The sequence below is a fragment of the Anas acuta genome, chromosome 4, assembly GCF_963932015.1.
Source record: "Anas acuta chromosome 4, bAnaAcu1.1, whole genome shotgun sequence".
Lineage (NCBI taxonomy): Eukaryota > Metazoa > Chordata > Aves > Anseriformes > Anatidae > Anas > Anas acuta.
The window spans coordinates 34269086-34413264 of NC_088982.1; the positions used below are offsets into that span (position 1 = coordinate 34269086).

The 144179-nt window shown below is 38.9% G+C and overlaps 1 protein-coding gene and 1 long non-coding RNA gene across 4 annotated transcripts; both read right to left on the bottom strand.

Annotated features, from left to right (window-relative positions):
* Nucleotides 1-22118: 22118 nt before the first annotated feature.
* Nucleotides 22119-85067, bottom strand: ANKRD50 (ankyrin repeat domain containing 50). Of its 3 annotated transcripts, none has more exons than XM_068680682.1 (5): nt 84910-85067; nt 61815-63104; nt 39367-39596; nt 27524-31071; nt 22119-25158 (listed from the first exon to the last, which is right to left on the bottom strand). In XM_068680682.1, exons 2-4 carry the CDS (start codon nt 62291-62293, stop codon nt 27527-27529), a joined length of 4254 nt encoding a protein of 1417 aa, XP_068536783.1. In that variant the 5' UTR covers nt 62294-63104; nt 84910-85067; the 3' UTR covers nt 22119-25158; nt 27524-27526. The 3 variants fall into 3 exon arrangements, with proteins under 3 accessions (XP_068536783.1, XP_068536781.1, XP_068536782.1); XM_068680680.1 differs by lacking the exon at nt 84910-85067 and adding an exon at nt 63800-63959; XM_068680681.1 differs by lacking the exon at nt 84910-85067 and adding an exon at nt 63750-63814.
* Nucleotides 85068-123132: 38065 nt separating this feature from the next.
* On the bottom strand, nt 123133-140237 carry LOC137855953 (uncharacterized). Its single transcript, XR_011096081.1, has 3 exons — nt 140131-140237; nt 128353-128443; nt 123133-124842 (listed from the first exon to the last, which is right to left on the bottom strand). It is a non-coding gene; the product is annotated as an uncharacterized lncRNA (long non-coding RNA).
* Nucleotides 140238-144179: the final 3942 nt, after the last annotated feature.

Below are 144179 nucleotides of genomic sequence, written 5' to 3' on the forward strand. Positions count from 1 at the left end.
TGGTAGGGAAAAGTACAGCCCAATAGTTATATAAATATCCAATCTAAAAAACAATTTGTTTTAATAAATATTCCATTATAAATAAGAGTTGCAAATAAGGAAAAACTTAAAAACCGTCAACATACACTTTCCATTTTAGCAATTTGATCTGTGCGCTTTATTTCCATTTGGAACAACATTTCAATATCCCAAATAAGGCAAAGAAGATTTTCAGGCTGTTTCCTGGCCTTTAAGATTACTAAATGTCACCGAGTGCTCTTCTAGCTGCTATGTGCAGCATGATGCCAGCAAAAACAATAGCTGTATTTATTAAATACATTTACTGTAGTTTCCAGCTCACAATTCAGAGACTTCATGGCTGGAATCTAAATTATGTGCCAGCATGCATTCAGTTGTTATTAATCCACAGTTGGAAATGCAGGCCAGTTTTTGGTATGATATATTCTTCTGTGAACTGGTGAACTATTTTTTTTAGATACAAATTATCCTAATAATTTACCAATCCACCAATTTTATTTGGAAAACAAGCCATGATAAATAGCCTAATCTTAGACATTGTCTTAGAGTTTATAAAGGTCACTTCAGGTAAATTTTTAGCAGTACATGTACATGTTTCTGAATTTTTCCCCCCTCTGCCTGATAATTAATCTCTCAACGACATGCTGTCTTCCAAAATTTCCTGACACTTACTAGAGAACAATTCTCAGCTTGTCTTGCTGGCTACATTTCATTCACTCGCACACAGATTGCATCAGTTTTCTTTCTTTAAAGATTATAGATGTAATGATTCTGCTCAGTAAGTCATAGATTCTGTGGTGAATGACAGCTTTCTGGCGCGGGCTTGAACTATTCAGAAAGTGACACTTGCTCACTTCAAGTGATGCTGAATGAACACCACTCAAAACCAAATCCAACATAAAATTATTCACCAGATCAAATTCTTACAGAAATACCACAGAATAACTTAGCCTGGATGGGACCCCTGGAGGGCATTTGGCCTAGCCTTTCTTTCTCATATCCATGCAATCAAGAAACTAAAGCCCAGGAGCACTACTTGCTGCAGCTGCCAGAGGTGCTCTCCTTTGAAATACTCCTGAAATGTGCTTCTCAGGTGGCCTGTACAAGACACCTCCAAAGCAGCAGCTTGAGAATATGCCAACCGTAAAAGAAAAAAGCAAGAACCGATGACAAAAATAAACTTGCTTTCTCATCCCTCTACTGCCAATCAGCCAAGGCATCCTCTGGCAGTAAGGTCACTGAATCTTGGAAGGTTTCTGATCTGGTCAAAGACCCCAGACCCTTCCTTCATGGGAACCACTGATTTTAAGTTATTCCTGCAAATGCAAATAACATACACAGCTCAGTGAATGTGAGCATGCTGATTTCTCAGGTCACCATAGCCATTCCAGTAGTATTGCCAACGTACTTTGATGCCACAAAAAGACTATCATTACACTCTTCACTACTAGGAGAACTATCTAAGAAAAAGCCGCTCAGTACTGCTGCCTCTAAGATCTACCACACTAGCAGTTCACATCAAGAAAAACAAATTCCCTGAGCATTGCTAATGACTGCTTTCTTTTTCCATCTCCTTATCATTATGGTAGAAGTGTCTGTAGGAAAGCCTCAAGCCTGGTGAATGGCAAGTGTAATTGGATATGCACCACTCCAATATTTCTATTTTTGTTTTTCTAATTAGAATGGGAAAAAAGACAGACCATTTTTATATTCAGATTGCTTTACAGACTGCAGTGTTTTTCTTTTATTCTAAAAATCACGTGCCTATTTTAAGATCTTTTCCCTAAAATATTATGTCCTGGAAACTGACAGAAGCTTTCTGAAGAAAATACATGAATGATAATTTGAGAATTTAGGTCATTTATAATCAATGATTCAAAGCAAGACACTACAGACAGCTGAAACAATAGAAGGGCCAAGGAAAAGTGCATGAAAGAGTACTGCTGCTCAGATTTCATTGGAGCAACACAATGATACTTCCACATTCAGGATGTGTGTTTCCATAATGTTGGGACTTCCATCTAACCTGCATCTCCCAAACCTAAACTATACACACAATATTTGCTTTTGCCAGGACAACAACAGATTATTCCAACTAATCTGTACATGAAGATAACATCAAACAATTCTTGCTCCAGTCTTCCCTGATCTGGGGCAGAAAGAGGCTGCTTCAATAAGCTAACAAAAACTTCAACTCATTATATGTCAACTAACATCAGAAAACAAGTAGATGCTGTCTTACACTTTCTTGAGGTCTAGTCAGCCTATTCTAATCCAAAAATTGGCTATGCTATCTACTTCTTAAGTTTGTGAATATTTGCCATTTTTGTTGTGGGAAGGAAGAAATGAATAGTGAATATATTTTGCTTTTCTCTCTCAACTGATCTATAAGTTTGAAAGGAAGGGGTATGTTGTGGGAAAAAAAAAAAGGAATTTGAGCCTGAAATTAATTTGTAGTGGGATATCAAGAATAAATTTTAAAATGGTTTATTTCAAAGAAGGAAAGATAAACAGTCTCTGTGTGTATTTTTTAAGGAAACATATCTCTTACAGAGCAGCAAAGATACCAATAGGCCTGGGAATCTCTTTTCTTCTTTGATAACTAAATCGAAACCACAAATGTTTGCAAAAAAAAACATGCCTTCAATTGTTTAAAAAAAAAAAACACACATTTAAAACCACTTATAATTATGACCGAATCACTGCTGGCTGTTCTCAGGGCAACCTCAACACTCTCTATGGCATCGGTGCTGCTTTCCCACCCTTGCTTGGTGCCTGAGAAGATGCTGGAGGCAGCAGGATTTGTTCATCTCTGAGGGCGCATGGTCAGCACAATCCTGATGAGGAATACCAAATACATTTATTTTCCAGTGCTCCTTGTGCAGGCTGATTTGTCATTTTGTCATTGCCTTTTCTCACAAGCCATCAGTTGTATTTCCACAGGCAGCAATGCCTCCATATGGCTGGCACTCCCATGAGAGGACGGGCTTGCACGCACAGCTATTGGTGGCACATGAGGACATAGGACAGCTGTTGAGACCTCAACGTAGAGGAATATTATTGCCCTGCCAAGAAAGCACATTCCTGCTGGTGCTAGGACCCCAGCATAAAAAGTTGCATTTCCCCTGATAAGCATCTGGATGTCACAAATGCTGAGAGCTGGGGCTGGATCTTTCCCTTTTCACTTGGGAGCATGTTGTGCCTGCAGCTGCTGCAGTGAGAACAAAGAGCAAGGGAGGGCAAGGGACAAGGGGCCAGGATTTTGCCCCCTTTGCATTAAACTAATGAGTACTTTGATGCTATGGGTGCCTCATCAGATCTGTTAAATCAGTCACCTATCCAGTGAGAGAGCTGAATAGATACAGGAGAACATAGGTTCATTCACATTTGATTTTGTGAAGCCCCTGGTACCTGAATAGCATTTCTGTATTTGAATGCTGACTGTGAAGTAATGAAATATAAGAATGAAAATATTGGTCACAGGTAATAAAGCTAAAGTTACTTTATGATAGCAAAAGCACATACCCGAGACAGCAGCAAGCAAAATACTATCCGTGTCTGCCTCATAAAGTTCAGTTTTCCTTTAAAATGTTTTGGGTGAACTTCTGTATTATCACACCACAAGTAAGCCTGGAAAAGCACCAGGAATTTTTAAACGGCTGTAATAAAACACAACAGTATTCTTGGAAAAGAAATACATCAGACAGATGGAAGGAATCCTATTAATGGCCAACAATGCACCAAGCAATGTAATTACATCCTGTAGCCAGGATGCAGTTACTAATGCTTTGCGAGGTATAAAGGTATACAGAATCAACAGTTTTTACAGCTGTCATAAAACTGCATTCTTCATAATATTCCTGTACCTTTCCCAAGATGTTCTGTGCATTACAGTAAGTAAGAATTCTATGTATGAGCAAAGAAAAAAAATAAATTACAAGACTGAAAGTCTGATTTAAAACCGTAGCACAGCAGAAAGCAATGCACCGATGGGGTACAGCATGAAATCCCGACTGAGCTCAGTAAACTGTGTTTACCAACTGAGAAGCAAGTTCGTAGAAGTCTAGGGTTAACACAACCTCATCTTAAATGCTAGAGGCAGTCTTTTGCTAACAGAAGAACATAACACAGGCAGAAATTCAACAGCTATCACTGTGAACACACATCACTCTGCACTGCCAAGCTGGAGCATCCCTGGGTTGGCACATGCTCGTGCCCCCGGTCTTTCCCATAGCCTACCCAGGCACTAGCTTCCTCAGTGAATAAACTCAATCTGCATGCTGTATAGACAGATATCTCTGTATAACTCTCTATATCTACACTTGTGAGGGTACAACCAACATCTTCCAAAGGGGCCCTACAGCTGAAGCATTGTGCTTTCCATAGCCAAGGACTTCCAGCCTGCAGACAAGCTCTGCTCTCAAAGATCCTGAACATGGGTCTCGCTGAGATGTGGCCAAACTGAGACAGGCATTGAGAGAGAGAATTTTTGTTGGGAATAATACTCAACACATGCCACTGGCAAAATTGGAACCAGCTTCAGAGATCGTATGCTGGAAAAATAGCTGTGATTATGAAATAAATACATTTGTAGGCTATGTTGTTGACTCCAGATTGCAGATACAGATTTGCTGTGCACAAAACTCTGGTGCCACAATGGTTCAGTTATGAAAGGGAACTGCATAGATGGTATTTTAACTGGTTGTACCTCTACATGTAAATATAGGCTTCCTACATCTGCATCTGTTTGGAAAAGTGCATTGAATAATAATCATTCTCTTTTTTTTGTTGTTGTTCTTTTAAGATATTTTTAATATAAAAATAACATGAAAGGAATATTTTCTCTTGAAGTTCTCTTTTGCTTACCACTTTAATTTCATTAATTCAAAAGATCTGCTCTAGAGATGAAGAAGCCAAGGAAGAGATTAGAAGCTAGTGCTCAATACTCTGTATTGTACATGGTAGCACTATTTTTCTGTAAGATTTCACATTTTTCTTTTAATAGTTTTTCCATTAATCTCAATCTCACAACAACTAAGCTATACATTGCTATTTGCCAGAATCTGTTACTATGTATCTAAAATACATAGTTTCGTTATATGAATTTAACAAATCATTATATACCAAAAATATTACTAGCTATTTAGAATTATTATACCCTCCCCACATTTCAGTATGCTGTTCTAATTCAGTTCATATTGATATGAAACATCCTGCTGCTTAAGAGGTCATGAAAGTTGCTCAGATAGTTTTTCTTTGCCATAACAATGAAAAACTTGAGTTCAGGGGGGAACAAGAGTCATCCCTATACTTTGTTGTTATAAATGTATTCTGGTTGGCATTGTTTTCCAGTGTATTTACACAACAGTTTTCCTAATTCATGTTTTGCCTTCCTGTACAACTAGAGTTCTTGTTTTGAGAAAGCTAAAAGATAAAATTTACATGATTGTTTTATATTCTGGGAGACAGCAAAGAAATATATGAATTCCTCAGGTTTCTCCTTGCACTGAACTCTAGCAGCATCTTTATTAAATAACTTTCTAATTGAATCCATGCAGCATTTGTTCCCTTATAAGAGAAAGGAAGATGTCAGATAATTCTATGCTTCATACCAGGATGGAAGTGATTAGATAATTATGTATTTTCAAAAGAAGAATCTTCTAGAGGAATTGTTTCTGTGGGTACTTTATCTGTTGTCCCTCTCCTTTCAGAGTTTTTGCTTAGTAGAAATATGTCCTTAGGCTTTTCTTTAACAGGCTGACTGAATATTGCTATTGGAAAGCTGTGTTCTGCACATACCAAAGTGCAATTAAATATAAACAAAAACATTAGAAAAAATATAGAAAAAGATTGTATGTGATGATAAACCAGTAGCACTTTTGCATATATAGTACAAAGCACACCCTGTGTTAAAGCAAGTGCCAAACAGAGCAATTTTTATGATCCTTCAGGCATATACATCACAGATTTTGTTGGACCTAGAAATAGCTTGGATAGTAACAAAAATCAGGAGTTTTAAATCAATTTCTTTTGCAGAGATTAAAGCAAAAAGATTAAATGAATAGCAAACATTGCTGAAATTAAAGTTTGGATATCAACATTGTCATTCTTGCAAACTTTTCCAGTGCTATAAATCTTCCCAAATTACACTCAAAGATTTTTTTTTTCCTTTCCACAGAGGTTTGATGAAAGGTAACAGTACTTTCTAGATATTATATATTGTGTAAAATAATTGCTAGCCTTGGCAATTCTCCTCTCTTTGAATGACATTTTAAATCTATGAAATTTAATTAAAAATACATATATCATAATTTCTGTGCCTAATTTTCTTCAAGACTTTATTTTCACATCTAAACCATCTCATTTTCTATATTTCCTACACAATGTCTCTCAGCTGGATGGCTGGCACAAACTATTATGTTTATGTTAGAAATAGCCAGTACAATGTCAAAGCTTTTGTCCTCTGTTAAACCAAGTCACAAGCAATTTAGCACAATACAGCTGGGGATTCACAATCCCTAACACAGCACACTGAAAGCATTAAGCTACTGACCAGAGGTCCCTTCAGAGATATTCAGCTTGTCTAATCCTGAAGACAGCTGAAGCTTGAAGGCTTGCAACCTGCTTCCTTGCAGACCAGAAAACCCTCTTGAAGCACATTTATGATTTTTTTTTTTCTTATCTAGTAGCTATAATAATTTACTTCATGTTTCAGAACCCTATAAATAATTTTTCTTTTAAAGAAGTGTGGTTTTTGTACATGCACATATATCCATTTCAAGGATGAGCATGTTTTGGAGAAAGCGTTTGATATTAACTCTTTTCTCTCTGTCCAAGGAACAATAACTACACTGTAGCAAAAAAAAAAATAAAAAAATACAATGTTGAGCAACACAGAGAATAAATATGAAATAAATATGAAAGTCTTGCCTGGATTTTGGTTCCTGAACCACAAATATCAGATCTTTCCTTGTTGTAAACCTAGAAGCCTTCACAGCAACACATAATCCATTTTCTTTGATAATTATAAAATCTCTTGCCTATGTGTCAGAAACCCTGGTAAACATAGAATCATAGAATGGTTTGGGTTGGAAGGGACCTTAAAGAACCATCTACCATCTAATTCCTACCCCCCTGCCATGGGCAAGGACATTCACCACAAGACCAGGTTGCTCAAAGCCCCACTTCCAGGGATGGGGCATCCACAGCTTCTCTGAGCAACCTATTGGATGCAAAATGGATGGATATCACACTGATATCATCATTTCCTTTGCATCAGCTCATTGAGAAACTGGACATTCAACTCTTACCTTTCCTCTTACTCCCTCAGCTCATTGTTTCTGTGCTTGATGTTGTGGTACTGTTGCAGGTGAAAGGAGGGAGCTTAGGCTGGCACATGAAATGTCTGGCAGACCTCTGCTCCTGGGCTGCTGGTGCAATTTTTGGCAACTCACCCCCTCCTCCATGCCTTGAGCTTCCCCTCTGCAAAACAAGAATTAAAACACAGATCTCCTCTGAGGTTTGTGTTGAAATCCATCAATGCAGTTACTACTACTCTCAGAGCCTCTTTAAAGCTGAACCTGCATCCTAACTTAGCTCATTATTGCAAGATTTTTTGAAACAAAATAATTTTATTTTATTATTTTTTTTTAATAGAACATTTAGATTCTTAAGAGGTCCTCTAGCTAAAATTGTCAAAGGTATTGCCTTTCTTTCTTACCAAGTCTTGAAGTGGTTAAGATATTGGTTAAGCATTACAAAGCAACTAATTAGGTTCAATTACTATTGAAACTGCTTTTTAAACAGCTATCTACTGAGATGAGAATCGTTTGATCCTATAGTAGGGCATGAAGCACCTCACTGTTCAAAATACAGACAAGATCAGGTTACTCTTACAGTAAATGGCTCTATTTATATATAAACTATTCCAAACTAAACATTACAAAGGAGCTTGTATTATCACAAGCTTTTATTTAAGACATAATCAAAAGACTTTTTCCTTTCAAAATGAAATTTGAACCTAGCTATAATCAAAACGCTTCCCAACTTTGTTTTTGTTATATTAGTAAATACTTAAGAAGTTGCCTTCAAAAAGACTCCCTCTAGAATACCTTGTATGTATTTAAATGGAAGGTTGTTTCCTTGAGGAAAAAGGCTTCATGCTTAATTCTTGTTTGCTTAAGGCACCAGCTAGAGCATATTACCTCTCTGGGAGATGTCCTAATTAAAAATATCCTCTCAGAACAACTTAACAAGGGGAGATCTCTTTTTCTTTAAAATGCTACAGCTATTGGTTAACTATAATTATTAAAAAAAAAAAAAAAAAAAGGCTGCCTTAATTAGAATCTGCAGTAGCTTCTCCCCAAATTAAAGGTTATTGTCAAACACTCTCTGCAAGACAGTGCTAAAACAAGCTGAAAGTTATAAAAATACATCCTGGAGTTTATGCAGTTGAGACCCAGAGGCAACAGGCCTAGTGATGACTTCTTCACCATAACATTCTCATTAACACTCATTGTACCTGCCGCTTTCTGAATGGAGCCAGTAATAACCCCAGAGTCTATATGATTAGATTCAACATTTTCTGTAATGAAACAAGGAACCAGAAGGAGCTATCATGTTTTGTAGGTCTTACACATGCAACATGCCTCTAAATTATTAGTATGTGTCACTAGAACCAAGAACAAATTCATTATTGTGGTGGTTTTACTTGTGTGGGCAGCCGAGTTCCACCATGGCTGCTCTCTCACTCCCCCTCCTCAGAGAGGAAGAGGGAGAAAATACAATGCAAAAGGCTCAAGGGTTTAGATAAGGACGGGGAGATCACTCAACATTTATTGTGACGGGCAAAACAGCATAGGGAGATAGTAAGATTTATTGCCTATTACTAACAAGCTAGAGAAGTGAAAAACAAAAGAAATAAACTAAAAACACCTTCCCCCCATCTAACTTCTTACACCTCTTCCCCTCAAGCGGTGCAGCAAAACAGGAGAATGGGGGTGACGGTCAGTCTATAGCTCTTAGTTTCTGCCGCTCCTTCTCGGTCACTCTCTTCCCCTGCGCCATGCGGTCCCTCCCACGGGATGCTGTCCTTCCTGGACTGATCCTGCAACGGCTTCCCACAGGCAGCTGCTCTTCAAGAACGGCCCCAGATATGCGTCTGTACCATTGGGTCCATCCCTCAGGAGCAAACGGCTCCAACCTGGGTCCACAACGGGCAGCAGCTCCTGCCAGGTCACCTGCTCTTGCATGGTCTCCTCTTCATGGGCTGCAGGTCTGGCCCAGAATCTGCTCCAGCAGGGGTCCTCCACAGGCGGCAGCCTCCATTGGTGTAGGTCCACCTGCTCCACTGTGGTCTCCTCCATGGGCTGCAGCATGGAGATCTGCTCCACTGTGGTACAACATGGGCTGCAGGGGGACATCCTGCTTCACCATGGTCCTCACCACAGGCCGCAGGGGACTTCCGCTCCAGGACATGGAGCACCTCTTCCCCTCCTTCTTCACTGACCTTGGCACCTACAAGGCTTATTCTTACTCCTCTCACTCTCCCAGCTGCTGTGTGCTGCAGCGTGTTTATTTTTATTTTTATTTTTATTTTTTTTATTTTTATTTTTATTTTTATTTTCCCTGTTTCTTAAATATGCTTTCGCAGAGACACAAACCGCTTATTGACTTGGCTCTGGTCAGCAGTGAGGCCCTTATCTAACATGGGGCAGCTTCTAGATCCTTCTCACAGAAGCCACCCATATGGCCCTCTGCCACATAAACCCACTACAATTATTAACTTAAATGACCGTAATATAGTATCAAGACAACATTAGCTACCAGGCTTGCATTGGTAGTGAAATTTGTCTCTCTGGTGGCCCAGGGGCTGGTGGTGGGCCACCCAGAATCACTTGCAAGGAGGAAGGGTCATGGTTCATCATCCTGGGGGAGACAGCAGAACAAATCCCCACCCTCAGCTGGGGTAGTGGAATATTATGGATAGGTGTGGGGACCCTGGGCAGGACGGACAGATCACCCCCCTAACAGACACAGGAAGAGGCAACTACTTCTCTCTCAGCTGAAGTCTGTGCCAGGCTTGCTGGAGTAGTCTGTGCCCTGTAGTAACACAAATAACAGCACTGAAAGCTCTGTGCAACATAACTTTCAGTCAGATTAAAACTGCACTAGGTTCTGAATTTGTATGATCTTCTACCGGTTACATTAACTGTTTGGAAGGTGGTATTTATGGAGCCTATAGGACTTAAGATTTGTTCCTGAATCATGCATAACGAGTTCATATACTAATTACTTGATCTTAATTACTTGATCTTCTACAGTTAGTTCCAGATTAGTGTGATTATAAGAATGGATAATTATGTTTATTTTAGAGGAACAAAGTCATTATTTCCATTATTCTAAATCAAGTTCATGGAGTTCACCATAACATTTTCCTAGAAAGAGAGATTACCTTTCTTTCCGTCACCACTTATTTTAAACAGTGACTATTGCATTTTAGTATTCCAGTAGAAAACATGATAATAGATTCTCAACACACAGCTTGGTTTCATATTGATCAGTCAGGCAAAAAGGTGATATGCTTATGCATAGGACAAACATGTCCATGCTTTTTGTGTTAAACACATGAGGAAACCAGTTCTGCTTCATGTCACAGAGATGTTAAACACAAGTGGACTCTTGAGTTTCAGTTAACATGTTTGCAGAATGAAGAAGTAGAAATTGGCCCCAAATGCTTTTGTTTCTCTCAGATAAACAGAATTATTCACAATAACAAATGTTTTAAAACTTTTTGTGCAACAAAGTGAAATAAATATTTGTTTACTGGGGATAACTACTAGGATGTTCCCATTTCACTGCACTTACCGTACATCCAGGTTGATTAAACCTTTTGTATACAGACCTACATCATACAGAAGAAACTGTATATATATGTTATATTATACCCTGGCCAATTGCTGACAGTCCAAATGACTAAGATAGCACCTTTCTTACCTGCTGTCTTGCAGGGATAGTCACAGGAAAATTTGCATTCTGCTACCAAGATAGTTGCTAAGCAGCTTTAAGAGCTGAATTTTGAACTCCCCTAATCATCATCAGCAACAATCTGAAGTTAACTTCAATGGAAAGTTAATGGAAAAATTAACTTTCAAAGAAAAGTACTTTTGTCCTCTGACAATGCATCAATCATTGTACTTCTTGCCTGTTGGATGTGCCATTTTCCATTTTTTTTCATGGCCCTTAATCTGACTCCGCTCAATTTGATCAAGGAGGACAGGAAAAGCTCAAGAAAGTAAGATCTATTCTGGGAAAGCACACTTGCTTCAATCAGTTTATGCTGAGCAGAAGCTCTGAAACATTATGCATGAGCAGATAAGGGGCCCATGCTCAGATTTGATATCTAAAGGGTCTTTAGGATGATTAAATCAAGAGAAAAATATGTGAGAGGAGGAAATGAGTTTCCTCCCCCATGCCCCTTTTTCCCATTGGTCCTGTCCCAGTAGTTTCTGAAACCTCACCACTGCTTCCCATAGAGCTACATGGGATCTGTGGCTCCTGGCGTGATGGAAGGCAGCCAAAGGAAAGTCAGAGAGCAGAATGGTGAGAGACCGGAACATGCTTGCTCATACTTCTGAGTGATTAAGGCAAAAAAGCAAGCTGAAAGGAGGCAAAAGCTTATACTGTGAAAAAAAAAATGGTATTCCATAAATTCAGGAAGTCCATATTGTGATAAGACATAAAAATTTAAGTTGGTTGCAGATTAAATTTTTGGTCTTGCAAGACTTTGGGGTCAAAATCTGACAGCTACCCTGACCTAGAGATCTAAAGAGGAAGAAACAGCCTCAGATCAGCTAAAAATCCTGACTGCATCTTAAGCCTTTTATAAATTTTTATACTTTTTGCTTTTGTTTCTCTCTTTCTCTCTTTCTCTCTCTCTTTCTCTCTCTCTTTCTCTCTTTCTTTCTTTCTTTCTCTCTTTCTCTCTTTCTCTCTTTCTCTCTAAATTTAATTATTATTATTATTATTTTTATATTTTAGTTTTAAAAATTGAAGTAATAAAACTACCTAATAAAATTCTCTGGTGATTTCAAACTTTGCAGATAATTAAAGTAGCAGGTTTCTCTGAATCTGTGCTTTCTGCTTAACAGTTTCTATTTAGATGAATTGCTACTTCCAAGGGAATTGTTTAAACAAAACAGACCTTTCCTGGTTTTTCCAGCAACAAAGCCTGCCTGAGATATGTAGCTTTCCAAGACTTCCTGATTATGCTTGACACAAGATAGAGTTTGAGGAACTAGTCACTTCTACCCAGAGGCACCTTTTTCCTTCTCAGCGTTAAGAAATGTCACCTTGCTGGTGCCATTGCTATGATACAGACCAGGACAAACAACACTCATCTTTGTGGGTCCCAAACTCCTCCTCAGAGGAAAAAAAAAACAAAACAGTGTTTTCCAGTTTGGAGGTAAAGAAAGAGCAAAGACAGCGGTACCCAGCTTTTCAGTGGGATTGGCACTGTGCGGTGCTGTCAGTGCGACAGAAGTGAGAGCTGATCTGTTCTTCAGAGCGTGCCAGTGACTGCACGGGATGCTCATCGAGCTAATGGGGAACATGCTCAGAAGCGAGCTTGCACCACAACAAAGAAATTAATCACAATTTGTTGGCATGAGCCTGAAAACAATTTCTCTGGGTCTGTATTGACTGCAGTTATATTTGGCTTTGAGTCTCATCAGCACTTATAGTTCTCAAAATGCTGTAATATAAACATCATTTCATTGCGCCAAACTTTCATTAAATTTAAGGTCCATGGAAAGAGACCGCGTTTGTTGTTCAGGCAGGCTCCAAATGAAAGCAGAAGCCATTTACCAGAGCAGCCTCCCATGCCACGTGGTTAAGAAAGCCTGCAAAGCAAGTAGAGCAAAAACCAGTGTGAAAACGGGACGGGGCACCGACCGCGGGCTCAGCCTGTAATCACGCCCCAGGACTGGAACACACCGCAAATTGAGCACAGCACCACGGCCGAGAATAACTAATGGGTACAGTCTGAACACACTTAATCTCTTACACACAAGCATCTTTTCTTCTCTTTAAACCCAGCTTGAGTACAGGACGGGCCAGGCAGCATGAAAGGAGAGCAGCGCAAGAGCCTGCAATCAGTTTTTCATCTGTCCCTTAGGATGAAAGAGGAATATGTGAGTCATTTTCTTGTACAATGGAGAAGCATGAATCCCACTGCATCTGGTTAATACCAAGGACTGTCCAAGCAGTATTCTGGTGTAATTTGTCACAGACTAAAATGCGATTGTAAATGGTTCTCAAGATACTTTGCCCTGGGTTTTGAGCTCAGTGATAAAATATCATTCCTTCAGTGGAATTTCAGTTCTTGAACTCCTATCCTGGTGACAATAAAGCAATTTCATCAATAGGTGATAAACGGTTGTCATTATTTCTGTCTCTATACATAGAAAACCAGCACACTGAAGCACGGTGACAGAGCCATTCGCACGGGCTCTGAGTTTATCATTTTTGAGTCTTTCCAGACTCATGTTTTGAGTCTTTTTACACCCACATTTCATAAGGCACCACTGCAACCTGCATTCTTACAAACTACATTGCATTGTTCTTTCTGATAGGCGTGTGATCTGATGTGAGGAAAGGGCTTTGGGATTTGCATTTTTTTAAGCCCAACATGGAGTTTCTTGCTATGCAAAGTAGCTTTCCTTTTTAGTCAGCCTGTTCCATGTCTGTAACGATGTTTTGCCCCTTGCTGGCTGATGTACTAACAGTTGGCCATGCAGTTTTCAATCATGCTCCATTTGGACTGCTTTAAAGTAAACTAATTCTCACTTGCAGTAAACTTGAGCCTGAACAGATATTTTGGGATTAAAGCGGTGAATAAAATGAGCACATATATTGTTCTGGTTTCCTCTAAAAAAAAAATATAATGACAGAGAGAAAGCTCTGCCAAGAAGCTGATAGCTACCTACCTCAAAAAGCGAGCGGGGATGGGCACCGTGCTCATCACACAGTGCACACGCTGGCTGAAAACTTATTTTACTTGTGACCCACATTAAAAGGGGTGCAGCTGAGGCAAAAAGACCTGGTGCAAAGCTGCTGTGAGATGCGGGCAGCAGGTCCTCACTCTATACTAGGTCTAGCAGGGGCTCAGCAGTTACAGGGTCACTCGGGGTGCCCCATGCTGCTCTGTCACCCCAAATCAATGCAGCCAGGTCTTGCTCCCTAAAGTTGGCCACATGAAAGGGGATGTCAGGAATGGAGGTGGTGCAGATGTGACAGGCAGATCTGCCCAGGCAAGGAGCCACACAGACAGGTCTCAGCCGCTGCTTCAAAGGCCAGGTTGGGAGCATCACCCGGCGGCACCTCCATCCAATAGCAGCATCTCCGCCCTGTTTCCTTAGCAGAGGGAGTGCAAGGCAATGGTGCATTTAGAAGTGGCTGAGATCCCACAAGCTTACTAGCCCTGGCCGGGTGACAAGGCACCCAAATACCTTTGCATGGCAGAGATGTTGAGCTGGAGCAGAGAGGCCATGGGGGCAAAGAGAGAACTTGGTGCTGTGGGGACATTTTGTGTTCAGGGGCACCACAGGAGCCAGCACAGGTCAGGAAAAGCCAGCAGTGCCTCAGGGCTACCAAACTTGCCCAGGTGATGTGTGGATATTTGCACATTGCATTCCCATGCACATCCCACAGTGTTAATAGTTGAGGGAGTGTACTGGGAGAGCCTCAGTCTTCCCTTAATTTCAGCTAATAGAGAATTGACTGCATCATAAACAGTGTTTTGTACATGGAAACAGACCTGAGCTCTTTGAATAGCCCTGAACAAATGAAATTAATCCCAGACAGCTAACACTCCCTGCAGCCAGGAGTGCAGGAGGTGTGTCATGAGTTGCCTGCAGACAGACAGACTGACCGTACATCTGGACAGCGGACGCAGGCAGCACTGGATGCAGTGACCACACTGCAGAACAAGCTAGTGCTGGTCTCTGTTGCACAATGGATTTAGGCAGATGGCCCCAAAACAGAAGAAACTCACTTAAACAGCCTTGTGCAATCTCAGACTAATGAAAGCGGGGATTAAAGTCCCCATCCCAAGGGAGCGGTCACAATACCCTAGCCTATTTTCTACCTGGGTGCTACAGCTGCACCTGGGTACGCAAACAATCTCATCCCAGCAGTTCTCAAGCTGGGGACAGCCCAGACTTGCTAAGACAAAGTGTACGCTCCTCACTCTGTCTCTAACTGAGTCTTTAACTTCAAACTTTTTCATGTTCCTTCCTTTTGCAGAGACATTCAGCAATCTCTTGGATATGAGACCTTCCCTCCTCTTACAAAGCAGAACTCTTGTATGTCACATCTTGTGCTATATCCATCTGGAGTCATTGTCCAAGGACAATTTTTCTAGTATGGTTCTTGCTATGGCATCTCTTTGATGGCATCTTGCTATGGCATCTCCTTCTCTGCCACACTGAAAATGAGCCACTGGTGTTTGAAGGTTTTGACTATCTCTCTCATCTGTCACTAAAGGCTCTGCTCTCACTTCTGGCCAGCCTGCACTGCCAACAGCTGCCGCCCACTGTGATGCTGGATGTTCAAACAAGCTGTTCTGCACCTCCTCTTCATCAACTGCTTGGGACAGTAATAAATAGCCACATTATGACAGACTTTTTTTCCCACCTCCCTTCTTAATAATCTATTGTGTTGTGAAACAATCAAAGTTTCACAGAATCACAGAATCACAGAATTTCTAGGTTGGAAGAGACCTCAAGATCATCGAGTCCAACCTCTGAAAAAAAAAAAAAAGAAAGAAAAGAAACCCCAAACATTATTTCTGCTGCCTCACTGCTTTCTGGACTAGGAAACACCTACACGTTGCCTGAGGTCAGTACTCACTGCTGTGGCGAGAGACAGCCTGTTGTTCTGCTTGTCCTGCTCCAAGCACAGCAGCACTTTGCCCAATAATTAGGATGCCTAAATGAAGAACAGAGCAGGTTTAATTGAGAGGATGGTTTTGCTGTGTGAGGAACGGTGCTCACACACTAGTTCCTCGGAGCAGCTCGGGTGGAGCCTCTTTTCCTTTTGCCAACACCACCAAGTGCATGGCCAGCATCCCGAGTGCACCAGCAACGCTGGACTGCACCTTAAAAGTACAGGACCATTACTTAAAAACATTTTGGTCCCACGCTTCAGCTACAAACAGCTCTGCATTCCTACATTCCAGAATGGGACAGACACCATTTCTAGTGCTATGTTATGGGTATTTTTTTCTGCCGTTATACTCACGCTTTTAATTTTTAAAACATCTTTTTTTTTTTTTTTTTTTTTTTTTTTTTTTTGTGAGTGTGCATTCCTTATTACTGGCATATGAAGGGTTTGACTAATAGCTGAAGAGACAAAGAACCAATATTCAAACATGTTCATGTTGCTAGTGGGTAATAAAAATACAATAACTGATGGTTTCACTTTTGGGACTGTTGTGTCGCCATGCAAAAAGACCTACAAGCTTTCCTAAAAGGATCCAGGGTACTGTAACATTTTTCCTTGCTTGTTCCAAGACAGGTTTTTGGCATATGTGAGGAATTTCTTTTGTCTCAAGATACCCCTACTTGCTGTATTGTATGTTAACATGAATTGCTGCATATTTATTTCATACCATACATGATATTTTTTTAATATAGATCTCTGGTATAAATCTACTTATGGATTAAATCTTGTGCTAGGTGGCTGATTGCTCAGTGGTCTTACCCTTAAAGAATAAATATTAAATACTTCTTCAAAATAATATTCTTTTTCATTCTCTGCTAGTCTGATTTAGTTAATATTGACCAATATGTAAGATATAGACAAAGGCACTGCTTTGGGATTTGGAAACCCTCAAACCACAAATCACTGGAGAGCACTCAGGACAAAAATCATTACAAGTTTACCCTGTTCTCACACTCTTCTCTTCCCATCTGGTACTGGTAATTGCTAAAGACAGATTGCTGGCCTGGATGGATCTCTGATTTGTCCTGAAATGGCCCTTCTTCAATTCACCATCACATCTTGGCAAAGGGGAAGACTTACCCTTGATAAAACCAGGCTTCGTGTAAATGAGCTGGCAGCATGAGCCAAAAAGCGCCGTAACATCAATCCAGGCAAAGGTCTTGCCACCCTTCCTCCAAGTGAAGGGAGCTGCGTGAGCCCTTGAAGTCCTGCTGAGGAAATCAACGCAACCACTCAAGGAAGGAGTTTCTATTATTAAGAATGCCCCTGGATGATTTTGTTCATTAATTTCACACGTTAAAAAAGTAATTAGTGGAATCATTTAAAAAACAACTTCATCCAGTCCCCTTTTGGGAAATCTCAACAGAAGACTGAATTACCAGGTAGGTTGTTATCAGGACAAGCATCTCAACAGAGCCAGTGCAAAGGCGCTTCTGCATCGTCCCTTGTCTGCAACAAACACCTTCTGTGGACAGAGGAAGACTCTTGCTCTTAATTACTCACTCACTAATAACCTTGAGGTTTGTTCTAGTAAGAAAGTGTTTTGGAAGTGGCAATTAATGAACTGTGTTTTGATGTCTTCTGAGATGCCATGAACCTTTCTTTCCCCCTGTTTTTCTTCCCATGCAACCAAGGCTTGTACTTCAATACTTCTGCTTTCTGCTCCCCTCTTTTCAGACAAGCGCAACTGGAAAGACACATAGACAGCTTGGTCCTATCAAGCTTATGAAAAAAAATCTATTCATTGGGCATTGTGTGCATAAAAGACCTTGTTTCTCAATACCATGAATGCCTTTAAGTGACAGCCTTTAAACGACCCATTAGTTTGTCAAGAGACTGACAGCTAACCAAGGCCAAGGTTACCAGAGATAGAAACAATCATGTTGTTTTATTTTCAATCTGATTCAAAATATTACATCAGAAAAAAAAAAAAAAAAAAAAAAGGAAATAAAAATGGGTACCAGACACAAAGGCTGGGATGCATGCCCACTATTGCTTCCCACAACATCTGAGCAAACTCTGGGGTCTCCCCACAGCTGCCAGTCAGGTTCCTGGCTGAGTCTGATGTCTAAGAGTGACTTTTGGAAGATCTGATTGCAGTAGCACAATGACTATATGTGCTGCGCCCTGTCCAACCTCATAAAAGTCTGCTGTTTGAGAGGCCTCTGAATCCGAGCTGACTCAGCCCTGACCTCGCTCAAACGGCTGGCCAAAGAGCTTGCGCTGGCTGCACCCAGCTGCGCGGATAGCCTCCAGTGGGTGATACTGCAAATGCACAGAAAGCAACTAAAAAAAGCAGGAGATGAGTTAGTGCCAGACAGCAGGTTATTCAAGGCGACACAGTTCCTACTGCTGGGAGAGACCCAGGGGCTTTTCCTGACTCTGTCTGTGTCCTGTTTGGTGGCTGAGAGGGCAAAGATTTCTTTATCTCAATACTGCTCTTGCCTTTTCTGCAAAGCGTTTTGAGATTTACTGGTGAGAGGTAATACCTTACAGAAGAGCAATACAGAAAAGCACCAATGCAATTATGACATTACTCTTATTAAAGCAATCTCAAGCACTGTAGCGCAGCATTTTGTCCAGATATACTGCTGAATAAGACTGGACTGTTCTCTACTTGGGGAAAATAAAGCAGCAAATTGAATGGCCAGTGTAATGAAAGAAGACAGAATAAATCATAATAAAGGTCCACTCTGTCTTTATCATCTATGAATAAAGCTTTACATTTTAAATAGTCTTCCTATGAGGTTGCTTAATGTTTGCCAGGACATAGCAAGTACACAACAGCTGTGCTCATGGCCTTGACTCAATAACGGAAAGAAAAAACCTTTATTGCTTACCTGAAAAATATTTATTTTTCAATTCTCTTCCCCCCCCAGGAGATGCAGGCTAAAAACAACATACATCAAAACAGATAGGAAAACAAGCAAACAAAGCCAACAGCTTATTCTCTTTTGTCCCCTAACCTCTCCTCTCCGTAATCTTGCTATTTTCAGAGGGTCAGCTTCATCAAGAAACCTGTAATGTCATTAGGAACTGAGTTTTGTTTTTTTTTTTTTTTTAAATAAATGCACCAACCACCTTCCAAAGGACTTTCCAAAAACCTCCTGCCCACTTTGGCAGTTCCAAATAAAGTAGTCTGCCTTCTCTGTATCAGTCTGGCAGTACACATTACCATCAGCCTTCTGGCAATTAAAAAATTAAGAGCTTTTAACAATATGGCCCCTGTGTTACAACCCTCACCAGCTAATTTTACACCACTTCTCTGTGGCACAGACTTTCTTCTTGTTTGCTAGCTTTGCTTGCAGAAGAATACATTGGCTGATATACAGGTGCTATTCCCCAGCAGAAGGAGCCTACAATCTGCCGTAGGTCTACAAATAACAAAACTTACTTAGAAATACAACTTTATCTTTAAATCCAATCATAATCTTTAAATCTAATCATAATTCAACTGCCAGGCTTTGACTGGAGAAGCTATAATAAGTGCCCAGGAGGGCAAATGTCACGTTGTTCCCAAAGGAACTTGTGAATCAAAATTTTCCAAAACCCCAAAATTTCCTTAAATGCATTACCTTATTTAGCTGAAACTGCAGAGTTGTGGTTTTCTGACTTTTTGATTTGCAAATGCCAAAGGCGGGCCCTTTATAAGTTCAGGTCTTCCTCTCTCTTTTTTTTTTTTTTTTTCTTCTTTTGGTTACCATTTTATGGAGCAGTAAAATTCATTCATGAATCGTGAGGGTTTTGCAGACTCAGTTTGAAAACTGCTGTTGATGGGGGAGCAACTTGCCCACACTATGTGAGTCACCTTAACTTTGAACTATCATCATTTTAAAAAATGCAGGGATGATAAACAGACTGAAGCAAGGGATTCCTCGCCTAGTTAGCACAGACCTCCAGCAAGGAAAGCTGAAGAAGCTCTGTAGCAGACTGTCATGTTGTAATACCAGTTCTGAACACGGCTGTAGACCTGGAAGCTGAAGATTTTAATCCCCACGAACAGGGTCAACCAAGTTGTATGCTGCTTCTTGATATAACTGTTTTCTTTAAAAAATTTTCTTTGACAAAGCCATTTCCACTCCCTTCCTGAAAGAGCAGAAGGTTTTCTGAGTGATCCTTTAGCAATGCTGTAGTGACTCTTACTGGAGATGCACATCTACCCGATACATCAACTTCTCCTTTTCCTTGCCTCTGGCTACAGATCCAGTACCCGTCTGCCAGTGGGATTTTAGGGATTTGGACATAAAACCCACAACTGCATTGCAACTGCAAGAAACTGTTAAACCAGAGATAACTTGATGAAAACTTCCAGATTTTAAAAAGTAGTAATTACTTTTCCTTCAGAAAAAAAAAAAAAATCTGATTATTTCTATCTGGCATAGCTATTTACTGCAGCATCCCCATCCTTGCTACCTCCCAGTTTTTCAAGGGTACACATGTGAAATGGCTGAAAGCTCTTTAGCTTTGGCAGTCCCCTACTCAAGTGCTGGACAAGCCCCCAAAGGCAGATACAGATCAGATTGGGGAGCTAAAAATGACCTGGTGAAGCATGGAGAAGAAAAAAAGGTTCCAAACCAAAACACAAAATCCTTTACTGTGTTTTTAATCAGTCAGAAAGGGTTACAGACCACAAACTAAAATCCCGGAGAGACAAGATTATATCCAGAAGCCTGTTAGAAGCTGTTTTTCTCTAGCTTAAAATTCACCTGTAATTGTAGTTCTGTGACTTGGCTGGCCTAATACAAACTTAATATTTTGTAAGAATTAAAGTGAGAATGGTAGGTCTTTCTGGGACACCAGTAAATTAAATTTTCATCATAAAGGTCAACTTGTTTACATTAACTACATATAACTTTGGAGACTTGTTTAACGAAATGATTTGCCAAGTAGATTTCTCAGTCCCATGCCCTATTACTGTGACTCTTTGTAGCATACAATGGCTAGGATTTAGATCAATGCCAAATTCTCATTGCTGTCTCTCAAAGGGCCCCCGACTGCAAAGCTTTGCACTTGTTCACTGTGCCAACTAGTCCCAGCTTTCATTTGGAAAATACATGTAATGCACAAGCCAAACTGTTACAAAGATCTCACAGAAGATTTGAAGAACTATTCATCCTGATTGTTTATATTCCATAAAATTAGAATTAAAAAGGATTTGCAATTTAAAACAGGTGTTGAATAATTATATTTAGATATTATTAGAGATTATCCGAATAAAATCTCTATGGAACACAATAAAAAAAATATTCAATCAGTAAATATAAGTCTCTGAAAAAATGCCACTGAACAAATACATCTCATACTTTGCTATTTCAGACATAAAGAACTTAACAGAAGAGTGTCAACAGTTACTGTGGGAAACCACAGAAATACTACACACAAAACAAGTGAATAGGTACCAACAGTTCTGCTTGTCACTCTCCTAATCTTGCAAACCAGCCTACCCCTGAGCACCAGCAGCTGCAGTCAGTGTGATGCAGTGTACATGGAGGGCAAGGCGAAGCATCACTGGCAGAAGGCACAGCCAAACTCTCCCTCCACACTCGAAAAACCCTGCAGAGAAATCACCATCAGTATACAACCTGAAGACAAGATCATTGGGGCAAATGAAATCATTGCAGTGACTGGAAAACTACCTTCTCTTACTATTTCTACTAATTTTTAGTAACAAGCTCAAAGAAAATGAGTAGGCACTGCCAGGAAGCAGGCTTAAACTAAAAATACGACAGAAAAACACCAAGCAAAGAGAGGATTAACAAATACCATGCAAAGTAGTAAAGAATTAAGAGCAACTGAAATATGTAATTTTTATGCCCTCTTGCTATAGCTGGTATAAATTGTCATATTAACCCAAGTAACATGCACCGATTTTCCTGCTGCAAATACTGAGGGTTGACTCACTTTTAATGTGGAAAAAAGAAAGGTCACCTGAGTGATAAGCAGGTGTCTAGGAATTAATGTTGAGGTCTGAGTTTTGCTCGCCTAGACTGCCTGATGCATACGTTTTGTTCCACAAAGTACGATACAAGTGTTAATCATGTTTAATAAGCTTTTCCTGAGATGTCCCGGGAAACGAGGTACAAAAATTAAAACAGATGTATGCTGAAAAGCAAATATATTTATTATGCACTTTCATATACACAGGGATTTTCGCTTAATATAATACAAGGAATAAAATAAAAATTTTACAATGTGAAATTCATTCAATGTACATTAAAGGCTATTTACAACCCACTCCAGGAAAAAAAACAGTCTATCTGCAAACCAAGTTAACTGAGAAGTTCAGATGGGGAATATTAAGCAATACAGATGTTTGCATAGCAGAGTAACTGAGGAGGGAAAACACCTTTTTATTTTTAAATAAATGGTAATGTTTTCAATACTGATCACAGAGAGGACAAAAATGCATCATTGTGCCTCTACATCTCTTAACGCATTGCTCTTTTGAAGAGTTTTTCCACATGCATACAGTATTGATGCCAGTGTCCACAAAACAGTCTTTTCCCTAGCTTTCCCGTTAGGAGATTTAGGTGTCTTGTGGAGGTGACCTTGGGAGGACCAGTGAAATGTGATGAAGAGAAAGAGGATTCATGTTTTATTCAGGCTTTTTGGGTCGGGAGAACCGGTACATTGCCAGAAGCAGCTGTGCTGAGTCACAGCTACGCAACTCCATTCGCCTCCACTTGATCGCGCGGATGTGACGGAGCAGAGCAGGACAGAGAGGACAACGGGGGAACAGCGACTTGCCTTTGCACACAGGAACCTCACAAATGTAGAGATTAAGAATAACACACGACAGCAATGTGGAATTACACAGACCTTCTGAGAAAGTAGATGCTTTAAAGCGATTCGTGCTCTGTTCCAAAGTGATGTTCAAAATCCGTAAGCATTGTTATTTTCCTTCTGAAAACGTTTTCAGCAGGTCTACTTTCTGCTGATTTGGATATGGGGTTTCCCCACCAGCTGTTTCAAATGTAAATACTATTCACACAAAAACCATCAGGCTATCTATAAATGGTGACCCCTTGTGAAACTGGCCATATTTTTACGTCCTCTGTCCACAAGGTGCAATTAATAACACAATAAAATTAAATAAATATAATCCCAATGACAGTCAAGGTCAGTAGAAAAACGTTAGCATTCAGGGATCCCTTTCTACAGAACAAAACATACATCTAACAACTAAGAAAAGTTTTATTCTTGCACAGCATTGCAAATGGACTGTACTTGAGGTTTGGAACAAGTTTGCTGAGAACATTTTGGTACTATCTCTTTACCGAGCCACTCTTAAGGCCGTTTTGCAAGACTTCTGTCATGTCTATTTTATAATTGTCCCACAGGGACAAGAATTCAATACATGAAACATTCAGAATAATCAATATTGCTGTGTGTCAACTTTTAACATTTAATCTTACTATGCACTGAATGCCTGACTATAAAAGATTCTTTTTACATTTAGTAACAAGTGAATAAGAATGGAGGTGCAAGATATAAAAAAACAACAACAACAAAAACCCAACACTTCAAAAAAATATTCTGATGATAAGAAAATGTTATGATAATAAGACACTGAGCCCTTTAGTGCCTTAGAATATGCACTACACATACATCCAGGGGCCATTTATCAAAGTTTAGGGATAGCCACACATCTAATTAATCCTCTATGAAAAATAACCTCAGCTTTCTATCTTCTTATTTGTGGAATGATCAGAATTAGAGTATGAAAAAGACGAATCTCAAGCCTTTAGAAGAAATACTCACATATAAAAATAGGCTTATTTTCTAAAGAGCAAGGCTGTGTAATGGTGAATAGTAGAATATAGCTTGCATTTTTAGGAGAAAATAATCACTTGTTTAATTCTATCACTCAGAGCTGTGCAAATAAGATATGCACATTCAAAGGAAAAATTCATACTGTTCACTTGCACAACGATGGGCTTGATTTTGCTCCCCTTTATATAAGTAATCTTTTTCTGCTGTAAGAGTGGGAAATCGTTTTTCTGTTACCTACATATGGACTACCCAGGTTGCTGACCAACCACACACACAGGCACTACCTAATCCACCAGAAGCAGCAACCACATTCATACAAGTTTGTGCTTTAAAGAGTTATTGTCTCAGGACAGGGCTAACTCAGTAATCTTCGTCCTCCACAGACAACGGTATCATTAACCTTTTCTTTCTCCATTATACTTTCAATGCATATTCTCTCAGCCTAACAAAGCTTCTGTATTTTCTGCGGTTGGTTTTACTGACACATTCTCAATACAGTCCTCTGCCTTGGAAAAATAAAGAGCTGTTTCTAATGTATAAAGATGTACATGAAAGCAGGAGCAGACCTTTTACATTAGCACCTAAGAAATACCCATATTCAGTTACCTCATTACCATAACAATAACTGAGGTTATTTAAGATCAGGTGTCCAAGACCAAATTTACCCATCGCTTCCCGTGGTCACAGGCTGCCATCCAGATTTGATGCTACGGTACCAGACACAGAATTTTGTTTCTTAAAAATCCCAAAGATACTGCAGATGGCTGCAGTTTGACCCCTTTGCTACCACGGACCAGCTATTACAGAGACAGAACACACAAGTACAGTATTTATAAAATACTGCTACAAGATTTGTATTTCTCAAGAGGACTTCTTGAAGTACACAGGAAAGACTGACCATACGTTACACCAATGCAAATGTGACACACTGCTTTTTTCTTTAGCCACAGGAAAATAAATACAAAAAGCACTGCCTTTTCATACAAAGTTCACTGTGGCACATGCACTTCTGCCAAGCGTTCTGGAAATCAGAAATTCCTCAATCTTACAATTTTCAGCTGTTGTCAGGGAAATACCGCGTGTATCTTTCTGCAATTAAAAAAAAAAAAGTGCTCATTCTGTGTATTAAATATAAAGTACATAAAATAAATTTTTGAAGCACAGAGGGTAATACGGAGAAGGCAGCCTGAAAATGTAGGCACGTTACAGTAATTAAGGTAACTGTACTGTGGTATAATCACATTCTTGAATTTCCAGGCGGACTAAACAAGCATTCATTGGTGTTTTCATCAATGCTTTCATCCCAGCCAGCTGACAAATCATTCGGAGCAGAAGCACTTCTGATCGTGGCATCATGGAACTGACCTAAAAACACAAAACAAAACCGTAAAGTTTTGAAATATTTCACCATAGATGCAGCACTGTCAGCCAGGCAGCTATGTAATTTCTAACTCAAGTTAAAAGCACACAACAACATACCAATGACAAAAAGCATTTCCTGTCTAACTCAAATCACGTGATGGATTTCCTGTGCTTGCTACCGTCCAAAACAGCTACAAGGATCCTGCAGCAAGAAAGCCTCCTGAATACAGCTTAAAAGAGGCAGCCAGGGAAGGAAAGCTGGTCCTCAGGTGCTCTGGCAGGGTATTTCTGGTGTGATTCTGCACGTGTGACTAATGCACTCACCGGTCAGGGAAATTACTGCTTTTGTGCTCCAGACGTGGCAAAAGAGGAGGTAAATTACGGTCTGAACTTGTGTGCAGTTAATAATGCACACAAGTTGTTTTAAACTTCTGTATTTAAAATTAAGCTACGTGAAAGCATTAGAGAAAAGCAAAAGAAAAAAAATTAGTTATCCATCACCTCATATGCTTAATACATAAAATAAGTACTTCAAAGAGGAAAACCCCTGACTTTGGAAAAAAGCACTATATGTTCCTGGTAAAGCAAAGCTCAACATGAGTTTTAAAATTATACACAAAGTGTTTTGTTTTTTTTTTCTCCATGTTTTCTACATGTTTTAAAATTTACACCGATGAAAAATTCATCAAAACTCATCAGCTTCAAGGACACAGGTCATGTTGCAACAATACATTTTAGGTCAGAATTACATATAAAATGTAACATGAAAGCTAGTGCTGAACATCAGGCACCTCTGTATGGAGGTAGGAAAAAACAAACAAACAAAAAACCCTGTTTTGGACAGGATTTAGAGCTGTAGGAATCTATAGCCCTTTTGACTAAAATTTAGGGTCCATTTTCATTTTTACACCTGCTTACCCCCCTCTCTCTCTGCTCCTGTAGTTCTACCCCTTCGCTTTTGTCTGCTTCACAGCTCACCTGACCCTTTGATAAATAACACAAATATTTGCATGTTACAAATGTGCAGGCTCTATTATGTAGCTTTGTGAAACACTGTATTGTTTCAAATATTTCAGTTTAACCAAAATAGGAATCCCACAGAAACATTTTAAGACTCCAGCACAATATCTCAACACTCTGCAGTTCACAAGAGATCCCAGGTACACCTGGAGAGATGCATTCTGTTAAAGTGAACTCAATTTCCCAGACATTTCAGAGAAAAAACAGAAAATGTCAACATGCTTTTGGCAGCTTAAAATCTCCCATTTGTGCATTCTGTTCCATCTGCAATTGCCCTAGAAACCTGCAGTCTTTGGTGGCCTGCAAGAGAAGTGAGTCAGCTACCAAGAACATTCTGGTTCTACGGAGCAGCAGTCTGGTCTGTAAAAATGCAGTGTTTACACAAACAAAATGTATGTTTTCAGAAAAATACAAATAAGCAATGAGAGCTGCATACATTTCATGTATGAAGATGCTGCTTCTTTGAAATTCAAATGGAAAATACTAATTATGAATACATTCCAAATACCCTAAAAAAGAAAAATTCCCCAGGATGAGGCAGAGAAATGGTTCTGTTTTAGCTGATTTCCTTAGTGACAATTCATACTTGAAAAAGCTACATAATATTTATTTTTCAACATAAAATTTAGTATGGGAGAGAAAATTAGAAATCAAAGTGAACTCCACTGATTTTCAGCTCATACTTAAGAATTGCAGAATGGTGATAACAGATTTTTTCAAATCTGTTATCAATTTTAACAGAAATTGATAACAGATTTGTACCTTGCTATGAGGAATGTCATCTCTTTGTAGAAGGTTATTTCACAGTAACAGAAATATAAAATTAAAGCTTTAGGGTAGCTTCTAAACTTTCACATTTGTGGATAAATTTTGAGTTTTCACATTCAGAATCCAAATTCACAGAAGTAAATTTGTTGCCTGTAACTTGCAAGAATCTTCACAAGCTTCTCGAGAAGCATCTTTGTAAATATGATTAATTACTCAATATAGGGGGAACTGCATGAAATAATGAGTGTATCTGAAAATACCACATAATAAAATTCCCAGCTATTCTTATACTGGTAAAGAAAATTCCAGATCAAAGCTACATGAAACTTAGCATTTCATTCAGTAATATACTAAAGACAGTGGGGCAAGATTTGAGCATTTGGAATTCAACAGAAAATACATTGATAAACCAATTCATCCAAGGCTGATGTTTTTAAATTACAACCAACCAAATACTTGTCATGGCTTTCATTAAGAAGACAACTATGATGGTAAACTACAATGAAATGTATTTTGAGCTTACTTCAAACACACAGGATGAAATACATGCATTTTACTCCTTCCTGACTAGATAGTTTACCTTTTATAGTGGCGTTTCTTTCTTGTAGTTGAAGCTTGGGTCACTACCTTCAATCTGAAGTTTTAAGGCTTGCTTAAGGCTGAGTTCTGTCTCTGCGGGAGGGTAGCCTTCCAGTACCTCCTGATGCCCTCTATCCTGCACTGTTCGTGGGACAGAAACCCTACCAAGAAAAACCTGATTGCTTTGAAGATGATAATTGGGATTCGTCATAATTCCGTTTCTCTTCTTCTGCTCCCCACTCTGTTGGTGAATTAGGAATTGCTGCTGAGATCGGCCAATTTCTTGCTGAGCTGGTGGGACCAAAATTTTGCACTGTGACTCTGCCGGCATTGACTTGAGCGGCACACTCGTCCCAGATTTGGCAATAGGTACTCGTTTATCAAACTGAGTCATTTCATACTCTAACACTTTTGGTTGGGAGGAACCACTTTGTTTAATTTTTTTTCCAGCTGATCCAGACTTGCTGGAATTGTCCGTTCTCCCCCCTTTGTTAGCTTTAGTTGATTTCAAACTAGGTTTCACTTGGCTCCATTCAAATTCGCTACTTGGTGAATTGTGATTTTGACTTAGGGAATGAGTTGTGGAAGAAGGAGAAACAATAGACTGCCTACTTCTGCTGCGTGGCAGGGAATGCTGCTGGATTTGTTCGGTAAAGGAGAGGCTGTGGAAACTATCGATGGGCACAGTCTGAGCGGTTGCGGTCGATGATGTGGTACGGAGAGAAGAATTTTTGGAACTTTTCAGGGAATTATTTGACAAAGATGACTTCTGACGGTCAACTGTAGAATCAGGTGACTCTGAAGGAGAGCTGAATGCATGAGCAGGCCCATTAGATAAGCCACGCATACTAGGCTGCATATCTCCACCAGTACTCCCTGAACTATTTGACTTCATTGTTAATGACTGCATTTTAGAAGAGACAGACTGTAAGGGTTTTTGCTCCATTGTGTGGACTGGAGACGGAGTACAGCCATTCAGAGTAGATGCACCATATTTTTCCAGTAATTTAATAATCTGAGAATGTCCATTTTTAGCTGCGACACGCATAGCAGTGCGCCCAAACTGGTCGGCATGATTTGGATCAGCACCATGCTCAAGTAATATTTGGACAACATCAATGTGCCCTTCTTGGGCTGCAATGCAGAGTCCAGTAGCACCTTGGTTACACGTATGATCAACCAGAGCTCCATGCTCGATTAGAAGCTGCACTACCTTCACATGACCTTGCCATGCAGCAGACTGCAAAGCAGATCTCTTCTCATTATCTGCAGCATTCACATCGGCATGGTATGTTATCAGCACCTGTACCATCTCCAAATGGCCCTGCCAGCAGGAAACATGGAGTGCTGTTCTTCCTTCGGCATCACTCGCCTCTACGTTTGCACCATTTTCTAAAAAATACTCAGCCATCGTGAGCTGGTTTTCTAATGCTAAAATATAAAGTGTTGGCCGGCCATCAGCATCTTTGTAGTTTACATCTGCTCCGTGGCTGAGCAGTAGTTCAACTATATCTCTGTGACCTTCTAAAGCAGCAACCCGAAGAGCATTTCTCCCATCATAGCCTCTCTGATCAATGTTGGATTTGTTTTCCAGTAATATCTGCACACAATCATAGTGACCTTCTTGTGCTGCTAATATGAAAGGTATACGCCCATCGTTATCAATTTCGTTTGTTCTAGCACCTTGTTCTATAAGAGCTTCACATATCAACCTGTGACCTTCAAAAGCTGCCATATGCAAAGGTGTCCAGCCTGCATCGTCTCTATGATTTTCATCTAGCCCCCTGTCCAGCAGAGTCCGTACTACTTCAACATTGCCTTGTGCAGAGGCTATGCTCAGAACTGTTCTCCCTTCACTATCAATGCTATCAACAGCCGCACCCCAAAATAAAAGAGTATTTACAACTGAAGCGTGGCCCATGGAGGCTGCTGCCAGAAGCGGCGTACGACCATTGTTGTCCGTGTGATCAACATCTGCCCCTCCTTCCAGAAGTAGATCAACAACGTCTACGTGTCCTTCATAAGCAGCTACCAGCAGCGGAGTCATGCCGTCTTTATCGCAGTGGTCGACCTCAGCACCCCGGTCAATCAGAAGACTAACCACAGAAGCATGCCCCTTGCTAGCCGGTACGCAAAGCGCAGCGACCGACAGCGCAGTCCTTCCGTCCACATCCTCGTGGTTCACCTCTGCACCGTGGTCCAGCAGGTGCTCCACGATCTCTTTATGCCCCATGTATGCAGCTGCAATCAAAGCTGTTCTGCCCTCGTTATCCGCTTTATTAACTTCAGCACCATGTTGGAGCAGGTTCAGCACAATATCTTCGTGCCCTCCCCAGGCTGCTGCTCGCAGCGCTGTTCGGCTATCGGCATCCGCACAGTCCACTTTGACTCCGGCATAAAGGAGTGCAGAAACTACCTCGGTGTGCCCACCCCACGCCGCAGACCGCAGCGCTGTCCAGCCATCGTGATCGGTGTGGTTAACATTAGCCCCGCATCCGATCAAGCAATTCACCACCTTGGTATGCCCCTGCCGCGCAGCGAGGGTAAGTGCTGTTTGCCCGTGCGTGTCTTCTACCTCTAAATCCGCTCCCCTCGAAACCAGCAAGTTAACGACATCGAGGTTGCCGCTGTATGCCGCGTTGGCTAGGAGTGTCCTCCCGTTTGAGTCGCACTGGTTGACTGATGCCCCGTTGTCTAACAAGGTGCGAATGGAGTCTTCTCTTTCCAGAGCCTGCCGCACAATGCAAGACGTGCGGTCGTCTTCGCTGTTGACATGAGCACCAGCTTTCACCAGGAGCTGTAACACTTCTTGTTCTTTAGGAATGAGGGTTGACAGGGAGTCTTTGACAGGCGTGCCATTCCAGATCATCCACAAAGCCAGCTCTGAGGTCTCTAACTGTAAATTTGAGTTGATTAGATGCAGGGCAAATTCTTGAGCTTCTAAGGGGGTTAAATCCTTTGCCCGGCAGGTGTAGCTCATCGCCAGCATTCTGTGTCCCTCTGCTGCATTGCACAAGTATTTCTGCGTACAGTGCTTTACGTCCAGCAACCACTCCGCAAAGCTGTAATGAAACAAGATTTTTGTATTTCCAAGTCCATCAATGAGGACTTTTGACAGGACATCCAATTTGCGTTGAAAATCTTCCATAGTCAACGTCATGTTTTTGGTCCACACTGCATGATACAATTCTGTTGTGGTTAACGGCCTGCAGGCTGCAAGAATCACATTGAGAATAGGCTGGACTTTTGCAAACTGTTTTCTCACAAAAAGTCTCTGACAGAGCCAAAGGTATAGGCCATTTAATGTTCCCGGAATATCACGGATCTCTCGTAACATAATAAAATTCTCCACAACTCCATCTAGGACACGTTCCAGATACAAAAAGCAACCGCTGCTTTTGATGTGGAGCTGATTCAGCATTTCTGCAGTTTCTTTTGTGAGATGTTGTCTCAGTGCTTCTTCCTGATCTAAACGATGTAAAATATACTGTTGCACGTCTTTCACAATATATGCCTTTCGTAGATCATCCAGACTTATTTTTCTAAAACCTATCAAAAGAGAAGAAAGTTGTTATTTATTTTTGATCTGGTTTCGCTTAACTTAAGCCTTTAAAAAAAAAAAAGCAAAAAGGCATTTTGGGGTAGGGCACACCCACCACAGTATGTTTTGTATGCAAACATACTGAATGTAAATCATTATTAATAGCAGAAAACACTTATTTTTAATCCTAATCTACTATAAGCAGAAATACATGTTACTAAAGACAAACATTTTAAAAGTGACTTGAATCAGACATTGTGTGTCTGCCTTGGACAATACTAAACACCTAAGCAAAAAGAAAAATAAACGAAAAACAGAACTGCAACTGAAGTGAGATTATTAAGTATTATTATTTTATTAAAGGGATAATACTTTCTCCAATGTGGTTAACAGTGAAATTCCAAATAATTTTCAGCTATTTAGATTAAGACAACCATTATATTAATATAATTACAGAAGATATTATTTACACCTGGTGAATATTCTTGAAATGAACATAAATCACTTTAACATGATCACCTTAGTTTCTTTTAAAAGCCTTTATGATGTAAAAGAGAGAGATATTCAAGAACAGCTTAAATGCCTTTACATTTCTGTGCACTAATTATCGTGTATTTTTTCAAATAAGGACTTTTAGATAAACACCCCAGTTCTTTGGTAGCTGAATCACTGCATAAGGAAACAGGCTTTCTGATAGTCATAGCATCCCATTGTTTTTCCAAACTATTTACTCTTGAGAGGAAAAAGGGAAATTTCATATATGCATAGCGTGTACGTCTCCTCCCTACATGCATACACGTAAAACCCCACACCCTCTTGCAGAGTAAAGAACCCTGCTCACACAAACAGGTGAGGAACAGTCTCCAGGGCAATTCCAGTAGCTGAAAGCCCTAAAGAATAAGGCAGAATGGAATATGTGAATGGCATTTTAGTTCCATGGCTATCTCATTTAAAGCACTGGTTTTGATAGCACCAAACTGTGTGTTTGAGGAATACCTACCTTTGTTTAACAAAACATTATGTTGTCTGAATGCTACTTTTCTGAAAGCTACAGGAAAACTGCAGAAGACACAGACAGAGTGTCTTGAACTACTGAGGTTAAAACCATATTTTATGCCAAAATTATTCCTCACTTCTCCAGGGACAGGCTTTAATCTCATCCTCCAATGTAGCAGCTTGCACACATTTCCTTTAGAGTCAGCTCATCTTGTCAAAAAAAGCCTTGCTTTGCAAACCAAAGCAGTTACTAACCCCCAAATTATATTGAAGGAAAAGCAGCCACCGAGCAACCCATCCAAGGCAATCTCAGTCCTAACTTCATGGAACAAGTAATTGGAAGTGACACTCTGAAGAAGGTCATTTTCAACTCTATGTTTTTATTGGATTAAAATATTCTGTGGATCAAATTGCTCACTCTGTGAACTTGTTCCAATAATTGAGCTTTGTTTCTTGTTCCTGAATATCTTCAGCAGAGGTTCTGAACATGATGTCCAGCTCCTTCTGTTAACTATTTAAGAGTTAAGTCTTCCCAAGCACTGTACAAACACAACAGCCTAGAACCAAGATGCCAATTACAGTGATGTTACTAAAATAGTAAAAGAAGCAGAAATATATTAATTATGGTAGCACAACAAATCTAAGAGGACTAAATCGATAGAATACAAAAGTATGCTTCCCCTCAAAATAAAATCATCAGACAGGATAATTCTGCAAATGCTAAGACCACACTAGTGACATGATAGACTTGCAGATTTTTGAATGCAAGGGCAAGGAGGCAGAAAATAAGATCTGGGAGGATCTCTCTATTCTAGAGGCATTTTTTAATTTCTCTCCAAAAAAAAAAAAAAAAGAACCATCTTTACCCATCACAATTTGTTACCACAACTTCAAATAATGTCCTAACTTGACCTGCAGAATGGCATAATTCACTGATTTACTGTTCATTTGGTTAAAATATTCTGTATGTAACTTTGTAAAGCCCATAATTCATGTACAGAAGCCAAATAAGAAACATTGCTGAGTAAGGACAGCTGGTGCCCTCCCATTCTGCCGATTCCAAGCTTTCCTTTCAAGGAAAGGCTGCTTCTGCGAGCTTTCAGAAGACAGAAAAGCAAAAACAGTGGAGTTAAAAATGAAGGACTGCTTGGTGCATGCATTCACAGTCGTATGCGTGCACAGAGCTGTCATCACACAAGCGTTGCTTTGGTTGTCTCGCCTCATGTGTGCAGGCAGCAGCTCTATTTTGCTCAATTCAGAGCAAAAAGCAACCAGCACAATCACCTTGTAGTTCTTTAAACTCCTCTGTTAAGAGTGAAGTAAACACTTCTGCGAGTCAGATCTGTATCTGTCACTTGGCTGAATGAAAATAAGCACAAAGCTCTGCAAAATCCTTCTCAATGTGTCTAGTAATAGGCGACACTCCTAGCTCTCACATCAATTCCATGCCCACATCTTTCCTGCTCACCTACATTTCCATATCTAAGTTACTTTTATTTTTAAATAACTCCAATGCTTCTTCAAGTTTTGCAGTGGTTGATTTCACTTCACCCCAGCAAGAAAACCCCTGACAGACCTACACAACAGCAATCCTAAGACTTCAGCTTATGCTCTGTGTTGACTTATGACCGCTCTTCACCTCCCTTGACTCTCAGCCTTTGCAAGAAAAGTTGCAGAGTCGTAACTGCTCAAACATCTCAGATCCCATACTCGTGCTTCAAAAGCACAAAACTATTCCTTATCTTGAAATGTCTTGAAATACCAATCTCCATTTTGCTGTTCAGAAGGGGTAGGGAAGTCAATAAAACCATTTTGGACATGATCCAAAAAATAAAACCAGCCCAAAACCCCAACCCCCTAGATGCTCCAAGTTTTTCAAATGTTCTTTCTTAAGGAAATCCTATATATCACATCTGAAGAGAAGATCGTATATACAATGAACACACTACAGCCATACATGTCTTCACATGTCCTAAGGACAAAACATTCCTTAAGGGCTGGGATTAATAAACTTCCATTGTAACAGGCTTTTGAACAGAAATAGGCTGTTATATTTAACCACTGCACCATGCCATTCTACAATAAATACTCCAAGGAAAGTTTTACAGATAGAAAATATTAAAAAACAACAACAACAACGATATTCTTGTTGTTAGCTTGAAGGAGTAGAACAAAGCTTTTTTTTTTTTTTTTTTTCCCAACCTTCTATCTAAATGAGCTCATTTTACATTTCCAAACAAAGATCTTGCAAACTTGCTTTTCCACCCTACCAGACACAATAAGTCACTTTCACGGACAAGAAGCACCAAAACACTAGGAGAAAGTTCATTTTGTTTCAGATGCATTCCCATGAACTACTTAAGATCAGCGAAACAGGAGTGCAGCAGACAGAACTTGCAGTCCCACGACCCTGCTTTTTGCATTGCTAAGATTTTTCTTACAACACATCACTTTCAACCCAATGGGAACTCCAATATGGATTTTCCTGATTTATTAAATTCCTGGCAGTTCTGTAAACAAATCAGTTCCAAATGTATTTCTTGGCAAGGTCTGGGGTCATTCAAAGAAAAAAAAATTATCTTGGTTATATAAATACTTTTACAGCATATCAACATTTTCAAACTTTAATAATAAAAATAAGCTATTAACTAGCAGGTTCCACTAAATACTTAAAAATAACCTTCAATTTTCATATCCTTAACAAAATATATTTTATTGCATTAAAGTTTTAAATACACTTTAATATTTTTCATTTAACTAAACTGTTAGCTTTGAAATAATCTAAATGATTAAAACCATGGCAACATTTAGGCATTAATAATTTACACTGCTGATCTAAGCATATAGTAAGTTCAGTATTTCTCTGGCTATTTATGTACATCTGCTCAAAAAGAACAATGTATCCAGCACAGTAAATGCACCTGAAAACTGCAGCAGCACCCTTAGTTTTTAATGCATTTGCAGTGTACTATGTGCTACAAATTGCATTGCATCTACCACAGGTGCTAAGAGATATTGGAAGAGTCTTGAGGCTGAATTCTGCTACTGTTACTGGTCCATGTCAATGCATGGAATTTTATTTTGTTAGATTTACTGAACTACAGATGTAATTTAGTCTTGTCTCTTTAATTACAAAGCTAAAAAGCTGAAAATGCACACACAACTTTTTATTAAAAAAGAAGAAGCTCCCTAGCATCAAATTTTGAAGCGTTGATCAGAAGAGTGAGAAAAGAGGAAACAGTAAATAATAAAGTCATGTCTACCTCCTAACGGAAAAGAAAACCACCCTTATTTCCCAAGTCTCCTGAATGATTTTTTTCAAAACAAAACTGCAAATAACTTTTTCACAGCAGTAGTCATAATACAGGAGTAAATTTTACAACTATATAAACATTTTAAAATCTATATAAATAATTCTTTATTGTCAAAATCCATCTCCTATAAAGACTTTAATGTAACACAAAACTGCCTAAATAAATTTTAACCTACAATGAAAAATTAGAGGTCTAATTTCTTTTTTTTTTTAAGCGATCTCTCCTAAAGAGGTCTCATGCCATTTATACTCCGGGCAGCTGATTTGGAAAGGTTTGGTTCCAAATAAGGCAAGTGATTTGATTTGGGGATTCAGCAATACAGCTACCCAAGCGGCATCAATAACCAAGCAGTCTGAATCTTCTGGGTGCAGAAAAGCTGGTTTGTGATTTTTATTACATTTTCCTGCAGTTTTCACATTTTTGCTCAGTTTTTAATTTTAGCAAATGCTACAAGAATGACGCTCCTCACCTATCCAGATCAGAACTAGCAAATTGCAAAAAACCTCCTAAGGTTTCCAATCCAGAGCAAGTCTGGATAAATAAAATACCAGCTCTTAATATCTGTAGGTCTGGAGTTGCATGATAGACAAATACAAGAGTGAGAAAAAACAAAAGGTCCGCTTTTGCCTATAGATAAACTGAGAATAAGCTGCCTCCAATGCTAGAGTGAACCCTTTCATGTCCATTTTTCAGTCTTTTTATTGCAGTTTCCAGTATGTAACGTTATCTTCACAGTAACTATGACTCTGTGAGATGTGTCATCTGCATGGGTTGTACCACGCTGGTGCCTTGTGCACGAGGAATTCGTTTGATCAAGAATGTCAGTGTTTAATTGAGCGGTACAATCAAGCCGGATGCCACAGATAATATCTTCTTTAAAGATAAAACAAAGAAGTACATGCCCATTAAAAAGCCTCTTTAGACCACTGAATAGAGCATTTGTACATATGCAGTTCTGCCTGTTTATGTTGTTAAATGAGGAAATACCCACTTTTTACTCAAATTTATCTAAATAAAATTGCTGGAATTTAAAATGCCTAAATTATTTTAAAGAGGAAATTAGTTTTGCAAGAATAGCTACTTTACTTCCAATATTTATCCTCTTTTTAGGGGAAACAGTTTAATTATCTAGTTAGCTGAAACATAAAAAACTATACATATTGTATGGTCTGCGCCACTTTCAGGGCAGATGTTTTTTGAGTTAATTAGAAAACAAAAGAAAGAAAACAGGGAAGAAAAGGAAATAAAGTTTTCTAAAAAAAACTGTAATAAAAGGATTGAAAAGACTGTTTACTGCAGCTGCTTGACAGTCCACACTTGTTGCCAAATGATAGCAAATGACTACGTGGGAGATTATCTGGACAACTATGGACACTAGAAGGAAAACAGCTAAATTTGGGGCAGAAGTCTGTAAGAAAAGCAGGCAGGCATGATGTGGCAGTTGGTGACAGTGTACATAGAAGAGAAGTCAGGAAGACACGCGTTATCTGTTCCCCCTCTTTTTTTACTCAGTTGGCTGGCTTTTGCTCACTGTGGAGGGTGACCGCAGACTCATGCAGGCATCAATTTACATTTGGTTCATATTTTTGAGGTTGTCTTTGCAGCCACAAGAGGCAAAAACTATTTTCTTTTTTTTTAATTAATGAAAGCTGAGAATCTGGAGTAAGGGGAAAAGTCTGTAGCACATTGTGCTACTACAGAAACTCCAAACACACAGGGGCCACGAACACGGGGCTGCAGCTGAGGCAAGCACAGCTATTCAACCTGCATAAATAAGTCACCAGCAAAAGGGAAGGAATGAGGACTAGAATAAACTCCCCTCCTTTCTAGCAGTGGCAAGATGACGGTGGATGAGGAAAGGCTGGACTCTTTCTTCCATGTCATGACTATTTTTGGCAGGAGAGATGCTTGCAGAGCTCTCGCCTGTGTTCAACACCCAAAAAAGAACATCGTCGGGACCAAGCAACTGCAGCAGCCCTGCTCCCAATCATTTATACCACATGCTGACATACAGTCTTAGCTCTCATTTCAGCACTTTTGTGGAGGAAGATTTCACACTTCAAAATTATAAGTGAAACCTGATATAAACTGACTTATCAAATTAATACTGGCTAGTATATATTCCATACCTTACTATAACATTTTTTAGCAGAAAAAACACCAGATGGGACTCGTTTTCCTAAAACAATGCTAAAAGGATTCCAATCTATCTTACGAAGTTAGAGTGAAACTGATTTTTTGTGCCAAATGGAAGAAACATCTGAAGAAAACGACCAGTGACTACATTAGCGTTACACTTGCAACCATTTAGTGAGAAACTGGAAGCACAAGAAATTCAGTGTAATGGTGTCCCAGAGTACAGTGCAAATTACTGTGCACACCCTTTCTTCTGTCACAAGTACAACAAATGCTCACGGTAAATCTTAAATTCTGCCTGCCTGTCAATTAACTTTTTTTTTTTTTTTTTAAGCTCAGCTAAAAGTAAACATTCAAATACCACAAAAGAAGAAAAGAGTTTGCCCCAGAAGTGTTAACAACAACCTATCCTTTGCAGGCTAAAACCAGAAAATCAACATTATCTCAAAGTTTGCAACACAAAGTTGCAATATATATGTGTATATTTATGAAGTTAACAGAAGCTTCAACTATGTTGCAACATCTTTCACAAACTTGAGTATTGGCTGTAAACAAGAAAATCACCCAGAAGTGCACTGCTAGATGTACTGTCACAGTTTGCTCTCATTTTGGGAAAAAATCCACCACCATTTCTTACAAATAGACCCTAAAATTTAATCTCAAATTGTGTCCAATTACTTTGGGATTCATTCTTTCTTTTCTGCACCTTTTTGCACAGTAAAGATAGCATTATAATACCGCGAGCCAACTCCCTTTACACTATTCATCAAATCATTTGCTGTGGAAATGAGAAATTAACTCATTCAAGTTAAATTTATTTTAAAGGCATACCCATTAGTTCTGCTGATTTTTTCTGTCAAGAATTCCATCTGGAAACATACTTAGAAGACAACAGCAATTTTTTAGGACTAGCCTGAAACATTATATGATTCAATGGAAAGGAAATAAAGCTGCTCTGAAGAAAGTTTTGTCTGTTTTTTGGCAGTGACAACGTATCTAATCAGCCAAGCTCTGACGAAACTATTCCCATATGAACTTCCAAAGGAGCCCTATGAAGTTACCCCAAAGTTTCCCTTAGTTCTCACATACTCCCAAATACCAGTGTTCGTGTCTGCTGCTGATTAATACAGGACTCCATTCCAGAATGCAATTATCACATTGACCTTTTGCCACAGTAGAAACGAGCAAGCCTATGGGGCTGTGTTCTATAATCACATTTTTGTCCTAATTGTTGCCTTAACACACACAGGCTTTATACATAGGCCTGGAATCCAGTCTAGATATTGCCCTTTATTGCATTTCAGAGAACGTCCAGTAACAATGTCATTATAGTGAAGAAACGTTTTCATGACACAGTAAAGCCTGGATGAAGAAGTTGTAAAGAATTCTTTACCACACCATCTTTGCCAAAAGTATACTCTAAGAATCCACATCGACAGCGTTACCCTCTCAAGTTGCACCTTCAAAGGTTATTCACTGCTTTCTGAAAATAAGGGGAAAGTTTTTAATGGGAGATGAAAAAAATCTTTTGAGGTTGTGAGGAATGGGCGTATACAGCTGAAATACTTATGTACTTACACATCACCTACACTGTTTCAAAGCTTTTTAGAACTAGCAAAGCAAGAAGAAAACTCAAAGCCACCAACAGTTGTATTGTGGACATAATTTACCTCTGAATTACTCTAACAATTTAAGCTTTCTGTAGGTCTCAGTAAACTGGAATGTGAGGATTTTAGAATTACCATTTTTGCCACTGCAGCTTTTTAGAACTAAGCACGCATTAGTGTTTTCAACAGACACCAAGGGTCTTGAGGATACTAGATCCTTATTCCGATGCTTGCTGGGGTCTGCACTCACCTGTAAACATTTTTGTAACAGCTTTGCTCTGCTTGCGGGCAGAACATAGAAGGAGCAACCAAGGAGGGAAGAACTCAAAGTGGCCAGCCAACAGCTCCGCTATCGTCCCAGATAAGCTTGTAGAAGTCTGTTCACCCTCAGAAACGTTGCAGCCCTCATCAACTGAGTCTACAAGCAGGAAGAGGCTCTGCTGAGGGGGCTTCATTCCCAAAAGCGGAAGCAGAATGCACCTGGAAGTAACATGAAACAAAAACAGTCTTAGATTTAATAATGCATTTATTAGCTGTCATATAATCATTAAATTAAAGCTATGATCAACCTAAAAGGAAAGGTTATTTTTAAATAATCTAGGCAATTTTCTACATGGTTACCACAGAAAATATAGTTAGACTGAACTAACTAAAGATAGCTTGAATAGTCTGTGATGTAATTCTTGCTTAGGCAATATTACATTTTTATTAACTTAAAATTTATAAGAATATTTTAAAACAATGTAACATGGTTCAATTCTCATTAAAAGACTTTGAAAAAATTTGTTTTCATAAGACAGAAACTACTTGGCCTAAAATTTAAGAAGTTCATTACTGTTGTCTGTGCCAAACCTGCTGTTATTGCTTACCCGAAGCTAACAGTGAACGATAGCTGGTCATGAAATAGAACCCTAAATAAAAGACATCTGAAACATCAAAACTCAAAGAGTTCATGTCTGAATGAGCAAGTTTTACAAAGAACTGAATTTCTGCACTTGTAGTACCGTACGTTAACAAATGAAATATAAATTAATTTAGTAGCAAACTGAGGCTGGCGAGGTATTACTTTTTATTTCTATTGAAGTTGCCATGTTCCCATTACTGAAAAAGGATTATCTGCATTCTCAGGACACCAGCACCTGTACTAATGCACCTCCATAGCTAATAACCAGAGTTCTGGTCTCATCTTTGTCGCCATCTTTAATGGTACTCCTTAAAATATATATAACTGCACTTACACATAACTGTCATGTGCCTACCTAGTATTTCCAAGCTGCACTACTATTTTGGGGGATGCTCCATTTAGGCTTTTAATTTCCACTGACTAAGTTATCTTTAAATACATTTAACAAATAAAGTTTGATTTGATAGTAAAAAGACTCAGAAAATGAAATGAGGAATGAAAAAAAAAAATAAATATATATATATATATGTGTGTGTGTGTGTGACTGTTTCCACTCTTTTGCAGACTTATTATCTGCATGTGTCCAGATGGCATCCACATCATAAGTACTTTTTGTTTTACTCAAGGCCATAATAATCTCCTTTCATTTGTTTTACTGAACAAATTTATCTTCAGAACACTTTGGCCAACACATTAATTATTACCTACCAAGCATGCAAATTAGAACACAGGCAAATCTTGCCTGTTAATGGAAAAACACATCCAGAATCAGAAACGATTCATAAGCACTGCTAATAGAATGTTATTTTCTGTTTTTCTGACCGAGAAAAAGACAAAAGGCAAACGCAGTGATGCATCCTTGATAGTAACAGTGGGATCGAGCAGAGCCAGCTATGTGGTCTGTTCCAGCTGGATGAAATGTTCCCAAAAGTATAAAAAGGAGATAAAAAACCTGAAAGCATTTTGAAATTTTTTAGTATTGGATGGACTTATATCCCTAACATTGGCCTCCCATTTTTCCAGATTCACAAACCTACTTTGGGTTCTTTGGTACTTCCCCAAAACCAGCCACTCTTCCAGAAGATGCCTGCAGTACAACTAAAATCACTGCTCACCAAGACAGGAACTTAAGCAGCTACCAACTTACGGGGCAGGAAATTAAAGTAGCCGGAAGGTCAAAATTGCTTTCCAAAGCAATGCCAATCCCACAATGAAAGGAGGTAGTTGAAATGACCACATTTTCCAGCACTTCCCCAAGCAGAATGCTGCCTTGCCCCCTCAGCTATTAATGTCAAGGCACTTTCTCTGCAACGTTTCTCTTTCTATCAAAACCAATATTCCTCTCCCATCGGTCTCTGCATGAAATTAGTTTTCAAGAACAAATGTTACTTTGAAATGTGATAAAATGGTAATAGTATCTTGAAATAAAATCTCACCTAAAATCTGAGTGACCCTCCTCGAACGCCTACAAAATACCTTGGGAGCATCTGACAATGTTCTTGTGTTAGTGCTTACCTGGTGGGAATACCAAGAAAAACTAATTTATTCTGCTGAATTCCTACAGCATGCAGCAGTTGGCTGCAGCAGGTCAAATCAAAAAGTTCATCCTGCCTCCAAATAAGAGCAAATGTCTAAGGAATAATGTAATAAAAATAGTGCAAGCACTACACCACATCCTCTCAGATCTCTCCCAGACTGCAGCAAACAGTGGTTGCAGGTTCTGACGCTTCACTTCCACTAGGAAAAATGTATGCACACACGCAAACAGGCATACATAAAATGAGGCACGATGACTTCAGCTGGCTTACAGCTGTATTGTGAGAAGCATGGCATTGACAAGACATTGATAAGGCGTTCTGTGAAAGTGCCCTTAGGAGACATTTGATAAACTTCTGTTCTGTCTAGACTTCTTGTATCTCTGGGTTCAGGGTAGATGCCAAGTAACATAACAGGGAAATTCTTCAGAGATGGTAAGTCTCTGAAGCCAAAAGTCCTGTCATGTTTACCATAACGTGACTTAGTAATCCCCACTTCCCTGCAGTATCTTGCTTGCATATGAAAATTACATCAATCAACACAGAATTAATTAAAGGACTTCCGTGAATGGTGATTCATCTACAGATTGCTTAATTTGCACAGTGCAACTCAGAAGACGAGAAGTTGATTTCCTCTACCTTCTGAAAGGATAACAACAGCCTTATCTTTAAAACTTTTACATCCAGGCCTTAAAATGGTTCTCATTACATGGCAACTTCTTGCTACAGAGTATTTCTGAAATAGAAATCTGGATTTAAAACACTAAAATGCAGTACTCTGTAAAAATACAAAAGTTGTAGAGAAAACAGCACAATTAGGTATCTTAAATGACAGGATTCATCTTAATGGCAATGTAAAATAATGACTTATTTATGCAGAGCTAAGATATTTTCTTTGCTCTCGAGCAAACTGCGTTCTCAGAACAATGAACCGTCCCACAGAATTCTTCAGGATTGCTACTGAATTGACCGAACCCACACAAATATGATTTTCCACATATGGAAGGAATATATAACAGCAAGGCTGAAGTGCTGCATATGATTATCCTTCAGATTTTTAGCCTGGATCCACAAAAATGCTGAGCCACAGCAGAACAAAGTAGCAGGATAGCGGCGGTGTCCACAAAGATTGAAAAGAGAGTCCCAGTGGAATGCACATACTTGTTAAACAAAAAAGGAAATATGCCATGTAACAATGGCATGTTAATGTAATAATGATGAATGAGCGGTCCTAGAAGCAGAAGGAATGATAAAGCTTCATTTCTTATGAATGTGTCCTGCATCTGAATGACTCTGGTGTATCGGGAAGTCAGAGGTATCAAAGAATGTAAGTGGGGACGCATCTGTTACAGCACGAAGAGAGCTTATCCCTCAAGACCCCAGAAGGGTCCCTTTTTCTCTAGCCAGCTGCCAGCGTTCACTACTGGCAGACACACAGAGCAATTGTACAAAACTCATCTCCTGGGCAAACCAGAAGGAGCAAGAAGGAAGAACAAAGATCAAGTATTTGTCTGAGTTTTTGCTACTTCTGTCTGAGTGTTTGCTACTTTTACCAAAAGACAAAATATTTCAAATTTCATAACGATACAAACGAATTCGGACATTCTGTTTAACTACTAGTACTGCTCTTACATTTCTTTTTCTACATCAATATGACATTTCTTTAAAAGTTGCCTTTTGAGACACTTCTTTGCTCACACTTCTTAGCTGAGCACTTCTGTTTTAGTTACAGCCACTGACACCATGACAAACCATCAGAGAATTACATGTGATATACATAATGTCTAATGGGTATAATATGTAACATTTGCAAGCTTTGTTCTTTTTGAAGAAGGCCTTTAAAAAGCAGGCAACATACTTACCTTGCACATATTCAGAGAAAAAAAAAGAGCTATAGTTAGGGAGCCAGCTTCATGCAGCCTAATGACTGGGGATGCACATTGCCCCCTAGCAAAGTGGTTTGCACCATTTTGCACCGTGAAATTGGTATTGTGTAGGCAGACCAAAACCCTAGCGTTTTCACCTGTGTTACAGAGTGAAACTACTGCCCTGTTCCAAGCTTTGCTGTTACAGCTACAGGACACGAGCACAAGACAAGTAAAGCAGTTCTTCCCAAAGTGATATTTCCAAATGCTGCTAAATGCTCTGCAGTGATGGCTACTGATGCCTGTCTGGCAAGGCTGCTACTATATTCTCCTTCAGCAAATCTGTCTCCTCCATTCTGTTATGAGTTTTAATATTTCATTAAATTGGCATTCTTCTGCTTGAGAGCACCAGCACCCTTGCTGCAGAGATCTCTACATACTCTCTTCGGAAGAGCGCTGGTATTTCAAAAAGGAAAGCAACAGACATTGCCAGTGAGACAGTCTCCTTGTGGTATTTACAGTTAAGTTGATACTAATGCCACATCACTTGCATCTACTCTGACTCACAAGAAACCATACTCCCAGTAGGTGATCCCACAGAGTACCAGGAAATATCTGCCAACTTCAGAAAAACACTTCCTTGAGGATTGTAAATATCCACTGAAAAAAAAATTAATAAAAAAAATGTGGCATAATACATTGAAAAAATAAGTTTGGCAAAAATGGAGCTGATTAACTGGTATCAGCAAAGTCATATTGAATTTTACCTGAATTTATTGTTCAAGTGGGCAAAAACTTGCCAACAGAACCTCATAAAACATTCACCTTACTTGAAAGGCAGCACACAGTGCTGTCCTTGCCACAATATGAGTGCCTTGCAGAATTTGCTACAAAATTAAATCTGATTTAAAGAACTACCAAAGATTAAAATAATGACAAAATATGCCTATATATATACACACCAGAGGGATATGTTTATATAAACGTATATAAAGTTTAATAATACCCAAGTGTATAATAAAGCAGACATTTTTTTGAACACTAATCTCAATCTTTGGAAAAAGCAAATGATCACTCTCCTTATGGGTGACTTACACCAACAAGATATATCAAAGCAGTTTACTATACAACTTTTAAGGCGTTCATTTCCATTTATGTTGTATCAGAAAATAGAGAAAATGAAGTATATTAGCAGTGAAACTGTAAGTAAGCCAATTAAGTCTGCTTTGCAGTAATTTTTGTCAGCAACATAAGAAATTGTTTTGATAAAAATCATATGCAGCAGCCCAGCTGGAATCCCAAGCACAGTAAGCAGGAACCTGACTCTGTCTCTGTTGTCTCTGAATCAGGTGTAGCAGAAGCTTCATCTTCCCCAGGGCACAGCTGAAAGGAATTACATTATACAGACACTGCAGGGGGAGCCCAAACCACTGCAAGGCACCTAACGATATCTAAGGGCACAAAGCTGCAGGCAATGGGGCTTTTATGAGTTCCACTGCTTATGGAATAAACATAAATGCTTTAAAATTTAAAATTCACTTTAAGAATAGAAGACAAATTGCAGAATTCCAGATTTTATCATCCGTACTTACAAAATTTCCACAAGTGACTACAATACCCCACCTCACTCCCCACCGTCTCACAAACCCATTTGTATATTATAATCCAGTGGTTGGCTAGCAGACTGTAAACTGTTAAAACTGTGTCCCATGGTTTGTAATTTGCATTTAAAAGAATGAAGCCGGTGAGGATAAAGCTGTTAAACATTGTTAGAGACTTCAGCAAACGCATACGTAAGCCAGGAACTGAATTTTTCTCTCTTTTGTTTTCCAAACTGCATAGGAGGACACAGGTCACAATAAAAGAGGCAAAGGTAAATTTCACTTCTAATAAAATTGACAATTCCAGCTGCTCAGCTGATGAAATATTAACCTCTCCCTGAGAACACTTTCAGGATTCACACAGGGAAAAAAAATAGACACGAAAACCAGTATCTTCCCCAATTACTTGTAGTACTGTTTGTAGATTAGTGAGCTCTACCTTGTCCTGTGACAAGGCTTTTGTGTGTCACGGACCACTGACAGCAGCAGCCCGCTTACCTGGATCATGAGGTATCCCGACTAATGATTACACCAGTTCTGAACTACAGGTTGTGCAAAATTCTGATGGTAAAGTCCAATAGCTGCTCCCTGTCAGAGCGAAGTTACCTGCCTTGATTTTGTGTGCACACCTGTGTACATACTTACTCATTTGGTCAGATGACTGAGGTAGCTGTTCTGTCACTTTTCAGCCTGATAAAAGCATGCCTGCAAGTGATTACAACTTTCTGACTAAATGCAATACAGGAATTATACACACTCGTGGACTACAGCGTAATCCAGATTATTGTTTTAAGTGAATTATTCATTCACTGGCTGCACAGAAAAGCAAACCAGCTCTAGCAGGTCTAAACAACTGAAGGTAGTCTTAGGAGAAAAGAAAGCCTTATGAGGCAAGGAAGCAGAAAAAAGGCAGAAAGCAGAAAAGAAAAAGACACTGAGAATCACTCATTAGGGAAGCTCCAGTGCATGCATGTAGATTTGGGGCCTGGGCTTTTCAGAGTAGAGAATTAGAAACAGCAGGCAAGGCTTGCTGTGCAATTCAGTACCTGATTCTACAGTGTCTTCTGGTAACCTGAATTTTATCTGTAATTGTAAAGCAGATTTGTAGTCCCACGAGGAGAGCACAAAAGCTAGCTCCAGGGTATCCGGCCTGACAAAAGCAGAGTTTATCATACAACCAGCACCATCAGTCACACACAAACAGGGCATGCTGGACCCCTACGTATTGATTAGAGACCTCCTACTGTCTCTTACAAATAACATAGGTGAGGTCTTTTTCTATAAAACACTGGCAGCCAGTGGATCTACTGGCAGATTTGCTAGGTAATTCACAAAATATAAACCATAAGAGCAAATATTTTAGTTGTATTAGTTGGACTGCCTAGAACAGTTTGCACACAATTCAGATGTTATACAAGAAATACAACAGTGGCTGAAAATCAGTCACATCTGCTACCACTAGCACGTTGACTCTTTACATATTTTTAAACAATGCATTCGCCTCATCTGCTTACACACACAACATGTTCTGATTACTCAGAATCTGACATACAAAAATCCGTGTCCCTACCAAAGGCACAGAGGAGGAGCGTACAGGAAACCCTGCAAAGAATTTCCTGAACATGCAGTATGGAAAAGGAATTTATTTTGCACAAACTCCCAGACCTATTCCTCAGCGATTGAGGCCACCTAGCCCACTCTCTCGCACACGGCTGGAGCAGCGACAGCCCTCGTGCCGACTTGCAGCGATCAATGCTCTGTCTCCCCTAGCAATCTATGCTGGTGCTTCAATAGTCCTGCAGAAGGGAAGTCTTCCCCTTCCCTGTGTCTAACCTTTAAACTCAGTATTTCTTGTGCTACTGCCAGTGCCCTGTGGATCCACAAGCCCCTCGTGGCCAAAATTTGGAACAATTCTCCCTGCTCAGTCAGCCAGACCACTGAGGAGCCAGCACAATGAAGAGACAGACAGATGCAGGACAGACCTCAGTGAAGCCCAGCACAATGTGCCATGTCTGATGGAAAGTGACCGACCTACTGACAGCTGCTCCCTAGGTACTCCGATATTCCTGCACATAGCCCAGTACAGATCTCCCTACAACACAGCCTGGTTGCATGAGCATCATGAAGATATCAAAGCCTTTCTGAAGTCAAAATGATATTTATGGTTAGCCCTTCCGCACAAGTACTATTGTTGTCTTCCATAGGAAGAAATTAGATCAGGTTTGTTAAAAACAAACCACGTCATTCCACGTGAGCTGGTGCTTAAACTCTTATCTTCCTGCTGCTTGCAAATAGTTTGATTATTTGTTCTGGCATTTTGTAGGCAATTGACAATGCCTACACTTTCCCAGTGTCTTTCTGTCCCTTTACAAAGTAGGGCATCTTTTTCTTTCATGTCCAAATTTCCTGAGAAAGATAACATGTCCCTTGAAGACAACCAGTAACACCTCATAGACTGAACGATTTGAAAACATTTCACCTACTGTCTCTATTTGTTTGTTTTCTTCTGTCCATGCTATGCTTATCTGTAATCTTACTTCTTTGTTGCTAGTTTTCATTGGTAGCTGTCTGACTGCAAAATGACTGCTAAAAAAAGGGGTGGGAGAAGCAATATACATAACCACTGAACATTTTAGCTTTCTCAGAGCTATCACTATTTTTTTCCCTAGGAACCGTGGGCCAGCACTTGGTGGGTATTGTCATTTTTCAGCCAACACACGGAATTATTTCCTATCACCAAACAAAATGAACCTTCCAAGAAACAAATAATGCCTTGAACTCTCTGTTTTGCCTCATTTTCATGTTACTCTTTTACATTCACATTCAGCAGTTGATCTGCTTTCAGTAGACTTTGTTCCTGGGTTTAACACATGAATGATGAGGAGCTCAGTTTCACTGCACTGGACGTTTAATGTACTGCTCTGAGACTCTGCTGTTCTTTCCAGCTAATTCCTGTCGTTCTTTATACTTGTCTTCACTCTTCACGAGAAAATTATCACAAATTGTCTGAGGCCTAAGTCCGCTGCTTTTAGTTTGTTCTTCCTCTTTCTCTTCTAAACATCACACATTTAAGATCATTTCATAGCCACCATCACCAAAACCTGCCTTTCTATTTTCACAGCTAGTTCTTTCCAATCTGCTTGAAGCATATTTCTGTGTCTTCACTAGTCTTCTCTTTCACCTTAGAAATACGGTCACTAACAGATTCTTGTTTCCCAGCTGATGCTCATCTCCAATTTCTTATGGCAATTCAAAATTTTAACTACATTGACATTCTCATCCAAACCCTTACTTTGGATAATTTCATTTATTCTCTTAAAGAAGCTTAGTTTACTTGATCTTGTTGGTTTGATAGAGAAAAACGTGAAAAACATTCACATTTTAGGAAAGACTTGGTTTAGAGGTGAGGGAATCTCCCCATTGCTCACAACAACTATACTTTGCCAATGCAGATAAATTTTAAGACATGCAAGATGGTCTGGTATGGGAGTCTTATTTATAGTCAGTAAAAATGACTTTTTCTACAAATCTTTAAGTAGGTATCATAGATGCAAAACCATCCCCAAATGTAGCATATTTCTTTATTCACAGACTTTATAGTAGCTTTAGTTTATTCTACAATTCCAGGCAAGTGTACGATACAGAAAGTAACTCCTAAACAAGTTACATTTTTTTTTTTAACATACCAGTCACACAAGTTATCCTGAGAGATCTTTAATAGTATTTAAATCAACCTTGACTGCGTACTAAGATTTCCAGTTCTGCCTGTTTATGCCCCATACCCTTTTTCCATTAGTATAAAGACACCAAAGACATTTGATTAACTACCTCTCTCATCCTCCTCTTTGTCCGTCCCATGACCCTATATCAATACCCCTATTTCCTCCCCTCCTCAGTCCCCAGTTTTTGAGCCACTATCTGAGATGCTGTTATTTATATTTACCCCTGGGATTTGTCATCCACCATGTGTTGCTTTAAAGAGCTCATTTGTTAGGGTCAAAATCACTGTTTTTCTTTTTGCATTAAACATCGATTACATTCTCATTGTTTCTTTCCACAACTCAATCTCTAAATTAATTTAAAAGAAGAACATCAAAGAAACTGCATTTTATATCAAATGTATGAGATGAAAGCATCAAATCAGACTCCCTATAATCTGTTATTAGCTGAAATGAGAGAATACCCATCTGCACTTTATTTTTTATACCTGTAAAGTTAGGATAATAGCTTTGTAAATATTCAGAAGTCTATGAGTGAAATGAAACAGGTAGGAATAGGGTACCATAATAAGAAAAACTATCAGATTTATATATGCAACAGAATATATTAAAATTGCAAAGTTAGTTTTAAATAATTTACGAAATGAAAGGTGCAGCAAAGTGAAATATAGGCTTTTCAGTTTTCCTCATTAACTATTTGGTCCCTTAGTCATAAAAATTAACCTCTATTTGTTAATCAAATATAGCTTCTACTATGAGTAGTGTTATCTGAACACATTAATATACAACTGTATATATATTCCTGTAGCTTAACAGGCAATTTAAGTTGCTGGTATTATTCTGTTTTGGAGACAGACAAAATCCATTTCTTTCTTGCGTCTCAAGGTATGCAGAACGTAAACAACCACAGAGACGGACCTGCTTTCCATGTACAGGATTGTATTTGTTGACATGGGAGAAATACAAGCCACAAAAATTGAAACAAGAAATCCCAACAGATGGGACAGGTAGAAAGCTGCACTGGATACTTCAACTGCATGACTTTTGTCAGGCTATGTCCTAGGTTACTGTCCAGCCAGTCGTATTTTCTAATATTCCATGACTTTGTAACAAAAGACAACAGCATAATGCAAATAAAGCAAAACCAATCACAGTTATTACTCCAGTTAAGTCTGACAATCCTATAGTTAATTAGATTTTTCCTGTACATCTGATTTGAGAAGATAAGAATGCATTACTGATTGGGATGTGCAGAGAAGAGGAGCTGCAGGAGCAAGCTGTTTCTTCAGAAGAGAGGGGTCTTGAATTGCCCGCCTGCTGGAACCAGGAGAAACACCAAAAAATGTTTTGAAATCTCAGTCCTTCCCTAGTCAGGTTGCTCTGGGCCTGCCTTTCTCATTTCTTGCACATCATTGTAAAACACCCCATGCTTCAACCACTGCACTGATCACAGGATTATGCTGTCCAACCTCATTTCCAGAAAATCCTCTGCACAAATACCAGATGAAAAGCTGTTAAGATCCTACCTTACCAGCCAGGCACTTTAGACAGCTTTCCTTCTACATTTGCATTACACCATGGATCCTTTTCCATCTTATTTTCTCAAGTCAAAAGGATTGTCCTAACCTTTAGATGCACTGTCTTAGTTGATGAGGCAGCAGAGGGAGAACAGCTTTCATATGTCCCGTTCAAAATTATTCTCCCCGTATTCCCTGAAGCAGAATCCAAAGTGTATGTTCCTCTTGCATCATTCAGGGTCCACATATGAATTACCTGGTGCTTTTTTTTCTCCCTCTCCCAACTCCAAACTTGACTCTCTTGAACTCCCTTGACTGTAAATCTCCTATTGATCCTTTCTGTATCTTCTTTGTAATTTACTTTCAAAAACCACTGCCAGGTTAGCACCTGTGCGAACCTAATTCTATTATCTCGCAGCAGTGACGCAGCGTTTAGCCTTGGAAGTAATTCTAGAGCTTTGTATTTACTAAGATCTATTTTTAACCCTAACTATAACAGACGAAGTGAAATAAATTAAATTCTTTTTTTTTTTTTCCCATACCAATTTAAACACCAACAAAAAAGTTCACTGTGGATAGCAACTTTATCATGAATTAAAATAGAAGGCAAATAGTTACAAATAGTTTGTAACATCCTTACCTAAATTATTTTCCTGGCTATTTAAGTTTCTACCTGGTAGAAAAGGTAGAACTAATACCCCTTTCCTAACTTGGGGCAATTTATAATCATGTTAAGACAATTTCTCTTTCCACCTATCAGCCCTGCTTGACCTACAAATACAGCTTTTTTCCACCGTCCTGTTGAACTCTACTTCATGGAAGTAGACAGAAAGTATAGACACTAGTGATTTGTGTCACTGCAGGCGAGCTAGTGCAGTTAAACCAAGATTTTTTAATTAGGTGCTATGCGACTGAGGTGATGTTGTAATCCCTTTCTCAACAGTTTTTGCCCATGAGGTTCATGCATACCCACTTGTTACTGTCATCTCTATACTGCTCATATTTCCCTTACCTAATGAGATCTCTGAAAAGTTTTCTGTTTCTTCCAGGACAAGTCTATGATTCTTCAAATAACCCTAAGTACGATGCTGCCCTAACATCCCCCTTCCTCCTGATCTCTTCCATCTGCCAAGATAACTCTGACCTTTAGCACACAGGCTCACTTCTGTGTAAGACGGGTGCCCTTTTCTCCTCTTCACATGCCACACTACTGCCGAATACCATTAGTACATGAAAAAAATCAAAATGAAACAAAACAAACAAACAAACAAACAAAAAAAAAAAAAACCAAAAAAAAAAACACAAAAACAGAAAAAGGAAGATGTCACAATGACCCCTGGTCTGAAAGTCTGCTCACATATGGTCCTTTATTCCCACTCCTGCCCATTTAAAAACAGTATCCAGAACTGATCCAAAAAGTGTGATCACCTCTATCATAACAAGGACATTTTGGTCCAATGTGTGAAGGCAGAAGCAAACACACCAGGTACACAACTTTGATTGCAATTGCTTTCCACCGTTCACTCCATCAGCTACGTAAATTTCCTTATTTTGCTTTCTTCTCTCGATCACATTTTCAGTTCTTCTTTCATGCTATCCTACCACATTTTGATGTCACTCAAGTGTACCAAGAGTCCACACACCTACATTCTTTGCAACACTTCCTCTGCAACACCTTTGAAATAAGGATTGGGTTATATATAGGTGTTCAATACATATTTTTTCTATATCACACTCACCCTAATTATTTTTTGAGCAGCAATTCTTCAATCACTGTTTCTTCATCAACTATTTAAAACACAGCTGCTCTTAAAGCATGGAAGGTTTATGAGCATTCCCAGTGCATTGCACACATCATCACATGGCAGAAACTGAAACCTCTTCAATGCATGGCTTCACTAACACTTTCAGAAGGAGATATTTCAATACTATCTTTTCCCAGTATATTAGACACACTAAGTCCTTTCTACTTCACAATCCTCCAAATCCTTTTCATTTTTTTCATTAAAAAGGAAAAAAGAAAAGAAACTTAAACCCTTGCACAAGCTATGACCATGTGCATAGAAAACAGGAGGGAAGGGAAATAATTAACAAGTGAGAATTGCTATGAAGGTCCATCTAACTAAACAGCTTATAGGAAAACCTGCAAGGTTTAAGACTGAGCCACATAGATTAAAGGCAAAATGTTAATGCCTATAGAAGTAGAAGACAAAAAGGCCTATGTGAGTTGTCATTATTAAAATGCCTTAGGGAAACTTTCTTATGGTAATTCAAACTGAAAAGGTTAAAACCTTAAGTGGTATTATGTTCAGTCTGTATGCAGAGCTTCCATACAATGAAAGAAGAACATACAACTTGCTCTTGCAGAAACACTGACTGCTGCTATGTGACCTGCTAACTCCACAGATTTAAGGGAAAAGCCTAAAGAGAAACATGCCACCAAGTGCTTAAGCTTCAGGCAATGTTCAACTTTCTAACAGTGCAGAGCATGAGAACACAGCATTTTCTATGAAAACCTGTGTTGGTAAGAGTCTAAAGCATGTTACCCATTACATGGACGTGCTATGAAGTAAAATGCGTGGAAGCTCCACCAGAGTCAAGATGATCTCCAAACACTGAGTTTCTGAGATATCAATCCACCTCCTAAAAATTCACCAAATTGGGAAATAGAAGCTGAGCTGGCTGGTTCTTTTCAACATCTGCATGATCTTAGAAAAATCTCTTTTCTCCCTTCACTCATGAATCACTAAGATTTTCCATCAGTGTCCTGCCTCTAGTCTAATTTCTGAGTATAAAATAAATCATGGTAGTGAATAATTGAAAAGTAGGCAAATGGTCTATTTACTGGAAGTCTCTGTAATGTACATGACACAACTATGTAAATACTTATAAATTAACAGACCACACGAAAGTAAAAGTCAGCACAGAAACTGTATTCATAATTACTTGAACTGTTGCAACTAGTAAGCTACATTGAAGATGAGCAGCATTTTACCACACGTTTAACATTCATCCACTGTAGTTGTTTACATCTTCAAAGTGCACCACCACACAGGAGACAATATTAAAGTTCAGCGTAATAGATTTTTTTTGTACTGTTCCTTACTTCTTTCACACAAACTGTCTTGTTCACCACTTTTCTTCATTAGATCTCAAAAGACCTTTTGATCTTGCAGATATCAGCTTACATGTAGCTGCTTCCTATGAAGGATAGGAAGAGGCTTTGTGCTGTGAAGGCTGTCTGCTGTTTTAATATTTTATGTTTCTCCTACATGATCACTAAGTTTAAGCCTCCACAGCCTGAACATCAATCTACTAAGGAGCTAACGAGTAAAACCATCCAATCTTTCTGATTAAACCCGTAGAAGTTGGGGTGAAAAAAAAATAGTTTATTAAGCATTTTTTAAATAAACAGTCCCTCAGCCACTTGATGCTGAAGGTAATAATTTTTGACACCAAGTTTCTTCACCAGAAATCAAATGTTAAGAGCAAATTATAATTGTTCCATTACAGTTGAGTACGTAGTACTGTCAGTGACATGCTCCTTAAGTTTTGCCATGACTATGTTGGACAGTCTTAAAATTTTCAAGAAGTAGAAAGACTTGAATCTTTTTATGAATCTAGCCTTTAATCACACAGAATTAAGAACCTGTCATTCCAACACTCAGCTTCTGTCCAACACCCTGCTTCAAAATAAGACTTGCACAGGCAGAAGACTACATGGGATGGACCACCAAGATTAAACCTAAAAAAGAAAAAGGAGAGGGATAGGATTTAGAAGGCTACTCCAGCTATCTTCCTACATACACTCTGCAAATTAGAAGTCTGTTACCTAGAACCCTTTTCCACCATTTAAGGCCTAATCCCTTTAGTTTGAAGTACATGGAAGAGGAAGAGGTGGCAGCAGTGATTTCTTCCAGAGAAAAATTGTAAGCAACACTTCCAGACAGCAAGAGAAGGCAACCAACTTTATTCAGAGACATATACTGTTGTGATCTATTTGTTCCACAAACTTAAGAGGAAGATGATGAGAAAGACATCACAAAGTACTTAAATTTTGAGGCAATATTAAGCTTTCTAAAATGCTGGAGAGGACTGCAAGGGAATACAGTACCTTCTACAAAAGCTCACTGATTATCTGAACTCAGTAACAGTCAATACAATAACAGAAGAAAGGTTTCAAATTTTTTTTTATACCATGTGTACAAATTTTATCATCTTTATTTGAAAAAATCTCTATACTACTTGCAACGGCAATCAAATCTAATTCTCCTACTAATTCCCTGAAAAGTATAAAGAAATGGTACGTTCTTCTGTCTCTTCTAGTGTAATGATACAAAATGATACAATTTCAAAAGAAAGAATGGAAGTATGTCCCACTCCACAGCTCTGTCGCTAGCTCCTAGAAAGCAAAAATGAGATGAAGCCCTCCCTTGCTAGAGCCCTGCCTGCACTTCTCCATTGGCAGGTTGTAGGTGCTGAGATCCTGAACAATTCATCGACACATCAATCAAAGCAAATCTACTGAAAGATACCTAACACAAGATGACTTGCTCTCTCAGCTTGCTTTTAACTGAAAATGTTTATGGCCACTATTATAAGCAGAATCCAATCTTGTACCAGACCAAGCTACTCTGGGCTAGGATCCAACTCTCTTCACAGTTCTAGTCAAGCGTAAGTGAATGACGTTGGAACAGACAAAATTCTGGGAAAGTATGGAAGTAGAATGTTACATATTTACACATCTGAGATATTGCTAATGAAACTTCCCTCTGCATACAGAGAACTTTATTTAGCTAAGGGTTTTTTCTTAATATCACATTCCTAGGTGTGACCTCTGAGGAAAGACTAACAAGTTAGCATTACGTAGCTTAAAGATGAGATGAAAGGAAGTAAGACCTTCAAATAAGTAAAAGGCTGTCTCAAAAAAGAAAAGAAAGAATCTATGCTCAATGTCTTGGCGAATACCATAAATTATAACAAACTTATAGCAATAGATTACAGCAAGAAAAACTCAGGTTAGATGTACAGGAATTTTTTTCTAGTAAGAGGAATGCAGCATAAAAGCAGATAAAGCAAGCATCTCTCAGACTTGGTGGCTTCTGTCCAGGACAAAGAAATAGACTTGACTTTCTGAGGTCCCCTCCAAGCCTCCCTCTCTAGGTGGAAGTCAGTTACTTGCACATTTGAACTTTACATGTGGTAAATGAATAAACACGCTGTGAAGTTTAAAACCTTTCTTCTTTAAAAGGTCTTGTAAATGATTTCATTATGTATTCAGATCTTCCTATGAAATGGGATATAGTTAGTCCTCGGCTTTGTTTCTACCATTTATAGCTCCATGAAATTAGAGTCTGACAAGATCTGTGTTCATACTACCTTGTAATTGTGGCAAGGCTACAGCTACCAAAATGGTACTGGCGCTGCAGAGGCAGCTGGAAGCCTGTGTAGCAGTGCCTTGCAGACAGCAGGAGGTCAGAGAGAAAGATGCAGACCACTTCCAGAGAGACTGAGACCTGGAAGAGAAAAGTCACGGCATCTCTTTTGTACAAAAACATTTGTTCTGCATGATGTTAGCAACTCAGTATTAACTGGTAGAAAGTCCAGCAGCTTTCAAGTTTCCAGTAGCCTGAGATCAAATACCTGTGACTCCAATGTGCTGCCTCTCAGTTTATCTTTTATTTCAAATCCCTCTTAAGTTCATGGTAGAAACTTACTAAACACATTTAAAAAAGAAAAAAGCAGCCTGAATACCACACGCTACCACCTCACCACCTCCAAAGCAAAACAAATATTGCTTATTTTCACTGAAATTGCAGAACCATGGCTGTCAATGAAACTGTTAGAAGTTCCCTATATATATCCTTTCCATGCTTCTGCCAGCTGCAAACAGCAGCATGTACTGCAGTTAATTCACTAGAAAGGACAACACAGTTTGTAGGACAGTATTGAAAACTAACCCTTCTTGCTTTCATGGAAGTCAGGGTACTCTAATCTCTTGCCTCAGTCGTTAAGGTGGACTTGAAACCTTCTATTAGCTAAAGATAATGTGAAAGTAAATGGTTAAAAGAAAAAAGAGAGAAAGAAAAGGAAAGATGAGGAGCTGGCCCTCTACTTTTCAGATATACTCCAAAAAATGTTTAAGCTTTTGCAATTAAGAGTAGGCTACTCCAAAACAGTGAAAAGCTGACTAATTAATTGCTCAATAAAGTCTACACGATCCATGATAATTATATTACTGGCTTCAAGGATAGTACAAGGAGTTCCAAAAAGAACAGCTTCTTCATGTTTCATCTATCACATACAACTCATTTTCTGAACCTTATCCTTCATCTATGCTAAATAAAAGGCAAGAAAAATGGCATTCCAGTACTGCAGATTTAAAGACCCTGGACAACTGTCACAGAACATTTGCTGAACAAACCTGTTTTTTTCTATAATTTCAGAGACAACCTCGAACATGAAATAAAACTTGTTTCCCCTTATCATTTAGATAAAGGTCAAAGATCTTCTGAACACATAAATTTCGCAGCTTTCTGGCCATATACCACTCTTGGGGGTGGAACAGAAGAAGGAAAAAAAAGGAATTGGTAGCATGGAAATCCAACACATATAAGGAGGCTGAACGGCGATAGAAATACTTGTAGCACTGATTGACAATCTTATATTATTTTTTTTTAGACCGAGTTCTGCCATAAGATTTCCATCACATTGCCAACTATAAAACACCAGAGGCTCAATCCTTCAGAGTTCTCCCACAAACTGGTCAGTCACTTCACACAGATAACAGTTATTGGCAGAAGATTTGTTGTACTTTAATGCTGTCCAAACCAATGATTCATGCAAGACGGTTTTCAATTTTCATCAGTATAAACCACAGCTTCAAACTGACTGTCAGCATAAAACCCTACATGACCTCTTACACATATTACAATCAGGTCTGTGGATATTTGCATATGCCACAGAATTATAGAACTGCTTCATTCTGTAAATCATCTAATGTTGTTGGTCATATTCCACTACAGTGCAAATTCATTGTGTACTCGGACACATAGGAAGTACACCACAGGTACACACACAGGCAACAGAAACTGCAACATCCCACTTCAAAGTTTTGGTGTGGGTGACTCTTTTCACCTATCCATCTTAGTTAACTCTCTGGGAGTTTTCTTTTCAAGTAAGTAGCACAGATCAGGAGTTAGAAGAAAAGCCGTGCTTGCCTGACAACCTGCAACAAGAACCATGACACTGAATTCAGCATCACCATTCATGGAAGAAGTGAAGTCTATGGTGTCTTTTCTGCCATATGCATTCTTGGTAAAGGAGATACAATATCAGCTTCTGTTCTGAGACAACTTCTGTGAAGTTCTTATACAGTAACAAATGTGTTCAGCAGCTTTTATTTTATCCTTCTTTTCTTGGGTCCCTACTGATCCAGCACAGGTAATTGCATGGGGATGCAATCTCAGCAACGTAAATAAGCAGAAATCTGAATTCATAGCTTTGTTCTTCCACAGCCTACACCTCTTAGATCTCATCTTACACTACAGTTATTGTATAGATATAATTTAATACTAAAGTTTAGGAACGCTGCACAATAACTTAACTGCCCCAATTCAGCATGTGAAAAACACCCATGTGCAAACCCTCATAAGATTTGAAGTTCCTTGAGAAGGCATACAGAGGAGAGCAAATGATTTTGTCTGAGAGTGACAGCAAAGCATCTCCACCCACATCAACCTGCTGGGAGATGTGGCAGTTCAGTTTTTAGGGATTTATTGGTATCATCAGTTCACCCAAGCACTACACAGCATTGAAACTTTTGCTGCATACCACAGGTGAGCTTAGCACAAGCTTGACCACGCGGCGTTATTTAGCAGACAGCTGCTCTCACTCTAAATTCCCTGAAACCGACTCCTGAGCGCTGCTCCTGGATGGCTTTCAAACTCAGAGCACTGGCTGGAAAAGAAATCACTACGTGGTATAAACTGGTTCAACGCTTCCAGTCCGGTCCACTTTCTGGGCTGTGAATTGACCGAGCTCTGCCTTCCACCACCAGCCCTAGCCACAGCCCCACGAGGCAGATGTGCCTTCCCCTCGCTGCCTGGAGCAGTCTAACGCCATTCTCTTTTTCCAAAAAATATAAACCAAGACCTTAAATTTAGACAAGTTTAAATAGCTTCATGGTTTGTATCTGACTTCCTCTACTTCCTCGTGGCCCTGGATAACTGACAGCTGCCTGTGTTCCTTCCAGTCGCTGGCAGAATGACCTTGTTCCAACAAAACTGAAAACAACCCGCATTCACAACCTAGCCTGGCAAAATTCAGGTTATTCTGGTTATGATTTTTCTATTTAAATGAGGAAGAATAGCCTAATAGACCTTTTTCTATTAAATGTTTTACACATTTTTCATCTGTCTTTTGGAGTATGTATCATACTTGGCCGTTTCCTTTATACTTTTCTGCTTAGTTTTCACCTAAAATTTGAATGTGAGGCTTCATTGCTCTGCCTTATGTTTAAGACTGCTTTCTGCTCCAGAACAGCATGGCTGGAGAAGAGAAGTGGCTCAGAAGCAGTGCCATAACAGCACTTCTTTCACTCAGCTGTCGGCAGCCAGAAATGCTAAATACACTTGTATGTAGCACACCTTCCAGGTCCGCAATTCTGCAAGATCTGACCCTGAAAGAATTTTTAGGGCAATTCAAGGTTATAAATAGGTGAGAAAATTTTAAGAGAAGACATTCAAATAGGAAGAGAAAAGTCCTAACTCTCTGGGTAATCACTTGCACATGTACTGCTATGACTGCAAGGGTTGCTGAAAACTTGTTTAAAATATTCTTCCTGAAAAGATTCACTCTTTTGACCAATGCATGTTACGTTGCATAAACTGACACTTTACAAGGCACCGTAAAGTTCTTCTTTCTCACTATTTCTAGGACAATTAACACAAAGACCAGAACAGTGTAAACTTGTTCAGCTCTTCTAACGCCAAGGCTTTCCATTTTAGGCCATGAACGTGTAGCAGGGCCTGGAGCAGCCGTGCAAAGCAAAGGAAAAAAAACGACAGTGCCTTTCAAGAAAGGTCTGTCCCATCTTCTGCTGAATAAAGAAAATTAAAATAAGGTGAAAATCAATGGAGCATTGAGGTGGGGGTTTTATACTGTTTCAGGGCCTTTGCACAGTGTGAAAGGCAATCAGCTGACTTAATTCTTCCTAAAACTCATTTCCCATTGCAACAACTTAAATTTAACAGGAAGCCTATAAAACCACACCAGGCTAGAATGCTCCCTGACAGGTCTTTGGAATCATGAAAAATTCTTACTTATAGCTTTAGTAAGCATTTTTTCCCTGCTTTATCTATTAACAAAAGCTCCATTAAAAAGCAATCAAGGCATTTGAGGGCGAGGTGGTGTCACCAAGATCCTCATGTCTGTGGACAGCGGCTGCAGCAGAACAAGCTGGCGGTGCTGCTGTCAACAGCCACCTCCTGGTCCCTTGCCACAGCGCTGAAAACTTCAATTGCCAGGAAAGCATCTTGTCTCTAACACCTCATCTCCCTTAAATCTGAAATAGGAAGATAAACACCAGCTACCACAGCTGCTTTGGAGAGCAGGGGATCAGGGCAGGTGGGCAACACTGGAGTACAGGAAGGGCCATAAATAAATAAAGAGAAATCCTTGATCAAAGCTGATGTACTACATTGCAAGTATTTTTAGCCTAACAGTAAGAGTTCACAATCACTGCCCCAAAATTTGAGAGAGGAGATAATGGTACCGAACGTTGACATCTCATTTCTCCAGTACAAACCCAAGAATCCCATATAAACACCTAAATACTGAAACAGCTTGTCATTAAACCCTGCATTCATAAAGCAGTCTTATCTAAAAAGGTCTGACTTGCAATTATCTTTTATATTTCTATATTGCATTTTTGTCTAAAGACATTTCTTAACTCCTGTTCTTCAGAGCAAAACAGTCGGGTTTAGAGCAGAGGCAAGATTCAGGCTCTTAGACAGAATTTGCTCTAAATTAGTAAGATTTCTTTGTAATAGACTTTTAAATGTAAACAGGCTCTTATTCACCAGATTAATCCACTTCCATGATTTTAAAAGACTGCCTAAAGCTAGACAGAGAGTCTGCTATTCTGTTTATAGACACCTAATTTCACCCCATTTTTAGTCATTAGAGATTGAGAGGGCTTAACACTTCTGAAATGAGGGCCTTAATAGCTGTTAGAAGTTGCATCTTCACTTAGCAACAAACAAAAAAATCCAGAAATAGTCTCACTTTGGTCTACTTGTTTTGCTTTTAAGACACTACACTGAAAACAATGTAGACCCGCATCCTGTTTATTTACCAGACAAGGATATCACAGCCACCTGAACTGGAAGGTTCTTTTCCAAACCATGACAGTATGATCAAGTGCTACAGTCCAACTTCAGTGTTTGTTTACCCAGCCTTAGTAGACAGGAAAAATATAAAAGGAGACGGGATTTCTTTTTTATACGATGAACATCATTCAGTAAAACCTTAAGCACCACAGAAAGTTAAGTCACTTTGCAACAGTAAAGAAGGTCAGTTTAACTAACAACCCAGGAAAGTTTCACACCACCAGCAAAACCAGTAGAAGCTAGAGATTGCTAGAGACAATCCTTGTCCTTTCTGAATGTTCCTTCATAGTGACCCAAAGGAATAAGTTACTGATAAGACACATGCTTGTGAATACCACGCTCAAGATGGCAGGCTCTTTTAAGGAATCTACAGATATACATGCTTATATACACCATCACTAGTACCCTCAGAGAAATGCAACTCTCAATGACATACTGAAAAGACTCTGGTTTGTTAGGGAGCACTACATAGTATGTATTTTGCTTCATTTTAGCTGACAAACCTTCTAAGGGGCAGGATGGACCCTCTTGATGAGTTTCTGATCCACTCAATACTTTTATTTTTGTGTAAGTAGTGATAAAGCCTTGGCAAATCCATCCACATTGTGAGAAGTAACACCAGGAGTTAATGGACATTTTCCTACTGCATATTTTTAGACAAAGATAAAACTGGTGTGCTGGATCAGACCCAGAGATCCATTAGTCCAGTTTCCTCTTTGTCAGAGGACAGTACTGGAAGCTTTACAGAGGGTCCTGAAAGGTCTGTTTCAGGTCTATGAAGACAACTATGAAGACCTTTATGGCACACGAAGGCCACTGACTTCATCCTACCTGTATCCAAGCTGTCATCCGCTCTTTGGACAATTACTTCAAAGTCTTTCCAAACCCCAGTTACAACTGAGGATATCATTATACAAATGTAAATAAATTCACTATTAATAGTAAACTTTGTTTAAAAAGAAAACATTTATTTATGTCAGCTATAAGGACAAACTTCATTTTTTTCCACAGTGGGTGTGAAAGCTCTGAGAGTAATTCATAGAGATAACAAGCCAAGAGACAAACCATCTATATCGTAGACTCTTTGGAAGCAAAACCTAAATAGAAAACAGTATTGCTTTTTATTTGGGTTTTACTTTGGGTAGGGTTTTCTTGTTTGTTTTTACCTTTTAAATGCTTCAGCAGGGTTCCTCTCACATTCCCCCGGTTGTAAGAGACTTTGAATGGCAGGATCTCTTAGTTTGTCCTCATATCCCTGGATCAGTCCACTGCGGCAGATTTGTGCAACTAAACCTCTAATGAACCCTCCAACACAGAGCGTGTCAGAGTCTTGGGCCCTGCAGAAATGGAAGGCTAGAGCTTGACGATGTAAGCCTCTTTGCAGGTTTGCAGGTGAGCTTGGCCACAGTAACTCAGTACAGAGGGCTGTCTTCCCACTACCAGGCCCTCCTACCAACAATACACCCCAGGCAGCTCCTTTCCCAGAGACAACACCGGTATTATTCCCAGAATTTGCTACAAGAGATGGTTTGTTGGCAGCACTACTGCTGCAGTTAGCTTTCTCCTGGAGGCAGTGCTGAAGCTTGTGGAAAACCCACTCCCTACAGTAAAACTGCTTTCCCTGCAGCAAGCTGGTTTGAGCCATTTTATAAAGCTTCTTCTCTTGGACTTGTCATAAGCAGCAGTACACCTTCAACACCTGAGCACAAGGAGAAACGCGTTCATCTTGCACAGAAGGGTCTTCTGCACAGAACTTGACAGAGGTTAAGGTAATCAGTTAACCTTCCTCGTGAAACTAAACAGCCTCTTCCCGGAAAGGGTGTCACTCCATTTGGATGCTTTATTATGATTAGCATAACACAATCACAGTTCAGCTGACATCATGAAGCAGCGTCTGATACCAGCGCTCAACAATACTTCTCCTATGGCTCAAAAGTCCACACAGCTCCATGACTACATCTGTAGTTTATGCAGTTGTGTATGTTCCCAGTGTACGGGGGAGACAATACATCTGGAAAAACTGAGGCAAAGCCAGCTTTTCAGTATACACTAAGTGCCTTTCAACTCTAGGCATTAATCTCTCTGGATGTAAATCCAGAAAAAGCTGTCCATAATAAAGCGTTCCTTCTGGGAATTTTATACAGAAAGTGATTTTTCTTCAGAGTACTATATACACATCCCAAACACGCGGATATGTGCTATTTACTGAGAAATGGTCAGTTTGGACAGAGAACTTTGCAGGCAGACTTCGTACATCTGGGCAAGTGTCTGAGAAGTGCTTCGGATTATGGTTTCTTATGCGGTACAGATGACAGGAAAAGAAGCGCGTTTACAACTTCTTATTTCAGTACGTTCATTCGTAAGTGTCTCCGTCGGGAACCGGGATTCTTACTGAACCTGTTCTCAGGTATCTCAATCGCAAGATGTCAGGAGAGACAACATCATCCCCTAGAGCCCTGAAATAAAGGAGACAGCACTTTTAACCCTACGTGCAAGCCGGAATTCAGTCAATCGCAAAGCAGACAACAAAGAGTAAAGTCAATAGCTATTACTCCTTCTATTAAATTAATCCAAAAATGATCTTTTAAAGAGCATCGTTGAAGGGTGCGACTAGCCACGTAGGAACACAACCTCACAAACAATAGATATGACAGCAGCCTCCCGGATCCCGGGAGCCCCGCCGAGCGCACCCCTTTCTCTCTGGCGGGTCCCCCCCAGCCCGGTTTCGCCACCCAGCCCAGCCCAGCCCTCCCCGTGCCCGACCCCCTGCAGCTGGCCCCGGCTCGGGCTGTGCGTGGGGGGGGCTCCTCCACACGCAAGCGCTGCCCACGGCTCCTCGCCTCGCCTCGCACCCGTCTTTGTTCCGTGCTCGCCGGCAGCGGGACACGGGGCACACCCGGGGGCCAGGGCTCTCCCCCACCGCCACCCCGGGGCTCTGCCCGCTCCCTCCCCACCGCCCCAGCCCCGAGGGCACCACCCCGGGCACGCCCCGAGCCGAGCAGCGCAGCCGGGAGCCCCCCGCGCCCGTGCCCCACACCCAGCGCCCCCAAACCCCGCACAAAGCCCCCCCGTTTCCCCGCTGTCACCCCCCGCCCTACAACCTCCGGGCTGTGCCGGAGGTGAGGTGGGGTCCCCGCCGCCTCCCGCTCACCTCCGCCGGCGCCCCCAGCGCGCCCCTCCTCTTCCTCCGGGCCGCCGGGCTCCCGCCCCCCGGGCGCCGCCGTGCCAGGGCCGCGGCCAGCCCCGCTCCGCGGCCGCCTCAGCCCGCCCGTGCGCGCTCCGCGGCGCCTCCTTCACCCCCGCCGCCAGGCACCGCCCCGCGGCCCGCCCCGCAGCCCGCCCCCTGCCCGCCGGCCGGCGGAGAAGTAGTGCTGGGCGGAGGGACACGGCGGCGGGGACGCTGCACCGCCCGCCCCCTCCTCCCGGGAGGGACGTGTCCGTGTGTCCCGTCCCCCGTCCCCCCCTCCCCGCCCGGCGGCGGGACCCTGCCCGCGCGGCCCTGCAGGGGGCGGCAGCGCGGCTCCCGCCGCCGGGGCCTGGCGCCCTGAGGGGAGCGGCGGGGGGCGGAAAATAAATACAGGCGAGGAAACGTTTCAAGTGCAAAAACGGCGAGGGGCGAGAACAATGGGGGTCGGATCACGCGAGGGACACTTGGCTTGGCGTCCCCTCAGCCGTCTCTTTGATGCAAGACCGGCTTTTCTCATTTTTTCTTAACCAAGCGTAGACCTAAACGCTTTTATTTTTTTTTTACTTCTGCCACTCCACTGCCTTTTCTCATTTCGCCCTGAACTGGCCCATTTCAGGCAGGGTTTCAGCATGCAGCCTCCCAAAATGCGTGCAGTGCCAAGCAGTTTGTTGCCCCTCAAGCGAAGTCCCCCCCTTTTCTCCCACCCTGTGCTTAGCCTGAGGCCCATGTTGCTGGCCCATTCCCACCTCATACACTCTTCAATGTAAGAACCACTCCCTCAGACCCCTCAAGGTCCACATCTCCAGTGGTTTTAGCAGGGATGAAACCACCATAAGGTCTTTGCAGTGACCTCCCCCAGGTCCACACCCTGGCCGAAAGTGGGAGCTCCCCTCCATCTTGGCTGCCTGAGGGCGAGGGGGGAAAAGATGTTCATTAAAACGTGACCTCCTGGAGCTGACTGCATTATTTACGATACGGCACTTTCCCCTTAACTTCTTGATCAACGTCTTCGTGGTTACTGAAGAGAGCCTTCGTGTTAGCACAGCTCCGTATGGTTTCATGCACGGGGTAATTAAAGTGTTGTGGAGCCCACACTGTGTCCATGCGATGCTGTGCACTCATGAACTGCCCTTCAAGGAGCGTCCCGGGATTCTTTGTAGGAACAAAATGAAAAATTAAATTCATTTGGTATACTGAAGAGCTTAGAAAAACAAGTCTGCCTACTCCTGAAAACCAGTAGAACAAGTTTGAAGAACCTTTGGAAGCAGTGAATTACAAATTTGCAAAGCAATTGGGAGTGGGGGAGAAACAGAGAATCAGAAGTCAAAAAGTCTTAAAAAAAAAAAAAAAAAAAAAAAAAAAAAAACCACTTTAGGCAAATAGCCTTCTCCATTTTTTTTTTTTTCTTTCCTAGCAGTGCCTAATTTCCAGTGTGAAACAGTGTAGAGGCTACGACTTAGAAAACTGATGCTAATACAAGTTCCAAGAGACTTTGAACTGCAAAATTCCCCCCCTTGTTTTTCTTTTAACAATAAAAGAATAGCAATAGATAACATTCGGAGTGATTAAATTGCAGTTCTGGTCAGTTAAGTTGGCTAGAGACAAAAGAGGTTGACAGTAACAGGAAAAAAAAAAGCAAAACTCAAAACAAACAAAAGCAAGAAATAATTGCAGATTCAGCATCCTAAGAGCCAGATCTTAGGCAACATAAATATTAGACTGCTAGGTGTTCCAGGAAAAAAAAATAATAATTTGAACAATGGTGAAACCCAAGGGAAAATGGAGCTCCCACTTTCCTGACAACCAGGACACAAAGGAAGACCCAATTTACATGAAAAGTTGTCATCAGATTCCACAACATCTGACATGAACATAGCACAGCAGGAAGAATAATAGCATGGTTTGCTAAAATGAGATATTTAAATGTAATCAAGATTGCATTATAGATAATGACTGTAAAACACTAATCTTTCCATGCTAATGTATAAATTCTACAACTGAACAGATGACGGTAATTTGATTTTAGCATGGGACAGAACTCACAATAACTGTCCACACAAAAATAACATGTAGTGCATTTGAGCAAAAACTTCCCTTCAGAATACCAGTTATACAACTAATATGAATATAAATTAGCTGCGGGAGTGGCAAAGGGAAAGAGGCAGAAAGGAGGGAATAAAAGTAGGAAAGAAATGCAGCAGGCCTAGAATGTAATTGCACCCTTATCAGTAGGAGGATTTTTAGTTTTTCTTTCAGAAGAGGGCAAAATATTGCAAGATACAATGTCCTGCACACTTATTTCCAGAAGGATGCATGTCTAAACTAAAGGTGAAGGTTCGTTGTGGCCTTGCATTGACCCCTGACTTACTGTTAGGAAGCAAAAGCATGTAGATACTTGGGGTGATAATAAGAAAAAAAAAAAAAAAAAGATAAAATTTGTTGTAAGGGTTAAAAAATGAGATTGCCATGAAGTAAGCGGCACAGCTCCTTAGGCTGAGAGCTTTCATCTGTACACAAAAGAGTAAGACCCTAAAGTCAACCTTCAAAAGCAAGGAGAGCATTTTGTTATCAAGCCTATTTGCATAGTACCTCCTATTTATAACGTGACAGCCTACATGACATCATCCTGGTGAATTATTATAGCTAAGAGTCAGATATTACTGATACAATTGTGCAATGCTGTAGTTAATGAGACAGTCTCAGGATAAGAACCAAACCTTATTTTGTGGTTTTGTATAACTCAGCTTGACATAGATAGCAAACCAACCATGATATAATTGGGTGCAACCTTGCAGACTCCAAGACTGACAGATAAGACCTAAAACAGACATAAAGAAGATGAAACATATCAAAATTTCCCATCTGAAAAAATACTTTCTCTTCTTGAAGCTTCAGTGGTCTGAGGCTGTAATAACCTTGCTGCTTAAACTGAGCTGCATTTCAGGACCTAGTCTTAAAACACAACATGAGGTTTCTGTCTTGCAGTTTTAGGCGTGATTTTATACTTATCAAATACTAGTTAACACTAAGAACATGAAGATAAACTGTTAGTAAAAAGATGAAGTTCTATCTTTATGGAGTCTATGCCAACTCTGGAAGGTCTAAGGGATGGATTAAACAAAGGTGTGACACTTTCTAAATGACTTGCAGCATCTTTCTTCAGAATGTTCGAAAGGACTGATGATGTGCTTTTCAGTTATTTTGACAGTTAACAGTACAATGCTATTTAGATATGAAAGTTTGTTTTAAGATAACGTAGTCAACCCTGATAGGCAAAGGAACATGATCAGTTGTGATGACAAACATAGGACAAGGCTGATATTTGAAGTCATCAGAATCTGAGTAACCGTATGCATGTTAAAACTTTTGTTTTGTACATGGTTTGGAGCAGCACTGTTGGTTTGTCTGCTTTCTGGTTCATGCATGACTCACACCCGTTACTGGTCCCACAGTCCGGGTGCACACACATCCCGTTCGGGCTGGTGCCAGCTCTGCAGGGCTGCAAATCCTGGGGAATCTCGTAAAGTCTCTGGTAAAGCTTTCGGTAGACAGCCATTCACATCCAAAAATAAATGTTTTTTTATGGGTGGGCCCGAGGCACCATTGTCGACTTAAACACGCAGCAGTCATTTTAACTACTTTTCTGACTTTAACTTACTGGTTTTCATGCATAATTATGTATAAATTCAGCTACTTTATTTCTCTGACAGGTAAAATTAGTGAAGTTGATGGTAAATAAAGATAGTGCAGACTTAATGTAATGTGAGAAAATTAACATAAGAAACATGTTATAATTTCCCAAGCAAATAGTGGAAGCCTTATCACATGAAATGCTTAGGCAAAGACATGAGTGCATAATTTCTATAATGCTGACGTTTAGGTCCCAGTTCAAAACCTACCTGGAGTGAGAGGTTCTTTCATCTTAGGCCTCACAGTATCGCAAAATTTCTCCACAGAACAGCCTGGAAGCCCTGTGTGTGGGAGGCTTGTGTTCAACCTGACACCCACTGTCATGTCTGTGGGTCCCCTACGGCAGGGCTGCTGCTCCACTGGTGGCTTCTCAGCCTGCAGAGGTGCCTGGGGTTATTCTGTCTCTCCCACGCAGAGATCTGCATGTCTCCTTATTGAACTCTGAGGCTGTTGCTGTTCTGGTTTTGAACTTCAGCAAGGTCCCTGTGGATTGAAGCTCTGCTATTTGCCATGCCAGCTACTCCTCCTACATACTACAGGGATATCCACAGGCTCACTAGTGGTGTGCCCTGCATCATTATTACCCAGGCTAGCAATGCATATGCTGGAAATCATCAGCCCTTGCTATCAAGCTTGGAGCCCCTTGCTAGGCACCAGCTGCCAAATGGATGATGCCAGTCATCAACCAAGTGGGATAGGCTTGTTTTCAACCCTCCAAACAGCCTGTTCCTCCAGTCCATGCTTCCTCAGCTCCTTCATGAGAATGCTGCAGGGGATGTCAAAAGCCTTTGACACTGCAGTCACTATTTCCTGATCATCCGCAGAGCCAGCCATAATCAGTTATACTGGTAAAGCACAAATAGCCTACTGACTACTTGGAAATGAAATCCAAGTGCTTCACGATGTCCTCAAATTGTGGTGAAGTTGATCACATTGTTCCCTGGATCCTCCTTGTTGCCTTTTTAAAGAAGATAACTAGAAAAAATAGCATTATAGATTGAATTATCAGGGACTTTCCCTGATCACTGCAGTTTTCAACAGATAAAGGTAATAGTGTTATTTTACGTAAGAATATAGCTAGGAAGTACATTAGTTCCTTTCATTTCCTTCCTCAAGCCTTCCTCATTACCCAGTAATTTGGGTAGGAGTACTATCTATCCCATCTTTTCAAACAGGATCACTGTGAACAAAAGATGCAAGAATGATCGAGCTGAAGTGAAATTAAACAAAAGATCCTGGACACGATAATGCAGAGGTTCAAACACTTGAATGGGAGAGGAAAGAGATGTATTCTTATTCCTTCTGAAAAGGAAATTGTTCCCACTTCCAGGCTGGCATCATTAGTTTCTAGGTTATTATAGAGCTGCTGTACTTTGAAAGGCAAATTAGATTTGATGCAGACAGGTCAGGATCCATGCCCCCTTTAAAATGCAGGATCTGTTCTGTAGCCATCAAAAAAGGAGAGAAGGAAGCTTGCGTACATGTAACCCTTGTGAAAGTACATGCATGCACAGAATACCCCAGTGATGGTGGGGGTCACTTCATAGCTCAAGAACAGCGCCAAGACAAGCTCAAACTGCTGTGCTGCCAATGCTGCCAAGACTATACAGCAAGGTACAGCAGCAGCATTGCAGGTATAATTATACGAATAGCTAGTACTCTGGGTATCACAGAATCATCTAGGTTGGAAGAGACCTCCAAGATCACCCAGTCCAACCTCTGACCTAACACTAAGAAGTCCTCCACTAAACCATATCACTAAGCTCTACATCTAAATGTCTTAATGTCTTTTATCTTTAGTATCTCAGTTATAACTGCACGATACAATCATCCTACTAGTGCAATTGCTCATCAGTGCTACACTGTGGGAAAAAAAAAAAAAGCTCCTCCAGATGGCTGTTTGTGATGGAAACCCAGTTTCAAGGCTCTGAAGTGCTTCTGTAGTAGCCTTTCTCTTCCTCTCTTGACATGAGATCACCATCGTCCCAAATTAGGCATGGGGATTGCACACTAAACTTAACTGATGTGCTGGGAGACACTTTTATGCCTCTTTGGCAAAACCCCAACAGCTTTCTATGTTGCTGCAGCATCTTTTTAATATCCAAATATGCTCATACACAGCCATAGGAAGAGATGAATCTTCTGTTTAATTATTGATATTCAACCTCTGATCCTTACTGGGCTTGGGTTTGGCTGGTTGTCCGGACAATACATTACAATTTTTAGGCAGCTAACAAAAATACTCCAGAACTGTGACTTTGAGTCTAAGAAAAGCATGTTAATGTAATGCTCTGTGTCTGCCCTGCCTGTGCCATTCTGACCTCAGTTGTAGTGTGCACAGGGGTAGGAACATACTCCAGCTTCCTCCTACCATAGAGTAGCATGTAACCCAATATTTGTGCAATGTGAATTCTGATGTAACATTACCATCCTATTTAATAACAGTTGACAGCACAAGGTCAGTCAAAATTAATAATTAAGTATAATATTCTGGAAAACAGGTGCTTCAGTAGATAACTAGTTCTGCTGCATGAAAATACATGAGGAGCTGCAATGAATTTAAATATCTTACATGATGGTATGAAAGTGTCTATGGAACAAAAAGAAAAATCCATGAGCAGTAAGCCATAAAACTAAATCAAGAAAGTGACCTGATGTGAGTTGGACCAGAAATATATGCATCAAAAAAATTTTTAGACTATGCATGAAAAAAGATAACCAGATGTCTAAGGATAAGAAATATGTAAATGAAGAATTAGAATTATTACAGTAACAGAAGAATTTATGCTGAAGCAAGATTTCATATGAACTTAGCAAAATTTAAGTATTTATGTGGGAAATAAGCTTTAAGCACTGGGAATGTGTGTAGTTTATGCTCTTACTATATGTTCCTCATGTAATCTCACTGCTTTCTTCAGTGTCTGAACGCTTGCCCTGACCCGCTCTGTGATCTTGAGCAACTCGTGTAACCTTATCCGCTTCTGTTTCCCTGTCGGTGCAATAGGATAGTAAATCTTTCCTATCTCCCCTTTTATGCCTGCTGTGCCTGGCCAAATTTCAACCTAAAGCAAGATTTACCAAAATATTTTGTACTGCAAGGTAGCGTTCCTCTAACTGGCTAAGTTTGGCTGAAGTGACATTGAATCAGTGTGAGCTATGCAGACTAAACCATAAGCAATAAGTAACCAAAATACTTCTTGCTGTATTGGCTCTTGCAAATCTCTGCCCTGTGCTCACTGTGTGAGAAGTCATGCTGATACACTCTATAGTCAATCTAACTCATTTCTCTCAATGTAGTTTACCCTGTTGCGAGACCATTTCTTGGTATTTGTGAATTCATGCATTTTATACGCTGTTCTGCAATCCTTGTGGAGGCAAACTGCCCATTTGACAGAATCTCCCAGGTCACTAAGCACTCGCTGCTGGACTTGCTGTATTAAACCCTAAGCACTTCTGCTATTCTTCCGAATTTGTTCGTGCTCCACAGATCCTCATTTTTCTCCTGAGTGAGAAAATTACAGGATTTTGCCTGTCCTTTTAAACTTTGCCTGGATGGGGATCATCCAGCTCCATCTGACATGGGATGGGTAATTCTGCGATTTGTTTCAATGGCTACAACTAGCTCTATCAAATAGAAGTTCATCTGTAACTCTGGAAGCTGAGCTTACCAGCATTCTGGAATATATGGAATGTTAAGGAATAAAGTTGGACATAATTGCATAAGGCATCCTTAAAAACCTTTTTCTTATGAGCAGACAAGTACTAAAGCACATACAACAGCTCAGTGTTCCCAGGATCAGGAGGGAAGGTGGTAAAACAGTGCTGCAGCATCCATAGCTGCACTGAAGTCTTTTTTGAAAAGTTATACCTGCTGCTTGTATAATTATTTATATTAATGTTGTAAGCATAAACATAATCAGCATAATTCTAAAAAAAAATTCATCTAGGCCACTACAGTGTTATAGACACTCAGTGAATGAAGTTGTTCATGACAAATTGTAATCAACAGGGCTAAAGATACAAGAGATTTTGGAGCTGTTTTGCTGCATCTATGAAATCACTTGATTAGTCCTTTTCTAAAAGACTTCTGAGCACAGAAAATATATAGTAAGATTATGAATTTTTAAAGCATGTTTTGGATAAGTTTGCTTAGATTAATTACAGATTTTTGGATCCAGAAGGGGAAGCTAAAATATGTTCCTAGAAGTATGCTTTTAGACTTTGAAAATAAAATAAGATAAATTAATGTTGATTGAAAGAAGCTTTTGCATTTAGTGTGGAAATGAATTTTAGTCTGATCACACATCTCCTTTGATAACCATAATTTTATTCACTTTCCCTAAATAAGAAACTATTTTCCACCTCCCATTTTAATGTAGTTTAAAAATCCCAAATAATTCATCTATAAAAGGAATAAAAAGTAAAAAAAAAAAAGTAAAAATCAAATTGTTTTCTTATTCAACCATTCAGAACTTTATATGCATATTGGAAGAGAAGGTTTAGTTGCTTTGACATAACTTTTCTGCTTTCTTTTTCCCACCATGACAAAAAACAGTGTTTTATGGGCTAAATTTTACCTGCCAAACACAGAAATTGCATGGTTTACTTATAACTTTACAAGCTGAAGGTAAGTCAGGAGAAACTCATCAGGTACCTAAAACTGAACAGAAAGGTGAAGTTAAATTGAAGTTAAAAATTGATTCAGGGCAGATACTAAATATGGTTATTAAATATTTCTTCACAAATTCACAAATAATTGTTCTAAAAAGGAAAATGCCTGCAGACATGTAGATGCTATCAGTTAAGATGCAGACATAGCTATAGAAAACACTACAGCATGTAACAGAAGAGGCAGAAGCAGTGCTAAGAATATTCTTCTCTTCACCTCTAAAGCGTGCAGTAAGCTACTGCAAATTCAGAGAAGCTAACAACCCCAACAGCTTCCACAAATACCCTTTTACACCGCCCTGTGGTAGCTCTTTGCCAGCAAAGAGTGCGAGGACACATTCCTGAATATTTTCTATGATCTCTTACTATTCAACACCTTACCAAATAGCCGGCTTTTTCTCCATTGCATTAGCACACTGTAGAAATGCAAACTGAAGTCAAAATCCAGGCCGCATCTTCACAGCCCAAAGGGTTCAGTTCAGGTTGTTTCTATGAGTGCCTCATCTTCATAAGACCCTGTTAACGCTCTTAGGGAGCAGGCACAGAAATTGAAACCTCAGGAGAGATGACGATCTGGTTTATGACCATGAAATTCTGTCCAAAAATATTAAAGGGTATTTGGATGTGAAGCAAGGTTTGTCTTGTTTTATCTTTCTCTCAAAAGCAGGTCTAGTCAGAAAAAAAATAAAGACTAAAAACCAAAGATAATAGAAACAAATACTTGTTTAAAAGAAAAAAAAACTCATTAATTTGAAGATGCAGTTCTGAAAAATAACACTGGTCTATGCTGAAAATGTCATTAAATTAAGCAGAATACAGTCTGGCCTATTCACCTCTTGTAGCTGGGTTCCTGTGATCCTGAACCTGCAGGTAAACAGAAAAAAAAAGGAAAAAGCATAAAGCCCATTTTGTTATAGTCATAACTAACAAGGGGCAAAAGACAAATTGCCTTTATTTTGCAGGCTTTATTGAGTCTCAGCAAGAGGAGTCCAGTACCTTTGTGCTGGTTATGACACATTAAGAGATGGCACATAGGACCTTGAAGCTGAGGATTTAGCAGAAGAAATAATGGAAGGATTTAAATGGATTAAGTGTGTGATGGGACTCAGGCAGAAGGAGGTGGAGATAACTTTAGCTATCTAGTAAACGAGAAGAGGGAGAGATGATAAATGGAGTCCTGAAACCTCCACAGATTAAATTATCTTGGTGGGAGGCAGGTGTGAATTACTGGGGAAGTGTTAGGACTAAAGGGATTTTTTTTGTATTTGCTGGCATAAGATAAGTTCCCATTTATGTGACATGGTCACAGTAGTGCAACTGCTTGGAGCTGTGTATACCCGTATACATGTGTTATCTAAGGACTGGGGAATAATTCTTAACACAAGAAAAGGAACTTCCAGTGTCTCACTAGAGACTCAATGAAGTGAAACAGTAGAGCAGCAGGAAGATTAACTTTGACATACATAGAAAAAAGGTATTAGTCACCATGGTAAAGACAATCTTACTGTAATGGCAAGTAATGAAACTAGTCTGAAGAAAGTTATACAGCAAATAGACAATGCTGCAGTTGTTGCTAGAAATCAATTACACGACCTATTTCTGTATTTGTAACATCAGTGGTTTTGCCATCACGTTGCTACAAGTCTTTCACAACTAATTTTCAAATCTATTTGTGTTTCTCAAGCAGTAAGAAACTGTTTGGATGTGAGCCCATTATAGTGTCTACCCTGTTTTGCTACATTTTTCAGAATATACATGTATTTTCTTCCCATTTAACTTCTAATAGAGTAATCACTATTACCCTTATAGTAACAGGTTAAAATTGGGTTTATCAGAAGTTGAGTCAGATTTTATCAGAAAGGAAAACAAATTCTATGTCTTTCTAATTTAGAACTGCAATTTATGTCCCTCTATTGAGCCCATAGTGCAATTTTCTAATAGAAAACAAAATTGTTTTCCTACTTTGACAAGTGGTCCCAATTTCAGAAATTGCTGATTGAAAGTCAGTGAAATTTTAGTAAAACAGGAAGTTGAAGACACTTTCTACTTTGCAACCATTTAAGAAAAGCAAACAAAGTAGCTGTTTTCTAGGAGTTTTAGTCTTAGACAGGTTCTTTTGCACTGTATTCAGAGCATTATACTCAGTGGAAGAGGATTAAGTGTTTTGTTACTAACTCAGTCTTATTACTGGAGGTAATAGCATTCGTGTGTATCAACTGCTAGACTGCACACAGTTTATAATCCTATTGACATAAACCAAAGTCAGATGTGAGCAGTACACAAGAGCAGCCCTGACCATGACAGCTGTCCCAGCTTTATCAGCCAGCAAAACTGTATGCTTTCATTTAGTAGAAGTATTTATTTCTAATTTCATGCCTTTTTTTTCCTAGGTTTAAGCTGTTCACCCTAGCCATCTGCATGGGCTAGTTATGTTCTTTAGCACTTTGACTGCATTGTCAGAGGGTTACAGCCACTAGCTCTGCTACTGGCAAGCTTGATTTTCGAAACACTCCTTGAGATCCACCCACACCATGAGGAGTACAGCTCCCCAAATGAAATCAATTTATTATTGTGAAACTTAATGATGCTATGGCAATGGGTACTTTTTGAATGTCATAGGTTAGATAGATTAATAAAATGCTTAGAAGGTAGGTGGTTGATACTGGAAAGGCAAAGTGTGTTTGCAGCGTACGTACAGATAATTCCAAAACTTCTAGCCAAATCAAAAGAGATTTGCATCGGTACTTCTAAAGAGAAATAGATTAGTGAACAATGTGCAGTTAAAACAGTTTTAAAGCCAAGCTGATGAGTACAAAATAGTGTAAGTTTTCAGTAAACATTGCATTGCCAGATGCTGAGTTCTCCAATATTGATGCTTGACAGCTCCAATATTATCTCTGTAAATGTAGGATTAGTTATGCAATTCATCTTTGAGAACATTATTAACTGTATTAACATCGTAACTGACTCAATATATCCAGTTCCTAACTACCTCAAAGTCAATGCCTGGTTTTATACATAACATTTGGGTAGGAGACAGGATAACAGGTATGAGTGGAGTTACAATGCGAAGCAAGTATTTTAAGAGCCTGATTTTCCTTAACTTAGCTGAGGCTTGAGATGGAACTGTTTCTAGCTCTGGAAGAGAGCAAGACCCTGATGTAAAGGCAATCCTTTTGTGGGTTCCCCAGAGCAGGGAGCTGCCACTGGGAGAGCACAGCAGCAGCAGCCCTTGCGGGTATGGAGTCAGAACAGTGCATGTATATAATTATATTCATGTTCTGATTATAGAGCCAGATGACTCAAACACATGTTGCTGCTGTTCCTAAGAGCGTAGAAAATTTAGACCACACCAGTCACCACAAAAAAGGTACATGACGACTGTCATTGTGCTGGTTTGTAAGCAAGGCACATTGTCACCTTTATGAAAATCTGCTTCATTAAGAATAACATCAAAGTGACATTTTCATTTCATACTAATGACTGCATAATTATTAATTACAGTAGCTACAGAAGTAAAATCCCAAGGAAGTCTCAGTCATTCTTCACCATTGCCAGGTAGTTTTGGATTGCTTTATTCAGTGGGAAAAATAATCCACCATGATTTTGGGGAAACATTGCATGTAGAAATTTTGCTACTGTCAGTGAATACCCTTCTATGCCAGTCTTTAAAAAAAAATAGAGCATTTATTAAAGTGTTACCACAGCTCAGTTAATTCTAATCATACCTTGCATTATCAATGTTTTGAACATACAGAACAATCAGAAGATTGTTCAACATTGGGCTGAATCCTGCTAAGTAGTAACCATGATTCCCAATTACAGTTGTATATTCTATTATTAATATATTCTGTTACTAATAGCATCTCTGCTAATTTAGTTTTTTTTGCCCTTTTTTTTTTAGATATTTCATTCAACTTGAACAATGAAATAAAACTAGTGTTTTGTTTTCAATGAGTTTCAGATTTGATCTGTGCTCATTACAATTGAAAAGCCTCCTATTAGCAAGTCAAGGTAGAAAGACTGAAATTGCAACCACAGTATAATTTTTACAATACTTTTTTCAAAATGATAGGATACTTTGAAAGTAAGAGCATCTGATGCTTTTCAAATTTGTCTGTTTACATACGCTCTTGCTATTTCTTTGCTCTTTTTGTAGCATTAACAATTATATTCTTAGAGTAGAAGCGAGTAGAGATGGTGTAATTCAATGTTTTCTTTCCATACTGAAGAGCCAAAGACAGAAAAATAAAAGTGGATGAAAAATGGATTAAGCTACACTAATTGTTCTCACTGAAAATAAAGTACCACCATAATGCCATTTTCCAACAAATAATTTGGCATTAAAATTAACATTTTAAAACCACTTTGTGAAATTTTAATTTTTAAGAATGGCAGCTGCAGTCCAAAGTAACCTTCTGATAACTTTCATGCTTCCTCGTATTTTAGATAAAGCATACAGACTATTAAAATATGGTTCTAATTTCCACTCACAGATATAGTGGCAAGTATCTGAGTTCCACCTGTCCTATTGGCCTGCCAGTGCTTTAAAAACTGAACATACGCATAGCAGATCTGGATTTGTATCCTAAATAACAATTTGCATACTTGCATGTGCAGAAACATCTAGCATATGTATGCCTGTTTGCACCAGAGGAAATGTGCAGACAGAAGTTTAATGCATGTTTGCCTACCACACAAAAATATTTGTCCAGCTATGAGAACCCAGGTTATTCTGTGAAGAGATATCTGTACTGAAGATACTCAGGATCATAGCTATAGACACCTATTAATTTGATCTCTAAAGTTGATTTTTTTTTCCATATTAAGTATAAGCATGTATTCATCAATTTGTATATACTAAATATTTTCATACATCAAATTCCACAAATCTATAGTGAAATTTAAAGCCCTTTAAAACTTAAATTGATATTAAATTTGTGCCACCATGGTCTATTGGTCAATACAAATAGGAAAACTTTATGAAATACTTGGTAAAGAAAGAGCATTCATGAGCAAATTTTTGCTTAAGAATGGTTGCCCCTTAACATGCATCAGCTTTGTAAAATTGAAAAATGCTTATGAACCAGCACTCAGAGAACATCAGAACTCCCTAGATATGGTAAACAGATGCTGGTTAGCAAAATTATATCCCTGAAAAATGGTAAGGATATGCACTCCAGTCAGGTATCATACAGCAGTGCAGTTTCAAGAACAAGGACATCTTTAAAAAAAAAAAAAAAGAGGTACTTAAAAGGCTGACTTAAGGAGATAAGTATGCATTTTGGTGGCCAAACACAGGAAAATCTGGAAAGATGTTTTTTGTGGTCGTAAAAAGACCCATAGGACTGCTACAGGGTGTCTGGGAAAGAGCTGTGTATTGATACATTGAAGGTCCTCATAATCAAAAAAAATGAGACAGTAGAAAAATCAAACTTTGTCAGGGAGACATGAAGTCCAACTAAAGGATATGGATTTGGAAAGCTTTGTTGTAAAGGTGAAAAACCATGGTTAATAGTAAGAAAAGATCTTGGAAAGGGGGAATTTAATTACAACACCAGTTATACACTCTGTAATGAGTTCTGGGACATGAAAGACAGTATGGTGAAAAGGAGGACAGTGTAGGCTTTAATTAAACACAGAGCATGGACCTGGCCCTCTAAATCAATCATTATTTCTAGGAGGCAAGGAGGAGCGCTGAGCTGTGTGAATGTGTGAACAGAATTTTGGGTAACAGCCCTGCAGACTTCTGAGGAAATACTTTGACAGATGCTGAGTGGGACTACTACTCCTTATGTTCATCCCAAAGGCAACAAAAAATTAAAATTACTTCATGGTATCCAAGAAAAATCTAAAAAATATCTTAATATAAGGCTTGGAGTTTATTTTTTTTTTCCCCAGGATTGGAGTGAGGTATTGGAAAGAAAACACTAATGTTCTGGTTCAGATGGAACTCACACCCTACTTCTGGCAATTCAAGATAACTTTCCTCTCATGCAAAAACTAATTCTCTTGCCCTTGTTACATACTTAACTGCAATTAAAGCATAGATCCAACTCTCCACGCAGTTTAAACTTGTCTACCTCCATAAACATGAGCAGGAACATGCTTCTTTAACATTAGCTAAGGATTAGCCCACCACCTATGTAATAAATGGTCTAAAACAGCAGTCTCCCAAAAGATTGGAAAGTATGGTTATCATCTTTATGCAAAAATCATGACAAAATAGTTCTGAGTGATAAACCATCACTCAGTCTTTTCAGGTAAGTCAGCAAAAACTCCACATTCACACCAAGAAGGGGCTCTTGCTGATGACATTTGAACATCTATAATCGGGTAATATGACATTTGCTTGCAAATTGTTTTACTTGTTTCTGGTTGACTGCTAGGTATTGATGATCCCAATTCCTGTTATATGCCCACTTTATCTTTTGTTATTTTTGTTTACTTGCTGGAAAGGAATTATTTAACTGGACATAAGCTTAGGATTAGAAGACTCCAGGTTTTACAAGAAAGCAGAAAAACAGTAAAAATACTTCCAGGGCTTGTTAAAATCTTCCTTTAGGCATTTTCAGGTAACACTAGTTACTAGGGAAAAGGTTTTGAATCAAACATCTGGAAGCAAATCAGTCACAGCATTCCTGCAACCTTTGAAGCAAAACAGAATATATGGCAGAAGAGAAAAATGAAATTTCAGAAAAAGTTACCATCTTCCATTCATGGAAAACTCATACATTTATCTCATATCAGTTGGGTAGGTCTGCACAAACTGAGAACAAACAGCACTGAGGAATTACCCACAACTGACCACTACAGCCAGCCGTGGATATTACATCACATCTTGGTTACAGTGATCAATCTTTCATGTCTTTATTTCTGTTAGTCTAATGGCACAGATGCTCTTCTACCTGCTTCCACAAACATTTTCCATTTTCTTTGGAAAAAGTACTTCCTTTCAAACCTCTTTTCACCACAGGGGCCAGAGCTGGAATGTAAACCTATTGCCCCAGGTCAGACCAATGGCACTGGATCATGCTGACGTAGTAAAGTACATGCTTTACCAAATGCAGAGACTAATACTCTAATCAAGTAGCTAACTGCAAGTATAGTAAAGCAACAAAATGATAAAATGTGGTTTACTTCAGCTTTTCTTTCTAATAAATGTAATAACCAAAAGTTTCCATATAAGCTAGATAATCATGTTTCTCCTGTGTGAACTATCTGGGGTCCAGTTCACACTAACTCTTCCTTCACTCTGGACACTTTTTTTTTTTTTTTAATATTCTGCCATTTATTTCCACAGAACCTGTGAGAATTTTGCATTACTAGGGCTGTTACTCTTCAGTGAGATCCAATTTGAAGTGGTTAATGAATTCACAAGTACTGACTGAGCTGTGGACAGGCAAACATACATTCATGAAGAACTCCTGATTGCACGAGACATGCTTGTCCTAGGAAGACTCACTGGAAAAACTTGAAGTTTCTCTGTTCAAGTCAAGTAGTGAAGCATGCTCCCAGTTCCAAAATAAAATATCTGAAGATAAGGCCAAAGAAATGTGTGGTTAAATATCAAGGCATCAATCCAGAGATACCTAGGTCCTCAGCAGTAGATATAGAAGTTTTTAAAGGAACAGCTTAAGAATGGCTAGATTTTTTTCCATACAACAATTAAAACATACGATAATTCATTTGCTCCAAACCCAATTATTAATATGACTTCCTGGCTTGTCAAGAAGTCCTAAGAAATATTCTTAAATCTTTACACTTGTGGGATTTGAAAATTGTACTTAAATCTTTATATTACTTTTTCCCCTGAAGAACTGAATCCACCTGTTATTGTGCAGAAAATATATTAAGCTTCTATTATAAATATTAGGTTTCTAACACCAGCTTGTCTAATTCCAGCTTTTTTAAAAATAGAAACCAAGCTATTTCTAATGAATACATCACATAACAATTGTGAAAAGTAATAGTGAAATGATCTTGCTGGATCATTTTAGGCATTAGCTCTCATAAGTCAGGCTTTACAAGTATAGTTGTATTGAGTGGTTTTTAAGGAGCAAAGGATAGGTAAAGATTACATGTATGTTCTGCCAACGAAAAACCCTTTCCTCCTAGGGAAAAGCCCTGTACAACTAAATGAGTAATAATATACGGAAATGATTATGCTTTTTTTGCTTAGACCCTTTGCATAATAAGGGACACAATATTGCAGCCAGAGTATTTTACATCTTTTATTTTTAATTGAATTGTTTAAGACAAAACCCTTCCTTTCCATTTATTTTAATGTCTACAATCAACATTGCTAATTGCCTGGATTTTATGAGCTTACTTGCAGGGACAGGTGATTTAATGATATTATATTGGGTAAATACCTTTTCCTGGATGAAAAGAATCCCTAGGGAATAAAGTAAAACTGCCTTCTTTCCCTTTGTTTTGTCTTGTTCCTGCAACAACGGTTTCACTTTTCAAAAGTACATCTGAGAATACCTTCAATAACATACAACATTAAGACTGCATGCTCATATACGCTTTAGGAATTGTTTCTACACTTTTGAATCTTAAATATCTTCCTGGTGCATATAGTAAAGACAAAAATCTCAAACAGAAAGTGTTTTGAGGATCTAGAAATACCAAGAACTGGTTGATTTCCCTACCTATGGAAGCAACTCTAGAACATGACTAAGGCACTTAAGCTCAATTTTAATAACCTTTCTGGCAACAATTTGTTCTATGCCACACATCTCTACTGAAGTATTATATACTCAGTCCTAAGAGGCTTTTGGGCCTTATCCCTACATTGATTTAGAGTAACTTAAGGAGGATATTAAAATATAAGCACACTTATGCAGAGAAAAAGATGAGTTGCAACAGAAAGTTAATCAGCTTGGCTTTTTCACTAATGACAGAAGTTAGTATAACAGATTGTTAGATGCTGTACCCTTCTGAACAGTTTCCAACTTTAGAGATTACTGTATGGCTCATGTAAAAGGACCAAATTAAACATCTATTACAACATTCTTCTCATCTTTGGTAAGTCAATATGTCAAACAAAATATTGTTCAGGTTTCTAAAATTGGAATTTTTAAAAGTGCTTAGATTACTTATTACCCATGGCAAAATTCCAATTTGTAAAGAGCTATTAACTGTTTCAAGCAGTATTGGAGTAATTTTGCAGGTGCACTTTGAAAGCAGTGAAGATGCTTGAATGTTTCTTTTTTAAAGAACAGTAAGAAGGGATATTGCAAATTATTTCTAGAAAGATCTAAATGGCTTTGCAATTCGGCATCTTATTGAGAAACTGCATGAAAAATTGCATTCTCAATCCACTATCAATTAATCACTACAGCAGTTAACTCCTTCTCATATATCTTATACACAATATAAAAAATGTGTATCTATTGCTGACTAATTTCAAAAGAACAATTGAGTTTTTCATGTTGTCTGAAGTTTTCTAAAAATTATGTAGAATTTAAAAGATAAAAGTGAGAACAGTGAGAACAAAGTGGGACTGATAGAATACTTTTGCCTGTTACCTACTTGCTCTGGTGTTTCTGTGAATCTCATCAGAAATGTTTGAAATTTTAGGTTCTCAAGTGCTCTTGTAGATGTGGCCTTTCATTTTCAGAAATGTGTGGCAGAAATATCAATTAGGCTGTTTTTAAGTGAACATTTTCCCTTTAACAAAATTACTGTATTCAGAAGACAGGAGGTACTCCTAGCAGTGAAATTACTACATTTTGACTCCAAATATTGCTGATGTATCTCAAAAAGAAAAAGCACATGGATTACTTTTTCAAGTGTCCTATTTTACAGGTTGAATAGGCTAGATTATATGTCATACAGTATTGCTTCCAATTCTTTGGCTGCCTGAATCTATCCAGTGAAATAATAAGAATTATCTATCCAGTAAAATAATAAGAATTACTTTAATTACACCTCCAAGGACAGCAGGAAGCATGATGTGCTCCTTCTTGTACCTTGCAAGCAGGAGGCCCTTCTTGTGTGCTCTATCAGATCTCGGGAGGGATGATACCTTGGGGTGGCGTAGGCTCTGCATGCATCAAGGGGAACCAACCCTTCCCATGCAAACACCCAAAACATCAGGTCATCTCTTTCCTAATAGAAACATTCTAGGCAGGGAGAGATGCAATTATCTGATGACAGGCTGGTTTGGTAGGTCCTCCAGGTTCAGATAGCCAAGATAAGCATCTCATGCCCCACTTACTCCCCACTCTCCTGCTGTAACTTCTCCCCAGCCTGTGGTTTTCCCCTGTGCTGGCTGCCTTGCAGCATTTTTTCAGTAGCAGCATGTCTGGTGCCTTTCCAGCCCTGCTGCAGAGGGGTGGCACTCAGCAGAGGCTGATGGAAATCACAGCCAGCTCCATATCTGTACCTACATCACCAGAGACACTAGCCACAGCTGTCAGCTTCCAGCTTTCTTCCTTTGATTTGGCTACCTCAAATTCAAATAAACAGCAGCTTTCCATAGGCTGACATACTGCAAAGGGAGCAAGATCTTCCAGGGGAAAGACCAGTGGCAAAGACAAAGTGCAATCGTGCTATTCAAAACATGCAAGGAATGAAGTAATATGGGCTATTCCTCCCACTCCTTGCAGGCTTTCATCAGAACTGCAGCCAGCTGAAGGCATTGATCTCAGCCTGTAGCTTTCTTGGAAGGCAGTCTAAAGAAGAAAATTTATTTCCAGAAGAATTAAAGCCTATTTCAAACCTCAGCACCCTCCACCATTCAAGCACCTTTTTCATTTTTTTGGCTGCCTTCGCTTTATAGAGCCACACAACTGAAACAAGCTCATTCAAATGTTTTCCCCTGAGGAATGCAGAGATACATTCATTACAGATGTTATCATGTAGGCTTACCTTATACTGAAATACAGTAACAACCACAGGTATTGGTGCACATGAAAGTGAATAAAACTGACATCCACTTGTTAGCCTACCTAATGAAGGAGGAAAGGGCCAAGTCATGGCTGAAGTGCTATGGCAGGAATGCACTATTTGGCCTTCCACTTAGTAGAAAATTCTGTTCAATTACAGCTGATCATTTAGCACACAGCTTTACAATTTACAGCAGTGAATGTAGTAGCCTTCAAACTCCAGTTGTAAGCACTAAGCTTTTCCTACATGCATTTTAGTCCATCTAACACGATGGCTAACAACCTCCCATTTTTCTACTTTCTACAGGACAAACATTGCAGAGATAGACAAATGCTTCTATTCATGTGACTTACTTTGAGTATAACATATCAAAAATGCAGAATACATAGCAAGACTGCTGAAGCAGTAAATATGCAGCATACCTATCAAGGCTCCAAAGCTCTTTTGACCACACACACACCCTTCCTCTTGCTCATGTAAAACAATGAGTCAGCTCAACTGCATGAAGGAATTTGTACACTATTCACAGGAACAGCATCCCAAAATGTTATGAGTTCAGGTTTTAATAGTCATGATTTTAAAAACCACGAAGTATTTCATTTAAATTCCAAATCTCCATGTCTCCTTTTGAGAAACTGTTCCTGATGATATCCCACTGATAAGATTTTCCATTAGGAAAAAATAAAAACAAACATCACCAATATCTGCAATACATTTTCTGCATGTCTTTGTGCTAATCAGCCATCTATGTATTTTCTCTCACAAATGCTTGTTGTGTCATATGGCTTATTCAGAAGAGCAAATGATGACATTTGCCTCAGAAACTGAGCTTCTTTCTTAGACGTCTAAGAAAGAATTATACCACATAAGGTTTTAAATAGTACTTTGCGTGATTCATCAGTTCATGACATCCATACATCATTACTTCTTAAAGCAGGTTATGGCAATAAGAGTTTTATTCTATATTAGCAAATGCAAGTAAAAGGAAAACAAAACAAAACACAGAATGAAAAAAGATCTTAAAGCTACATATCCTGCATGTTTTCCAGACAGAAGATTGGAAGATCTCCAGTGGAATCTTGATTTAATTCAAATGGTGGAGACTGCACAACTTCAATTGCTATTTCTCTTTCATACAAAGTAAAGCCTTCATCCTGACCTTGAAAAAAAAAAAACATCTAAAGAGGCTTTTTTCTTCCTTAAGAATACAAATAAATTTTATTTGTTGTGATTATTTTGCTCATTAGTCAGTCTTGCATTTAAAAATAATCAAAGCCATAACTTTTCCTCTGATGCTTTTGAGAGAAAAAAAGATAACAATAATTTGATCTTGTACTTGTCAACGTTTTTCTTTATGTGGTTTGAATCTGCCTTTAGCACACTCTGAGATGAGAACCAAAGAGTCACTATTCAGAGTTGCAAAATTCAAACGATGTATGAACACCAGAAAACTCTTCCTTGTGCCAGTAAATACATAACTCTAGAAAAAAATTGCAAATGGCATATTGCTATATTCTCAGAAGATCTGTAAAGCTTTAAATGGAAAAATTGGACAGTAAGATTTATCAGCCGAAGTCTCAAGAAGACTGTGCTGTGATGGGAGCTAGATCACAAGGTCTTTCGTAATAGCCAGCCTAATCTAGGAAGTTAGTTCCTTAAAAAAGTTTCACAAAACAAGTTTCAGCAACGCTCTTCAGGATGATATTCTTTTACAACATAAAACAAATCCATTCTGAAAACACTCTATAATGTTAACTTTTCTGTTTTCAGCAGTTATTATCTCTCCTCTATCAAATTAGCATTTAGTTTTACTATACCTTCAATACCCTTCATCCTTGGGATTTGCCCAAGCAGCCCAGGACAGAAGACTCCAGCATCCCAAAACTCTCCTCAGCCTGTAGCAGCCAGCACACTGCTCCAGGAGGACTAAGCAATAATTTGGGAAGAGCTCCAGGAGCAGGGACTCTCACAGCACCACTCAAACCAGGATTAGAGCCAGGGCTGGGCTGAAATAGCCCCTGAGGCAAGGGATGGGGTGGGGGCATCAGGTGCTTCTACTTGGGCAATTAGGAAACATTGGTTCCCTCAGGGCACTTGGTACCAAAGCTTCATAGAATGGGGAAGGTGGTCTTGTAGTTATGTGAATGGTCTAAACTCAAACCAGGTGTTCAACAATAACTTAATGTCCCCTCCCTTGTTCTTCAAGACAAGCAGTGGCTCCTAGGGGCTTTGAGGCAACTTGATATGGTCACTGAGAGAAGGGTTTGCCCCCTTTGCCACTTAGAAATTTTTTGGAATTTTTTGGACTGTTATCCCCAAGTGGTTTGATACACTGATAGCAAGGCCACTACGATGTCTTGAGTGGTCTAAGGCAGTTCAAAATTGAAGATACTATTTTATTTCTTGATATCTGCTTATTTATTGCTGGTTCTCAGGAAAACCTTTTTGTGCTCCCACGGAATAAATTGAAACACTTTTTTCTTTTGGTGTAATACATAAGGAAATTCCCTCCCAAATTTTCCATAGGTTTAAGAATCTGCCTTAAAAATGTCAATAATCAAATTTTATTGCACAACAGAAATGTTCTCAATATTCCTTTATTTATTGCACATTGTGAAAAAAAAGTGAATATGCACACTATAAATTTAAGTGGAATAAACGATGGATATACAGGCACATAAACTTTAAACTTCTAAATTTCCTTAAACAAGATGCTCACTGTCCCTTATAATCTTGGAGTGAGATGGGGCTGTTTCTTGTTTTGGCAGTGACTGTTTCTGTGGTAATGTTAACCGAGGCTGGATCATTGTTCTGATTTTAATTACTCTTGACATATTTTGTTTAAAATTCCACACTGCTGTTGTAAGACACTTTTACTGTAGACACTGCTTACTGATATTTTTCCCTGATGAAAACATCACAGTTAGAGGTCTATTAAGGTCAAATATTTCCTGCTGCAGTTCTGGAAGTTCAGGAACTTCCCATCACATTTATTTGTGTTTTGTTTTCAGAAAGACTTCCCTTAGAAAAAATATACAAACCTTAAAATTAACTCATGGTATGTAGGCAAACAAATCTTAAGGGATAATTTAATGAAGAAAATTGGCAGTTTCATTTTACCTTTCTTACTTATTAGCAGAATGCATACAATTGTAATCTTTTTAGGTTAATTTATTTCTATACTTCAGTTTCCTCTTCAGATTCAGAGGATCATAGAACAAAAATAGCATGCAGCTGGAAAAGATGATGTGAGTTATTGAATCATATTACAAATAATCCCATCATTTATCTTCGATCCAGCTTAACGTGGTGAGGTGTATTTATGTGCAGATGCAAGAGTGCACAGAGGGACAGCTATGTGGAGGCTCTGTGATATTAAGTCTTCGAAGTTGCTCAGTATTTTCAACAATCTTAGGGACACCAGGGAACATTGATTTCTTCTCAAGGTCTTAGGGGGATACTCTACTGTATTTATAACATGGAAAGAACTTTCTTTTTTTTTTTTTTTTTTTTTTAAGGAGCTCTGTGCTTGTGCTTTCCTAGGCAAATGCATTTTCATTTCATTTAATGTTTTGCACTATATGTATATTATGTATATCTCACTACAGCCAGGAAAGACCGTCGCATCTTGGCAGCGTCTTTAGCCATTTGGTTCAATTTAATTTTCACATTCAGAATTTGAAAAGTAGGGTCAAAGGAAATACAATAGCTTTGAATTGCTGCATGTTTACAGTATTCATCTTACAGAAGCATTCAAATGCATTTCTGTACTACCCATTGATGGTAAGGATCTCAAATGAACAATAGAGAAGACTGAATGACTGAATGACTTTTTTTTTTTTCATAAAAAGTCTTTTTTGCATATTACATAATTTGTACAAAAGTATTTGATGTGATTATTTTGAATGTACTGCATTCATGTCCAATTTTACAGTATTCTCTTTGTACTCACAATTTGGTAAAGTGACTCAGTATCATACCACTCCAATCTCATACGCATGAATAATTTTTTCCATGAACTTTACTTTCCTTTGGACAAAATGTTAGTTGTAATAATAATAACAACAAAAATATAATTACCAGGAAATATTTTTATTAATAATAAATAATAAATACAAATGGCACTAATTTATGTATATTTGACTAAGCAATCTTGAAATGTTTTTGTGTGTTTTTTAAGCTTTTCCAAATAAATTTTCATGGTTTTCATATGCAAGATATCTAACAAGCCTTAGTTTTGGCTAGATAAACACATCTATTCTTAACCTGGTCTAAAAGTAAGTTCATTATGCTTTTCCGTCTGTTTAGTTTTGCGAAACAGAAATAATGCCTTAGCAGAAAGAACTGAAAACTTTGGCTTTTACATTATCTGTCTTCTCCAAAGACAACCCACAAGTATGTTAGCTAGTTGCAATTCTCTGAAAATAGATGTACTAGTGAACTCACTTCAGTGTTGGTTCCTGAGGAGTATTCTAACTAAATGGAAGAATGCTAGTTTTAATCCTTTTCTGTCTTCCTTCATTAGATGCTTTGTAACATAGTTTGGAGATGTAAATACTCTTTCATTAAATTAAATTCATAAAATTAAATTCATTAAATTAAAAGCGTAAATTCACTTTCTACTATCATGACCTAAAACCTAGTTAAGTCAGTAGGAGTCATTCCAGGGATTTCAATGGTTTTTGGATTGAGCTGTGGTAGAGAAACCTCTAATTGATAGAGGATTATTTCTTCCATGTTTATTTTGTATACCATATGGAATAAACCTCTGGGCTACACTACAAGATAAAGTAGGAAGAATAATATATGTTTACACCTACCATCTAAACTAGCTATGTAACTTACAGTCTGTTTAGTGTGAAACTGTAGAATGGAAGCAGGTTTCTTTGTGTGGACTGTAATGACAGTGTCTATTTTACCTTACTGCTGCATCATGAATTTCATTTACATAAGTTGATTTATTGAAACAGATGATGTTCAGAATCAAATGTATTTTACACTCTGTATTAAAATTAGGCTCACAATTGCTCACTTAAAGCCAAGCACAGGATAAAAACATCTACATTTCAAGTTCACTTATTTTGGAAATGAAAAAAAATAAATAAATAAAAAAATCTGACTTTCTTATCCTCACTCCTTAACAAATACTGCAGTATCTAAACTGAGGATTCAAGAATGTAAAGTCCCAGTTCTTCACTGTAAGTGTCAAGGATCACTAGAAAGTGTAAATGTTAGTTATTTAAACACTAATCCATTCTACCATACTATGTTTTAGGATTAAACAACTGTTTACCTTTAAAAAATCATGTATGTACATTTGTCAAAGAATAAAGAAAAACAACTGAACACATTATTTTTAGAGTTTATTTTGTCTTTTACTATGATTTTTCCTTTCATGTGCATGTAATTGAGTCTGGAATATTATATTACTTTGGCAGGTAGTTTTACAAGAAGCTAACTGGCTCTGCTTTTCAATATTGTTTCATATTTATATACTGTCTGCTATCCCAGAGGATCCCGGACCTGTTTTGCAAACTAACTGCACACAGCAAAAGTGAGCTGCAGCTGCCCTGGTATGAAATTGGCAGACAAGAAGCAGAAAGTGTAGTGCACAGCTGAGAAGGGAAACAGCAATTAATGCCATTTAGAAAAAGCTGAATCTTATAAAATGTTCTGCTGGACTGGTAATGTTTTCACAGTGACCAAAAGACAGCAAAACCAGTCACCAACTCCAGTCTCGGGTTATTCAATCTAATACTTATCTAATCTTAAAAGCAGATCTGAAGATGCACCGGGGGACTTGTGTATGGTGGTGGGGAGCATTGCTGTGTGCGGGTATTGGGTTACCAGCCCTTGGATTCAGAATGCAGGGTGAGGTGCCAAATTCTTCCTATAACAACATATGGTGAGAGTTAAACTTCTGAGGAGGATGCAAAACAGCCTCTGTGCTGAGCAGGGAGAAACATCAGTTGGTTTGATATAAAATGCTGGTGAGGACGTCCCCTCTCTCCTTGTCTTGGGTTTTTACCCATTATTTTCCCTTATGTGCCTTTAGGATCTATCTAAAGCTATTTGAACTCCCTTCGTAAGGACAGAAATGTCTGAGAGAGATGCATTTCACTTAGCTTAGACAATTACCTTTAGGTGGAAGTAATCCTTTGGAGGTTCTTCTTTCCCTGCCTGTCTATTACTTCTAAGAAAGAGCCTGCAAAGTGAGAACCCTGTCAGGACTCCTCTGCCAGCTGATGGATCCCCTCTCTGGAGGCTGGTGGTATCTCAGCTATTTCTCCCCACTTCCTTTCTACAAGTGTTTTATTTTTGTTTATTTTTTTTTTCTGCTTTTCACAACATATTTGAAAGCAATCTTCTAGCAGCATGACATCTGTGTGGAATGTATGGTGATCTTCTCTACGATCAGAAAAAGCTGACACATCTCAGCTAGATCTGCAACTAGGCTTAAATAATGATATTCTGTACAAAAATCTGTTTTCTTGTGGCTCATTTGTCTGTTCACCTTTAGGTAAGCAAGTTTCATTTTCAGATGGGGTTATGCGAAAATATTGTGATGACAAATGCAATTTAGAAACAAAGCCTTCACATTGGAGGCATTATCCATTAAAAGTCCGCTTTGAATCTCATTTTTCCTAAATATACTCAGCTAATTTGAATAATTAAAAAGCTTAGCATGACTTGAACTTCTACATACAAATAGTCTTGAGAAACTTCAATCAGTCCAGTTAGTGAACAGAAGCAACTTTTAATAAGGGACTTAATAATTGCCTATCACAAAGTGAAATTTTTAATATAGTAATCCGGTCTTTAGAAACTTAAAACCATCCTTTGGATATTCATTGATCAATATTAGAATTGTATCTTTTTATGCAGAAGATTAAAAGATTAAAAAAGAATAACTTTGTCAGACACTTATAATGGGTAATGTGAGCCATTAATGTGACCTTTGTACAGCAACTTCTTAATGCTGTACTAGATATGCCGCAACGTGTAAACTGCTGACTGACTGCAAAATTTGTCTGTACCTCTAAACAGAGTGCTATATAGCCAATATGTTTCTGGTGCATTGGATTTTTTTTTCTGAAATAAAGTAATTGTTGAAACTTAACTAAAGGAAAAAGTCAATTCTTTGACCTAAAAGTCTGTTATATCTTGAAGTGTTAACAATGAAGAAGAGCCCTCAGTTACAAAAGAGAGTTTCATATAATAATAATACAGATGGCAATAGTGAGAGATTTCTATTTAATTATGTGATTACAATACTTACATTTATTTACAGTACATGTTATTAAGAATATAAAATTCTCAGGGATGAGGTCAGAGGACAATTTGCTGATGATTTGGATAGGTCCTAGAAAAAAAAACCCACACTGTATACATGGTTAACTTTGGAAAACTGTGAAGGGCTAACTCTATACTTTTAAACTGAATTCACAACAGTATCCTCAATTACAGCATTTTATGACTTCCAAAATCCTAATAACAATTCAGAAAACTGAAAATTTTTAGTTGACTCACTATGACAAGAAATAATGGGTTGAAACTGGAATGAGTCACAGCAGGCAGTAAGAAAAGTTTACTGTGAGTGAAGTTTTGGAAGCACTGAAATAGGTCACCTGGGCAGGGCTACAGTCCTCATCCCTGAATGCCTTGAGGAAGAACTTGGATAATTATCTAACATAAAGGATGTGAATCTGATTGGTCTTCCTCATACAAAGTGAATTCTGAAATGTCTTTCACCTCCAGGATGGCATTGTACAGAAATAACACATAGCCACTTGCTACTCATGATGTCTAGATCCTGGTCTGAATCCAGACTTCTACAGGGATTTAAAGATGTTCAGATACCATGTTAGGCAGGGGATCATCCCAGATTGAGTCAGAAGTCTCAGATTCTCCATGTTACAGACTGATTTTAAGTAGCCCTGGTTCAGTCTGCTCCTTGGAAGACTCTGTTTCAGTAATTATAAAGTGTGTTATGTTGGTTAAATTTGACTTGAATTAGTTTGCATTTACAATTCTCTGTTCTTTTTACTATAAAGAACTGATCAAAGGTACTTACTGCTTTGAATTGTACTTGTGAAATATGAGTCCCCATCTGGAAAGCTTAGAGTTAGCTAAAATATGTGTGGTTGCATGCACCTCTGACTTCAGTTCAAAGCAAAAAAGGCAAAGAAAGGCCAAGTGATTTCTGACATTAATTGGTAAACTCAAGCTACAAAATGTACTGTAAGGGAAACGATATCTCAAATCAAGCATTCAACCCTACCTGTAATTCCACTGAATTAGGCAAGAGTACTTGTATAGATAGTGCTTACAGAGAGTAAGAGTGGAAGGATCAAGCTCCCTAACTTGTCTTTGTTTATTAATTTCTTGGACAGAAAATTCCCACACAGTACCAAGTGTATGATTAATGAGTTAGAACTATTTAATAAATTCCTGGATTTGCATTCAGGCATTGTTTCGATGTATCTCTTCCAAAGAGACCAATAATCCAAACAGTTAACCTTGATCTTGCTAAAACTCCCTCCTTGTTAGAAAGTAAGGCTTAGAGGCTTTGTTGTTGTTGTTGTTGATTTTTAATTAGTAAAGTTTATTTTTTTCTTTAATTAGTAACTAACAGTTGTTTAATTATCTTTGCTGCTGCCTATGCCCTTTCAAAGGAGAGTGGTAAGCAATTTGAAGTAAAAATAAGCAGAATGTTTGAATGCTTTGGAAACAGTGAACATCCATCAGTTGCATAGATTTCCTGTAATAACGACGATTGGAGTGTATCAACCCAATTGTTAACTGCAGGCAGTTAGCCAGCCAGCCACAGTTACTAAAGCAGCTCCATGACCTATTGGCACCTTGCCTAATTATATTTTTGATAACAAGCTGTAGATATAATTAGAAGTGTAAGTGCAATATAAAGAGATAGCAGGCTTGTTTCACACCCTCTTATAAACTGGAATATAATTAGATGCAGGATACTGTCACATACCATGCTGTGTAGCTGATTTCAAAAGCACTGCATTATAGGTAAGTGGGACTGTCTGACTGACTCTGGAAAATTGTGTTCAATCCCCAGGCTCTCAGAAACATAATTTCCTTTTTTATATAGGAAATTTTAGCAATAACTGAGGGGAATTTTTACCCATTTGGGAAATTATGCCATTTTTACTTGGCAGAGAAATATGATTGCATTGCATCTTAGAGGGAAAAAAAAGTGAGCTATGAAGAATATAAATGTCTTTAACCATTCAGATGTTACAAAAAGGAAAGTCTAATCAATGAATATTTATTGATTGTTCAAACCTTTCCCTCAGTGTCACAGCAAATATCTGCTTGAAACTGTCTTGGGTACCAGTCTTGGGTACTCATCCTTGTTTTGCCATTGGATGTGACCAGTTGTTCAAGACGATGCCAAGCTTAATTGCTAAGCCAGACAGTTTTGTGCTTCAAACAAATGTGCATCTTGGAGACTTGTTACTTAAATGTGCGAAGTGGGTATAAAATGCCATTTCTCCCAAGGAAAGGAGAAGAGTAGCAAGAAACCAACAGGTGCAGTGCTGTTCAAGATAACTTTTTAGATCATTTTTGTCTCTTTGATCAGAACTGGGCTGACTGTGAAAATACCTGGGAAATTACTCAGGTAATGATTTGGAGGTAATGGTTGTTTGTAGAGTAGGGTCTTTTAATGGGAAAAAAAAAATAAGGAAAATTAAGTGCTCTGATTTGAAAAGAGAGGAAGGAAGGATTTATTAAAACAAATATCCATAGCTATTAATACCCTGCACTAAAGTCAGAGTGACTTGTACAGTGACTGTGACAATTCACAGAGTTAGAGTATCTAGTGCCTGATCTGCTGAATTATGCTGACACAAACTGCCTAGACACTGATATGTAATAATCCTTTTCAGCATGGAGATTTAACTAGAAATGACAGCTTTCAAATGCTTATAGCTTCATTACCTGAGCCCAGAAATAATCTACAGGAAAAAAAAAATCGAATCCCCACCAAAGGCAATTGAAAGCAAAGGAATTGGAAAGCAATTTCATATAGCTAAATTTTACAGAAGAATGCTTTACCATGTATTCTGCAACTATATATGACCTGTGCACATTGCATATGCAGGAGATACATTGGTCATAAGCAAATCCCCGTGCTATCATGTTTCCTGCTGTACCAGTAAAAGAGATGTGAAGGACAGACAGGCTACTATAAACAACCATGCTCTCAGGGAGTGTAAGAATGAGTTATTTGATAGAACATTACCATAGGTTCTATCATCTAATACAAATTACAACCGAAATATATTTGTTTGTCTTGTTTGAGTGATATAGGCCCACTCCATTCCATCCCACGAGTGTCTCTAGCAGAATGTGGTTGTACAGAATGATGAAATTAAGCACAGCAAATATTCCGTGCCTCATAACATCTAATGTATGTTATTAAGGAGTTCATCTTCCTTGGAAATTACTCATTTCTGGACGTTAATTCTTTCTCCCTTTGTCATGATGTTCAAACAGATTCAAGAACCAGGCAGAGGTGTCAGGATACCTCTTGCTCTTGGCACTGAGCTCTAACACAGACAGAGCCCAGCCACCAGCAAGCCCTCACATGGCGAGTCCTCTTTGCTCCCTGCAGTACTCAGCAAGCCATAGCACACCTTGTCAGCTCTTTGTGTCATTTTTGTCTGATAAATTAGTTTAGCAGGCCTCTTCACAGCTGTCTCTGTGCACCATCAGAAACTGCGAGGGAGAATTCAAATCTTACTGATGGAGTCATTGTCTGATATGACTCCGTGTGTTCAAGAGGAGATTTCTGATGTAGCCTGAAAGTGCCTAAACAATGAAGAGGGGAGACTGCCAGAGAGAGAGGGAAAAAGAGTTCCTTGGGGAAAAGGTACAAATGGTAAAACTATTGACCCAAGAACTTTGTAGCTTTTTCTTGAACAGTCTCACTACAGTAGGAGTTAACTACACCATCCAATCAGCATGCCCAGACATTTCTGTAATTGGCCTCCTTGATATTCTGCAAAACTTCGTCTGGACCCTGCAAGAGATCTTTGCATTCTGGTGTAGCACTTTAGGCACAGTCATACCAGCAAGAGCACACACATATTTTCTCACATGTGAAATAGCTCATACAGCCATTTGAGCTCCTTCTACGACCATACAGGGACAGATCCTGCAGTGGTGGCACTTTGATGTCGATAGGACAATGGCAACTTGCAGCAGCAGAGAATCTGCAAAAATAATCGATAGGCACACATTAGCTTTTCTAGTTATATTTTCACCTTGCATGGTTTTGCTATTTCTTATTTCCCTGGGACATACTCATTATTACTCTATCTCCAGAGAAAGGGTTAGCTAGTGAACTTACAAAACATTTTAGACTGTACACTCAGCAATTCTTTAAGATCATTTTTATGGTGAAATATGACCACAGGTTCCCTTTTATTTTTCTGTTACTGGCTTCAGTGGGAATGCATAGCATTTTATTAAGGAGATTAATGCCTCGGGACACTGTGTATGAGAACTCAAGCTGGCAGATATTTAAACAAGTTAACAGAAAAATAGGTTCAAAAATATTGCCAGGCAGAGACATTGTGCTATAATACTCCTGCATTACATATATTATTTTTATTAAGTTGGACTTTTCTGGCCTGAATTCTAGAACCCCGTTCTTCAAGTTACTTTAACCCTGCAAAGTTACAAGCTGCAGACCTCACAGAATCACAGAATCACAGAATTTCTAGGTTGGAAGAGACCTCAAGATCATCAAGTCCAACCTCTAACCTAACACTAACAGTCCCCACTAAACCATATCCCTAAGCTCTACATCTAAATGTCTTTTAAAGTCTTCCAGGGATGGTGACTCCACCACTTCCCTGGGCAGCCTGTAAACCTCCATCCATATCTTTCCATCTATGGGTCTTTTTTGATGGTGATCTACGTAGCAATCAAAAAAACAGACATTTGATGAGATCCTCATTCTAAAAATCCTAGCAGAGATAAATACAGGGCCAGCTTTCATACAAGAAACAAAAGTAGCAATGTTTCCTGCTCTCTCTATCAATTATGCTATGCATTTCTGGATGCCTCCCACAAATATGTTATGTTGGCTCCTAATTTCCAGTCTTACCTGACAGACTCCCCCAAAATAAATGCCCATAACTAAATATTATACATATTTATAAATGGGTTTTTATCAAGATTAAAGAGCTGGCTGAGCATATTAAAAGGTACTTTGCCATATCTCTGAGTAGATCTGATGTGATTTTATTCTAATAGTCAAATTTCTAACTGAAATTTGATACTTAGTATTTTGAAAGAGAAGACTTGTTTGTTTATTTTAATTTACCTATGGCCATAAGTAATTTAGAAACAGAGAGATTGCCATGAAGAATCAACATATCAAACCACAGCCAGATACATGAGAATATGGAGAAAACATCTCAGAGGGATTACGTGTGTCTGGGAGGCTCTCATGTTGGTCATTTTGCTCTTTAGAGATTGATATAAACTTTGAAGTATTTTTATTTTTTTCTGTTTTATTTTTTTTAATCAAATTTCCTGATATTTCTTTAACCTACATTACTATCAATCCACCTTGCCAGGTTTGACTTTCCAACATGCTCTTTCTTGCAATTTGAATTTAGTGCTTTCCATTCTCATAAATTGTCATCATTTTGAATAATCTCAGAAGTAGAAGCTTCTCATATACTTCCTTACCTGCTCCCCTTATTTCAAATATTTCTATTATTGTGTCCAGTGTTGTTAAACTCCTTTAAGTGAAACAGTCTTAAGGGTTTTCAAGTCATTATGAACAAGAGCTCTTTCCATGCCATTGACCATTCTTATTGCCCATCTCTGAAAGTCTTTCATGCTGAATCTGCAATATCTTTTCTAAAATCAACTAATGAATATTCAACTCTTATTTTTTTTTTTATTTTTATTTTTTTAAATCTGAAGCTTTACTCTGAATTCTGATATAATTATTTTTCCCTGTGTATCCACTTGCTCTATTATTTCACTTTTGGATGGGTATGGAAGAAAAGGATACTTGCATGTAATTAACTACAGCTGCACAGTGAATATCAGGTTCCTTTACTAAAGTGAAGTGGGCTTAGGCAAGTAAATATTTTCCTTCAGCACTGACCTTTGTTGTTTCTCATTTCATTACTTTTCATCTTCATCAAGTAGTCTTACTTCTCTACCCACCCTCCATTCAGATGATTAGTAAATACATTACACATTGAATCTAATACTGACCCTTGTAATACTTTTAGGAAGTGAACCTAAAACACTGCTTCTTTAAATTTGTGCCAGGTTTGTGATTCATGAAAATGCTTTGCCTTTAATGTGATGTGTACTTCTGGATAAGGATTTCTTGGTAAACCTGAGCAGCTTGTGTCAGCCAGTTTTCTTCATGAGTTGCTTGATTTTTCCAGTTTGAAGTTTCTGATGAAAAATTAGATGCTTTTTTTACTTGTAAAAAAACATTGGTTAAACTCACTCCTGTTATGACACCAGACAATTGGTTATTCTGTTTATAAGTAACACTTCAACTATATTTTCCAGGTTTTGATGTAACCCTTACTACCCTAATTCTTTTAATTGTCTGAATTATTTTTTTAAACATTACCTATCCACAAGTCTTCTGAAACAGTAGCTGTTTCTAATGAGAGATTGCATATCTTTGCAAGAAGCTCATCATTTTTATTTCTGAACTTCTTCAGAACTCAGAAATGTATGACATCTGGGTAGCCAGAGTGATAGCAGAAGACAGCTTGAAAAAATAAAAACGAGTCTTGTCTGTAAATCAGTCTGGCAAAATGCCACCATCTCAGTAGTTCTGGAAAACCAGGCTTTTAGAAACCTTGCAGTTCAAACTTTTCTTAACCCAGCACGTGCCACATATTCATAGCTGCTAAACTAGCCCTTATTCTACCTGATAATCCAATAATAGCTGTATTGTTATGTAGCTTTTATGTGTATTCATTATTTGTTAGGTCAATGTGCAGATATATATGAGAAGAAAAACAGAAAATAGAGCGAGAAACATTCTATCTCAATTTCTGTAATACCAGTCATCTTCTGAATGGAAATGGAAGTATTTTTATCCCTGAAATGGAAACCTTGGCATGTTTCTGTTAGGAAGATTTTATTCTTCAATATAAAAATAAACAAGAATCCCCTGTCAAATAACACATGTATTTCCTGTTTTCAGTAATGCTAGATGCTCAGCCTGAGAAAGCCACTCTGCATTGGGACATAGATCTTTTTAAATAAAAGATTGATACAAAATAAAGATATGAACACCATTGTGCCTCATGTATCGATGTGCATACCGGGGAAAATGTAAGACTTTTCTCAGTAATTAAAAACACGTGGTTTATTTTCTTTCACTAAGCTTCCTTAATGATACAGATACACTTGGACTCAATGATAGGTCCCTTCCAACTGAACTATTCTATTCTAGTTCAGGTTCTTTATCCCTATCCCTATCTACCATTTCTCCTTCTGTTTCATGGCAGGAGGCAAGGTGGTGGTGGACCTTCCACCAGGAGAGGGGCAGCAGTTCCTACCTCACAGGTGCCTGAGAGCAGCATCATTGCACTCACCAGCAAGGAGTAACAGTGCCATTTTTGCAGTGAGCTCCTGGTGACATTTTTATCCTTTATTTCAAGTATCATAATTTCATCACTCAGGGTTTCCTTGGCGGGTTTTGGAAGCTCCAGGTGACTCTGAATGATACTAGGAGCCCAGAAGAAATGAGAGGATATTCAGAAGGAAAGCTTAAGAAGGTCCTAGTTCCTGGCAGCACTTATTTAAAAATAAATAATAAAAAAAAGCAAATATGTCACAGGCATGGCAAAAACTCAAGAATGCAAAAGTATACCTCAAGATACACTCTGTAGAAAGCAGTTCAAAAATAAAACCAACATCTAAATTTGGGGACCATAATTTTCTGTCAGAATAGAAATCCAATAGAAATCTCCATTATTTCCATTAAGCTACCATTTTCTTCTCAAAAATACTGCCAGGGAAAGTCTAGATACTCACTTTGAGTGGGGTCACTGCAGAGGACAGGAGAGATCATTGTTTCAGCTTCCTCCTCATTTGAAACGAACAAAATGTTGAAATAATAAAATTTCCTGAGGCTCGCAAGTTCTAATTTCACTCTTTTTTTTTACAGGAAGAACGTACATGTGGTCAAGCAGATGTCTGCAGGCATGCATGGTATGATCACGTGGTGATTAGAAGGTCACATTTTTCTCATGTTTCCAAGACAGAACTTCCAAGCCTTCCATATGTCTCTATAGCTCCAAGAGCTCCCAGTTTAACCTGTGGATTATTTTGGGGCTGCTATTCGGTATGGAAGAAGAGATAATTCATTGCGCTACTTACTTGAGAATGAACATTTGGCAGGGCATCAGGACTTGAACAGGAAACAGTCCTTTTCTGCAAATATGTGGGAGATGCATTCAGGGGATGCATTTGAAAAGACACAATACAGCACGCAACCAGCAGCAGACTGCAGCCTGAGGCTTTGGTGCCAAAAAAATTACAGTTTGTACAACAAGGTCAGTTCAAGGCTGAATTTAAGTGCTCTCTAAACTCACATAATTTAAACAAAGCTGCTGTAAAGCTCTCCATTTCAGACCAGAAATCAAAAGTTAGTAGATGAAGACCATTAGGTTTTTAACACTTTGCAATAAAGCTTGTGGACTGTTTAGATAGAGTATTTTACCAAGGATTAACAGACAGGATTGTGCATAACAACTGGAATTGGAATGGATCTCCTGTCTTTACTGCCTCTGAATCACAACTAATATTAATGACCACGATAAATTACCCCTAAATAAATAGTTTTATTTCTGCTGGAGTTTGAACTGTGTAAGTGGTAAGAGCCTCCCCCTGCCCTGAAATGCTAGGCTCTTCTCCGGTGTAACCCCAATGCTTGTTTATGGCTTTGCAGCAGGAATGGCAGGTCACAGAGTAAAGCCATGTGTGAGCTATTTCTGATCTAGCCCTGAAGCCAGTGACAGAGATGTTGGAAATCTTTAGAGAAATACCATTTGTTCTAGCTGGCAGTTCACGAGGCCAAGGCCCAGCTAGATGCTGTTAACCGTAGGTGCCAGCAGCTACCCACACACCTAGCAGTAGCATGCTGGTGCTGCCGATACTGTTGGAGGCCAGCCGTCAGAGGCTGGAGCTGATTCCTGTCCTGGGCAGAGCCCTCTGGCACTCTCTGTGCTTTGACGGGTGCTGTTAAGTCCACACCTGCCAGGCTGTGGGGCTGGGCAACAGGATGGAAATGGATTGCCCGGGTCCAGAGCAACAAGGCCTGCAGTGAGCACTGAGAGCAGCTCTGGGCTCCACAATACCGACAGCATGTTAAGGCACTTGAAAGCCTCCAGAGGAGGGCAATGAATCTGGTGAATGGGCAGGAATGTCTGTCCTGTGAGGGGAGGCTGAGGACACGTGGGGTGCCCAGCCTGGAGAAGAGGAGGCCGAGAAGGGACCTCCCTGCCCTCTGCACCTCCTGAGGAGGGGAAGCACAGAGGGAGGCACTGGCCTTTGCTCACTGGTGGCAGGATGTGTGTGAACTAAACACTGGAACAGGCTTCCTAGAGAGGTGGTTGGTGCCCCACGCCTGTCAGTGCTCAAGAGGTGTTTGGGCAGTGCCCACAGTAATGTGCTTTAACTTTTGGTTAGGCCTGAAGTGGTCAGGCACTTGGGTTCATTGATCTTTGTCTGTCCTTTTCAACTGAACTATTCTATTTTGTTCTGTTCTGTTCTGTTCTATATTTTCTTCTGCATATGGCTCCCTAACTAGGGCTTCCTGTGGGGTGTGCATGAATAAGCTACAAGGACTGGGCTTCATTGGCATCAGTGTTAGTGCCCCATGGTGCTGCTTTTCCCTTTTGCAAACACAAGCTAGTAAAGAACAGTTTGAGTCTTCTGTAGTCCTTTTGGTTCTGTTGAAGTGTGGCATATTTCAGCTGATTGGATTTCAGTTTTAATGAAGTGTGCTGAAGCAGATTAGTGCTTTTCAGAGCGCTTCTTGTGGTGTCCTTCTGATCACGCAGGAGAGTGTGGCAGAAATGTGAGGACTAAAGTAATCTGCTTATCTTCCCTGGGGGATGTTTGTTCCCTGGCAGCCCATTTGCTCTTGTGGGATGGAGTCGATGGTCTCCATGTGTCCGCTCAAACGCCGGCTGCTGCCTCTGCGTGCAGCCCAAGCCACGGCAGCAACATGAAGAGCAAGGAAGGGAATCCGACAGAAGCCACAGCGTCATGGCACGAAAAGGCTTCTAAGGCACTCCAGCAGCTTTCTTTATGCCAACTATCCCACACCCAAATTGGATGCAGGTGTACAGGATTTTTCTATATAAAGCACTGAAAAAGATGCATATAAAACTGTACGAGTTTGATACAGAGACACTTGCACTTTAGTAACATTAAAAATCATCAGGAAGGATCTGAGAATTCAATTCCAGGCACTACACACACACATTAAATGGGTTTTGCAGCTAAGCAGGCGAAAATAAAAACAAACAAAAGATAAAGGATGGAGAAAATGATATGAGTTTTCTCCTAATATAGATAGGCAATTGAGCCCCAGTGATGTTGGGCTAGATTTTCAGAAAGCACGTAGGAATGTTAGGAGGAAATCTGCACTACCCAACTGAAGACAAAGGGACCTTATTTTGAGGAATGCTGATGCTCAGTTTTTCTTGGAAAATCCAGGAAATTGTTCATTAAATCCATTATTATTATCCACTAAATTGTCTTCAATTGGGCAACCTCATCTGGAGGAAGCTGAAATCATTCATTACTTTTGACAGCCCTGCCCTAAGAAATTTGCACATGGAAACACAAAAACCCTTGCAATATTCAAGAACCAAACTTTCATCCCCAAGTGTAAAGCCAGTTTCTTAACCACGAACCATCCTTCATCCCTGTCATAAAGCAGTCCACTGCGGGAAAGCAAACAGTTTAGTTAACTTTTTCCCTTTAATTAAAGGGTGCCCAAAGTGTTGCCGTACAGCTGTATAAAACAAAAATGTGATCCTGAGATGCCATTTTCCTGTAACCGCAGGGCAATGAGATTGAAGACTTGCTCCTGAATGCAGCCACAACACAGCTAGCTCCCAGAGGAAACTAAAGAGTGAGCAAATATAACAATGCTTTAAATAGATTGTGCATGTATTTTAGGTACTGTGCTTCATAACTTTGCTGGTAAGAACTAATACAATCTTGGAGCACCACTGCTTTCTGTTTCTCTTCTCTATGACTCCCTCAAGCTACCTACAAAGTTTCAGCTTTAAAATTAAATGGCGTTTAAGGTGAATTGAAAAGAGATGAGTCATAAAAGTGTTTTCATAAGAAAAGGGTATTTAATCATTTCTGTCATGTAGCTCCCCAGCATCTAGCAGACTGTACAATTCTACCATGGGGAGCTGACAAAGACCTGTTTACTCCTTTTGTAACAAAACTGTTGTACTAAAATTGTAAAAACAAGACACAGGAGAGGAGATCAGCATGAGGTCATTGCGTTACTGCACATTTCAGATATCCTCAGAGTTACTCCATTGCATCTGGTCAGAGAAGGTCCTTGCTGTAGGACTCTTGAGTTTACTCCAGAAAATGACAACAGGGATTTTAACTGCCTTTATTATTATTCTTCCCCTCTGTCTATTTACTTATTTTACATGATTTTTTTTTTTTTTTTTTTTTTTTTTTGCTGAGCTGTAGACACAAGCCTGGACCATGGTGGGATATTATTGCTTTTTGTTTCTAGGTTGCAGTCTGTAGCAGTTAACAAGTCAATTAGAGGTGCCTTTGAGAAAGCAGTCACCAGACTTTTCTAGGAGTTATGAATGCACTCAGTGTCTGAGTATACTCTTTGGCTTCTACATAACAAACTTAAAGAAAAACAAAAGCTCCATGTTACTGTAGGAACCTATATTCATGTGTCCTGTGTAGACAGCTTCCTTTATGAATGACAGATGCAGGACACTGGTAGCTTGACCTTCCTAACACTGCTTGATTATGCATATGCCAAACTTTACATTTCTGTCAACTGTACTTCACATATTAAAATATATATATATATATATATATATATTAGTGCAAAATGGCTGTGGCTGTTTTTTTTTTTTTTTTTTTAAATTGGCTTTTTTTTTCTCTTTGTGAGTTCACATAACTTAAGGCACTGTTTATAAAAAAAGAAAACCAAATACAGTTTAGACTTACCCATGGCAACTAAAAATGATATAAATATATGTCTATTTTTAAGCCGTAATGCTAAGCAGCTCTGTGACATAGGCTCATCTGGTTATACTCAGTGATAACCATCCATGCATTGTGTCTGTCCATAGCCAAATAATATACGAGGTGTTGTAAAGTTTGCCCGTGTGGTTGCATAAATGAGAGGGACGCCAGAAGTAGGAGCTGGACCAGCTCCAAGGATGCTCAGCCCTCCAGCGTTTGCCAGAGAAGAAACCGGTGGCCTTTTGTGCTACCAAAGCTGGAAAGAAATGGCTGGGGCTGAGCAGCAGCTGCTCAGCCACCCCCTTTGGCTGCCCTTTGGCCCATGGGTCTGAGCACCGGGTTGTGGTGTCGGCTCGGCAGGCTGCAGAGGAGCTACCCCCTGCTGCTCTCAGCACCAGGCTCGCTCCACATTGTACTGCAGCTGGCATGGCTGCAGCTCTTCAGGCTGTCTGTCTGTCCCAAGAGTTCATTCAATGAAACACGTGTGGACTTAAGTACAGCTAATATCAAAATGTTAAGTGAAAATGCTGAAAATGGAGGTTTAGGAGATGAACCACAAGAGAGGGAAGGGATGCTTTGAGTACAAGACCTTCAGTATGTTAAATGTTTTAAGTAATTTCTCAAAGCCAGGACATAACCTTTTTTTTTTTTTTTTTTTTTTTTCTTCTTCCTCTTTTTAGGCTGATGTGCTCCATTTAATGCCTAGGACACTACAGAGCTCCTAGAAAAATAAATAACTGTTTAAAACTGCACAGGTATCTGTGTGTGTTTTTTTTTTGTTTTTGTTTGTTTTTTTTTGAACAGTGAAAAAGGATGAAAGAAAGAGAAGAGCTCAGTTAAGCTAATTCCTAAACCAGAGGGTTTATCTTCTTTCCATTTGTTTGGTCACTGTTCATCAGAAACAAAGAGAAAGTTGTGTTTAATGCTAAAAATTGCCTCAACACTAACCACCAGTTACTATCGTAAGCAACAACAGTCAGCGTATTGTGCAAAATACATTTAATCACAAGTGCATCCTGCTGTGGAAGGAATCAAGGAGGAGGTCGAGGAAGGTCTCTAGGAACATTGAAACGCATGTGGGAGTAAGCCCCCTAATTTATCTAGCATAATTTGTGCTGCAAATTGTGTCAAAATAATCAAGTGGAATTAGTGGAGATTACAATGTTCAGCAACAGTACATTTGACTTGTTGCTCCCATTTTCCAGTTCACCTCCTGCTCACATCATTGCTGTTTACTGTCACAACATCCCTCTTCCACGTGTCTGACGGGCTGTTAATGAGGATGCTGAACAGCAAGCAAATACCTTTACAGATATCAAGCAGGCAGCATTGGCGCTTGGCTTTTTCAAATTAAGCTCATGGCTAAACTGTGCTTCGTCTGTGTTCTTGGTGGCCTTTTTTAAAGTTAAAACTTGAGAAGAAAAAAATGAAAAGGAGTACAGAGAGAAAACCACAACAGAAGGAAAAGGTAAATAAATAAGAGACCTGCTTAATTTAAGGCTCTTACTTTGTAATGTCATGACATAGCATACCCCAGCATCCCACATCAGAGAACTTGCTTACAGATCTTTTAGGGGTAGCTGTTCCAATGTATATAACACGGAGCCTAGGCAATGTTTTAGCTAGGAATTACATCTTTTTTGTTTGTTTGTTTGTTTTATTTTAACATAGTTTTTTTTTTTTTTATGATTATTTTCCCAGCAACTTGTATCAGACACCTTCTTGTCACAATAAAGACATTGCCCGTATTTGCTTTTTTAAACATACAAAAGAAAAAAATGTAGAACTGAGTTATAATCAAACAACATCCTCTTTACCTACCATGTTAAAATAATATCTGTATTATGCCTTAAGTAATTAAAATTCCTGCCATTTACAGTGTCAAATTCAATTAAACTCAGAGGAAAACACACAAAGTACAAGTTTGTTATGCTATAGTACAGAGATTTGCATTACAATTTTTACTTTAGACAGACATACATGATGAAAATTATTACTGTTCTTTATGTATGCTATGAAAAACATTAATCCTCTTTCTCAAACACTTTTAAATTGTTTCTCCCCTTAAAGGAACACAATGAAGTCTTAGTGCTGTACATTTAAAAAAGCCCAGGCAAAATAAGACCTTATTCTTATAAACACACAAATGCTTAACTTCCTGCACGTGAGTAAACCCATAGGCTCTTAAGAAACTATTCATGAATGTAAAGCTAACCATGGATAGATGAGTTTATAGAAAAGGTCCTTGCCATTAAGATAAATGAAGTAATAAAACAGATTGACCAAAGAAGTTCTTGTTAAAATCTCCTCAATCTGAACCAGAAAAGCAATAATGAAATTAAAAATGGATTACATTTTCAAAGAATAAAGAATCAATTGTTACACTTGTGAAAATGTATGTGAGTGTACATCTAAGTGTAACAGATTGTAATCTAAGTAAATGGCTCAATACTAAAAAGCGTAATCCTGGTAAAAGCTCAGAAATGATATTGACCACATATCTGCTACCAAAACTATCAAGCTAAGTAGAATTTATTCTCTCTGCACAGTTAATAGTTAAGGAGGAAAAATATAGTTTGTCTTCCTAGGTGCTGAAGCAGCAGTCTGTTTTATACACCAATACAAAGAAACTTGATAGGAGGAGGGGAAGTGTGTTACTTTTATATCACAATAATTTTCAATAATTGCTGTAATTTTCTGTCTGTCTTGCAAATGCCAACTGAGATCTGTACAGCACATGAAACATAATGGAAAATAGTTTAAAATGCAATGCATATCATAATCATTGTTCAAGTATGTAGTTAAAAAAATTACATGGACAAGTATATATTTCATTGTAGCATGTAATCTATCAAATGGAAGACAAGCTGTATAGTATAGGTGACAGCTTCTTAGCAGGAGATTGTTAAATACCTGAATGTTTTCATACAGCAGCAATACTGAGTGTCAGAAGGGCTATATGTGTTACAGGAAACTTGCCAAGTGTTTTAAACTCCAGACAGCACCAGATAGCCCTGAATGTCGCTGATGAGCAGGTTAAAATGTGTCTTATGCCCAGCTGTTGTATGGACAGAAACTGTTACATAAGCAAATGGCCCCTGATGTGAACTGTGGACAAGACATCATTGTCAAACTCCCAGAACAGTCTGACTATTTTATCTGAACTAGGCGGTATACTATCCTTACTTGTCACTTTAATGAAGCAACTGGCATTTCACCTTTGCCTAAATACCTTGTTGGCCTGAATACATGAAACTGTGCCATGCTTACTATTTCCCATCAAATTCTCATTAGAATGCAGGTGTCAGATAATCCCTTATTGCTAAGTAACTGTGAAACGTGGTATGGAAAAGACAGCCACCCACTTGTGAGGTGGATCTTTGAGCTGGGGAAGCCAGCGTATATGTGTCCAACAGGAGACGGCTATTTTTGGCGGTGACTGTTATTTTGGATACTCAGATCAAAATTAAGCTGACAAACAAGACAAAATTCCGATAGTCACGTGTAAAATTATTCAGCATATTCAGCAATGTCACACAAACACTTGAAATTATTTCCAAACACCGAGCAATGTCAAAAGTTCTTGTCAGGTAATTTAAAATACTGTGCAGTAGGAGTTCCTGAAAAATGAGGGGTTTTAATAGTAAAAACAGCAGAATTTGCCAAGTCATTTACTCTAAAAGGGGTATTTTTTTACCAACTGTCATTTTTGGCAGTTTTTTTTTTCTTTTTTTTTCTTTTTTTTTCTACAGACATAGTAATTGTCTGAAATGGAAAGCAAGGAAGAAGCTGACAGGAGAGTCTCAACACAGAAATAATTAGTTTAGAATGAGACAAGTATTATGAAGGAGTTCCTGCACCAATAAAAATTGCTGATTGTGTTTGAATTACTGAAAACTAAATGAAGCTTACTTTTTGTTACTGAATCAATTGCACTATCAACTGTTCAATAATTACTGCAGTTTTTTTGAACTAATGACAGGCATAGCCCTGGCACTCCAAAGGGCAGAATAAATTAGAAGAGAAAAAGATATTATTGTGAGTTTTTTTTTTTTTTTTTCACGTTTCTGAAGTCTTGATGCTTCCTTAGAGCCAAATAGGTGTCTGTACTGCATAAGCCTATGCAGAGCAGAGGTCTGCAGTCACAAAAACTTTGTGACTAGTCAGTAGCTGTATGAAACCTAATTTTGGGTGCTTGATATCAGAATTCCAAAACTACAGGGCAATTCCTCACATTTCCTACATGCATTAAGTGTCATCTGTGCTCAGGGTCAACAGACAAGCTGTTAGATGGTATGTTTGAATCTGATCTTTCAATAGCAACTAAAATTAACTTCAGAAAATACTTCCAAAAAAGAGTAAATTCCCGTCAAATTCATGTTACCACAAGAAAATAGAAAAGGTGAGTTATTTGCTTAAGAATTGTGTCTCTCCATTTCCACATAGACATTTGTTGAATAAGGGAATTGTGTAAAATGTTGTCTCACAATAAAACAACTAATTCTGCAGTATTAATTCTCTCCCTGTCTAACTGCAGGCTGCAAAGCACTGTCTAAACATTAAAAATAAAATGTTCTGTATTCCCAAAGTGTTTACACTTTAAAAATAGCAAAATTCATCTCTCACACAGTGTGATAACTAGAGATAATAATGGGCACTGCACTCATAAAACATTTTAAAGCAGCATGTTTTTCCTCTTCTCAACTGTACCCATGTGAGAGCAATTATGGGTCCAAACGTCTGCACCAGACCAGCTTCACTGAAACCACAAGAACCAGGTAGACATACAGGTAGTCTAACTGCAAGGGAGAGTGAGTCCATTATATACTCTTTTGTTCTTCAATTGTTAATATCTAATGTCACTCCAATGCTATTTTTAGGCACAGTTGTAAGAGAATGGCTAAATAATACAAGAGATGAAATCATAGGTAGTTGAATGTGCATGTTCTTTATGTCTGTACTATAAGAGACTTCAAGGTACCATGTCTTACCAGTATTGAAAAGCTAGTAGTGAATTCAGTTACTGGTTTTGGTTGCTGATGTTCACTGCCAGTTGAATTTTGTGGTGGGCTTCAACCTCTTCTTATCCCAACTCCTGAAAAAATAAAGCTTCATCTCTGCTTCTTCTTCCCTCTTGCCTTCAAATCTGTTAGCTCTTTTTCTGTACAGCATAAGGATTTCCACTCACATGGGATGCCCTACTCATCCACCCAGCTGACTCTTCCCCTCATCCTTCCTTTTTATGAATTGTTTCATAGGCTACGAGTGACCAGACATTACAGCCAGCAGGTAAAAAAGGTAGAAAAAAGAGGGAGGGAGTCACACTGACTGTCAGCGTAGGCTGTAAATGTGGAAGAAATTGGTGGAAGTGTAAACAATTGGTTTAGGGGAAGAAATTAGTGATATGAGTCTGAATGAAAAAGGTGAGAAAAGAGATGATTTTTGTGAAATGCAGTCCAAGTGTACGCCCGGGGTTCTTTTCACAGTTCATTGCATGATGCCCGGATTATTTTAGGTCACTTACAATGCAATTTATGGGTTTAAATGCAGACCCTATGTATCCAAGACACGTGCATGAGGCTGGCAAGTATAACTACAAAGTCAGAATACAACCCTGGGAAACCCAGGAGTCCTGGAGGATCACTGTGAAGCTTTTAAGTTAGTACCAGCTGCCTACATTTAGACAATCAAACCAGCCTTAATGCCTCTGTCATCCCACATGTAAAACAGGGATAACAGCCTTTCTCTGTTACAAAAGAATATTACAAGGTCACTTGGTTATTTTCTTTGGGTATTCTAACAAATTTACCCATAAATATTCTGGTCTCTCTGCAGTGAAGCTGTCAAAAAATATATGCTCATTTCTCTGCAGTCCATGACAATAAGATCTGTCTGTGTCATAACACTATTTGACTTCTAGTGGACATTTTGTCATTGATACCATACAGGGGCTGTTTCTAGATCATGGTAGCTGATGTTTCTCAGTTTCCTTATAAATTAACAAATTAGCTAATTTAGCTAACATTAGCAAATCTCTAAGTTTTCAACCTGTAATTTCTGCAGGCAGAAAGGGAAGGGTTTCAGTCTGACCTTAAGGAATAACCCATGTTGAAGGCATAACTGAAGCCTGGTAGACCCTGTGCTGGGTTTCTGAGCTCCTGCTCATGGCGCTTCCACCAAAAAGCTGTGACATCTTTAGTGAGGCAATCTGCTTCTCTGTGCTAGTGTTGCTTCTTGAGAAGTTGTATTTAGTTTAACTTGCTCAATCAGGTGGTGGATCCTTAATGGCAGGAATTGTCTCTTGCTATGTTTTCATTTCTCTTAGAGCAATAAGCCCTTAATCATGTTTGTTGGGATATCTAATTACTACTGTATAATACAAATGTAATGTTTATCCTCAAAATTAGCTGTGTTTGGTTCAGTTAAGGGATGGTAACTGCCACATGCTGTATTGAACTTTCATTCTATGAAAATCAATAATCATTAAGACAATCCAAACAAATTCTGACACCTGACATGATTTATAGTCTTTACTGTGTGTTAAAATAATGATCATCCAAATTTACTACTGCATACTTCAGTAATTTTCAAATTGAGATCATGCAGTAGCTAAATGATATTTAAATGCCCCAGAAGAAGAACTTTTTTCATTTTCTGTGATGTTTTTGACTAGGCTATTGTGGATATATAACACCTTTTCTAAATGTGTAACAACAGTCAACAAGCCAAATCTGGGATATCTGGGAAAAGAATGCCATTACACATGATAAAACAATGGCATATATCAATTTTGCAGAGAGCATTAAAATTTCAGTCATGTCTTGTGACTGAAAAAAAGAGAGACAAATTTTAAATAGCTCCAGAAATGAGCATGATTAAAGACGCAGGGGTCTTCTATGTTAGAAGTAATTTAAAACATTAATATTAATTACATTTGGAGAGGAGGAGAAATATAAACTAAAGGATGATATCAAGAAAGTGAGTCATGAACTTCTATTTTGCTTAATAGGAAATTATTAAAGTCAAGCAATTTATTTAAAGAGATATGAGAAATATTTCTTTATATAGCATATCACACTACAATGTATCACTCTAATGTATGTATACCGGGCAAATATCTTAGCACAGCTAAATGAATTATTATTGATTTGATTAAGTCTGACTGTTGCTTTAACCTGAGCTAGGTTAAAACAATACTACCCCAGCCACCAATCTTCACATTAGACACACAGACTGTTTTCCAAAGGAAAAAAATAAAATAAAACAACACAAAGCAAACAAAAAAGTGTTTAGCCTCCTCCTCATCATTTTTTTTTTTAATATTTTCTTAGTTTGGGATAACACTGAGGAGTTGGTATTGCACATACCTTCACACTGCAGATGGAAGAGACAGGGAAGTGTATCCATATTAGTATCTACATGTTGAAATGAAACCTGTACCTTAGGGGACTGATTCTGGATGGACTGATGTAAATAAGACTTTTACCTTTACTTTAGGGAGAGGGAGTAGGATCTAGTTTGGGAAGTGGGTAGTGACCACAAAGTAATTACAATATATTCTCTCTTGTTAGCAGCTGCCACCTGGAGTAAAGCTGAGTTCATTTGAGAAGGTGCTCGTTGGTGAACTGGCAATCTTATTTTCATCTTAAAACTAGGAACTATAAAGAAGCATGAATACTAAAATTTACAAATGAAGTGCATCATCAAGTATCTGAGTATAAAAACAGTGAAAATAATCATCTTACTTGTTCACTAAGAAGGCTAGACCTGTTTCCCCGCTCCAAACTGGGGAAGGCTAACAAAGGTGAACGAGTGATGCTAACAGGTAGTTTCTTCGGTAGACAATTGAAATGTGTAGTCAGATAAGACAAAAACATATCTGTTGTAAGGAAACTAGTTAAATAATATCTGGCCCAAATTTTCTTTCACTTAGATTTAAAGTAAAAGGCAGAAACTGAACATAATTTGTCTGAATGTCTCTAAGGAATGTCTTCATAACTCTATTTAGGCCACTTATATTAAAGTCAGAGTCTCAAATACTTCAGATAATAAAATGGAATATATTTATGACTAACAACATGAACTTTACCAAAACTGGCTATGCAGAAAAGAGTGTTTCCTACTGCAGAGCTTTAACTGATCTTAGATAGACTTGCAAGAGAAGTGTTGGGGGTCATTGTGCCTAGGGATTCATGTAACACACACATTCTTCCACTGCTGGGACAGCAACAGTTGTGCTGAACTTCATTTTCATTACTTGTCTCCTCTGTCAGTAATTTGTGAGTGCACACTACAATGACCTGATTTGGAGCAGACAGACTACTGTTTTTATTATTTTTTTATTATTATTATTTTTTTTTAGAGGGCTTTTATTGTCTAGTTCAACTTCATGGCACTCTGAAATTACCAACTAGCTTATCAGTCTGACTCCTCTCTTTATCAGTTCCTTTCTTCAACTCTTGTTCACTTCAACATTTTTTATGACCTCATTGCTATTTATATTTCTAAGTGTATTAAATCTAGCTTCTACAGAAGAAAAAGAAATGGAAAAGACAAGCCATTCTCTAATCTATCTCTATAAAGAAATTCAGAGGAACTAATACTACAGGGAGACAATTTAGTACTTAGATTAGTGTGCTATCCTTGATGATTTCTTTGATGTTATTTATAGCCTTATTATTGGATCATGGTTTTAAATAAAAACATTGTTATGATTTATTTTCATTTTCACTTTAGTGTCTCCTGTCTACATAATCATCACTTCAAAACTTAACATAATTACACAGAAATAATTAATCTCCAACTGAGATTTGTTAAGCATGAGTGCAAAGGAAAAAGGTGTCTGAGTGCTAGCTTTTTGCTTTTCTGATTTTAGTGTCTGGAACCTAGGCTGGCCTCTGGAATAATTATGCATTTGCCTTGGGGCTATTGTAAATTAGGCCCACCTGCCTATATCTGCAGGGACCATTCACACAGTGAGAAGTTGTGAAGGATAGGTAGAGTCTGGGCTACAACTCCTTCTGCCTGGCTGCCACCCTTTGTTAGTGCCAGGCTGAGATGATGTGTGTAGATCTCATCTACCTAGAGAATTCCCTCATGTTGGGCAGATCTTTAGAAAACTGGCCATGCTAACATTACAGCTCATTTGCCTCACTAGATCATTGCAAAATAGGCACAGGAAGCCACCGTTATCCAAAATTTCCTTTCTTCTGAGAACATACTGCTGTTTAAAAACAGGTAAATAACATCTTTTGTAGTATTTGGAGCATAGAAACCTGATATTTGAAGTTCACTGAGTCATCTGAACTATGGACCTATTAGCTGAAGGCTGTCTGGTATGGAGAATAACCTAAAGGGAAGCAAGCAAAAAAATAAAAAATAAAAAATGGCAGGAACACACAACAGCTGAAATGTTCCAGTAACAAGAAGGGCTTGCTGACTTTCCCCAAATTAGGCTTCTGGAAGTCTGGGTTCTATTGCTGATGCAGAGAAGGCTGAAAGTGTATTTACTGAAAATACGAGGATAATAACTTCTGATCTTTCCACACATATTAAAGCATGACAGTTCTTTCCAGCATGGGCAGAAAAAACTCCCACACAAACTATTCTGGAGTTTCAGGTCCACAGATCAATGGAGAACCTATTCCCACTTGGTTGTAGATTGCTATTGGGGATGTACTGTAGGTCCCTTCTAGCCTGCAGGCCTTAGCTTTTTTTCCTCATTAAATCAAACACGGGGGAGAAGGACACCAGGTTGGTGTAATTCAAGCCTGGGCCTTATTAAGCTGTGGAATACTGAAGGTGTACATTCAAACAAAGGGAGCAGGATGTGCTCCTGGGCCAAGCAATTCAAAGAGACACGGAGATGCCAATTTCTGGCCAAAGGTTAAGAGAATCAACATAGTATGTTGTCTTTCACCTTATTTACTTCCCAGTGGCTTCATCAAATTGTTTTCAGCTATGTGGTTCAAACCACAGCTTGCCTCTTGCCTCAGATATGTTTAGCCATCTCTTTGAAGGGCTGCTCATCTCACATGAGCACATGCACTTCAAGTGAGATGTAGTTATTGAGAATCATTATAATTGCTGGTCATATATCACACATTCTTCAGTTTTCCCAGTACCATGAACTCCTTCATCATATGTATAGAAAGGAGCCTGTTTTCACAACTATCTTTCCAGCTACGATAGGGGAACCCATCCATTTCATAGTAATAAGAAGAATCAGGTTAAAATCTTAAGGTCTTAGTAACAATAGAAGGGGTTTCATTATATGTTGTAGACATCTAATGAATCTAATTTGTTCTTAGAAGGGACTGTAATGAGTAGGCTGTGATACACTGCACTGCTTAAAGACAGACAAATGAGAAGAGATAATGAGAAAGTCAGAGGTAGAAGAGCTCAGTTAGCCCCTGTGTTGCTGTTGTGTTGCTTGTCCCCCAGAAATTATCTGAAGAACTAGGTTCCTACTGGTTTTATACCACCCAGCAGGCTTCACATACAAATATACAGCTTCATAGAGTCACAATGAACAAATGTGCACAGGGGTCTCTGTGTATCCTGAAAGCTGCAAAATTACATTCTGCAACATTTTCTTCCTGTTGTATTGGAATAGGAGTAATGGAACTGCCACGGGTTTCAGGTAAAACTGCTGGAAAAATTGCCATCTAGGAGTCTGGGGATAGAAAATAAGGTGTTCTGGTGATTTTGTTTCAGAATACCTATTTTTCTTAATGACTTTTCCTGAATAAGAAAACAAACAAACAAACAAACAGCTATTGAAATCTGGTTTTCAAATTTTAAAATTTGAATAATAATAACATTGATATTGAAATTTCAGCCTGACTGATAACTGCCAGTTCTTTTTCTCTCCTCTCTTCTGCAAGAATAAGTTTAGGAAAGCGTTTTTGTTTGCTTGCTTGTTTTAAATAAGAATATAAGGATAAATTAAAGAATAAAAATTAAAGAGTAAAATTCCTCCAAAGTAGGTAAAAAGGTGATTTTCAGGACACTGAAGCAGGATGCCTTCACCCTAGAGAAATGAAGTCAATCCTTAAAATTAAGGTTGAAAGCAACTATTGTTTGTTTGTCTTGTCAAGTTAATTTTAATCCAGATCAGTTTCATGGTCCAACTGAGTGACCACACAAATGCTTATGCTAATAAATGTTAATTAATCTCAGGAATAAGAACCTGGGAGAAAGAGTACTTCATTCAGAAGCAGTGGTTTACTATTATGTTAAAAGTGCTGTATTTATTACATAAGATGAGAGTCATCCAAGATAAACATCTTTAATTAGTCCTGTTTGTTCACCAATAGCCTGTAAATTAATATTCACTGTTGACTATCATGATCTTTTAATCAGTGGATTGTTCAAGAGCAAATCTACTGTAAACATTAAGTTCTTTACAGCCAAACTGATACTTGAGCTATGTAACTAAGGTTATTATATAGGATGCTGCGTTTTTCTGGTAGTCTAGTAATATTAATCAAATTTATTATCACAAGTGATTGGGGAAAAAAAAAAGTATTGGGAGTATAATCTTTCAGGAAAAGTATCAGGAAATAAAGGAATATGAAATGTTTCTATTATCAACAGTTATTTTATGATAAATAGAAAAATAGATATATAGATCAGTTGACAAATAGATCTTACAGAAATATAGTTTCTAACAGAAGTCCAGCTCTTGTAAGAAAATGTTTTCCCCACCCACAAAGTCCATGGTGTCTGTTTCATTTTAGTCATTTCAGCAACAAGTTCTTGAATTTTATCATATAAAGTATGACAAAATAGGGAAGGGTACACAAGTTATTTTTTATCTTTTCTGGGGATAATGTTTACCAGACTCCACTTTCATAAAATTTCCAGGAAGCTCTTAGGATTTTAAAATATCTCCAGATTACATGATTGTAGTTACACATTTTATTCACTCCACATTCACAGAAAGTAAATAGATGCAGATGATTCCAGTGCTATATATTCAAATTAGCATCTGAATTTTTGAACATCTTTTTCAGAGCTCAAGTAAGAGACCATGGGAATCTTGTTCTCCTATTCTTTGCAGTCAAGCATTTCATACATCTTTGATAATGCAAGTTATCACCCCAGTCATTGGTATAAAGTAAATGAGTGTGTTTTTGTGATCTAAGATGATAAATATACTCTCAGCAGCTTATCTTGCTGTCTTAGTAAAACACCTCTTTTTCTTGGAATTGTTTATACTCTTGTACAACTAAAAGGCTGAAGCATGTACGCAGTAAAGGCAATATCTGTTATTTATATTAAGTCAAGATTTTGTTCAAAATCTCACAAGATTTTTATATATGTATATAAGTGGTGTTGTGTTTGTCTTATTATGATGTCTGTTCTTGCCTTCATTTTGTGTTATTCTTGATATGACATATCTCATTAGATAATATTTTTCTGGTATTAATGAGAACACTATCCTGAATTCTAAAGCTGCTGCCTTTGTCACAGCTTCTCCTGCAATATTAATGACAGTTAAAAATAACTAGTTCTGCTTTATCTGTTTCCTCTCCATCGCCTCCTGTGTGTGCTGGCTGCATTTTTATTTGTGTCTGTGGCAGACTCCATAGGTCTCCTATAGTGATGAAATCACTGATTGAATATTCTGCTGCTTCAAATAAAAACCTCACTTGCTCACTGCTGAGTGTGTGATGGAGGTTTTTCTTTCATTATTTATGAAAACAATCACACTGGTGTTTTTCTCTGGTAAAAGAGTCATTTTGTTCCAGGCCAAGAATAAGCATTAGTAAATTGAGGTTTGGTTTAAGTAGAAATGAATCTAATTTGCTTTGTTTGCAAATCCATGCAGTTGAGCTTTTCCAGCACCAAGGTCACCAGAGAATGATTTTCCAGCTGATCTACACAAGTACTCCTAGCCCTCAAGTTTGAAACTGGATGTGCTGGCCGTGCTGGCAGTCCCATCCAAGCGGGTGGCAGGATCATCTGACCTCGTCAGGTGGCATTGTCATCTTGTGCCGCAGGTCATGCACCATGGACATTTTCACATCCCTGTGTCTCTCCTGAGCAGTCAGAGTCCAGCAGAGTGGTAATTCTTGGAGACAAGTGTTTCCCAGTACGACCTCCAGAAACTCCCATAAATACCACGGTGCCATTTAATGACAGATAAATAAACTGAATGCCATGCTGTCTTAGCTTCCTGAGTCTTACAGTGCACAGAAAAACATCCAAGAGTCACCAGAAAGGACGTATGAAATACATGCAAACGAGTGATTTTTAAAAGTCAGTGTTTGGGCATTGACTGTACTGCAAGCAAAATTGGAGTGATAAAATACATGCTGCAAGCCTCGCTAAAATCCTGTTTCTCTGAAACCATTTTGTAAGGGAATACACTGCCCATCAACAGACGTGTGCTGTGGCAGAACTGTTGCAGGTTATCAGCTTTCTTCATGTTAGGGATGCTGTAAAACCAGAGCAGCTCAAAAAATAGACAGAGGATGTACTATTTTGCATTTCTCAGTACCTTTATAGTCCTTCTGCAGCTCTTGTTTCACAACTCTTGTGTTTTGTGTGTTTGCATTACTGCTAGAAAATAATATATTTAGAATCAATGTCTTGTCTTTGCTACTTCAGCCAGAAGCGGGCTGCATGGCCTCAATGTACATCCCTAATCTACAGCTGCAGAAGTCTGCAGAATGACTTGAATATTTCATTTTGCCTTTTCAGACTAAAGCCTAAAGTCACATATTCCCCTCTTCTATCTTTCCTTTCCTGCTTCAAAATACTATTCCTATATTTTTTTTCTAATAAAGATTTTTTTCTAATTGATCTGCTAGAGATTTTCCTTCATGCTGCAGCATGAAGGAACCCCTTAGCATCATATGCAGTTCATTAAGACCTTTAATTTGGTCTGCTATCGTACTGCACACAGCTTCACATTGCCATTTGTGGAATAATCAGCACTGAAGCAAGCTGAAAGAAGAGAGGAAAGGGCAAGCTAAGGTCTGACACCGATGGCAGAAGACAAGATTGAATATAAATAGATGTGAGTCACCATTGTGGCATCACTGTTGGCCAAGAATGTCATTTTTTTGTTGCAGAAGCCATTGCAGTTGCACATAGGAAGTAAACTTACTGCAAACACAATTCCATTCTTGGAAACAAAACAACAAACAACAACAACAATTAAAAAACAAACAAACAAACAAAAAACAGATTGTGTCTCTATTGTCCAGGTAGTTCTCATATTATTTATAAATGCATTTAAAATTATATGCATATGTAGATATATGTATAAATATAAATTTATATATAAAACCACATACTTTAGATACATATATGCATATATATAAACTCCTTAATATATATAAATTCCCTAATCCCATGCATTACAGAAAATTTATATCAGCTGGAGATGGAGAGATCAAAACCATCCTGGGGACACAGACACTGGAAAAAAGCATACTGCAGTTCAAATGGGGGTAGTCTTAGGAAAGAAAATTGTATTAATCTTCCACAGACACTGAATGTATAAACATTAGTCAGAGACAGGAAAAATATTCTGAATGCTGAAGAAGCTCAAGTTTATATAAGAGATTTTAATTAGAGAGTGAAAATTCAATGTTTCAGTAGGCTGCAATTGCAATTTTAGAATTTTCTTGCTTCAGCAATTCCAAATATAGTCCTCAAGACATCCAGTTTCTCTATAATAAGCCCACATTGAAGGTTAACAGTGAATACACATAGTAAAGCCACAGAACATCTAGGAATAGAGCCTAACAGCCAGCATCTCACCAAGGCAGTCCACATCCCTCTCTTACTCTCTTCAACTTTTTGATTCTGTGGGACAGCTTGGGTGGTGGGGGCAGAGGGCAGAGCCTTGAAGCCATCGTTTGGACAATTCCCAAACAAATGATGTTGTGTAAGTGGAAGGGTGGCTGAACCATGCTGCCTGCACAGCAAGGCAAGGCCAGTGAGTGCACATAGCTGGCTTTGCTACAGGGAGGGGATGGGCAGGCAGTTACCTTGGTGCTGATGTTAATGAGCTTCTGCAAGCTTCACTTGCATGATGTATTAGAGAGTGCAGAGACCTTTTTATTCTATTCTGTAGTGTAGTTCTATTCCGAGTGTCCTCATATTCATGTTTTAATGCGCTGTGTTATAAATTCTTATGTGCTAGAACAAAGGGAGCTTTGGGAGAGTCCTTGCTACCTCGCTTTAAAATAAAAGCCAAGCATTCTCCTAGCTGTGAAATGATTTTTATACTAAAAGCAAATGCTTAGGTCTGAGCGAGCACGTATCTAGCCTGTTTCTTGGCTGCATTAAACCTGCTCTGCACACTTGAGCGGCACAAAGCCCCCTTGGGAGCTCTTCAGGGCCAGCTCCCTGACATTCCCTCCACGACACAGGAATCCCCTGGGGGCTCTGAGCCAGCCCCCGCACCAAGCTCTGTGAGGAAAGGTGGAGGCAGCAAAACTTCTGTGGTGGCTGAAACTTCTATGCAATCCAGTCAGCCTCAGTCATATTTTCATTCTGGGGGCTAGTGTTTTTGACAAAATTAAAGCAGCCCAGCTATAGTTTGAAGGACAACCAAGTGCAAAGCCAGCTTACAGCCTTATCCTTTCTCTCCATCCTGTCTGGCACTGAGGTATTGGTGCTGGGGAGTCAGATGATGATGTGGGGCAAAATTTTCTCATTTGTGGTTTTCCTGAAAGGTCTGTTATGCAAAATGGCAATGTTGTTCACTTTACAGAGTGAAATTGCTATTAGGAAAATGTAATTAATAGCTCATTTTTGTGAGAGATAATTTACAGCCAAGTGAAGATGTTATTTCAAAAATTCTCAAAGACTTCACTTCTGTCTCTGAAAAAGTAGATTTGTATCTGATGAACTCCATTCTCAATAGCAGGTGACAACTGAACACTCAATTTAATATCAAGGATCATATTTAAATATTTTTTGTCATAGTAAACGTTGACTTCAGTTTGGGTTTCCTGTGGGTGGGAACTTATATTCTTAGTCCATAATTGTACAGGGAAAGTCTGATCCCTGTTGATTCAGTGACTGACAAATCACTTTAACACCAGTAGCCAGTATGATCTGTCTGCAACACTGGGGTAAGCTATGCTTTAGAGACTCCTCTAGACAGGTCCTGAGTGACCTGACTGAACTTCCAAGCAAGCCCTGCTTTGAGCAGGGGGTTGGTCCAGTAGATGTGCAGAAATCCCTACCAACATCAATTACTCAACAATTCTGTTACTTTAAGCCAAATGTCCCTCTTCCAGCCAGGGTCAAGCCCAGGTTGTTTTTTTTTTTCATTAGAGTGAGTAACTGCTCAGCATCTGTGCAGTGGAGAAGAAAGAACAATGCACCAAAAAGACAATACCTTTCTTACAGTTATCACACTTGCATGCTACGGCACCTTTCCGCCTCATTTCAGGAACAATAAATGTTGTTACAAAAGTAGTCTACTATTTTTTCCTTACCCCCGACCAGCACGTCAACACCATATTTAATTTACATTGCCCTGAACGTAACATTTTGTCTTGATGAGTTCTTCTCCCTCAAATGTTCTCTTTATGGGAGAAATGATTTTGAACCATTCCCATTTTCTCTCCGTGACTGCTGGCTGTCAGTGTCTGTTGTAGCTTAAATGGTGTGGGACAAAGTAAATTTAAATTCAACCCAGCAAATGGCTGTCATCAACACATTACAGCCTCAAAGTCATTTAGAGGTTTCAGAGCAGCATAAGAACAGCAAGCAATGTTCAGAATGGGAGTCAAGAAGGATCCAAGTTAAAAACAGCACTACTTTTGTGAAGCCATTAAATGTGTCCATACATAGGTCACCCCATCTTCATGTGCATCAGCTTTGCTAACAGAGGAAAGGTGTTTTAAATATGTTATGGACCAGAATGCTCAATTTCAACACACTGTCTGTCAGCTATCCACCTATATTGCATACTGATTGCATTCTGCAGGTAATGTGTTAAGCTCAGTGGGGTTACTTTCAATTTAAACCTGCAGAAGACCATGAATAATTTAGAGATCCCAGCAATTTATCAATTCACACTTTTTTTTTTGGAAGAGGGACACTACTTGTGTGATTCATCTGCACAACACAGGCACAACATCAAATGCCATTGTTCTGTGCAGCAGTGTGAATGTACTACAAGCAAATAATTTTAACACATCAGTTGCACAGACTGAGGAAGATGGGAGAGTTCATGTTAAACAAGATTGCTTTTTAATCTGGAATGATTCATGTAGTGTCCAAAACAGCTTGAAACAATTTAACAGTGACTTTTTTCCCCTTGACATAAGGCAAAAGGTGCCCGAATTAAAAATTCTGAATGAACTTAAAAAGCCTATTTAATGCAGACAATTCCTGTCAAAGTCTTCCAGGGCCTTCAATGTCTCCTGTGTGTATGAGTTAGAGTAACCTTGCCTCTGGTTACTGTGCCTCCAATGTAACTTTTCAACATTGCTTTGACTTCACTGTGGTGAAATGAATGTGCTTACGTTAAATGCAGAAAGCAATTAATCCCTAGCCAGGTCAGTAGAGCACTGCTGTAAGCCATCCAGTTTTACTTAAGGGACCCTCCATGACAGCTTTTCGACTGAAATAATGAATCTGGGCATGGAACTGACAGTACATGCAATCAGGGAATGGTTCTGCATCTGGGTAATGCTGCAGGTTATATTGGAGCCTCAGCTCTGCAGATTTAACAGCAGACATGCTATTTGGGCACGCATTTCTTATCCCAGCCATGGAATCTGTCATGGGGCACATACACAGCGTATACAGGTATGGACATGCTCTGGGGCTCTCCTAAATTGAGTTTGGCAGACTTTAAAGTTCTCTTCTGAGCTATGTTTAGAAACTGTGCATCCAATAGGAACTCCTTTCTCATCTATTCGCTGCTGTCATCCCTTTTGAGATATATTAGGTCTATAACATCTACTGACTAAATGCATGGAGGTATGGTGCTTTCATGTTTTTTGTTTTTTTAGCAAACTTAATCTTCAGACAGGAAACTACAACTGCTGTCATAGCCACAAACAAGAACGACTCCTGAAGTTTGGTCCATTCATCCCATTAAAGAACTAAGGGGTCTTTGAGATAACAGCTTTTAACTTTGAATTTTAAGTTAACGTAGCTTCTTAAGTAGGACACTTCTGCATCTCCTTGTTAGTTTTGTTTTGTTTTGTTTGTTTTTGTCAATACTGCTGCTCATGTACTAACGATACAAAAGGTTTCACAGACAGCTGAAGTCCATCACTGATCCATACTTTACCTGAGTGTCATGGCTCCACTTTCAGTGAGAAGCACTGAGAGCAATGTGAAGAGACCGATGGGAACATCTTCAAGCCCTTTCCCAGTAGTGGTTCTGATGCTTCTGGCTGTGAGTCCACTCCTCTCACATTACACTTTCCCCTTCCCCGTGACTTGAGCTGTTTCCTGTGCTCAGATATGAATAACAGTACTGATGGTTTTGGTTGAAACTATTGCAGTTTACAAATATATTTTGCACAAACAAATAAACAGTATTTTGTTTAGTTAATTAACTGCATTTGAGGGCCACCTTTACAGCTTTTTAGAGGCTGTCACACATAGAGCAGCCTGGAGCTCCTTACTATGTTTTTTTTTTTTTTTTCTAGCAAGACAGGTAAAAACTGCTGGGAAAGTCTGTGCATGCCAGAGGAGAGTGCTGGGCATGTTCCCTGCCCCGCATGCTCGGACTGGCAGAGCGGTGTCAGTCATCGCCCCATGTCTCATCAGAACGTAAACCTGCAAAATGAGCATGCACAGGCTCTGATTCTGACTTCAAGCTGGGGTTGAGTGCTCACATAAACTGGAGCAGTTCTGCAGCAAATCCTCTGCTTGATGTACCCAAGAAACTCTTCTCTTCCCCTCTCTTCTTCTGTCTGTGATCTTTTCTTTAGAGAATAATAAACAAGAATGTGCCAGCAGGCTTCTCTTACATGGTTCAGGCACGTTGCTTAGCCTGGTGCCTCAGGTACCTGAGAAGGGTGCCAAACCCTTACTAATGTTCATCTCAGATTAGGCGCTGTTAGCATAAAATAGCTGATTAAAGCTATACCTCATTCCTTTCTCATTCAACATTTCCTTCCCTGAGGAAAGGAGTCTGTACTGATATACAACTCAATAGGCAAAAAGTTGCTATTCTTTCCCTTTGCTAACTTAAAATATTTAGTTCGTTTTTCTTCTCTCATTTTTCTTTTCCTTCAAGCTTCCACCACTGTATGGAGCCCCACATGTTTAGCTCTTATCTACTTCCACAGGGATCCAGATATCCTTCTAACAGCGTTTGGAGTATTAACAGCTCACAGCAGAGCAGAGGGGGATTTAACACAGCAAGCAGGTCAGGATGAAAGTCTGTGAAAAGTTAGCTTGTTGTATGTTCTTGAACTGTCACTAGTCTGTCTTTCTGCCTTCTTTTCTCTTGCTTATAAAAAAGATGACAATATGCTAGGTGCTCATTCAGTTTCTTTCTTTTTTTCACTTATAAGGAAAATTGTTTCTCAGACCACTGATGCCCAAGATCAAAATGCCAAGCTCAGAGCTGACAGAAGCCAATACAAAAATTCCCAGGCCAAATTCAAAGTGTTTAATTCATTCCCTAAGTCTACTGCATGGATGACAGACATGGAAAGGTTCTGTTTGTCCTTTGTTGGAAGTGTGGCCTTGGTGCAAAGGACTTATTTACCCTGTATTTGGTTTCATTTTCCTTCACTGCTGGGGAAGACATTAGACCAGGCTAACACTGTGTCTAATATGCTAGCTCACCACGGTGACAGGCAGCAAAAACAACAAGGGGTTTCTCAAACCCAAACGGCAGCAGAGTACACTGAAGACCTCAGGGCTTCCTGTGGCCCTTCCACTGTCTTGTGCACTGAAAGGAGGGTCATTTTTTCCTGGGGAAGGGGGGAACCAGGTAGGGATGTGGTCTTAAAGCAAGCTTGTTTGAACTTTGAGCAGAGCCTTAGCCCTTCATGTAGAAGAAACAGCAACTGTAGGCTTTGTCAGAGCAACTTTTGCTAGAGCTGGGGAAAGCCCTGCAGCAGTGAGCGCTGCTACCTCCAGGCTGGCATTTCCTCCTGTCCAGGGAGGGCCAAGGGCATCCAGCTGAGCCTGGCCTGGCCTGTGGTGCACCACCTGCGAAACAAAAATAAACCAGTGGTGTTTCAGGCTGGGTCTCTATGAGAAGTCCCATTGCTTACAGCTGACATGGAATATGGAGCTTCTGCTTTTCTCAGGTAGCACATACCCTTGAACAAGAAGGGGAGGTTTGCAAGATGGGGTGTTAGCAGAAAGTGTATCTGAACTTGCGTTGAGAAGACAAAGGTGACAGCACCTCCTGCCCTGTGACCACCAACACCACCTAGGCAGATAGGTAGGACACTCAGTGTCCAGTAGGCTTCTTAGCTCTTTCCAGTCCAACCAGCACCTGGGAATCACTTTAGCTCTTACCCTCCTTCCTCTTAAAGAAATGACCTTGATAAGACAGAGGAAGTGCAAGCTTCGTGCTTGCTACTGAAGGGCTGCAGCTGAGGGTGGTCCAGAGGGCACACTGCACATGTTTCAGGGAGAGAATGAAGGATTTATTTTCTTCTGTCTCTAGCCTAGAAGTTTCACAACCAATAAATTAAGTGAATACTTCCAAAAATGAAAAATAAAAATCTCTGGCCCACAGAGCTCTGAAAAAGAATCACATAATCTTTCAAATGATTTTTTTCAATAGTAATTTATTCAAATAGCAGCCAATAAAAATGCAAAGCTGGATTGTTTTGAGTGGTAGGAAAGTTTTAGCTTAGAATAACATTAAACAATCAAAACAGAGCAAAAGATAAATATCTGGAGTGCAATTATATTTTGCCAAATGCAGACATGGATATATATATACATATTATATATTTTGTATTTGACAAGATATATAATATATATTATATATAACATATATGACACCTATAGCAGTCTGGAATTCTATGATCCTGTAATATTAACCACAGAGTCATGCTTGCTCTGTGAAGAATGAGGAGCAAAGACAGGAAGTAACAGAGTTAAATTATAGTAGGAGAGATTATACATAAGTCTAAAGTTTGTTGCGTGCCTTTTCATTGCTGTTTGTAGGGTCTTTGTTATGCAGACTTCCAAAATGTTTTTTATCTGACACTTGTTTTACCAGCATTACTAAGGTTCAAAGCAAGTTACTTGACACAATGAATTGGGTGTTCAGATTTGATTATAAAATTTGATTATAAAATTGTTCCTTCACTCTTAAGCATCATCTCACTATGTTTATATTTTTGTGTTATATACTGAGAGCTTTCACTTTTAAATACACTCAGATGTTACTTCCAAAATAAACATCCATTTTCCCAGAAAGTGTTTGTCATCTAGATGCATTTTTTGACAATTATTTCCATAAAGTACTATTTTTTTTTCTATACAAATGCTTCATGCATGCTACTAACTTGGTTGACATGGGCTGTCACATTACTACTGAGTGTTTACTTACTACTGAGCTGAGCTGAATTAGAAGCTGTAAGCTAGAGGTAAAAGCTTTCTTTCCAGTCACCTATCTGTCTTCCAGAAGACAGACAAAAAGAACAGAATTATTCAGAGTGGACCAGAAGACTTTTTTATTAAAAACATCTCTCAGGAAATGTGGAGGTGACACCATCCTTCCTGTAAGAACACATCCTGACATTTCCATAAACTCTTATAAAGAAGTGGAAATGAATGGAAATGAGGAATAAGTGAGGAACATGTTGACAGGTGAAAGCATTAAGTACAGCTACACAGGCTTTGCTATGTTGGCCCATGGAAAGAGAAGGGCTGTGCCTCTTTTTCTTCTTTTTAGCCTGTAGACATTTACCACCCTTTGGTCGGATTTCAGTTCTCTGCCTTACATGGGTGGAACTTTATTGGCTTCAGTTAAATTATTACTGGTTTAGATATTGTTATGCTTTTGGTGACCCTCCAAATTCAGTTCAAGCCATCAAGTTTTATATGGCTTCTACTCAAAACCATTAATTGGCATCTATTCAGTTGAAACTTGGTCAAAGCTTGACATCACCTTAGTACACATTTGTAAATTTGCAAAGCATGAGTGTTGGGTGATAGATAACCTCATCATTTCCATTACTTCCTATGGGTAGATGTATAACAAGCCAAATCTGTATATATGTCAAAAGAAATGGTTTAAGTGAATTTATATTTACTGCTATACGCATTTCTTCAGATAGTTCTATAGGTCTGTATATATTTTAAGGCATTCTGCTTATCTCCTGGGAGTACTTGTTGACCAAATACAGGTCAAAAGATACTTAGAAAGTAGTTTTTGTCTTTTGCAGTTTTTTTCCAGTGAACAATGTTCAACTATCTGGAGTTTACCAGCAACAATGACTCTAAACTCTATATTATTCTGACCTCAGAGCTCAACCGGGGGAGAAAACCTGATAGGAAAAAAAAAAAAAAAAAAAAGTGAAAAGTGAGAAGAGCTATTGTATCTGTTAACAAAATAGAGGTGAGATACCTGAAATGTACTTGAGCCTGCCTTCTTGATTTCTCTTTGACTGTTTGTGCTGCCATCAAAGATGATACATATTATTAACGCATAAAAAACAAACAAACAAACAAAAAACAACAACAACAAAAAAAACACAACGCCGTAAGAGAACAAAAACACTGCATATTTGGAAGATTATACCTTACTGTTTATTCAGTATGTTGCAACATTTTTCCACAATGACTTGGGAATTGGAAAGTTCATTAATTTAGTGGATTAATAACCCTTCTCATAGATTCTTTGATATTACTTTCAGGACTAGAGAAGGAAAAAAACTAGAATCCCAGAAGCATAAATGTTTATATTTGCAGTCACTATGGAATAAGAGAGTTTCTGTAATGTAATATGAAGTGTATAGTATCAGACATTTAGAAAAAAATAGCATCTATTAATTTCACTTCTGCCTTGATTGAATATGGTCAACATTGTGTGTCAACTTGGATGAAAAAGCAAGAATTATACCTCCATGAATATTTTAGGCTCATTTCTGTACAAAATATCTTGGCTGCATGCTGGTGAGCTCCCTGTCCAATGTGCGTTATCTGTTGAATGCACAGACCATTTCTCTTCTCGTGACAGAATATCTGCCATAGATCTTAAGGCATAAATTGTTCTTGAAGGGTTTGGGGAAGAATAATGGTTTCTGCTTCTCTGGTGGCTTCTTTCTCCCAGTGCTGCCACACAAGCAAACTTAGAGTTTTCTTACTGCAGTAGCCTGGGTTTTGCTCAACATCATTTTTGCTGAGTTTAGCACTTGCATGTTCTTCACAGAGGTAGCACCACTGATGGTACTGGGACCAGAGGACAGAGCTACCTTACTGTTGACAGCTGGCCAATGATGCCCAAGTACAGGTTTGAGAGTGAATTGATATGCAAGCAGCAGCAGCTGCTGTGGAGGAACAGACCTCAGCAGAAGGATCTGCAGAAAGGTGCTGGAGGAGAAGTCCCAGCTGAGAAGGATGGTGAGGTTATAAGCAAGAAAGAAATCCTAATAAAGTCCAGAAAGATGAATCAAGGGGAGAGGATGTATGGGAGAGGTTATATGAAAGAGAAAAACCAAAAGCAAACAAAAGGTTGATGGGCACTCTTGAATAAGACAACAAGATCTTGAATGGCTGTCCAAGTGATGGGGCTGACTGACAGCTTTGGGGATACATTCAGGGGCTTTTATCACTGTAGATTGTAGCAGATTTATTTATTTAGTTATTTATTTATTTATTGCCTGGCTACTTACTTGCTTATATATCTGTCTGTATGATTGCTAATTTATTTATTTATTTATTTATTTATTTATTTATTTTCTGTAGGCTGGTTTGAATACGTCAGCCTTGTTTGAAGAGAAGGATTATCACAAGAGTTTCCCTGAAGCACTCCAGTTCTCCATTTGGTGCTAATAATCCATCCACACCACACAACCTTGTCAAATATTTCAGAAGTCTCTATCATTAATGTAGCAAAGTTAGCAAATCTTCAAAGAAAAACCTATTTTCCTTTTCTCTCCTCCTTTTTTCCAATGCTAGCTTTAAAGATAGGACAAGAATTTTGCAAGTGGGGTTACAAACATAATATGAAACTTTAATCTGGAATATAGTATATGAAAATATATATATATAGGTCGAGACTGTTTTATCAAAGGAAGTATCCTTCTACCCTGTTTATTTTTACTTATAACTACGACCAAAGAGGATGAGGTGGTTAATGTTGAAAGCTTTAAATTATGGCCTAAGCCAAGCCTAACTCGTCAAAGAAAAGTTTTGTGCTTCTGCTAACCATTCTCCCATATAATTTAAAATTGCCAATAACTACAGGAATAATAAAAACTCAAGCCAAAGAGTTTTAAAAGGAGTATGTCATGGGCAGGTACACTGGGAGATGGTCTTACACCTCTGCTCTGTAATGCAAGGGATTTAAGTCTTGGTCTTCATCATTTCATACTAGCAGATATTTTTCAACAGCTGAGTCTGTTGGCATACAAAAGGCAAAAGAGTGCACCAAACTTCAAGCTAGTAGCAGCCCCTAATGCAAGTCCCGTCTCTTTTATGGAGTTTTTGGTGCTTTGAAAATTTCTAATTTCTAATTTAGCCATGTCTAATGCTGGTCTGCTTTTATGTTAAACTAAATAAGGCTGTTCTGTTTTAACACAATTTCCTCCTGCTTAGTCATTTGTACCCACTATTAAACAATAATGTCAGTTTTCTATGACTGCCTTTCCCTGGGCTCATGGATAACCACATGGCTTTTGCACACTCTGTTTTAGTAACAAGAGATATGGCTGTAGGGAATCTGGACATTTTACTCAGCATATATTAAGTTCAAATCCATTGTTTTTTTTCCCATGCTTAGCCAAATTCTTGGCTGTGTCAAACCTTGGCTTGTCAGTTGAGGAGTGTGTGCCCGGCATGCTGGGGAGTGCCGGGGGAAAGAGGGACAGCTGAGAAACATATGGCTTCAAACCACCTTTTTGCTTTCCTTATCCTCAAGAATAGCAAGGGCTGTAAGCTTAGAGCACCCCCCAGGGCTTCTTTAAATTGCATCCAGCTGCAGTGGCCTCTAATGGGAATAGTCCATCACAGCGGTCAGCAATATCAACACCGCTCCAAGCCGCAGCTCCAAAATGCTTGGGCTGTCGGCTGGATTATGGCCATCCCCAGTGGCTCTAGGTATTATTATTTCTCCAAACACATGGCTGAATGTTGTGTTATTAAAAAAAAAAAAATGTAAAGAGGGAGTACTACGAGCGCACCATATTAGTGAACCCTGCGAGGTGATGCAGAATGACAAACTAGCCCATCATCACAACGTTGTAAAGAGACCTCACTTCATGAAGGGATTTTAACGGTGTTTACAGCGCACTTTAGAACACTTTAGAATTTATTCTTAGTGGGGTCAATATTGCCTGAGTGATATGTGTATGACAGAAAGCAGCAAGCAAAATCTATTGTCTGTTGTGTCAATATCAATTAATAATACAAGATTATTCAATTATTTTCAAAAATAAGTTAACATACAGGGAGCAGTCACACTTTAAACAGCTTACAGGCTTGAAATAATAGCTTCTTAGTCCACTGTAAACATGGATGTTATTTTTGCTCATCTGTTGTAAAATGTACAGTAACAGACATAGGATAACTCAAGAAAGATACTAAATGCTAACTTAAACTGAACTAGAATAAATGGAAAAGGCTTAGGTTGTTGAAGCACCAGCAGCTAAATCTTGCACAGGATCTGAATTGAAGATGTTACAGTGTGAAAGGTCAAACTCATCCAACAGCTTCTCATAAGACTTGTTCTTTATGGAATATGAATTCTCGTATGGGAGTTTGGAACCCCTTTCCCTCTGCCACCTCCTTCCCCAAATCCTAGGAATATTAAGAAATGCACAAACCAAATGACTTACGTAGAAAGATGAATGAAGCCATTATAAAGAGATGATGGCCTGCAGATGGGGAACAGTCATCCTCGTTGCTGCTTCCTCCTCACCATAAAATCTAGGAATGAAATCATGATCCCATTAAGGTCAAAGGGAATGTAGCCAAAGAAATGATGGGTCAGGATTTTCATAACTGCCCTCCGCATGCCAAAACTTGACAACATCTCTTGACAAACCCAGATAGATCTATGGACTTTTATTATTCCCAAGCTTGCAGAGGTTTCCAGAGCTCATGCATTTCTCTTCGCTGTCCTCATCTTTGAAGACATCAGTCCTTAACAAGCCCTGGGCCTGCCCCTGTAATCCTGTTCCCTGATTGTGTTCCTGTGTGGGATGACAGGTCACCCACCTTCCATGTAGTGCTTGTCGAAGGGCAGAACTAGCATGCCCTGAAGTAACAAGGGTTGGTTAAGTCCCAGCCTTTTCCTACCTCACTTGCCTCAAAACTGGTCTAATTTTAAATTATTCTTCCTCCAAATTCATTACTCATCCCACCAGACCTCTTGCTCACAAGATTTCTACCTCCCAAATCTTGGCTGAAGGCTATGTTGGAAGGCATATAGATGAGTGCAAGGACAGTTAAGAATTCAGCTCTGTAATGAATTATTTCACAACCATAAACTCTTTCCAACCAATGCTGAATTAAAATTCATTTGAAAACTACTTCTGATCATCAGAATATGCAAACGATTAAAAGAAAACAACCCAATGACACACCGATTTAAATAGAGAATTCCCCTTGGGACAACAGAAAAAGAAATACAATACTATAATCAACAGTCCCTGAGGTAACACATGCTAATCCCAAGTGAGCGTTGGCTATAAATGTTACACATGGCTCTCACACAGCTTTCAGGATGTAGGGAGGAATATTGAGGCTGTAGTGTAGAGAGACTCCATGAGATTTCTTCTGCAGAAAGTAGCAGATTTTCTGTGAGAGTCTAAGCAACTTTGAGCAAGCTTCACCCAGATCTTGTGTGTGTGTCAGGAGCTGTAGCATGGATCTATCAGGCATCAGTCCTTCACTGCATTGTGAGATGCCATAGAGTTTTTTGCATACCCAGTATGCCTCATGTGGATGATCCCAAGGGCCCTCCTGCAATTGAAGTTTCCAGGATTGTGCAATAATTCACCTCATTAAGCTAGGAGTATAACCTCATGCCTCACATTTGCCAGAGGGAGAAAACTGCATCAGATATGGGAGGGAGAATGAGCACTGATGTTGCTTGTATATAAACAACATTGCTACATCATGTACAAAATAATTATGTTTCTGTCATTAAACACTGCTATTTCTGGGGAAAAATCACCAGACCCTGTGAAGAATCTAAGACCCTGTTTCCTTAATCTAATAGGGTTTCACTGAAATGCTTTACAATATCAAGGAGTTTTGATAGCAGTGGAAAAAGAAGCACAGAAATGATCAGCACAGTGGAAAGAAAAGCTGATAAACAATCTTCCAGAGTTGTGTCTGACCCTCCAGATAGCTTTCCATCCTTGCTGTGCCTGGTGTGAAAGGTGAACGTCAAACTGGGCATCCTGTCTTAGATAAAAGCCTGCTTTAATCACCAGGGGACTGGTTTACTGATCTTCCAGCTCTCTTTCTACCTCTCTCATATTTTTTCACAAGATGCTTTTGAAACACAAAGTAGGAGAATATATGAAATTCTGAAAAAAAAAAAAAAATCCAGCAGACAGAAAATGTCCCCCACCTAATACTCAGGGCTGAGAAGCATGCATGTAATGTGAAATATCCGAATAAAAGTATCTTCTTTGATCCACATACTTCTGTGCCCTTTCTGTGTTTGTGCTTCTTCAGCAAAAGGGGTTGGAAACATTGAATGTTTTATTTTTTTAAATATTTACACTGCAAACACAACATAAAAGCATTTCATCTGAGACTACAGTCATTCCAGGAATACCAAATTCATATTGGTTCACCGAAATTGTAGGCTTTAAGACCAATGGGCTGAATCTCCAGCGTATTCTTCCGCCATGAACTGGAGTGACAGCGCAGTTTAACCCTGTTTTTGAAATTGCTTGTGATTTCAAAAACTCACCAGGAAGTACTGCAAAGTTTTGCTCTTGCTAATGAACCACATTTTGTGGAGCTTTCCATAAAATGAGAAGAAATTAAATAAAAACAAACAAACAAAAACCCACTTCAATGGTTCAGCTCTGAATTGGTATCAGAAAAGTCAGCCATAGTCTGATTAAATGCGAGTTATCTGGTTTTCTTTTCATTATCTTGGTTTCTTAACTACCTTGTTTTGCACTTTGTTCTAGACAATGTGCAGGTTTGTGAGACATCATTTCCTGAAACTCCCCTGACTGTGTTTTGGGGCTCAGGGGGGCTGACCAGTCTTTCCACTTCTTCGAGTTGCCCTAGCATCATACACTGTGCCATTGAACCTCAGTTTTTGTCTACACCTTGCAAATCACTCACACGTCTGACTTTTGAGATATTGCCTCACGAGAAAGCAAGGAACTGCCAAAGGTATTGTTTATATAACTTATTATACAGACTTTAGCTCAAGTTAAAGACCTGAGGAGCAGTCTCACCAAATTTGAACTGCTGTCAGAGCCCAGGCTGGGACTTGCAGGCATTTTATATTTTTACCTGGCTAGGTGATTTTGTAATTGAAATATTGAAGAGTAGGAAGTCATGGTGATGCTACGGGTGAAAGAACCAAGACAGTCTGATAAATGAACGTGGTTACCAAAGTGAGCTGAGGGAGGCATATAATGTATCCACATTGACACAGTATCCCTGTGTAAAACCCAGAGTAAAGTTACTCTGGAGAATAAAGTAATAAAGAATGAGACCAAGAATGAGACTCTGAGGACCTTTGCAGTGGGTAGGAAGGGCAAAGTATGTGGAGGCCACTGCAGAAAGGAAAAATCACAGAAGAAACAGGGTTTGGTTTCAGTCCAGAGAAAAGACACCACTCCCACAAAAGGTGCTCCAAAAAATGTAAGCTGATAATAAACACTCCCAGAGATCAGAGTAGGAGGAAAGCAAAGCTGTGTTTCCTGAAATGCAGTCAGTCACTGGCTGTCTAGAACAGGCTTCATGTGGAGCAGCAGGTGGAGGAAATCAAAGAGGTAATGGTATTTTAATGTCCCCAGTTCATTTTTCACATGCAGTACAAGAATCTGTCACTTGCATTGTTAAATGCACTGAAAGTTAAAGTTTCAGCTTCTTTTCCTTCAAAAAGGTGATTCATGGAGTTCTGCTGTGCCAAGACAAACTCTTTTATTCTCCCCCATCAAGCGTTTCACTTTTCCTGCCGTGTACCCTGCAGGAAACCAGAGAATTATTGGGACTGCCACAATTTCTCTGTTAGGATCAATCCATTTCTATTACTTCTTTTTGTAAACTTTAATTGTTATCCCCTTTTCTGTATTACTCAGTCAAAAATAATTTTAAAAGAAGTTACAAAAAAGAGAACAGAACACTTTCAGAAAGTGAAAAACAATGCATTTCCCACATACCCCGTGGGAAATACCAACCACTGCAGATCTCAGTTACTGAGAGATACACAGTGTGCTCCTGACTGCAGCATCTGCTGGTGTTAAAGAGATCCACATAAAGAAGAAAACATGTCTTCCTGGTCATGGGCAATCAAAAGAGAGAAATTCACCCCAAATTATTTACTGCCATACATAAGGAAACACATGTGCAGTGAAACAGGAATAATATGTAGTGCCAAAGAATAGAATGCTGTAAAAGGAGTTTTCAGATCAATACAATATTTGCACAGGATGTTGAATTTCACTTTAGAGGATAAGTTTTCTCAATCAACTTTTTTTTTTTTTTTCTTAACAAAAAAAATAAACAAAACAAAAAAAAAAAAAGAAAGGATGAAATGCTATAAGGTATAATGATAAACAGGCTACTTCACATAGTAATGTGACATGCCAGGATCATCATCCATAAATGCATAACCAGCTATTTCCTGAAGATTATACACCCAGACTACTGCTTAATGAATGTCCTGGTTTCTGTGAAAAAAAGCAACAGAAGTAATCAATTATCTCCTGGTTAAGTAAGATAAATGTTCTGTAGAGAGGGACTGAGCTCTCTGAAGACATACATGCTTGTGGGTGTGTGTCTATGTGTTTACATATAGTGCTATGGCTAGCTGCAAGATTACCTCCTACAGAACCAGTTATGCAAGAGGATAAAAAGACTGATATGAAATAGAGCTGAGGTTGTACATTATTTTGATATTAGAAATACGAAAATGCGTAATGAGTTATGAATGCTTATGTCCAGATCACAAACCCTTACAGCCCAAGCTAGTGCCAACACTGCATTGAATAAATGACTAGATATTCCTGGGGAAAGAAAGAGCAAGCTACCATCTGCCATTCCAGATGAGCCCTCTAATTGTTGGCCCACTTGCTTTTAGTCTTTGCCTCTTGCTGGGGTTCTTACACTTTGTGTGAATGGTTAAATATTTGATAGGTGAGAAAGAGAAAGCCCATAACCTAACCAATGGAGTAGTCACTGAAAAGCTGAGAAGCTGAAGAAGAGATCAGCAGGGTTTTCCACATGCTTTTTGAATAAACATGAATTTTAGCAGATGACTGGGACCAGCCCAAGACAGACCTCTTCTCAAGGCAGGTCACCCCAGAATAGCCGCCTTGTTTCACTCACAATCAAGTCAGGGGACACAACCCAGGGCACTTTTCTACCTGATTTAAGGTAGTCTGCAGGCCTTATTAGCTACCTGGGATATTTTGCTGCTTTCTTTGAATAAAAATTTCCTGCTGGACCTGAGAAATGTGGCTGTCATGAAATGTCTGTTTCTGCAAAATTAAGTTGCTACAGGCCTCCTTTGAAGATGTGCAGAACAGCTCCAATTTACCTTTATACATGCTTTACTACTATTTTGTTATAGTATAAATATATAGGCTGAGGTGGTGACAGTGTGTTTCTGTTGTTTCATGAAGAATGCAGTGTTATAATAAACCTGTGCATAGGATGATATATTGAGCTACATTTTTTCCAGCTTATAAATATTTATATACTGGAACACAGATATTTACAGCATATTTGCATGCCCTTCTCCACATTATGTTTTGTTCAAGATTACAGATCATTATCTAGTGTCTCTAAGAAAATCATTTGTCATAATAAAGCTTCTGCCATCAATTCATAATAGATGTTAGGAACAAGCTGGCTTGGTAACCTTGTGCTAAAAGCCTTAGCTGTTTTGTTCAGGCTTTTACCCTCAGCAATGGCTCTCACAATTTTTGCTCACATCTCACCTACGGTCAGACTGCTAGCTAATGTTTTATTTGTTTGCTTTTTGCTTTTATTTATTTGCTATTCAGAATGGCATTTATTTAAACTTTTTCAACAAACTTTTCTATGCTTAGGTTTTGTACAAATACCATCCTCAGGTTTGTATTATAATGAAAAAGAAACAAAAATAGCCCCGTGTATGTATTTTCAGGACTAGGAGCATGTTAAAGCAAGATATTTAGGTTTGTTCAGCACAGATCTTCTATATATCAGTGGCCTTTCTGAACTGTATTGGCTAGTTGTCAGTTCTGAAAGCCTAAAACCTTTCTGATGTCCAGATTCTGGAGAGTTTAAACCACAGACCAGTGCTTGGAGGGAAGCTGCAGTGTCTTCAGTCAGGTCCCACATCTGCCCAGCTGAGGGACCAGACTGCAGGGTGTCACTAGCTCACGGCACAAGCACGATTCACCATTATAACTAATTTTAACTCCCTTTCCTTGTTTCTGGAAATAGGCTGGCTGGGGATATCAGTTGTTTTATTGGGCTCAACTTGTCCCACCTCTCCCAAGTAGCTTATTTCTGTCTGTTCAAAGTTAGTCAGAATAAACTCTATTTTAACTCCATGCAAAATTTCTCTAAGTTTGCTTGTGGTGACTTTTTTTTTTTATTATTTTTTCTCTCACATACCAAATAATTACTTAGAGCAGCTGCAATTGCACAAGAAAAAAAATTGTCTATCCATTTCTGAGGTATTTCAGGTAGCAAACTCAACACACTCAGCAGCCTTTCTCCTGGGGATTACTGGCTGTGCAAAAATGACTGCTCTCTTTCTGAGGGCTTCAGGCAGAACTTTATGGGTGTATTGAAAGAGGAAAAATATTTGACCAAAAAAAAAAAAATCTACATGTAGTTAAGTACAAATTCATAGGAAAAAAATAGGTTGGCATGGAACTCTGGAGGTCATCTAGTCCAACCACAAATTCAAAGCAGGACCAACTTCAAAGCTAGATCATACAGAAAAGTTTCCAATTCTAGATGTTCAATGAATTAGACATAAATTAAAGGGTGCAGCCTTTGAGTGGATATACTCTGTTTCATCTTCCAGCAAAGGTTGATCCACATCCTCTCCTCATCTCCTGCTGGAGAGCAGGCAGAGATTTCCTCCCAGTATGAATCATCTGCATTCTGTGCTCCCCTTTCTCTCTGGGCTGTTATAACTTTCTGTGGCACCACGCTGGCATCTTTGCACCTGTGTTCAATTTAAAAATAATAAATGTTCCCTTTGCTTTAGGATATCAGTCAGTTCATCTTCTGTGGCAAAGCTGTTCTGTGCACCTATAAGAAATTCTCAGGATGGTATCCTTCTTGCCCAGAGTGCCTTTCCTGGTGGTTGCTCTCAGTTGAAAAGTGTTAGTTTCAGCGCCTACTTCTTAGCTTCAACTAAATTTCACAGTAGAGGAGGATCATTGTCCTGTTTTGGGGAAGTTCCAGAATGAGTTCCACGTGACATAGATCTTTTAATCTGAGAAAGATTGCTGGATTTTTCTTGTATCCTGTAATTTGTAACAGTAATAAGTTTTTTTTTCAGAACTCCTACTCAAAAATGCCATTTTTTCACCCATAGCAAACTGCTGGAGATGCTGGCTTACAGATTTGTTTTGTACAACACTGTTGGTAGACCAAAAAACTGCAGCCTCTGTCCTCACTGTAAAAGGAAGACTGCTGCTGACATTAATGTCTAGGAGATTTTACATCTGGCAACAATCTTGAGAGCTGTCTGCAGCAGCAATATTTAAAAAAGATATAGTCATTCCTGAATTTAGGTTTGTGTTTTCTGATTAACAAGCATTCAAACTAGTGGTGTTCCACAGATAGTGAGGAATAACACCTACAATTGGCATTTCAATCTACAAGGAGTGATGAGCTACACACCCGGTATTCTTGGAGCTCAGATTAACTCTATGTTTCAGTTTAGCAATTTAATATCTCCAGTGGATTAAGAAAAGCATGCCAGCTGGCAATTAGAGCTTTGAGCACTGGACACAGCAACATCTGTTCTCCTTATCATGTTTGGATTTCTCTAGGTTCAGAAATCATTCAAGCATTTACTAAATAGAAATAAGTGTATTGCATAGGCTGATATCTTCTCAAGAAACTGTTGATTCACTTCAAGTCACTGAAGATTTCTTTAATAGTCCTGACAATGACTAAAGCACTCTTTGCATCTTTACAGTTGTGTATCTGTACTAGCAATGAATGGAAGAATAGGAAACGTTCCACACAGAGGAACGCATGTGCTTAGTTTTTTGTTCCCTATTTTATACATTCTGGTGTTATTGTTATTATTATTTGTTACTATAGGTAAACAGGTGAACTGTTGTGTTGCAGAATATTTGTTCTATTTTATTTTTTTTAACCTGTTCAGTGAGCACTGCAACTTGTTCTTCTTGTAGCAGGTAAAATATTTAGGAGAGAGCAATACTTTAGGTGCAGCTCAAATTAAAGCTGGTCATAATACCGTTTTCCATTTAAAATGTTACTAACTAATGAGGTAAAGGTGATAACACTAAGAGATTTTTATGTGAAAAATAGAAAACCAAAAATTTTTGCCAAGTTCTGGAGTAAAACTGCCACGTGAAACTTCTAACTCCATCAAGGCTCTGAGAAGAGCTCTGTCTTCCTCCTGTCCAGGACATTTGGTTTGTGTGGCAGAGACCCTCAGAAATACAAGCTGTGAAAGAAACAAGGTCATTTACAAGTTTCTTGACCAGGATGTATGAGCTCAGACCCTGGAAGTACCTGACGTAACTTCTGACTGTCTTATCCTGCTTAGCCTACATATACGTGGCTGATACAATCATAAAACATATTTCCCACAAATGTCTCAATACACACCCTTACAAGAACTGCCTGAGTAACTTGCTCTTCTACAGACAAAATGAAAATCACTTTTCTTAAAGTTTTTCAGAGAGATTTAATAATATTTTTCCCAGTTTCCTTTTGACCTGAGAAAAAAATAGTAATTTATTTTACTCTACTTCTTAAAACTAAATTATGGCATTAAATTGTGATCTTAACATTCTAATAATATGCTTAGGAAGAAGTGTCTCAATACCAAAAGTGATGGATAACAACATTTTACTTCAAATATGTCCAATGTAAATTCTTTGACCTCACTGCTTAAATAATGTCACCTGACTTATCAGCAAAGTGAAGGATCTTAATTTCTAGTTATCACTGAAAGAAATTCAAGATTTCATAGGCATGGATATTAGAACCACAGAAAACAGCACCATTTTTGTAAAAACTTTCTAGGCAAGACGTGAGGAACTGGTTCAACCTTATTTTTGGCCATAACCTCCAACTGGTTGCCCCATCTCTTCCACCACAAATATTCCAGAAAGATCACGCTTCTTTCAGATTCTTTTCATCAATTTAGCTATAAATATGGCAATCATCTAAAATGAGTAAGTCCTGCAGACTGTGGAAACAAGCTTCTTTTATCATTTTTGCCACGTCACATAGCCTTCCCTCTTCTAAAAATGAATGACTCATTGTGAGAAACTTGTTAAGCAGAGAGTTAGCAAGTCTGACCTGAAGCATTTAAAGTATATTTCTGATTCATTGTTATCATTCATACAGACAGGAATTAGTTGTTTTTCATTTACACAGCACTTGTGAAATGATTCCTTTTAGGGTAGCACTTAGACCATGCATAAGCCATGCGATAAGACCATGGATAACAATGGAATTTCAGGGAAGATTTAAACAAATCCTCAAAGCAGACTTGTAGTTGTATGACCTTCAAGGACTTTACCTTCAGCTGACCTTAAACTCATCAGCCCTAGAGGGATAACTACAGAGATAACCAGGGCACAAGCAAATGCAGTAGTAGCAGACTTTCATAGGTAGAGTCACTTTCATAGGTAGAGGGGGCTTTATGATAATAAATCTGACAAAATCAACAAGTTTAAACTTGTATTTATGTTTTAGGGCAATGCAGAGAAAATAGGAAGAAAGAAATCTTTATATATTAAATATGCTTTTAATATATTAAATCTGAAATATTTTAATATATCTCCAAAGTTGAAACTCTTTGAAACAGATATTAACAAATTCTGGATGGAGGGTACATCTGGAGAAGTAAGCATGACTGAAGAATGTACAATTTTCACTTTACTTTTCAAACTAAAGACATAGACAAACAGTGATGACTATTTGACATGGAATCCATCTCCTAGAATAGATCCAGAAGCACAAAACTTTATCACTGGAAATAGAAAGTGATTTATGTGTTTGTGTTCCATGTATGTCCTATGATGAAGTTAATGAATTAAATAGAAATAACAACGACCAAAAAAGGATGAGAAATGCTAAGAACACCTTTAGTACTTTGCTGTACTATTGACTTGTCCTCAGTATGGCAGCATTCTCATTAATTCTCATTATATGAGGTGAGTTAATATAATTAGCAGTAATGTTGTGTCGTGATACCCTAAGGGTATATTAAAGCAAGGTTTGAAAGGAGAGATGAGAGCATTTTGAGTGAAACGATGCAGCTGGAGAAATCAGAGAAGCTTTTTGGCACACAAAGACTTCCACAGGCCCAAAAACAGTTATCAGCAAAATTGGGTCTTGTCTTCTAACCTCCAGAAAGACTCCCATGCCCAGACCTTCACCTATTTTTTCAACTGTTTTAGGTGGCCTAATGAAAGCTGTTACTTCTCCATTCACGCTTCCCCAGGCTTAACAAAAGTAGACACTGAATGCAGGTATTTCTGATACTAGCCACCAAGCACAAGAAATATTTCCTGCTGCAGAATCCCTGTTCTTCAATCTTCAGTGTCAGGGATATCCTGCATCATAACTCCCACTCTGTTAAAGAGAAAGAACTGAAGTAAAAAGATAATAGAGTCAGGTTTCTATCTGCAAAGGCCCACTCATTCAGATGATACTGTAGCAGAGGTAGCAAATACATCACAGTAAAAATATTTCTGAATAGTAGATTATCTTTTCTGGCTGGCCATCGTTATGGATATGCGTTTCTTATCACCTGCTCAGCTGACAAAGCCTGCTGTGAAAAACAGTTTATACATTATTCAGGTTTAGTCAACTGATAGAGTAGATTGACCTTGTCTCCTATGAAAAGAAGCAACTTTTTCTTTCTGGTGGCTTGCAGAAGAATAATGGCTATGATGATAATGAATAGCTTATTCATATTTCAGACGTGAAATACCAACAGCATGCCAATTAGGGAAGGTCAGAGCACATGGGAGTAAAACGTGAACCTCTTAACCTTGAGGAATTATTAAGGAACTTTTATCTTTTGTTAAGAAATTCTAATCAGGTTTGGAACAAGCCACTGGATGTTCTCCTTCATATCCCATCCCCCAAATCCTCTCCTCAGTCACAGCTATTTCCTTGCCTTGCTGGAATGCAGCTGAACCAAAGGGCCACATGTGCTCTCAGGTGGCCTAAGCAACTCTCGGACAGCTTATATGTTTGGGAAATTGGACAAGATCAAATGAGAAATACCTGGGTGCCCCTAAGAAGGGGGATAATAGGGAGAATAAGAAGACCAAAGAAAGGAGCTACAGTCCTGGCACACTGGGAAGCGGCTCTGCCCTGCCCATCACCTCCTTTGCCCCATATGGGGCAGAGCCACCTTCTTGGGGAAGCCCAGCCTGGAGCTGTAGCTCCTTCCAAACCTGGGGAGAAGAAGATATCATTTTATTGCTGGAGAAGACAAGCTCTGTCCCCATCAAGGGTGATGGAGCAGGGACAGACTGGCCCTTTTCTGGATATGTCTGCTTTGTGTCCACTGGGATAGAAATGTTTTGATCCATTCAGAAGGAGGTCTAAAAGTCATCCAGCTCATGGCAGTTAAGATCAATGTTCATTTTTAATTAGCAGTGTCATCTGGTTTGACTCATTATTAGCTATACCAAAAAAAGTTATTTTCCCTGAAACACTCTAGCAGATACTGCACTTAGTGGCTTATTTAGTTATTTTGCTTGAAATGCACAAAAAAAGTCTGAAGAGATCTTTTGTTTAAGCTTCAGAGTCTCTTATCTGACTATCTACATAATAATTTCATATTTGCAGTCCAGGACTGTATCATTTTCAAAAGCTGAATCAAATCTGCTATGTTGGAACCATCCAACCATGAAAATTGTAATTTTTACACTCTGGGAGGTCTGATCCACCCCCCATCAAAATTGACTGGAAAATTCCCATTGATTTTAATGAGAGCTGGACTGGGTCCCCCCAAAAGTCACTGATATCTTTTTGTGTTTTGATGGCTCAAAAGTAGCATGTATTTTAGTTTCAAGGATGGTAAATGGTGTATAGCACCCAGTCTTCACACAGTAATGTAAATCAACTAGACTGGAAATGATTTAAATGTAAAATCAGGACCTTCAAACCTATGAGAAAGGAGTGAGGTTTTCTTTTACTTTTTCCTAGGCAAATAAAGAGGCTGAAACAGGTACCTGATGTGTTTCATTAAGCAGTACTGGGAGACAACAGAAGAAGGCAGCATCTGATCCCTCAAGGAATGGGTGGAAGAAGAGAAGCAAATACTTTTCACCTTTTTTATGTCTTCTGTCTCTGAATCAGGTGAATTGTATTTGGGCTGAGTTGGTTTTTTTTTTTTTTTTTTTTTTTTTTTTTTTTTTTTTTAACTTCCAGGTGGCTTACAATTTCAGAGCTGAACCTGAAGAGATGTAGATAAGAAATTGATTGAAAATTGAAGATTGTTCTTATGTCAAACTGTGAAACTGTGACCCATATACCTAGACTATAGTCGTTTTAGCAGTCCAGCTCTGACTGGCCCCTCATGCCACCTCATAAAGCTAAGACATTTTCAGAGGTGTGCGGGTTGGGGGTGGACAGGTTATGGTGGGAATGAGAACTGTTTAATTCTGTCCAAAGATAAAATAGGTGACCTGTTGGTTGCAGAAAGTGCAGAGGTTAATTAAAATTGTAGTTGCAGTAGTCTTAGTAAACAGGTCACAGCTTTCAATAAAATGCGTGACTGCGGGCAGGTTTTTTATGACCCTGCTGTTGGCTTGCATGAAAGAGTGGACCAAAATAGCTGGTCAGTGGATCCCATTAGGCAATTTCTGTACAGATTGAAGCTGAGTGCTTAAAGCAAGAGTTGAAGAAAAATTGGTTTCTGACCCACAGCACAAGGATTGTCATAAAGGGAATAGAGGGGAGCCAGGTCAGCTGGCTTTGCAGGAGGTTGTTCATTCTAACCTGGACAAAATCATTTCTCCTTTACCTGAAGTTTGGCCCTGGCCCTGGCCAGAAGGAAGAGGATTATTAAGGGAGAAGCAGTGTGCTCTGGCTTTTTCTCCCTCAACTGGGAAATCCTCGGGACCTATAGCAAGGAATCAGTTAATGTTGCCTGAAACAGATTAAGTTTTCACAGGACCCCAGCTCCTTTTTGGCATCCTTTCCTCCCTTCTCTGCCTCCTCAGTATTGCTAATGTGAGTTTGCAAGCCAGCAGTAGGTACAAAATAAAAAATGTTTTCAGCTCCCTTTTCCCTACTCATTCCAAGGGTGCAGCCCTGGTTCTGCTCACCCTCTCATGCTGCAAAAGCTGAATATGTCATGAGGAGGAGTTTATATAAAAAGATATGTAGGGAAGAGAAGCCCGTGGGAGTAGTGGACCTGGAGAAAGGAACAGTGAAGGGTGCCTTCATGCCATCACAATATCCTCCCCGTCACTACTTCGCCACACATTTACTACACTGCAACCCCAAATCTTGGCTTGTGGGTACACAATGATGTGAGCCCAGTTACTGCCTCAGCTTTGAGGTTGCTTTTCAATGCTGTGAAAAGCCACCTACTTTGCATCAGGCTACTGTCACTCAGAGAGGTGGTGATGGAAAAGATGTTCAGAAATCTTAGGTGACTTCTGGGTAAAAAGTGAGGAATATTTTGCTACAATAAAAATGTGAGCTTTTCTTTCCTCTTTTCTACTGATCCTGACTAGGTTAACCTGGTCTTAGGTCTGACTTTCTCCAAAATGAGAGAATTCACTAATTCACTAATCCAGAGGATATTTGTCCATATCAGAATAGAAATATTTTTGGCAGACATAAATAAGGAAGGTTTTGTTTTGTTTTGTTTTTCCTTTCAATGGCATAACTTGAAAAACAACAACAAAAACAAACAAACAAATGAAAAAGCATTAAAATATTGAGAGCCATTAGGATAAAAAAAAAAAGGGGGGGGCATTTAAGAAAAACAGGAAGATTTGTCCTATATTTGTCCTATTTAGTGGTCTATGGCAACGATGGAGGCCATTGAATTTTTTTACTCTAGATAAAAAACAAAACAAAAACAACAAACAAACAAGAGAAACTACATGCACAACATTGGTTTTCACTTGAAGGATGCAAGGTAGCGCAAAAAGGCTTGTGCACAAAAGGAAAAGTCTGTCATTTAGATACACAAAGAATAGTAGCAAATTACTCTGTTTGAACATGACAGCATTCATATAGAAAAATAAAGGAAACATTTTATAAAATTGAAGTTTGGTAGATGTGTAATTTATGAAAAAAAAAAAAGAAAAGAAAAACAAAAATCAAACATATGCAATACATGTGAATAACTGTTTTCTGAATTTAACAATTCTGAAGAAAAAAGTATTAATATTCCTAAAACAAAAACAAAAAAAAAGGACAAGAAAGTCTTTCTTAACTTGGTTTCAAGAACTTGAGGTTAAATTCACAGTGGTGAGAGCTACTATTGCTCCAGTGAGCACTAATGCTACTTTTGTAAACATTTCCAAATCCTCAAACCTCATTGTAACTACTACACACTATGCATTGGAATAAATATAAGAAGTATGTTCTGAGGCTGACCAAAAAGAGAATTCAGACAATGAATCTGACAATTACAAAATGAAAACTATTTGTGTTTAATGAACAGAATGAAGAGATGAGAGGAAAATAGAAGAGACTATGTAATCATACATAATAAGAAAGGGGCAGATGTTGGCTGTAAGAATACCTCCCAGGCATTAAATGTCCTATAGTCTGGAGGAACCATCCAAAAAGTGTAGAAGATAACACTGCAGATGGTCTTTAGGCCTATCTTTTATCTCTTTGAAAAGAGGGTTCTCCCGGTATAGTATGAAGTAGTTTCTCTCTAATATTCAAGGAAATGTTAGAAAATGATGCAAATTCTAACTTAAAGAATGATTCAACATTAACATTAATTTTTAAAGGCTTAAGAACAGAAGATTAGAATAAAGTTTTTAACTATCAGGCTGACTGCCAATATTTATCTTGTAGCCAAATGTAAGAATGCAAACCTACAGTATGTTTTTTTAGGTAAATGTATGTCATCCAATGGAAAGAGTACAAGCTAGAGTGTGGTTTTGATTAAATTCAGGTGTATGTTAAAAAATAAATTACTCCACTACTGCTAAAACCAAAAGATGTTCAGTAAAACAGTGCTTATTATTTATTGCACCTGCATAAAAATTAGTGTTCTGAAGTGGTGAAATTTGATAATGGCTTCAACCCATTACTGGCATACTGTAATTATATTTTTGTGATAATTCATTTACTGACCAGCTGGCGATAAAAGCTGTTATTTCTAGCCAAATGAAAAGCTCCTTGATTGAACTGAATGGTTTGGAATAAAATGTTTCTCCCACATCGGGTTGTGAACCCTCCTGAAGGTCAAGGTCCAATTGCAGCAAACAGTTGCTTAGACACCCAAGGGAATAAACTGTAATCAAGGGACCCAGTTCCCATTGTGAAAGATCCTCGGTCTCTATGGTATCCTAAGGAAGGAAAAGAGAAAAAGGTATACACTGGTTATGTCTGCCATGCAGATGTTATGCTATTAACAGCAGGCCATTTACAGCCCCCAAGTGAATGTCAAAGCTTTTGTTTGCACACAGGGAGCACTCGATACCTGTGGAACTGCCAAAGCAATCTGTAAGAAGCTCAGGGCATCACTTTGTATTGGGTTTATGTGGCAAGGTTTGGGTAGCAGGGGGCTGGAGGAGTAGCCTCTGTGAGAAGATTCCAGAATCTGCCCCATGTTAGATAAGGGCCAGTTTCAGCCAGCTCCAAAGGGACCTGCTGCTGGCCAGAGCCTAGCCAAAAAATGATGCTTATGCTCTGGGAGAGCAGATTTAAGAAAGGGAAAAAATACAAACAAACCTGTTGCACAACAGGAGCTGGGAGAGCAAGGAGTAATAACTAGCCCTGCAGACCCCCAGGTGAGTGCAACAGGAGGGCAGGAGATGCTCCAGGCACACAGCAGCAGTTCCCCTGCAGCCTGTGCAGGGAGAGGTCCCTGGTGGAGCAGGCTGTCCCCCTGCAGCCCATGGGTCCCACATGGAGCAGATCTCCACGCTGCAGCCCATGGAGGAGCCTCCGGTGGAGCAGGTGGATGTGGTCTGGAGGAGGCTGCAGCCCATGGAGAGCCCCTGCAGGAGCAGGCCCCGAGCCGGAGCTGCAGCCCATGGAGAGGAGCCCACGCAGGAGCAGGGGGTCTGGGGGGAGCTGC

Bases quoted from the DNA above. Each gene is read 5' to 3' on its own strand.
- ANKRD50 (XM_068680682.1), bottom strand. From the start codon at position 62,293: ATGGCTCAAACCAGCTTGCTGCAGGGAAAGCAGTTTTACTGTAGGGAG. The intron at 39,597-61,814 runs GTAAAAACAAAC...TGTTACTTCCAG, and splicing joins CCTGCTGAAGCATTTAAAAG to GTGCATTCTGCTTCCGCTTT. The intron at 31,072-39,366 runs GTGAGTGCAGAC...CTCTTTTGATAG, and splicing joins TGTTACAAAAATGTTTACAG to GTTTTAGAAAAATAAGTCTG.